This window comes from Pseudonaja textilis, chromosome 16, assembly GCF_049901715.1.
Source record: "Pseudonaja textilis isolate UNSWEBS1 chromosome 16, rPseTex1.2, whole genome shotgun sequence".
Classification (NCBI taxonomy): Eukaryota; Metazoa; Chordata; class Lepidosauria; order Squamata; family Elapidae; genus Pseudonaja; species Pseudonaja textilis.
In genome coordinates, this window is record NC_142005.1 from 5,556,514 (window position 1) to 5,689,545 (window position 133,032).

General features: G+C 45.1%; 1 protein-coding gene across 1 annotated transcript; it reads right to left on the reverse strand.

Moving 5' to 3' along the window:
• Positions 1 to 17,057: 17,057 nt before the first annotated feature.
• Positions 17,058 to 121,539, reverse strand: CADM3 (cell adhesion molecule 3). Its single transcript, XM_087913680.1, has 9 exons — positions 121,422 to 121,539; positions 40,298 to 40,438; positions 35,743 to 35,895; positions 34,088 to 34,225; positions 32,118 to 32,288; positions 30,533 to 30,623; positions 28,867 to 29,036; positions 24,123 to 24,248; positions 17,058 to 23,199 (listed from the first exon to the last, which is right to left on the reverse strand). Exons 1-9 carry the CDS (start codon positions 121,489 to 121,491, stop codon positions 23,081 to 23,083), a joined length of 1,179 nt encoding a protein of 392 aa, XP_087769806.1. The 5' UTR covers positions 121,492 to 121,539; the 3' UTR covers positions 17,058 to 23,080.
• Between the last annotated feature and the right edge of the window lie 11,493 nt (positions 121,540 to 133,032).

Consider the following 133,032-nt stretch of genomic DNA (forward strand, 5'->3'; position numbering starts at 1 on the left):
AATAGAATAGAAATTAGAATAGAATAGAAATTGCAATATAATAGAATAGAAATTAGAATAGAATAAAAATTAGAATAGAATAGAAATTAGAATAGAACAGAATAGAAATTAAAATAGAATAGAAATTAGAATAGAATAGAATAAAAATTAGAATGGTTATCCAACATCTTTTTAAAAACTTCCAGTGTTGGAGCCTTCACACCTTCTGGAGGCAGGTTGTTCCACTGGTCAATTGTTCTCACTGTCAGGAAATTGCTCCTTAGCTCTAGGTTTAACCTCTCTTTGATTAGTTTCCATCTGTTGTTTCTTGTCCTGCCTTCTGATGCTTTGGAGAATAGCTTGACTCCCTCTTCTTTGGGGCAGCCCCTGAGATATTTGAAGACTGCTATCATGTCACCCCTAGACCTTCTTTCCATTAGACCAGACATACCCAGTTCCTGCAACCGTTCTTCATCTATTTTATCCTCCAGCCCCCTAATCCCCTTGGTTGGTCTTCTCTGCACTCTTTTCTAGAGTCTCAAGGTCTTTCTTACATCGTGGCGACCAAAACTGAATGCTGTGTTCCAAGTGTGACCTTACCAAGGCCTTATAAAGTGGTATTAACACTTCACGTGATCCTGATTCTATCCCTCCGTTTATGCAGCCTAGAACTGTGTTGGCTTCTTTGGCAGCTGTTGCACACGGCTGGCTCGTATTTAAATGGTTGTCCACTAGGACTCCGAGATCCCTCTCACAGTTACTACCATTGAGCAAGGTACCACGTACTCCAGGGGTCGCCAACCTTTTGGACCTCAGGGACCACCAAATTCATAATTTTAAATCCCGCAGACTACTAATTTGAATTTTGACTGATGGGTGGCTTGCTGACGTCGGTGGGAAAGTCGGTCCCATATTCCAGAGCTGCAGGAGTCATAAAACTGGCCCTTTGGGTCATCCCAGAGCAGCTGCTCCTCCACCCACCTGCCATGGACTGGAGGAGTTACTCTGGGATGACCAAAGGGCCAGTTTTATGACTACTGCAGCTCTGGAATATGGGACCGACTTTCCCACCGACGTCAGCAAGCCACCCCGGAGTAGATTTCTCTCCCCTGCCGTTGGTCTTACCTTATATATATTTATATTATTTATATTTATTTGATTTGTCAATCACTTACAAGATAACAGGTATAAGTATAAACATAGTTATGAATACATGAAATGGATATACAGTATATAAGAAAAGGAAACAATAGGACAGGGACGGTAGGCACGTTGGTGCGCTTATGCACATCCCTTACAGACCTCTTAGGAAAGGGGTGAGGTCCATAGTAGACAGTCTAAAGGTTAAAGTTTTGGGGGTTTGGGGAAGAAACCACAGAGTCAGGTAGAGTATTCCAGGCATTGACCACTCTGTGGCTGAAGTCGTATTTCCTGCAATCAAGTTTGGTGCAGTTAACCTTGAGTTTGTATCTATTGTGTGCTCTTGTGTTGTTATGGTTGAAGCTGAAGTATTCATCGACAGGTAGGACATTGCAAGGTATGGTTTTATATACTATACTTCGATCAAACTGAAGGTGGTGTAGTTCTAGATTTTCTAGGTCTAGGGCGGGCCTAAGGTCTTCTGCAACCTTTCGGTTCCAGCTCGTGTGGAAGGTTTGTGCTTGGACGGAGGGTGGGAGCCAGCGGGTGGGCGGGCCATGTGGGTGGTGCAGCCTTGTGTTCCTGCACAGCCTGGATTAATTGCTTTGGGGGACACACATTTCTCTGCGGACCACCCAAATTTTCTTGCGGACCACCAGTGCCCACTGGTCGGTGACCCCTGACATATCCTGTACCTGCACGTTTGATTTTTCTTGCCTAAATGTAGAACCTCACTTCAGTTGGGGGTTGCATGTACAGCAGGCCCTGGTTGCTAATTCCCGCATGGGTTTGCAAGCGCTGTGCTGTCTCAAGCACGCTAACGGCCTCGGCAGCTGCTGTTTGGGTAAAAGTTAATTAAAAAAACCCATCGCGGCCCATTTAGAGGCAAGGGGTAATTGGCAGAAGGGGGGAGAGGATCAAAGAAGTGAAATTGGGGAGGGGGAAGGGAGGGGCTCTTGTAGGATGTGCAGCCCCTCATTCCGAGGCATCTCCCCACCCCACGAATGGGGTTGTGGGACATGGGGAGGACCGGCCTGGCAGGCAGCCCTGGGCCCGTTGGTGCCAACCTGGCATGTGTGCCTCTGTGGAGGGGGGGGGGGGAGCCAACCCCGTCAGAGGAGCTGGGAAGGGGCTGGGCAGCAGAAGGGTCACACCGGAAGTCCCCGTTTTGTGTCCTGCGCAGTCAGAGCTACCAGGTTGGTGAAAAGGCAGCATTCACACAATACCTGAACCTGGATTGCTTTCTCTTTCTTTCTTTCTTTCTTTCTTTCTTTCTTTCTTTCTTTCTTTCTTTCTTTCTTTCTTTCTTTCTTTCTTTCTTTCTTTCCTTCCTTTTCTTCATTCCTTTCTTTCTCTCCCTTTCTTTTTCTTTCTTTCTCTCCCTTCCTCTTTCTCTTTTTCTTTCTTTCTTTCTTTCTTTCTTTCTTTCTTTCTTTCTTTCTTTCTTTCTTTCTTTCTTCTTCTCCTTTTCCTTCCTTTCTTCATTCTTTCTTTCTCTCCCTTTCTTTTTCTTTCTTTCTCTCCCTTCCTCTTTCTCTTTTCTTTCTTTCTCTCCCTTCCTCTTTCTTTCTTTCTTTCTTTCTTTCTTTCTTTCTTTCTTTCTTTCTTTCTTTCTTTCTTTCTTTCTTTCTGTTTTTTCTTTTTCTCCCTCCCTCCTTTTCTTTTTTTTTCTTTCTTTTTCTTTGTGCCTTTTTTCTTTCTCCCTCCCTCCCTCCTTCCTTTTCTTTCTTTTTCTTCTTTCTTTTTCTTTCTGTGTTTCTCTTTTTCTTTCTCCCCCTCCTTCCTTTTCTCTCTTTTCTGTTTTCTTTTTCTTTCTCCCTCCTTCCTTTCTTTTCTTTCTTCTTTCCTTTTTCTTTCTGTCTTTCTTTTTCTTTCTCTCTCTTTCTTTTTTCTTTCTCTCTCTTTGTCTCTCCCTTCCTTCCTTCCTTCCTTCCTTCCCTCTTTCCCTCCCTTCCTCCCTCCTGTATGAAATGTATGGATTCCTTGATCTTAAAGTTGGTAATCTCTGATCCAGCCAATTTGTTTCTCTTCTTTTTTCTGGAGTTCCTTCCAAGCAGGATAGAAAAGCTTCTTGGCACTCATGTCTTTTTTTCACAATTAAAAAAAACAACAGAATTATTTTGGGTTATCCAAAGCTATTCATGTGGATTAATGCCTGGCTATTTCTAAGAAGGAAACTTAACCTCAAATTACCTTCACTCTGTGCAATGACTTGGCATAAAATGGACCAATTTTCAACCGATTTACTTAATGACATTATTATGCAATGATGTAAATGACATAATTTGTGTAATGGTGTCATTCAATGGTTGTGGGTGACATACTTTCTGATTTAATGGACCTTTGAGAATCACAAGTGCCCAATGAATTCACTAAGATGTGTTTTCACTATATATGGGTATTTTTATTTTTTAGTCAAAGAATGACACACTCAGAATGAAATTTAAAACATTAGTGATACACTTGTCTATATCTATATCCATATCTGTCTTTCTGTCTGTCTGTCTATCTATCTATCTATCTATCTATCTATCTATCTATCTATCTATCTATCTATCTATCTCATCTATCATCTGTCTATCAATATCTATCTATCCAATCTATCATCTATCAATCATCTGTCTCTGTCTGTCTGTCTATCATTTATCTCATCTATCACCTATCATTTATCTATTGTCTGTCTGTCTCTGTCTGTCATTTATCTCAACTATCTATCTATCTATCCATCCATCCATCCATCCATCCATCCATCCATCCATCTATCCATCTATCTATCTATCTATCTATCTATCTATCTATCCATCTATCCATCTATCTATCTATCTATCTATCCATCTATCCATCTATCTATCTATCATCTATCTATCTATCTATCTATCTATCTATCTATCTATCTATCTATCATTTATCTATCTATCTATCTATCTATCTATCTATCTATCTATCTATCTATCTATCATTTATCTATCCCTATTTATATCTATCTATCTATCTATCTATCTATCTATCTATCTATCTATCTATCTATCTATCTATCTATCTGTCATCTATCCATCTATATATCTATCCATCCATCCATCTATCTATTGGCTTCTTTTTGCTGAATTTGACACATACATATATATAGGTAGTTCTTAACTTACAACAATAGGCACCAGAAAATTCATTGTTGAGTGGTGTGGTCTTTAAGTGAGACATCACGTGACTGTGATTTGTGACCTTCCTGCCTTCCCCTTCCCGGGAAGCTGCTGAGAAGGTCATCAGCGATGAACATGTGACCCCAAGGAAGCTGAAATGGTCATAAATGAGCCCAAGGACCGGTCGTAAGTTATAGAGTTTCCCAAACACTGCATAATTTCAAACAGTTACCAGATGAATGGTTGAATGGACTACCTATATGATACCTATGTAAATGATTGTCACCTATAAGGTGTAAAGCAGTCTTTCTCCACCTTGGCCTCTTTAAGACGTAGGGACTTCAACTCCCAGAATTCCCTAGCCAGCATAGCACAGCAAGCTGGGGAATTCTGGGAGTTGAAGTCCATACATCCTAAAGCAATCAAGGCTGAAGAACGTTGGTGTAAAGAAGAGAGCCGAGTTGGTCCTCACTTATCCATGCCAACTTTGGCTTTTGAGATTTCAAATTTCCCCAAAGCTCACCTTCTTATTTTATCATATATTTTGGGCAACATGAGGCCTAGGATCTTATTAAAGGAGGAAGATAAGATTCTCAGTTGGTTTTAGCAATTGGCCTGAAATTAGAGTAGGGGCGAGGAGTCCCATAAAAAGTGGATTGTTGGGTAAAATAAAGTTGATAAAATCAGTTTTAGGCTCCAGCTATTCACTCTAAGGAGTGAATTGCCGGAAAAAAGAAAAAGGAGAATTCAATGCAAGCGTTTATACATTAATTGGGTTTTTCATCTCCCTCAGTCATCCCCTCTCGTGCCCTGAATATTTTTAAATTCCTACTTCAACTTTGCAAACTTCAACTTTTTTTTGCAAAAAAATTTTTTTCCTCCCAGGGCTCACTTGCCCAATCCAGCCTCCATGTGTTCAAATCTCTCCATCCCTCTCTCTGTGGATAAAGATGTAGAAGACAAAAGAAGAACGCAAGTTTTATTATGAGGATGACTGTTTTTTTCCCCCCTTCCTATTGGACTAAGGAGAGCACTGCAATGTTTGCATATTTATTTATGAACGGAGAAAGATTTTGAGATTTGAAACAGACAAATGGGGAGGGAACAGCACTGTTGAGAGGGGGAAAGAGAGAGAGAGAGAAAGAGAGAGAAAGAAGGAAAGAAGGAGAGAAAGAGATAGAGAGAAAGAGGGAAAGGGAGAGAAAGAGAGAATTAGCGCGCGAGAGAAAATAGTGAGGGAAAGAGAAAGAGAAATAGCAAAAGAGGGAAAGAAAGAGAGAAAGAGGGAAAGAGAAAGAGAGAGAAAGTGAGAGAAAGAGTGAGAGAGGGAGAAATAGTGAGAGAAAGAGGGAAAGAGAGAAAGAGGGAGAGAAAAGGGGAAAGAGAGAAAGAGAAAGTGAGAGAAAGAAAGAGAGAGAGAAATAGCGAGAGAGGGAGAAATAGCGAGAGAACGAAGGAAAGAGAGAGAGAAAGGGAGAGAAAGGGAGAGAAATAGTGAGAGAGGGAGAAATAGCGAGAGAAAGAGGGAAAGAGAGAAAGAGAAAGTGAGAGAAAGAAAGAAAGAGAAAGAGAAATAGTGAGAGAAAGAGGGAAAGAGAGAAAGAGAGAGAAAAAGGGAGAGAAAGAGAAAGTGAGAGAAAGAAAGAGAGAGGGAAATAGTGAGAGAAAGAAGGAAAGAGAGAAAGAGAGAGAGGAGGGAAAGAGAAATAGCGAGAGAAAGAGGGAGAGAGAAAGAGGGAGAGAGAAAGAGAGAGAGAGAGAGAATGATTACTTATTTTCCTTTGCAAACGGAGCTTGTAACAAGATAGACTTTCAGTCTCGACTTATTCAACCATGTTACACCAAATTAAAAGCAGTGCCGTAATTGGCTTTTTAAAAATAGCTCCCGGTTATGCACAAGAGGGAGGAGTGAGCTGTACAACTTGCTGCAAATGTCCGTGTTGTTTCTTTTCTTTTTCCTTTTCTTTTCCCACTACAGATAGTCTTCGACTCACAACAGTTCGTTTAGTTCAGAATTACGATGACAGTGAAAAAAGTGACCCATGACTGTAATGGCACAGTGGTTAGAATGGCAGCATTGCCGGCTAACTCTGCCAGCAGTTCAATCCTGACCAGCTCAAGGTTGACTCATCCTTCCATCCTTCCGAGGTCAGTAAAATGAGGACCCAGATTGTTGGGGGCAAGAAGCCAACTCTGTAAACCGCTTAGGGAAGGCTGTAAAGCCCTGTGAAGCGGCGTATAAGTCTAAGGGCCTACACTGACCCTGTAAACCACTTAAGAGAGGGCTGTAAGGCACTGTGAAGTGGGGTATAAGTCTAAGGGCTATTGCTTCCTTTCCTTCCTTCCTTCCTTCCTTCCTTGGCCATCCTTGGAGGTTTTTAAGAAGAGGCTGGACAACCTTTTGTCTGAAATGAGACAGGGTCTTCTGTTTGAGCAAGGGGCTGGACTAGAAGACCTCCAAGGTCCCTTCCAACACTTATTGTCTTTCCTCCTTCCTCCTTCCTTCCTTCCTTCCTTCCTTCCTTCCTTCCTTCCTTCCTTCCTTCCTTCCCTTCCTTCCTTCCTTCCTTCCTTCCTTCCTTCCTTCCTTCCCTTCCTTCCTTCCCTTCCCTTCCTTCCTTCCTTCCTTCCTTCCTTCCTTCCTTCCTTCCTTCCTTCCTTCCTTCCTTCCTTCCCTCCATGTCCTTCCTTCCTTCCTTCCTTCCTTCCTTCCTTCCTTCCTTCCTTCCTTCCTTCCTTCCTTCCTTCCCTCCATGTCCTTCCTTCCTTCCTTCCTTCCTTCCTTCCTTCCTTCCTTCCTTCCTTCCTTCCTTCCTTCCTTCCTTCCCCTCCCCTCCCTCCCCTTCCTTCCTTCCTTCCTTCCTTCCTTCCTTCCTTCCTTCCTTCCTTCCTTCCTTCCTTCCTTCTTCCTTCCTTCCTTCCTTCCTTCTTACCTACCTTCCACTGACCTTGTAAACTGCTTAGAGAGGGCTGTAAAAAGCACTGTGAAGCAGGATATAAGTCTAAGTGCTAGTGCTATTTTAACCAGAGAAGATTAAAGAGTCACAGAGATATCTAGCAGTTTCTTTAGCAGGGAGGGGTTTTAGTTAACAAGAGGAGCTAATTGGAAAATTTGGAGCAGCCAAACCAAGGCACCAGCTACAGAATCGGAGCTTTGATGCATTAAAAACAAAAAACAAACATAACCAGGCTGTTTCATTCAAGGAGCTGTCCAAATTCCCAAAGGCAAATCTCCAGATTTGAATATCACCTTTTCCACCCCCCTTCCTTTTGGTCTGGGAAACTGGAACGCACCTGGGCAATTGAGCTAAAACGGAACGGGAATCCGTTTTTGTGCTCTAGGAATAAAGACTTAATTTTGATGGGCTCCTCGTCCTTTGGGTATCTCATCCAGGGACGCTGCCAAACGGCTGTTTGGTTTTCAGGCAAGCCCAGGTGGGTTTATTTTTGAATACTTGAGTGACAAGGAGGGCTAGGGGAGACACGATAGCAGTCTTCTTCCCATATCTCAGGGGGTTGCCACTAAAGGAGTCAAGCTGTTCTCCAAAGATCCAGAACAAGAAGCAACGGATGGAAACTAATCCAGGAGGGAAGCAGCCTGCAAGGAAGGAAGGATTTCCTGACAGTGAGAGGAATTAATTGGTGGAATGACCTGCCTCCAGAAGTTGTGGCTGCTCCAACACTGGAAGTTTTAAAGAAGAGATTGGACAACCATTTGACTGAAATGGGTTTAGGGTTTCCTGCCTAAACAGGGGGTTGGACTAGAAGACCTCCAAGGCCCCTTCCAACTATTCTATTCTCCCTCTCCTCTCCTCTCCTCTCCTCTCTCTCTCCCTCTCCTCTCCTCTCCTCTCCTCTTCTCTCTTCTATTCTCTGTTCTATTCTATTCTATTCTATTCTATTCTATTCTATTCTATTCTATTCTATTCTATTCTATTCTATTTTCCATTCCATTCCATTATTCTATTCTATTCTATTCTATTCTATTCTATTCTATTCTATTCTATTCTATTCTATTCTATTCTATTCTATATTCTATTCTATTCTATATTCTATTCTATTCTATTTTCCATTCCATTCCATTATTCCATTCCATTCCATTATTCTATTCTATTCTATTCTATTCTATTCTATTCTATTCTATTCTATTCTATTCTCTCTTCTAATGTATTCTGTATTCATGTATTTTGTAACCAAAACTGGACGCAGAATTGCAAATTTGGTCTGACGAAGGCATTATAAAGGGCTACTAACACTTCAGGTCTCCTGATTCCGTCCCTCTGTTAATGCAGCTAGAAATTAGACTGATTCTCTGTCCGTCAACAAGATAACCCTCCCTAAATGTATAATGCAAAGTTGCAAACAGGAAGAGAGTAAAAACAGAGAGGTATCCCACCTAAAGGCTTCTCAAGTCCATGTACACGAGTAACCCCATATATCCAAGCTTCTTGCTAAAACCCTAGGGAGGGGAGAGGGCCCACTCACACCCAGGCGAACGCACAAACACAACACGCAATTTCTTTGTTGCAAAGGCAAGCCCAAGCTACAGCCATTGCAAGAAAAAATAAAAAACACATCAGAATTAAAATCCAGAAAAGCTTTCTTTTTCCCTTGCTCAAAATTCACTTTTGCTTAGCCAAGCTCTGTGGGGGCTGGATTCACACACCCCTGCTAAACTCAGCTTAGCAAACACAACCCTGCCTTGTGGTCCTATCACAGGTGATGTCCAGAATTTATTACAAGTAATCCTCAACTCATGACCGTAACAGAGCCTGGAATGTTCATAGTTAAGTCATGATGATGGTTAAGTCAAGACAACCATGTCGATTTTATGACATTTTTTTTGCAGTGGTCGTTAAGCAAACACGATGGTTGTTAAGCAAGTCAATACATTCCTAGGGTTTTTTTTTTTGCCAAAATCTAGCTGAAAAAGCCCATTTCCAGCAAGAAAACAAAACAAAAAACCCCCACATCATTATGTGACCATAGAGTACTGCAGGTGAGCTGGTTGCCACGTTCACAAAATGTGGTATGTGTAATCCCATTGTGTGTGTGTGTCTGTGTGTGTGCTGCTGTCACAACTCTGGATCTGGGACTTAAGTCCCATTGGAAAGGGAGGGGGTCTATCATAACTTGAAATGGTCACTAAGCAGCCAGCCATTAAACGAGGACTCCCTTTGTGACTTACCTGGATTTGTTCATCTCGAGTGTTAAAACAAGGACCCGGTTTTGAGAACACGGGAGGCCTCCATCATGTTCTGCTTCAGTTCAGTTGTGTGTTCTGCACCCTTGACCCTCGGGCCTCTGCAGCTAGCTAGCCACGATGATGGAAAAATTACGGCCCAGATTTGGTGACACCACAGTGCAAACCCAACCTTACCTGTTCATTCCACTTGGGGGGGCGTTGAATGAAAAGATGAGCGTCGTGGGATTTTTCCATTACGGTGTCATTAACGATGGTTTTTCGCGCACTTCCCGCCCTCCAACATTTCTCCTCCAGCTTCTGTTTGGAATAGGGTTGTGTGAACGGTTAAGTGGAGAGGCTTATTCTTATTAGCCTTAAGACTCAACCCAAGGAAGAGGTAGAGTTTCGTGTGGATCATAACAGTCCTTATGAGAAGGTTTACCTGGATGGGATGACCATTTTATGGTGTCATCGGAGGTGCTGTTCAGAGCTGGCTATCTCCAAAGAAAGGGGGGAGGAATCTCCTTTCTCCATCCACCAGTGTTGACAAGGCTGATTTTGTGGCTTCAAGGATGTGGCTGAACCAGGACTTAATCCATGGGGGGGTGGGCTTGTCTTGGCCATGAATTGTCCCCAGACACAGGTCTCCAAGGATGTCCACTCACCTGGTGGTCAGCCCTACCCCGGAGCTTCTGAATGTCCCACCCCACCAAGAGACCCCACCCAAATAGGAAAGCAGAAAGACGCCAGCAAGATCACATGTATTATCCAGATATATTTATAAGTTTTCATCTTCTGAGATTAGCACAGGATATTTAGAAAGGTTATAAAGGAACATTGACATCGGTTGTAACTTGGTTTTTCTCCCCACACACAACCCCTGAAAGTTTATATACATACAAGAACAAAGCACAACAATTCGAGACCACTCACCTCACTTGTCCCCACAGCCAACCCAGAAGATCGCCCATGCGTGTGTGTGTTTGTGTAATGCATGTTTTCCTGTTTATATTATTATTATTTTTAATTTTCGCTCAGTACAAATATGGCTTTTGGGTAAATATTCGGAGAGTTTGACTCCAATCAGGAAGCATTTTTTTGACCAATTCCAGTAGGGGGCGCCAGCTGCCAGAAGAGACAATGGTTGCATTTTTTTTTGATGCTAGCCAGCAAGATTATATATATATTATATATAATAGTATATATAATATATAATTATATATAATATAATTATAATTATATATAATATAATTATATAATTATATATTTATATTATATATAAATATATATAATATATATATATTATATATATTATAATATATATATATAATATATATTATATATATTATCTATATATAATCTGTGCTGTTGCTAATTCACATGCATAGGATTATATTAAGATAATGCATAGAAGCAGGGGGTGGAAGGTGGCTGAGACAGAGCTACTGAAGTTTAGCCTCCGATAACAGGTGCAAAATGCTGGTGTGCGGGGAATATTGTGGTCCAAAAATATTGCAATATTGCCTACAGCAGAGTCTGGGAAGGTTTGCTTGTTTCTCCTCATCCTCACCTCCACCATTTCCCTTCGTTTCTAAAGATGGTGGTTGGTTTGGGGAAATTCTCAAGAACTTCTGTCGAGGCCTAGGGAGCAGCGGTGAATGAAATGGGATTTCTGGATGAAATGGGAGCTACGTCTCTGGGAGGGCAAAATAACTTTCCCCCCATGTAGTGCCCCTCAACCGTCTTTCCACGCTGCCCTCACCAACGGTGACCGTTGAGGTCCGGTTTTAGAAGGTGGAGTCCCTTGGAGTCCTTGAATGGCCAATGGATGGATAGGCATTTCCAGATGTGGGGTGGGTTGAGTCCAGAGTCTAAAGGGCTATTGGAAACACCCCGTTGGTGTTTTCGGTCCTTGACCCCAAAGTGCTTTTTCAAAAGACGACCGGACTCTGTTTGACAAAAGTCCAGCTGCCTTGGAAAAGCACCGTTGGGACAACCTGGATCAGCGGCCTCCAACCTTTGGGGCCCTGGTTCCATGGTTTTTTCCATGGCTTCCTGGTTTTGTGTGGTGTCTACACCCCACGAATGGGGCTTCGCTTGTTTGCCTAGCCCTGGTTACTGTCATGCCAGGTGCTGTCCATAGACCGGGAATAATGGGGGTCTCCTGAGGTGGATGACCGAGAATCTTCATTAGACACCTGATGTCCTTGAAGGAAGGAGAAACCAGAGGCTGGGAGCTTCCCAAAGGAACAATCCACATCAGCTATTCCCCCTGGAAAATGAGCGCTTGCTTTCAAAAAGGAGAAGCAAAGAGGCCTGCCCAGCAAGAACAGCGTTTATATCTTGGGATGGCAAAATAACCTTCTCCGTCCTATGAGCGCCTCATATCCTTGGATACAAGGAAAAATCAGAGGCTGCCAAATTGGAAACCTGTCAAGCTCCAAAAGGAAGCCAGATGCAATTCATCTAAAGCTCAGTAGATGGAGAAGGAAAAAAAAAAAAGAAACCATAAACTAGAATGACCCAAAGACACATGTTTTCTCACCCTAATAGGAATTTGGCTCCCCAGAATGAAATAGGGGGCGGAAGGGGGGGGCACCAGGAAAAGGAATGAGGCCCCCCTTGCATTTAAAAAAAAATAGAATGCATGGGGGGGGGGGAGGGGAAAATTGAATATGCGCCCCGCAGTTCTTGCAAACACATAGGCAGTCTTTTAAAAATAGGAATCAGTCCAAGTTGGCCAGATGCCGAGAGAAGGAGCTACGGTTGTAGAAAACTAAATCACCCCACCTGAAACTAGAGTTAACTTTTGTATAGGGGTGTAAGCGTGTGTGTGTGTGTGTGTGTAAGTTTCCAAGAAACCACCTGGCTCAAAACGAGATGGCTTTCTAATAATGATCTTGGAAGCTCGCTGACCATTTTATGCATTTTGGTTGACTTCCCAGAATCCTTTAATATTGATCAACATCGCCATCAATAAAATAACAACATCCATTATAAAACCAGTGAGCTGAATTTGGGGGTCTCCAAAACTGGCCACTTTTAAGATTTGTGGACTTCAACTCCCAGAATTCTCCAGCCGGTCATGGGCGTTATGGGGAAACCAACTCACTAAATCCAACTCACTGAAAACGACCACTAGATGGCAGCAAGGGGATTCACATCTCTTTGCTGCCCTCTAGTGGTCATCCAAAGTTTTGCCACTCCAATATGGTGACTGGGAGAACTTTGGGAGTTGAAGTCCACAAGTCTTAGTGGCCAAGATTGGAGACCCTTGGTCCAAACTGTTGATCTTCTGTTTCTAAACTCCTTTCCGTCTTTTTTATACCCATAAAACAAAACAAGAAAGTAAATTAACCAGAATAATGGGGAAGGGGGAAGACCTATAAATTAATAAATATATGTTGGGTTCTGGCCACTTTGCCAATGTCGGAATTCTGCTTATTTGCTTGTGCTTCTAATGGAAAGATTTTGTGGAGAAACAGAGGCTAAAAGTCAATGGTCTCTGGAGAGTCAATTAACAATTAAAAAAAGCAGGAATGAAGGCCTTTGTTTTACCAAGCTAAGCAGTTTCTTTCTTCCTACGACTGTTGGCTCCATGTTCCTTTGCAGAGGAGTCTGTTAGCTGCAAAAATGCAGTTTTTCCTCCGTTGGAGCATTTCCAGACCGGCGTGTGAGGTAGGCAGGCAAAAATGAAACAAACCCATAATCCCTTGCGAGGTAGAATCTGGGCAACTGAATGGAGCTAGCAGTGTGTTTACTGGCTGGATGCCCTTCCTGCCACCAATGCGGAGTTTTGTTCAGTATATACATTCTCGGTGTGCCCAGAGGGAGAAATATCTGCCTCTACCTAGGATCGAACTCACAGCCTCCTGATTATGAGGCGAGAGCTCCGCCTCTAGGCCACTGCACCACTCCTGCAGGCAAAAATGAATGTAACGGGGTGCGGGGGGTATGTGTTTAAAAACAGGTAAGGAGCAAAAAAGCCCCATCCATACCACCTGCTCAAGAGACACAACAATGGTCCCGAAAGAACCTACTCTCACGCCCCAAATCCCAGCCCAGATTTCGCTCTTTGTACGCATCGCCCTCCTAAGCCTGTTTTGCTGGACTCTAACCAAGTTTGCCTTTCTTAAAGATGGCTTCCGTGGAAGTTAAAGAGCAGAGCTTATTCAAATATCACTCGCATTTTTTTAAAAGGAGGAAGGAGGGAAGGAAAAAAACCCATATTTCTCACAGCAGTTATTAGCTGGAAAAGCCACTTGATGGGTGGGAATCAACGGGGACAGCAGCCTGCTGGCATTTCGCAAGAGAAGACCTCCCCCCTCCCAGACCCCCAAGTCCCTGTTTAAAATGCACTGGAAAGGGCTGGAAAAATAATCTTGCAGATAGCGTGAACATTTGCAAAAGTGGTGTAGTTGTGGTTGGCCGGCAGCAGATGTGGACGGCTGAGGAGAGTGAGGACTCAGGTGAGGGGCCAGGACCATTGGGGAGGGGACTGCTGCCTTCAGAGATTGTGGGGGCTGGCAGCAGTGAAGAGGAGGTTCCCGAGGAACCTGTGCCAAGTGTGCGTGCGTGCAGGGCTGCTTGTAGGAAAGAGCAGCTACAACAGGACAGGCGACTCGGGAGTAAGGCTGCAAGGTAACGGCCCCTCCTTCAAGAAGATAAAAGCCAGCTGTGAAACTTTGCAGAAGGCAAAGACGTTTTGAAACTCCAGCCTCGTGGACATTCCAGTATCCTGAGTTTGTATTTGAAGACTCTTGTGTTGTGGAATATTTCTTATCTGTTGTTCTTAGCAGCCTCGCACAATTTTGGCGAGGCTCGTGCTTATCAAAGTTAATCAGTCTGCAGCAGCCTTTTAACCGGGGATTCATAAGAATCATTAAAATATTTCTGTTTCCTTTTGGTTCGTGTTTGTTTTATTGGCAAAGGGTCTGGGTCAGATCAGGTGTGTAACTTGCTCATCAGAGACATTGCTCCCTCTCAGTGGCAGATACAGCTAAAAGGGGGAGGTCTGGTAATATTGGAAGTAATATGAAGCAGGGAGGGGCATGATTAGAGATCCTTGGGAGGGGGGCAAATGTTGACCCCCTCCCAATAAAAAATGCAGGACCCAACAGCTCCCTTCCTGACCATGAGCACAGTTAATAGGTGGAACAAGTTGCCTGCAGAAGTTATAAATGTTCCATCACTGGAAGTTCTTAAGAAGAGACTGGACAGCCATTGGTCTGAAATGGTATACGGTTTCTTGCTTCAGCAGGGGGTTGGACTAGAAGACCTCCAAGGTCCCTTCCAACTCTATTCTGATTGATTGATTGAATCTCTGGGATCAGATCCCAAGATCTGAGGATCTGGACCATCCGTTGAGGGGATGTGAAGGAAGAAAGAGGAGGATGGAGGTGAAAAAAACCCACAACAGATGCACACTTAGCAAGCCCCACATGGCTGCAATAAATTATTCTTGTGAAAAAATGGAGGCCAGGAAGATAAATGAGCTGACACACAACTGGTTCTTGGAAGGCCCACAGGAGAGGAGAATGTTATCCTGGTGACAATTTAGAGAGGACAACTTACAGACTTGACGAAGGGGGGCGGGGAATGTTTTATAAAGTCCCCCTTCCCACTTCCTGGGGGTGAGTGGGTTTGCACGGTCTTTTTATTTTTCACAACTTTATGTGAGATGATCTCTCTTGCTCTCTAAGGGGAGAAGTGCAGTTGTGGTGGGTTTTTTTCCGCCAATAGGATGTTCAGAGCTAGACTTTTAAAAAGGCAAAAGGTCTGTGATCCTTTTAAAAGTGCAAGGATGTATGTGTTCCTTTTAAAAGTGCAAGGATGTATGTGTTCCTTTTAAAAGTGCAAGGATGTATGTGTTCCTTTTAAAAGTGCAAGTAACATTTCCCCCCTTTTAAATGATGTTAAATCGTTCATGTTTGTTATCTTTATCTCTGCAAGTGTTGTTTTGAGAAGACACAACATACAATCCCACACTCTGGATTGGCAAGGTGTTAAAACCAGACGGGCAGATTTGGCACCAACACAACGCCAATACAATTGCCTCAAATGAGCCACCCGCTTTTTGACATTTAACTCAGCCAAAAATTAACTAGGTTTATAGCCCTATGGACACATTCGATGTTGGAGAGTTCACTAATCTTCTGGTGAGAAGATCGGTGCGGAAGCTGGGTTTTAAAAACGTGGCGTTTTTCAAGATTGTGTTAGCAAGCGTCCGCTACTATGTATATGAGGATATACACAGTATATCTGTTCTTTATTAGAACAGGTATTTATGTATATCTGTTTTTTGAGTAGAGTTGGGTTTGTTTATTTTATTTATTTGAATTGGGTTTGTTTCCAATCTTTTGCTGATTGCACTATTTCAATAGAACATACGTAAGGAAGGGATTTTTTCCAGCTCGCTGAAAATGCAATTTATTTACGTTCCCCGGTGTTGTAACTGGATTTTGGAGTTCTCTGCCACTAAGATCGCCACGGCCGCAATGTTATTGGGATATTAGTTGCAGATCTGTTTTTGGTTTTTTTTTTTAAGTTATAGGATGACAAGCTTGGAAGATGCTACGGAGCTCAACAAACCCAAATGGTCAATAAATCTTTGCAGGTTTGTAATTTAACAGCTTGTCTCCCAGGAAAAATTCCGCATTGCAACGATATGTCAAAATGGAAACAGTCTCCTTTCCTTCTCTCAGGCTCAATTGATTCATTGCATCCATTCTGGCTTTCTTTCCGGATTGGTTCCTCACAGGGTTGTTGTGAGGGCGGAAGAAAGCAGGAGATTCCCCCAAGGAGAGGGTGGAACAGGCAAAGAATAAGTTAAAAAACATAAATAAAAGATGTTGATCCTGAGGACTAGAAGCATGGTTGGGCCTGCTTTGAGAGGGTTGAGAGTGCTTTGTCAGAAGTTGGAAGAAGGCGGAATCAAAGCGAGTAAGGGGCGGGGCCAGAATCCAAAGGGGGCGGGGTAAGAATCCAGTGGGCGGGCTCAAAACAAAACCAGGCGGGGCATAAAACGGATGGGGCACTCTCCTTTTTTATTCCTTTTATTCTTTTTTTTTTTCCCTCCTGCTTTTTATCCAGCTTTCCTTTAAATCTAGGCTGCTCTTGCCGATTTTCTGATTTTTGATTTCTCAAAACTGATTTCTTGCTGTTTTTATTTTTAAACTATGCAGTGAAATTAGAAGGAGGAGGTGGCAGGTCAAATCGCTCCTCCACTGCCCCGAAATTTCAAGGACCTGCAATTGCCCTTTGCATCAGAGACCAAAACGTACAAAACTCACTTTCCTTCCTTCGGTTCTGCTAATAAATACGGTGATTAAAAAAGCATTGAGAAACAGGCGTTCCCTTCCTTTCCTACAAAGATTTGATTTTTAAAAAAAATACGGTGTTTTTTCCTGCCATGAAAATCACCTTCTGAGAGGCCTGAAAATATGGCATGATCATTGTAAGAGAAATAATAATAATAATAATAATAATAATAATAATAATAATAATAATAATAATAATAGCAACAATAACACCATCAATAAAACAACAACCCGTTATGGCCACCCTGAATTATTATTATTATTTCATTTATCCATTATGCAACAGCGTTGATTATAAAAAAAAGCCATTTATTTCTTATAGAGAGAAGAAGAAAGGAATTCAGAAGGCCTCTTTGCTCTGCTCCAGAAATCAAATATTTACATGTCTGAAAAAAACCCCTCATGGTCCTAGTCCATATGAGGGCAATCCTTTGCATATCAGAAACAATTGGCGCAGTTTCTCTTTACAGATCCATTGCAAAGCTTTACAAAGGAAAGAAAGAAAGAAAAAGAAAAGAAGAGAAAGGAAGAAGAAAGGAAAGAAGGGAGGAAGAAAGAAGTAGATGGCAGCCCTATAGGAATTGTCTTTTTTTTTTCTTCTTTTAGCAAAAGCAACTGCCTGTTATTATTAAAACATCTCCTAACTGGCCAGGCCATGCAAGCATTAAAATCCATGCGCTTCAGTTGTTAAATGCCACACAGAGAGATGATCTCAGGCTGAACCTGTCTTTTTTGATGTGGGGAGGGCTGAGTCACCCAGGGAAAAACAGGGGAATAAAACAGGCCGTGAGTTTAAAAACCACAAAAGCAGCTGATCTGTTTGGAGAGAGCGATGTATTCCAGGCACAGCATTGTTGTCTGTCCCGGAGTCAGATTGGAAAATGAACCAACTCCGGATCATCAGAGAGGAAAACATCCACAAAGCAAGTAATTGTTGCATGCTGAAAGAGACATCTAGGCTTTTAAAACTGGCATTTGCCCCGCTGAGCCAAAACAACACCTCCAATTAGGACATCCCTCTCAGCGCTGCACAAAAAACACACATACACAACTAATCTTGGGTTTCTTTTTCCAGCAGACAAATATCTTGAAGACCTCTCCTTGTTGGCTTTCCTCGTATCGACGGAGACCTGGTGGGTTTGCACCGATGGATCATAAATCCCTTTGCTGGATCAGGGTAAAACTTTGGACCAGTATTTGTCCATCTTGGCAAGTTTAAAACAGGTGGACTTCAATTCCCAGAATACCCCAGCCAGCCATAGCTGGGGAATTCTGGGAGTTGAAGTCCACCCGTCTTAAATTTTCCAGGTGGAAATATACTGTGTTAGACACAACTTGTTCCCACCAATCTAGACAGCCATTCGTAGGGGATATCGCCACCCCGTATTGCCCCTTTCAAAGGACCGTGCTTTCAAAAATAGAAATCAAGTTTAATCCCCTTTGTTGAATTCATGCCACTGGAAAATCAGAATATTCAGGAAGCCGATGGCAATATGGATGGGATCTGAATCATTGCTTTGAAGTTCCAAAGAGGAAGGCTAGATTGGAAAAAAATCTAACCGGATTCCGACAAATCAAAATTTTCGATTTTCCAAATTATCTGAATGCAACCCACTGAATCCACTCGTGGGATTTCCTTGCATGGATTTATCCAATCTCACAGATGCAACATGGAGTTCAGCCCCAAGCTGCTTTTTCAAGAGGCCACTGGATTTTCTTGTTTTTTTTTTCTTTGAAGATGTTTCACCTCTCATTCAAGAAGCTTCTTCAGCTCTGACTGGACGGTGGGGAATGGAAGGATTTATACTCCTTGCAGGCAGCTGGTCATTTGCATCCTTTTAGAGTGTCGTTGAGGCCACTTGGAGGTTTATCTGTGTCCTCAGGGCCATCTGAATGATGCAAATTAATGGGAGCCTTCTTGGAACTGTTGAAAGGTTTTGTTGTAGACTGGAGATAGATGAGGTCATAGATTGATAGAGGATATTGTAGATCGGAGATAGATGATGTCGATAAGATGATGTTGCACCACTCAGGTGAGCCTGCTGACACAGATATACCTCCCAGTGACCTTAATGACCTGCTAAAAGGATGCAAACGACCAGCTGCCTGCAAGGAGTATAAATCCATCCATCCTCCACCATCCAGTCAGAGCTGAAGAAACTTCTTGGATGAGAAGCAAAACATCTTCAAAGGAAAAAACAACAACCAGAAAGTCCGGCTGCCTCTTGAAAAAGCACGTTTGGGACAACCTGGATGACGGAGAATCTCCACAGACATGGAGTAACCCCAGGAGATAAGTCTTAAGGAGGCCTTTCATGAGTCCCTCACAAACCATATGAGTTGGTGGTTTTTCCTTAGACGTGTGGTAGGGGACTCCATCCGCCACCCAGCGGTCGTTCCTTTTATTGGCCTCAGATCACACGCTGAGAAATTTCAAATCAACGACCGGATGAAACAAATCCAGCTTATTCATAAAGTTCTAGCTATCTACAGTATCAGCTGTATAGAAAGTCAGGCTCTTAAGATCTCAGTTGCCAGAAAACCATGCACAGATACAGATTGGGATGTCCTGAAAAGTTGGGTGGCTTTTGGGAGGACCCAGAAATGCAAACTCTCCCCAGAAATGGGGAGGATTTTGTTCTCTGTCTGTATACCCATCCTAAAAACTAAAACATCGTAGACAAAAATAAAACGAAACAAAAAAGTCGTATAAACTCACAAAGCTAAGGCAACAGAGTTACCCACCCCAGACTGGATGTTAAAACGCGAAAAGTCCACCCTTTTTGTTTCATGCAAAAATGTTCAAGTTCACGTCGCTTTAGTTCATGCAAAGATCCACCACGTTTCTAGCCCTCACTGAGGTGTTGGTGAAAACTTTTGAAAACACTGGCGGTAGCCACGGGACCCCCTCCCTTTTATGATAAAGTGGTGCTTTCCTTTTTTTAAAATACGTTGTTACGAAAGTTTACAATTTTGTCGTTGCCATCGGCTGGGGGAAGCTGACGACTTTCCGGGCCTGATTTTTCACCCCCTTCCTCCCCGCCAAAAATCACACCGATTTCCTTGATCGCAAGTAGACTTTTTAAAGTTTCTCCTTCCGGGATCCCCTTGTGAGACTGAGACAACGGGATTCGCAACAAAGGTGAGTAAAAAAGTGAGTTTGCCAAATGACACCGTTTCTGGTGCAGGTGAAAGAAAAAAAGGGGGTTTGCTTGTAATTGTGTTCAAAAAGGGGGAGGATGGCTGAGATCCAAGACCACCCCCCATCTTATAGTCAAGCAGTAAACAACAGGGGTTTACGGCGGAGGCGGTTGCTTTCAAGAACCCTGTTGGTCCAACTCTCCCCGTCACCGGACGTGTTTGGAGGTTGGAGTTTGCCATCTTGGGATGCTCCCCGCAAAGTCCTTTCTCATCTCTACAGCAAGGAAGACACAGAAGGGTGTGACACCCTTGTAAACTGACACAGTGTGGCTCACAACTGAGGAAGATCCTGGTTGGGGGGGGCAGTCTTTTCCACCCCCCCCTTTTAAAACACCCGTGTCCACCATCATCCCCACCTCCCATGGTTGGAAAGCTTCGACGACACCCAACCACAACTGTCACAACATATATATAATTTTTTTTTGTTTGTTTTTGCCATGGGTTTGGGTAGGGACTTGAATTGGGAAGCTGGCGCCCCTCGGTAACACAGACCACAAAACAACATTCTTCTCTTGGACAAAGAGAGAAACGAAACGAGACTGAAGGATAAAATCAGTTCGCATGGACTGTCCCTCTGGCACAGACCTTTCCCCATTCTTCCCCCGGGGATCTGGGACCGACACAAAGTAAGCGGATCTGAGCACGGACACCCCACCGCCCCGATTCTTCCAAATCACGAGAACCCAAGTAAGAGATATCAATTCTTCAACACTGAGAGGACTTGGGCCACCGGTGTTCTCGTTTGGCCAAACGAAGGGTCTGATTTACGGGGACCGATCATTCTGAATCAAGGAAACTCAAGAAACTGGTCCCAATTTGTCAGAACGAAAAGGATCCAGAGTCAGTTGGTCCAACTTGGTCTGAATTCTGGATCCAAATAATTGATGCTCCAAATCAAGATGTAATTGGTCCTTGTTTGTCCAAATCAAGGAGGATCTGGATTACTTTGCACCCTTTTTTTCCCTGAATCAAGAAAATTCGTGAAACTAGTACCAATTGGTCTGAATGAAAAGGACCCAACCAAGTTAGTTACCACTTTGTCCAACTCTTGGATCCAAATAACTGATACACCCAATCAAGAAAGACTCATGTAATTGGTCCTCATTTCTCCAAATCAAGGAGGATCTGAGTTAAACTTTGACACCTACTTTTTTCCGAATCAAAGGAATTCAGGTAACGAGTGCCAATTTGTCCGAAGGAAAAAGGACCTAAATCACTGGTACCAATTCGTCCAGATCATTGGGCCTGAGAAATGGACTCCCCTAATGATTCAGAATTAAGAGGATTTAAATAACTCGTACCAATTTGTCCAAACCAAGAATCCAAATCACTAAGATTAATTTTTTTCACATCCCTGAATCAAGAGGATTGAAGTAACTAGTACCGATTTGTTTGTGGAAGCTTTAAGGAATCAAGAAGACTTCAAAAACAGAGACCATTCCTTTGTACTCAGGAGCATCCAAGAAACAAAAAGATTCTTCGAACACCAAGGGAATTATTTGCGTCCCACAGAACCCTTGACCTTCTCAAATATATCTTACTTGGTTCCTCGGTTCAACCATCTCAAAGCTTTTGGTCCTTCATCCCATCCAAGATCTGATTTGCGGGAGAAATTTTAAACATTTCTCACTGGGAGGAAGGGCCCACATCGCACCTGTTTGGGGTGGGTGGGGGTTATTCCCCGAGTCGTGTATGCGAACCCCTCAATTTATTTATTTATGTATTTTTGCACGAGCTGATTTTATCCCGGAGGCCGTAGCCCACAACGAGGACCCTCCTAAAGAACGCAGAGACAGACCCATTCAATCCCTCAAACGCAACCCCCAACCCGACCATCAAGACATGCCTACAACAGAAAGGGACGAGAACAGAGATTTCAAAAAAAGGGAGGGGGGGAAGAAGAGGGAAGGGAGAGATACCCCGCACCTCCAAACCAACAGCCCTGAAAACAAGCCAAAAGGAAGGAAGGAAGGAAATGGGAAGGAAGGAAGGAAGGAAGGAAGGAAGGAAGGAAGGAAGGAAGGAAGGAAGGAAATGGGAAGAAGGAAGGAAATGGGGAGGAAGGAAGGAAATGGGAAGAAGGAAGGAAATGGGAAGAATGAATTAAGGAAGGAAATGGGAAGAAGGAAAGAAATTGGAAGAAGGAAGGAAGGAAATGGGAAGAAGGAAGGAATGAAATGGGAAGAAGGAAGGAATGAAATGGGAAGAAGGAAAGAAATTGGAAGTAGGAAGGAAATGGGAAGAAGGAAGGAAGGAAATGGGAAGAAGGAAGGAAATGGGAAGAAGGAAGGAAGGAAGGAAATGGGAAGAAGGAAGGAAGGAAATGGGAAGAAGGAAGGAAATGGAAAGAAGGAAGGAAGGAAATGGGAAGAAGGAAATGGGAAGAAGGAAGAAAATGGGAAGAAGGAAGGAAATGGGAAGAAGGAAGGAAGGAAGGAAGGAAATGGGAAGAAGGAAGGAAATTGGAAGGAGGGAAGCAGGAAGGAGGAAGGAAGTGGGAGGAAGAAAGGAAGGGAAGGAGGAAGGAAATGGGAGGGAGGGGAGGGAGGGAAGCCGGATGGGAGGAAGTGGGAGGAAGGAAGGAAGGAAGGAGAAAGGGAAGGAAGGTAGCATCATCACTCACTCTTCAGCTCTGTGTGTTTAGTGTGAGCTTGGCAGCCGCAGGTATGTAGATACAAGCAAGCAGGAAAAGCTGCGGGGGGGGGGGGTCTTTTGTTGGTTTCCAAGGATTCCCAATGTTCATATATGGGGGAGGGAGTTTTCCCCCCCCACCTTCTCCCATGTGGTTGCAATGTTTTATACAAGTTCAAGAAGCATCATGAGCCAGCGGATGTTTTCATGCCCCCTTCTTCCTCTCTCTTTCTCTCCTTCTCCGTCTGTGGTCAATCTCGGCCCTGCCTTTCTACTACTGTCCCTCTGTTCTTTCCGTCCAAATTCCTTCCCGGGCACGAGAGAAACGCCGTAGACATAGTGGGTGGGTGGGTTCCGTTGTCATCCGATGGTTGAGGTCGGGGTCCAATTGGCCACTGCAACTTCTTCCTTTTTTCCCCTCCTCCTCCTCCTCCTCCTCCTCTTCCTCCCCCCCTGCTGCCCTGCCACCGTGCCCCACCCTTCCCCTCTTAGATAAAATATTCCTTCTTGTCGTCCCCGCCTGGTTGACCTCCCTCTGCGTTGATGATGGCCGTGTCGGCGTCTGGGGCGTCGTCGGAGCCTTTGGCCTCGTGGGTCAGGTAGGTACCTGTGTGGGGAGGGAGGGAGGGAGGGAAAGATGGGGATAGAGAAGAAAGGAAGGAGAAGAGAAGGGAGGGAGGGAGGAAGAGGAAGGAAGGTTAAAGGGAGAGAAGGAAGGATAGAGGAGAAAGGAAGGAAAATAGAAGGGAGGGAGGAAGGAAGATGATAAGGAAGGAAGATAGGTTAAAGGCAGGGAAGGAAGGGTGGTGATAGAGAAGAGGAAGGAAAAGAAAAGGGAAGGAGGAAGATGATACGGAAGGAAGGAAGGAAGGAAGGAAGGAAGGAAGGAAGGAAGGAAGGAAGGAAGGAAGAAGAGAGAGGGGGAGGAAAGGAAGGAAGGGTGTTGACAGAGAAGGAAGGAAGGAAAAGAAAAGGGAGGGAGGGAGAAAGATGATACAGGGGGAAGGAAGGAAGGTAGGAAGGAAGGAGAAAGGGAGGGAAGGAAGGAAGAGTGATGATAGAGAAGGAAGGAAAATATAAGGGAGAGAGGGAGAGAAGAAGGAAGGAAAGGGAGAGAGAGAGAGAGAAAGAGAGAAGGAAGTGAGGGAAGGAAGAAGACGAAGGAGAGTTATTTGGCTTAATTCCTAAGCAAAAAGGACACAAATTATTGCAGATCTTCCTTCTACGGGCTGATAAAAAGGAGCGGCCTTGGAAGCTCCAAGTTATTCCTACGTCTTTGGCCCAAATGTGGCCATAAGTGGAAGGACCGGCCATCCGTGTCTTTTTTCCATTGCTACTGTAACTTCGAACCATGGCTAAATGAGCGGCCGTACGTTGAGGGACTAAGTTGTACACCTCCAATCTGGGCTTCTGAAGTCAACGGGGCTTCTGAAGGAACCGCTAAGGCCCAGGGCAGTGGAACTTCAAGACACCTGAAGATGGGGCGAGAGGGACCGAAGGGACGGGAGGGGAGGGGGGCTGGCCCCTTACCTTTGTGCCGAATCAAGTAGTGTCCCAGAACGATGAGGAGGATGAGGAGGAAGAAGATGACAAAGGCTACGATGCCCCCAACAATGGCGTGATAGCTGTCCCTCTGCGGTGTCATGGGGCTAGCATCTATCCGGGTAGAAACAGGATGTGAGACTCAGTGGCCAAACCAAAGTGAAAATAGAAAATAGATGAGTAGAGTAGAGTAGGGTAGAGTAGAGTAGAGTAGAGTAGAGTAGAGTAAAGGGTAGAGGAGTGTAAAGTAGAACAGAGCAGAGTGGAATGGAATAGAATAGAACAGAATAAGAAAGAATAATAGAATAGAACAGAAAAGAAAAGAATAACAGAACAGAACAGAAAGAATAAGAGAACAGAACAGAAAAGAATAACAGAACAGAACAGAAAGAATAGAATAGAATACAACAGAAATAGAACAGAAAAGAAAAGAATAACAGAACAGAAAGAATAATAGAATAGAACATAACAGGAAAAAATAACAGAACAGAACAGAATAATAGAACAGAACAGAACAAAACAAAACAGAAAGAATAGAACAGAACAGAAATAATAATAGAATAGAACAAAACAAAATAATAGAACAGAACAAAACAGAAAGAATAATAGAACAGAAACGAAGAGAACAGAATAATAGAACAGAACAGAAAGAATAGAACAGAACAGAAAAGAAAATAATAGAACAGAACAATAGAACAGAACAGAAGAATTATGACCATTTTCAAGGTCTTGGCCAAGATGAAATGTAAATCAGATACTTTTGGATTTTCTATATTCCTTTCCTGACTGTAGAGAGCTAAAATAGCTTTTTGAGGATTTCAATTTAATTTCCTCTCAAGTTTCTGGGTGCCATAAAAGTTGCTAACCAGGACAAATATGGATGTGTCCTGCCTTCGTTGTATCCACCAGGACCGCCTGGTGGGCTAATCTTCATAACAAAATTAGGACCTTTATTAGATTGCTCTGGATTAATTTTTAATGACTCTGGTATTGTCTGAAGTTAATTTTTAATGGTGTGTATTGGGGTTAATGACCTTCCCAAGCTGGCTGGTTTTCGGCCTGTCCCTCTGTTGCAGGAAACTAGACTTCAGGCATTGGCCATAAGTAAAAGAATTAGTCAAGGCTGACATTTTCCTCACACTTTTCATTTGCACAACCCTCCTTGGAGGTAGATGAAAAGAGTTGGCACAGGATTAGGAACTTTAGGATGGAGGATTAAGGGCTGCCCCAAAGACGAGGGGATCAAATTATTCTCCAAAGCACCCGAAGGCAGGACAAGAAGCAACGGATAGAAACTCATCCAGGAGAGAAGCAACCTAGAACTAAGAAGAAACTTCCTGACAGTGAGAACAATTAACCAGTGGAACAACTCGCCACCAGAAGTTATGAATGCTCCATCACTGGAGGTTTTAAAGAAGAGATTGGACAGGCATTTGTCTGGAATGGTCTAGGGTTTCCTGCCTCAGCAGCGGGTTGGACTAAGGGACGTGGTGGCTCAGGGGCTAAGACGCTGAGCTTGACGATCAGAAAGGCTGGCAGTTCGGCGGTTTGAATCCCTAGCGCCGTGTCATGGAGTGAGCTCCCGCTCCTTGTCCCAGCTTCTGCCAACATGGCAGTTCGAAAGCACGTAAAAAAAAATGCAAGTAGAAAAATAGGGATCCCTTTGGTGGGAAGGGAACAGCGTTCCACGCGCCTTCGGCGTTTAGTCCTGCCGGCTACATGACCACGGAGACGTTTTCAGACAGCGCTGGCTCTTCGGTTTTGCAACGGAGATGAGCCCCGCCCCCTAGAGCTGGAAACGACTAGCATGGATGTGCGAGGGGAACCTTTACTTTTACTTTTTAGAGGGTTGGACTAGAAGACCTTCAAAGTCCCTTCCAACTCAGTTATGGCCATGCTAGTGCCATGACGTCAAGTTGTGCCCAAGACGTAGCTTCCTTTTAAACCCACCCGGGTTTTCCCAATTCTATCCTGCCAGGGAGCCAAGCAGAACTAGAAACTAAAAGTCAACCTTCTTAATTTTCTATATTTCCCACAGGTTTTCTCCATCTGTGCTTCAGATTCTGCAAAAAAAAGGGGAATTTGAACACGTTTGCTGTCACTCAAAAGCGCTCTCTCTGATATGGGTGAAATATTACACTGGGTTTCTCCCACACACACCCGGTATTCAGCCTTCATCACATCAGCCCCAGGGCAGGGGATTCAGCATTTTTTTTTAAAAAAAAAAGGAACAGAAGCTTTTTGATGTACACAAAATTTCCTTTTTGACCACTTCTGCTCTGGACATCTCTGCCACAGGGACAGCAATTCTGACAAAGAGTTGTTAAATTCAGATTCTAGTGATATCTGCAAGTCCCTCTAGATTTTATTTCAACCTTTGCTGACTTCATGAATTATCCAGGTAAACTCTTGACAGCAGTCATTTTCTAAATCTTTCATTCTGGGATGTATTTTCCAGTTTCCCAGTCTTGGCCATCTCTCATCAAAAAAAAAAAAAAGTCATTTCCAATCATGCATAACTTTTGTTAGACCAGTCAAGATCTATCAGATGTTCCACAAAGGGTTGGATTTGTCAAACGGTGTTCCACTTATAGTATTTTTAAACTTGAAGCCCAGAGAAACATCCTGGCAGAAGTTTTTAACAGATTAACAGAGTTGGAAGGGACCTTGTAGGTCATCAAGTCCAACCCCCTAACTAAAGCAGGAGACCCTACACCATTTCTGTCCAGTCTTGAAAGCTTCCAGGGATGAAGCTCCCACAACTTCTGAAGGCAACTTCTGTTCCATGGGTTGATTGTTCTCCCTGTCAGGAAATTCCTCCTGATTTCCAGGTTGAATCTCTCCTTGTCCAGTTTCCATTCATTATTCCTTGTCTGGTGCTTTGGAAAACAGCTTGACCGTGAAGTCAACAAGACATAAAATGGTCTCAAAGGAGATATTTCAAGTTCCCTTCTTTGATACTTCAGCACCACGGACTGAGGTCTTTGCTAACTTTGGAGACTTAATCTGGCAGTCATCAAAGGCATAAACATAAGCAATCATCATCTTCTGTTAATGATCCCATAATCCTTTGTGGGGTGGAGTCTGGGCAACTGAGTGTTTAATGGCCGGATGCCCTTCCTATTGCCAACATGGAGTTTTGGCACCCGGCCATTAAACAGCAGATATAAACAGCAGATATATTCTCATCGTGCTCAGAGGGGGAAATATCTGCCTCTACCTAGGATCGAACTCACAACCTCCTGATTATGAGGGGAGAGCTTCACCCCAGGCCACACTCAAGATGAGAGGCACCCCTCAAATAAGTAACATGCAGTGAGGTGTGAAATTGTCCCCAAATTGTGGTCAATTTGGAAAGCCCAGTTGAAGAACAGTCCGGATTATTTTATTAACTTGATTGCTTTATTTCAAGAAGGTCTTTTAGGAAATTTGTCAGGCCTGCCCCAGCCAAGTCCTTAGGAAAGAGAGAGAGACCCCCAACTCCATTTGGTTAAAGTGGTAGGTTCTCTTAGTAAGGATTATGTCAACTCATAAAATGGATCCTGAGGACCAATGAAAGTCAGCCAAAGAGTTTGACTTAAAAATCTGAAAATGACAATTCAGTACCAAGCATTTCTGAAACACCAATATCGGAGTCTTGGTCACTGGGCCAAGCCAACCAGCTTAGAATCCATGAAATAAAAACCCAAATGGGTTTTTGACTTCAGTCTGAGGAGAACTAGGTAGAAATTTAATCTCGGCCATGATGGAACTGGGTTCACACTCATTATTTTTTGGCAAAAAGTAACCCAATAGGGCTGTTGTAACGGGAAAATTGGAGGAAGAGGCACAATGTCTATGGTCTTGAGTTCCAGGAAGAAAATCAGGATGCAAACTGAAGAAATGGACGAGGGGGGGTTGGACTAGATGACCTCTAAGGTCCGTTCCAATTCTGTTAATCAGTTAAATCAAGGAGAGAACCCCAATGTAGAATTTTCCTGACAATTAGAAAAATACACCAGTGGAACGACTTGCCTCAAGAACTTGTGCTCCAACACTGGAGGTTTCTGAACACGAGATTGGATAGTCATTTGGCCAGAATGGTGTAGGGCCGTGGGGAGAACCTATGGCACGTATGCCACAGGTGACATGTAGAGCCATTTGTGCTGGCACTCAAGTTTGCAGGCAAACTCATCTCACTGCGCATGTGCGCACCTCACAGCTGATTTTTGGCTGGTTTGAGGCCTTTTCCGGCCTCCCAAAGGCTTGAGGAAGGCTTCTGCAGGTTTCTGCAGGACGAAAATTAGGCCTGTTTCATCACTTCCGGTATTTTTGGAAAAAACAGGAAGTGACAAAACAGAGCTAGTTTTCGGCCCACAAAGCTTGCAGAGGCCTGCAGAAACCTTCCTCAAGCCCTTTGGGAGGCTGAAAAAGGCCTCGAACCGGCCCAAAATCAGCTGTGAGGCGCAGTGCAGGTGAGGGCAGGGGTGTGTGTGGATGGGATGGTGCGTGCATGCGTAGGGGGCGTGGGGGAGGGACGTGCATTGCCTTCTGGATGCTGGCATGCGAGCGCAAGCATGCAAGCGCGCCCACAATTTTGGGCACAGGAGCCCATAAAGGTTAGCCACCACTGGTGTAGGGTTCTCCTGCTTGAGCAGGGGGGGTTGGACTAGAAGACCTCCAAGGTCCCTTCCAACAACTGCTATCCTGTTAGTAAGTCCACTTAGCAGAGGGCTTAGAAGACACGTCTTACCGCTGACGGAGAGGGTGTATCTTGCAATGGAGTTGCCCATAAGATTGGAAGCATAGCAAATATAAGTCCCACTGTCGCTTTTGTTTAAGTTGGGGAAGGAGAGGATGTTGTCTTGAGCGTCCAACAACGGGGTGTCGACACCGTCCTTCTCCCACTTGTAATCCTGAGGGCTGTAAAGGAAGGAAAGAAGAGAGACCTCAATGGGTCAACGGATCAAAGAGAATGGGAGGCTCTGTCCTCACTTAACAACCATTTTAGGGCCTATAAAGCGGGACTCTCCAAGGACGCGGTGGCCTAGAGGCAGAGCTCTCACCTCACAATCAGGAGGCTGTGAGTTCGATCCTAGATAGAGGCAGATTTCTCTCTCTCTCTCTCTCTGGGCACGATGAGAATATTGTCTGCTGAACAAAACTCCGCATTGGCGACCAGGAAAGGCATCCGGCCATTCAAACACTCTGCTAGCTCCATCCAAGTTACCCAGACTCCACCCCGCAAGGGATTGTGGGGGGTTGTTAAATGAAGATCAAAGCAGGACTTCTCCAACCTTGGCAACTTTTAAGACTTGCGGATTTCAACTCCTAGATGGCTGAGGAATTCTGGGAGTTGAAGTCCACAAAGTGTTAAAGTCGCCAAGGTTGGAGACTCCCTGCTGTCAAGCACCCCCTGGTGGTCATACGTGGTTCTGCTGCCCTCTGTGGTCATGTGACTTTATACAAAGTTCTGCAGTCACATGACCACTATCCGCAAAGTTTTCACCCTGTTTCCAGTAGAAAAGCACACGTTCAAATGAAATGGGCTGCTGAATGACCGCACGGCGTTCACTCAACGCCTACTGTGAAAACAAATCCAGAAATTCACTTGCTGTCATGTGATTATATTGAGCTTGATTGCGGCCATAAATTGAGGATTATTTTTATCTATCATTTCAATTTCTATAGTTACCCCTTGGTACCTGAAAAACTGAAAAATATTAAAAGAAACAGTAAGAATAAAGAATGAAAAGGAGCACAAACTGATTGGGGTTTTTTTTAATGACCCCATAATCCCTTGAGGGGCGGAGTCTAGGCAACTAAATGGAGCTAAGTATTTACTGGCCGGATGCTCTTCCTGTCGCCAATGCGGAGTCATAAGTCAGCAGATATAATCTCAACGTGTCCAGAGAGAGAAATACCTGTCTCTACCTAGGCTCGAACTCACAGCCTCCTGATTGCGAGGCGAGAGCCCCCCTTCTAGGCCGCCGCACCACTCTGATCCCATGATCCACTTAAAATTTAACCTTTATCGGCATTTCCGTCCACCGCCCCTTCCAAAATACACCTGCATCTGTTTTCTTGGCTTCTTGGGTGTATTTCATTTTATTTATTTCATTTGATTTTATTTTTGCCGCTGCAGGACATTTATTCGATCGTAAGCCATTTATTTTATTATTTTTGCAGGGCTTTGAAAACACACACACACCCAAAAGACACAGAGTATGTAGGCAGCTGAAAAATAAAACAGCACCCTTGCGAACAACAGATACGCCTGTGCTATTTGCACCCCAGCAAAACACAAGCTACAATTCTGTAGGGAAAGGACGAAAAAAAAAAAGAGAGAGAGAGAGAGCCAAAAGGACACTATCGGTTACAAATCTGACTTCCTGAAGATCTCAGGATCCAAAACTCACATTGGATTCCCTTCTCCTTTGCAGTGCAGCACCAAATTGTCGCCTTCTTGTGGGTGTTCCGGTCTGGGCTCAATTTTTGCCGTTGGTTTGTCTGAGGAGAAGACGACCAAAGGAGAAAAATAGAGGAAAAACAGTTAAGCAAGAATTGCCAAATTTTTTACAGGTTGGATCCTCGATTTACAGCCACCATGGACCCCCCCAAATTTCTGTTGTTAAGTGAGACATTTGTTAAGGGAGGTTTGCCTCATTTTATGACCTTGTTTTAAGTGAACCACCGCAGTCAATGAGTTAGTAAACTGGTTGTGAAGTGAACCTGGCTGCCCCACGGACTTTGCTTATCCGAAGGTCGCAAAAAGGGACAGAGCAACGGTCATAAGTATGAGCCAGTTGCCAAGCATCGGGAAGTTTGAATCGCATGACCATGGAGATGCATCAAAGGTCGTAACTGTGAAAAACGGTCCTAAAAGTCACTTTTTTTGGGGTGCCGTTGCAACTTTGAACGGTGACTAAATGAACTATTGTAAGTCGAGGACTACCTGTATTCTGGATGGACAACAATTGGTTCACTATAATTCTTTACTGGGGTCTCCAGAGATCCAGAGATGCATCGCTCTGTTTTGCCTCAGAGCCTTCCTTGGGATTCCAGATGCTTCCTCCTCTTTCTCTCTTGAACTTTTAAAATATATATATTTTTTTAATTTTTAAAAAATTAAACCTGCAATGGCAGGCTGACACTTTGCTACAAAGCAAAGCGACCTGATTCTCTCGTCATTTTTATTTCAAGAAGGCCTTTTAGGAAATTTGTCAGCCCTGCCGCAGCTAGCTCCTCAGGAAAGAGAGACCCCCGACTCCAGTTGAAGCGATAGGTTCTCTTACTAAGGATTATGTCGACTCATAAAATATTTCTATGGTCTTTTTAGAGTTGCCAACGAAAAGGGAGGGGGAAGCAGTGCGGCAGCTTGCAAAACCGAAAGTGCATTCCATCAATGTTTTCAAAGATAGTAACTAGGTGACTGAAGTTTCTGCCGCGCAAAATTCTAACTGGAGAGCATGATTCTTGGCTATGGAGGCGTCCCATTGGAGAATATGAATTACGATACACCCAGGGGGTGGGGGAAAAAAATAGAGTCAAGGGTGACAATGAACGATGCGTCTCAGAGTTGGCTGCACCCAGGCAGTGCCAGACATGTTAACTCTCAATAAATCCTTTTGAAGTTTTGGAAGTTTGGCTCGAGACTCGGGATTTAATTGGGGGGAACTGCCGGAATCCTGACAGATTACCGGTTGCAGCAGAAGGAAGGCAAGATCTGAGCTTTCCATGCAAAGCATCACAAGTTTCCCCCTTCTTACACACACACACACACACACACACACACACACACACACACCGGCACCCTTTCCTCATCTCTACCCTCAACATGTCAATTGCCTCCTTCCTCTCCCCGCTCCTCCCTCCTCCCTTTCAGGACGCCAGTAATTAAAAATGGGGTGGGAGGAACTCTGGGAGTCGAAGTCCACCTATATCTGTAAGTGACCAAGATTGAACTGTCATAATTCTGCAAGGTTTTCGAAATAAGTCACATACAAAAGACAGAGAGGCGCTGCAAAGCCGATTTCCCGGAGATCTGCATAGAGGCGTGATCGACTGTGCATGTAACGTTTGCACCATCGTCCTCTTTGCTGACTGTAATTTCTATGTGGCTGCTGACCGTGAAGGTTTTTCCGTTGGCATCTTTGGAGATGTCCGACGACTGGCCTGTTTGGGAGAGAGAGAGAGAGAGAGAGAGAGAAACAAACTGAGATTGGTGGTCTAGCAAAAGGAGAGAAGGGAGGGGGATGACTTACAAACACAGCCTTTAAGATTCCGGATCGCAATATGCTTAGGGGATAGTTTTTGACCTAGAAAGTTCAACTCACCAGTCAAGAATCCCATCTATATTATCCTGTTTTATTTTTTTGGGGGAGCTTTTGCCACCTTTGCACTACTTGGGGGGCTGCCACAAGGAAGAAGGGGCTCAAATTATTCTCCAAAGCACCAGAGAGCAAGGCAAGAAACAATGGTGGAAGCTAATCAAGGAAAGATTCAACCTAGAACTAAGGAGAAATTTCCTAACAATGAGAAGAAGTAACCAGTGGAACAACTTGCCACCAGAAATCATGGGCACTCTATCACTGGGGGCTTTTAAGAAGAGACCGGACAGCCGCTTATCTGAAATATTATAGGCTCTCCTGCTTGAGCCAGGGGCTGGACTAGAAGACCTCCAAGGTCCCTTCCAGCTCATTCATTCTATAAATAAATTTCAAGATTACAGTCTAGAAAGACACAGCATTAAAGGAAAGGCGGAGAGAGAGGGGGAAGGAAAAAGGAAGGCAGAGGGAAAAGGCAACAGAGACAACTCCATTTTGAAATTCTGTGTTTGTGTAAATGCTTTATTAGAAGAATGCAAGGGTCTTATAAGAATATGAATAAAAATTAAGTAATGGGAGGAAACTTCAAAATTACGTGGTTGTATACTGGCGTGTAATTTGCTTCTACCTTAGAGGTAATTCAGTTAAAGAGCTCTTGGCCACAAGTCACTGTAGGTTAAGGGTCACAAGTTTAATAGGCTTTAAAGAAAGGTGGCGCTAAACCAGAAAGGAAAACTGGCACCTGTGCCTCCATGTTCCCAGTGCAGTCTATCTGCAAATTGTTGTTGTTCTTATTTGCAAAGTCGTGTCCGACCCATTGCAACCCCATGGACAACGTTCCTCCAGGCCTTCCTGTCCTCCACCATCTTCTGGAGTCCATTGAAGCTCACGCCAACTGCTTCAGGGATTCCCTCCAGCCATCTCCTTCTCTGTCGTCCCCTTCTTCTTCTTTCCCTCCATCGTTCCCAGCATTCGGCTCTTCTCCAGCGAGTCCTTCCTTCTCATGTGTTGGCCAAAGTCTTTGAGTTTCCTCTCCAGGATCCGGCCTTCTGAAGAGCAGTCAGGGTGGATCTCCTCTAGGACTGACCGGTTGGATGGCCTTGCAGTCCGAGGGACTCGCAGGAGCCTCCTCCAGCCCCAGAGTTCAAAGGCCTCCATTCTTTGGCGCTCAGCCTTCCTTACGGTCCAACTTTCCCAGCCATACATTGCCACTGGGGGAACCACAGCTTGACTCTACGCCCCTTTGTTGGCAGGGGGATTTGTCTCTGCTTTTGAGTAGGCCGTCTGGATTTGCCATAGCTTTCCTCCCCAGGAGCAAGCACCTTTTAATTCCTTGCCTGCAGTCCCCATCTGCAGTGGAGCCCAGGAAGAAAAAATCTGTCACTACCTCCATTTCTTCCTCATCTATTGGCCAGGAATTGAGAGGGATGGATGCCACGATCTTAATTTTTTTTTTTAATGTTGAGCTTCAAGCCAACTTTTGCACTCTTCTTCTTCACCTGTATCAGCGCACTCTATCTGTGAATACTGACTGGTAAAGGTATCGCTCTCCGTTTTATGAATATTTCATAAGCAGACGGGAAACAAAGTAGGCGGCCCAAACTAACATCCTTCTTAGGTTCTTAAAACAGTATGCTGGCAACTTACCTGTCAAGTGTTTGTCACCCTTTTTCCATCTGAGATAAGCTGCTGGCTTACTGCCAGAAGAGACACATGTCAACGCAGCCACGTCTCCTTCCCTAAGAGGGCCTGAGTAACCAGAGATTTGGGGTTTCTGTGGGATTCCTGAAAGAAAAGAGGACAATGAGGACTAGCGACTTAAAAGGATCCCGGAGAAGATGCACTTGGGAGCTTTTGTTCCCAGAAAGGATAACATGCCTCTAAAATTTGGAGCGAAATTATAGCCCTGCGCTAGGACGACATCTCCCCTGCCTCGTTGATTAAAGATGTCACAATTGTTGCTTCTTCTTTGACAATAATTGTGTGTCATGCCCCTGTCAGAATCTAATTCAGAGGGGGAGGCTGAGCAGCTGACAGGGAGTAGCTGTGGAAGAAACTGGAGAAGGGCAAAGTCTGACTGGGCAGAGCAGCGGGGAGGTAGAACAAGGGAGAGGGAATTCAGAGGAAGACCCAGGCCCACCCGCTCTTCATCCTAGGGCACGCAGGGAGGAATGGGAGAGGGAGCAATGTGAGTGGCATGGCTTACGGGGGAGGAAACGGCCCTGATTCCCTTCATTAGCTGCAGCTGGGAACACAGTGTTTAAAAAGGGAAGTTGCGCACAGGAAACTGTTGGAAACAAATCGTGAATTAGCTGGTATCGTTGAGGCTTATCTGGGTTCCTGGCATCTTCCCAACTGTGTGTGTTTGGCTGGCCTTTCAAGCCTGCAATTCCTTCTCCTGCCCTGTCAAGTTAATTGCTGCAGTGTGGTTTGTTTGGATTTTTATTTACAGTTTATATGTACTTTGTTTTTGGACTGAATTTCCTCCACTTAAAGATTGCTCCTGGGAGAGTTTTTGTCCAGCCTGAAGGTAACCTGGACAGTGGGGGCAAAGTTGGAGATAATTAAAGGGACTCTTCTTGCTTATTTGACTGTGTTGCCTTTGTGCCACGCCCCTTTGGGTCAACACGTTGTGTGTTTGGGATGTACAAAACAGTTGTTCCATTCCTGAAATATTTCATTTTCCCCTGGGCATTTGCAACTCGTATGCCCATGTCCAGAAGCCGACAGGCAGTTTTCGACTGATACAATCATTCATTTAGTGACTGGAGTTACAATGACACTGAAGAAAGGGGGCTGTTCTGACCCGTTTTCACACTGAGCGACCATCGCAGCATCCCCGGGGGGTCACATGATCAAAATTCAGACACTCGGCAACTGGCTTGTACTTATGACTGTTGCAGCATCTCCAGAAAATCACGCGATCTTCTGTTTGGGACCTTCCAACAAGCAAAGACAACGGGGGAGCTGGATTCACTTAACGACCATGTTGCTAACTGAACAGCTGCATGATTCGCTTAGTCGCCGTGGCGAGAAAGGCCGTACGGCGAGGCAAAGCTCGCTCCGCAACTGTACTCGCTTAGCAACAGAAAATTTGCCTGTGGTTGCGAGTCGAGGACTGCCTGCCTTTCCAAGGCAGATGGAAATTCCGGGCTCGGTTGTGGTTGGGAGTCCAAGGCGGGAGGCGACCGGGGTATTCCAGACGGAGCCCGCGTGCCCTCAACCTCTTGGGAAGACTGAAGTATCCTGGGAACAGCCCCTCCCATTTGGGACACGGCTCGCCACTGACCCCTTTGCCTCACCCAAGACGGTGACCATGGCTTTCGCAGTCCGTACGGGCCGGGTGAATATCGTGCAGGTATATTCTCCCTCATCAGCCAGAGTGGTGTTGTCGATGCTTATGCTCAGCTCGTTGGCCGTCGAGTTCTCCAGCTGGATTCGGAGGTCTCGCAACGCTAGGAGGCGGAAGGAAGGCGAGTTAGAGAAGGGTCAGAGAGGGTCACCTTAGGTATATCTCTCTCTCTTTCTTTCTCTCTCTCTCTGTCTCTCTGTCTAATTCATATAGCCCATCTCATCAAAAACAATCTTCCTTCCTTCCTTCCTTCCTTCCTTCCTTCCTTCCTTCCTATCTATCTCTCTAATTTATATAGCCCATGTCATCAAAATCAATCTTCCTTCCTTCCTTCTGTCCTTCCTATCTCTATCTCTCTCATTTATATAGCCCATCTTATCGAAATCAATCTTCCTACCTCTCTCTCTATCTCTCTGTTCTCTATCTCTCTAATTTATATAGCCCATCTCATCAAAATCAATCTTCCTTCCTTCCTTCCTTCCTTCCTTCCTTCCTTCCTTCCTTCCTTCCTTCCTTCCTATCTCTATCTCTATATCTCTATCTCTCTATTTCTCTATCTGTCTAATTTATATAGCCCATCTCATCAAAAGCAATCTTCCTTCCTTCCTTCCTTCCTTCCTTCCTTCCTTCCTTCCTTCCTTCCTTCCTTCCTTCCTTCCTTCCTCCCTCCCTCCCTATCTATCTATCTATCTACCTACCTATCTACCTACCTATCTATTTTATATAGCCCATCTCACCAAAAGCAATCTTTCTTCCTTCCTTCCTTCCTTCCTTCCTTCCTTCCTTCCTTCCTTCCTTCCTTCCTTCCTTCCTTCCTTCCTTCCTTCCTTCCTTCCCTCCCACCCTCCACTCATCTCTGTCTGTCTGTCTATCTACCTACCTACCTACCTTCCTATCTAATTTATACGGTCCATCTCACTGAAAACAACTCTGGGTGGCATACAACAGTGAATAAATACATAAAATCAGTTATTATTTGTTATAAAAGACTAAAAGAAACCACACAGAACAAAACAAGGACATTTGTTACTGTCTTCAACAGCTTGAAAAAGTTTAGATTCTTTTCCTATCCTGGAAAAATGTACAGGTCAAGATTGTAAACCTCAACTGAAATATAAAATCAGGGAAAGCTCTAAAATATATAGATTTCCTTTTAAACATTTAAGCAGTGTTTACCAACTTTAAGAGGACTTCAATTCCCAGAGTTCTCCCAGTCACTATATTGGAGTGGCAAAGCTTTGGATGACCACTAGAGGGCAGCAAAGAGATGTGAATCTCCTTGCTGCCATCTAGTGGTCATTTCAGTGGTGATGAGTGGGATTCCCAGAATTCCCATGGCTGGCTGGGGAATTCTGGGAGTTGAAGTCCGCTCGTCTTAAAGTTGCTAAGGTGGAGAAACAGATGCTCCAGAGAGTTTCACACTGGTAATTACAGGGAATCAGGAAGAATGCTGTACTTGTGGCATTAAAAAAAATACATGCTGGATGGAATTGCACGTTCCATTTGAATGCTTGAAGTCTGTGTTTAGGGGACATTTGGCAGCCAAGGAATCAGGAAGAGATTGCAAATTGTTCAGAGCCACCTGTATTTGTGTGAATTCCAGACCAAAATACTACAGACTCTTTCTGTGTGACACTTCTTTAGGAGACAGGCTGTTGCAAATGGCCTTTCTGCTAACATTCATCTTCACACCTTCAAATAAATAAATAAAAGTTGGAAGTAGCGAGCCACGGCTTCAGTGAACTGCTACAACATCATCTGTGGCTGCAGACGGAAGGAAACAAAAAGACTAAATTTAAAGAAAAATAAAAACCAAACTTCTCCCCACCTTGCAAATCAAAACAAAAAAAAAACGAGCGATCCACACCGTTGTAAATACTATTAAAAAACAGTGTGACATGACATGACATCCTTGGAATTTACCGTATGAAAATCAATAGACTTTCCCCCTTGGATTTATAGGGCTGGGGCATTAATCAATAAATCATAGATCACATTCAGATAACATCTCAGCAATTCAACAAATTAAGAGCAGCAAGTGTTTCTCTCAATGCCAAGCCTGCAGCAAAATCATCGGTTTGGGAATTCTTGCATAGAGTAGGCCTTGTTTGAGAACGCAAGAAGAAAAAAAAGTTTAATCTGTTTAACTTTGGGCGTATACATATCATGGCTTCAAGTCTGTATCTTACTTGTCATGCATAATAAGAATGGAATGGAATAGGGTAGGATAGAAAAGGAAAGAAGAGAAGAGAAATTATAGAATGGAATGGAATAATGAATAGAATAAGAATAGAACAGAATTAAGAATGAAAGAATAGAACTAAGAATGAAAGAATAGAATAGAATAGAAAAGAAATGGAAAGAAGAGAAGAGAAATTATAGAATGGAATGGAATAATGAATAGAATAAGAATAGAACAGAATTAAGAATGAAAGAATAGAACTAAGAATGAAAGAATAGAAAAGAAATGGAAAGAAGAGAAGAGAAGAGAAATTATAGAATGGAATGGAATAATGAATAGAATAAGAATAGAATAGAATTAAGAATGAAAGAATAGAACTAAGAATGAAAGAATAGAAAAGAATAGAAAAGAAATGGAAAGAAGAGAAGAGAAATTATAGAATGGAATGGAATAATGAATAGAATAAGAATAGAACAGAATTAAGAATGAAAGAAGAGAACTAAGAATGAAAGAATAGAAAAGAAATGGAAAGAAGAGAAGAGAAGAGAAATTATAGAATGGAATGGAATAATGAATAGAATAAGAATAGAATAGAATTAAGAATGAAAGAATAGAACTAAGAATGAAAGAATAGAAAAGAATAGAAAAGAAATGGAAAGAAGAGAAGAGAAGAGAAATTATAGAATGGAATGGAATAATGAATAGAATAAGAATAGAACAGAATTAAGAATGAAAGAATAGAACTAAGAATGAAAGAATAGAAAAGAAATGGAAAGAAGAGAAGAGAAATTATAGAATGGAATGGAATAATGAATAGAATAAGAATAGAACAGAATTAAGAATGAAAGAATAGAACTAAGAATGAAAGAATAGAAAAGAATAGAAAAGAAATGGAAAGAAGAGAAGAGAAGAGAAATTATAGAATGGAATGGAATAATGAATAGAATAAGAATAGAACAGAATTAAGAATGAAAGAATAGAACTAAGAATGAAAGAATAGAAAAGAAATGGAAAGAAGAAGAAGAGAGAAATTATAGAATGGAATGGAATAATGAATAGAATAAGAATAGAACAGAATTAAGAATGAAAGAATAGAATTAAGAATGAAAGAATAGAAAAGAATAGAAAAGAAATGGAAAGAAGAGAAGAAGGAAATTATAGAATGGAATGGAATAATGAATAGAATAAGAATAGAACAGAATTAAGAATGAAAGAATAGAACTAAGAATGAAAGAAGAGAATAGAAAAGAAATGGAAAGAAGAGAAGAGAAATTATAGAATGGAATGGAATAATGAATAGAATAGAATAGATTGAAACAGAATAAATAAAGAATAGAATAAGAATAGAATAGAATCAAGAATGAAAGAATAGAATTAAGAATGAAAGAATAGAACTAAGAATGAAAGAATAGAATAGATTAGAATACAATACAATACAAAAATATAGATTTTTTTTCTATTGCTCAAGCCATTTGAGATAAATGGTTTTCCGGTCAATCAGATATGCATGATCCAAAATAACTCATTTTCAGTTTAGAGCAAAAACAACAGCCTCAACTCTCCAAGATTTTTAAAGTGCCCTATTTGGGCTTTTTTTAAAGCAAATCGTTTTGCCTTTTTTAACACCGATTTTCAAGTGTGGCCTTTCGAATGTGTTAGTCATGCCTGGTTAGTGAGAAGGAGGAGGATGCTGAAAATATATAGATTACATCAACAATAAAGATGTATTGTGTTTGTAGCATATTAATAGCTTCGAGGTTAGGGAAAAAAATCACCCCTAATATTCTCCTTGAGGAGGGGAAAAAAATAATTTTTTTGCTGGTCGTTTGGAGGCAATTTCGAATCGCCGCCGGTGAGCAAGGAAAACAGACATCTTTAAGGTTTGTAGATGGTCCCTTATCTCCTTTACCCAGGTGGGAGGAATCCCCATTGAAGCAAAGGCTTGGTTTCCTTTTATTTGACAAGAGTCGAGGTTCTTGGAGAGGCCTCTGGATTTTTACCTTCCTCTCCATGACGTCAAGAGGGGGCTTGGAAGGCGGATTTGGACGCCGAAAAGACGACAGGTTGCAAGCGCCAGAAACTATAACGCGCGACAAAACAGAAGCTTGGTTTGCAAAACCCGGTTCCAAATTGAACCGGAGGGATTTGGCCGGAGGCTAATTGCATTTGTTATTGGCGGCTCTGACAGTCTACGGCGTTTTCCCCGTCGTTGGGATTTAAGGATAAACCACAGTAAATAAATTTGGGGATTGTCACTGGCAGCAGCCACAGCTGTCGGCCTCCTGCCTCTGGGCCGGAAGAGGGAAAATGCTGCAGGAGCTACCTCGTTTTTCTCCAAAGTAGAGCGTCTGCTGAGCAGGATTGGACCACTGGAGCGAGGAATCTTCTGGATCTTCTACCTTGCAGGAAAGGATGACTTTTGAACCCGCCACCACGACTTCATCGGAGGTCACCGGCTGGCTTCCTGTTTAAAAAATAAATATATCTATATCTATATATCTCTATATATATCTATAAAAGCGAAATATGCCACTCACGCATCGTCACAAAATCTCCAGCACCATAAAGCCTTCAAACTTGAAACTTGGCACCTAAGTTCCTCTTGGCTCCTAGGGGCTCACTAAGAAAGGATTCTTCGAAAAGACCCTCAGAGCATTTAGAGTATTTCATATATTATTATTATTATTATTAACACGCTCTGATGCTAAGGAGTTCTAATCCCTCTCCCCACCTGAAAAGAAATCTTTTCCAAATGCAAAACACAAGCAGAGGAGTTTCGGTTTTAGTTTCACAGCAACCAAGCAGCTTTAGTACAGAACAGTTGAGCTAAGCCACGCCCAGGCTCCTTGCTGTCTCCTCCTTGCTCACACAGCAAATATTGTTTCAGTTTCCAAACAGCCATCAACTCTCTCACACACTGACAGGACGCTAGTCAGATGAATACCGATGGATGCTGGTAGGCAGAGGCACAATTCTCCCCTCGTATTCCTCCCCCAAAACTAAGCCCGACCACAAAGTTTTGTAGGTATCGAGCTAGTAAATAAATACATGGAGGCAGAGATGATGAGCCGACTTTAAGGGAGTCATCGAAAGCTCCTTACACCCCAACCCTTGAAACCCACTCAGTTTTGGCCAGCAGGGGGGAGTGCCGGCCTCTCTTTTTTTCCTCTTTTTGATATCTCGAGGACTAGAAGCTTAGGTCCGCTGTGGATGCTTAGCCACGGATCCTTTTCGTCCCGTTTCCCGGAGCTGTTGGACTGGCTAAGGAAAGCAAAGGAACTCAAGACTCTCTTGGCAGCACCAGCAAAAAAAACCCCTAAGCATTTCGTTCACACACACACACACACACTCCTCCAAAAATGCTGGGGGTGTCTTCCATTTCAGCACATTCTGCACCGCCTAGTTAATCCAGGAAAGGCAGGTCATGACCCCCCGCCACCGCCAGTTCCTCTCCATCCACAAACATCTCTTGGCCGGGTTCCCAAACCCAGAGCTTCTGCTGTTGCTGCCCCCCACCCCACCCCCCACCCCCAACAAACAACAACCAGCCCCTTGTCTGCCCCCCCGTGTGTTTCTATTCAGAGGCAGCCCTTTGGAAACAGCCACACAGCGAAGCTTCCAACACTTCACATGATGTGGCTGGCTAGCCAAGGAATTTAGCCAAGTGGGCGCGATCGGGCTTGGTCCCAATGGCTAAATTGGATTTCAGAAGCCCCCCCGTTGGGCATGGTGGAAGGGTCCCAAGGCTGGCAGAGAGGAGGGGAAAGAGTGTCTTTCCACAGCAAGAACTGGGGGTGTCCCCCCCCCCCGATTTCTCCTGTGCACCCCGCTCTAAGCAATGCTCAAAGAAACCTTGCTTGTAGCCAGAGATAAAGCCAGATTCAGATGCCAAGCTGAATTCAGAAACAACGGCTACCAAACCTGCCTTCCATGGAGGACCTGTATACTGCAGGGGTCAAAAAGAGGGCTGTGAAAATATTGGCAGATTCCTCACATCCTGGATATAAACTGTTTCAACTCCCACCCTCAAAACGATGCTATAGAGCCCTGCACACCAGAACAACTAGACACAAGGGGAGTTTTTTTCCCCCAAATGCCATCACTCTGCTAAACAAATAATTCCCTCAACACTGCAACTATTTACAAAGTCTGCACTACTATTACTGTTAAATCTTGTCATCACTCCTTATCACCCATCCCCTCCCACTTGTGACTGTATGGCTTTAACTTTGCCGCTTGTATCCTTATGATTTATATGGACTCTTTCCTAGTATGATTTGATTGCTTATTGTACCCTATGACAATAATTAATTGTTGTACCCGATGATTCTTGACTCTGGACGAATGTCTCTTTTCTTTTATGTACACTGAGAGTATTTGCACGAAAGACAAATTCCTTGTGTGTCCAATCACACTTGGCACATAAAGAATTCTATTCTATTCTATTCTATTCTATTCTATTCTATTCTATTCTATTCTATTCTATTCCATTCCATTCCATTCCTCTCCTCTCCTCTCCTCTCTTCTCTTCTCTTCTCTTCTCTTCTCTTCTCTTCTCTTCTCTCCTCTCCTCTCCTCTCCTCTCCTCTCCTCTCCTCTCTATGCTATTCTATATTCTATATTCTATATCCTATTCTTATTCTACCTGTTTGCGCCAGTTTCTGGCTCCTTTGCCAATTGCTAAATTGGGATTGGTCCTGCTTCTGGCCCCACCTGATGCCTCCTCAGAGCTTTGCAGATCCGTGGCACGAATAGAAAAGGCTTTTCTCAACATCTTATTAGTTTTATCAAAGTACGAAAGGCAAAAGAAAATAATAGGAAAATAAGGAATGGGAAAATGTGTAGGATAGAAGGTGGGGGCGGAAGGAAGAACACTTGTTAACTCCCCACTGCTTTGGAATAAAAAGTAATGGTACAAAACCTCAACGTTCGACTTTTATATAATACAGGGAGTCCTCAACTTGCAACAGTCTGTTTAGTGACCGTTCAAAGTTACAACAGCCCCGGAAAAAAGTGGCTTATGCCTGTTTTTCACACTTACGACTCTGGCTGCATCCTCGTGTCCACGTGATCAAAAATCCAGATGCTTGGCCACTGGCATGTACTTACGATGGTTGCAAACAAAGCCCACGGGGAAGCCTTAACCAACACGTGGACTCACTTAACAACAGCAGTGATTCACTTAATGCAGAGGTCTCCAAACTGGGCAAGTTTAAGAACTTGTGGAGTTCAACTCCCAGAATTCTCCAGCCAGCAGAGCCAAGTTTGGGGATCCCTGACTTAACGAATGGTAAGAAAGATTGTAAAAGGGAGGCAATGCTCACTTGAACATCTGCCCACATAAATTTTGGGCTCAGTTGCAGTCCTCATCTGAAGGCCGCCAGTAATTAACTTTAGCCATTTCTATAACAACAAACCGATCTCATCGGCAAAACCCCAAATCAAAATTTCATCTTTTTTTCCCCCTCATCTCAAGCAGAAAGTCCAGAAAAAGTTTCCAAGCAGAAGCAAAATTAAGGGTGTCCTTTTTAAAAGAAATAAAATAAATAAAAATAAATCAGAGCAGTCCATTTGGCCAACTCGGGGATGGGAAGGCTTCTGTAGGAAGTTAGCACCCACCCTTCTCCTAGAAAAATGAAATATGCTAGGAAATATTAAAAAGGCAGAATATTTCCCCTAAAAAAGAAAAGTAGAAACCCAAAGAGTCAGAAACGCAGCCCCCACACCTCCTTTGCCAATGGACCATTACTCTGGCCTGGCCAGTCTATTTTACATAACAAAGATCTACTCCAGGTCGATCCATAATAGGAATTGCCCAGCAATTCCTTTACATCATCATCACATTACATCATCATCATCCAGCAAGGCTCAACCAAGCCTGGGACTCAAAAGACAACCTACAGAGTTGCTCCTGCATGGCCCCATGGGAGTCTGACAACCAATCAGGATACGAGCCCAAATTCAAATCCCAACAGAGGGTATAAAACCCCAGGGACTCTCAGCATCTCAGCCCTCCCTTCTTTTCTTTCACCCAACGCCTTGAAGCATGCGATGGCCCTTTTCGCTCTGGAGCTCCAGGCCGTGTGGTCCTGTCCGCCATTAAACCACCTTTCCAAAACAGCCCTCCATGTTTCCAGTGTCTTTTTTTCCCCCCAACTTGGAACTGAACCCAGAAGGATAATTCAGATAACAGGTTAACAGATAATCCAGTCCAACCCTGCGCCATTTCTGACCCATGGCAATCCAACCTCTCCTGGAAGGTCTCGAGTGATGGCGCTCTCGCAATTCTTCCAACACTTCTAAAGAACACTTCTTCCATCCCTGGAGGCGAGAAACTGGTCCACGCCAGATGTGCTGGGTTCATTTTTCCTCCGCCAGATGTGCTGGGTTCACATTTCCTTTTTTTTCTCTCTGTCTTTTTGTCACCCGAAGCGTTGATCCTTGTGCGGCGGGAGGTTTAGTTACCTTCTGCTGTCAGAAGTCAACCCCGTTATTCTGGCTCTTTAGTTGTCAGAAGAAAACTGGAAAGAGAGAGACACAGCATCCTTGTCCCTCCTCAGCTGTCAATCTTCCCATCTCAAACCAAAGGAGGACGAGGTGGAGTTATGGTGAAGGGTGCTGGGTGAAGGGAAATCTGACTGGTGGCAGCGAAGGGGGAAAGGTCCATTTTCTTGTCTTCCTTTCTTCTTCTTCTTCTTCTTCTTCTTCTTCTTCTTCTTCTTCTTCTTCTTCTTCTTCTTCTTCTTCTTCTTCTTCTTCTTCCTCCTCCTCCTCCTCCTCCTCCCCTCCTCCCTCTCCTCCTCCTCCTCCTCCTCCTCCCTCCTTCTCTCCTTCTCCTTCTTCTCTTCTTCTCTTCTTCTTCCTCCTCCTCCTCCTCCTTTTTCTTCTCCTTCTCTTCCTCCTCTTCTTCTTCTTCCTCCTCCTCTCCTCCTTCCTCCTCTTCTTCTTCTTCTCCTCTTCTCCTCCTTCCTCCTCCTTCTTCTTCCTCCTCTTCTTCTCCTTCTTCTTCTTCTTCCTCCTCTCCTCCTCCTTTTCTTCTTCTTCTTCTTCTTCTTCTTCTCCTCTTCTCTTCTCCTCCTCCTCCTCCTCCTCCTCCTCCTCCTCCTCCTCCTCCTCCTCCTCCTCCTCCTTCTTCTTCTTCTCCCCAGACAGCAAAGAACAAGCAGAGCTTGCAACCTGTTTCTTGTATGTTTGGCAGCCAAATAAAAAGAAAGGAAGGGAAAATAAATGAAAATAAACAAAACGCAAAAATTTGCCCGTGGAGAAAAAAAAAAAGCCTTTGCAGGAAGCTTTCTGGAAAAAACAGGGATGTTTTATGCTTCCTCCAGCTACAGACATGAGGGGTTGGGGGGGACCTCCGGAGGCAGAAAGCGACTTGATCTGTCAGCCACTTTGCAAAGCGTGATGGAGACTGACGGTGGGTTTCAGAACAACATGCGGAGGAACGTCGGATGAGATGGCTGAATGCTTGCGCGATCTACCAGCTGAAATTTGAGGGATTTTTTTTTTGTTTTTTAGCCTTTCTCTTGCAAACCTTTGCAATTTGACAAGATTTCTGGGCACTGGGACAACTTGGAAATGTAGGAAGAAACCCACAGTTTCTTGGGGATTCTGTGGCCAGTGGTCCAGTTTCCTTTTAGCATTCGGGAACTCCACTGAGGCCCCCTGTCCAGATTTGGGGGCTGAGAGTAGATCTGGATCGTTGTTTTTTTCCCTAGCCCCACCGCATGTGATCTCCCTTAAAGATTTCCCCATGGTGTTCAGGAAGCATCAGAAATATGTTCAATGCTCATCTGCACAAGCAACACCCTTCGTTTGTATGCCCCAGTCCCATGCGCTCTCCCTTCCGGCTGTACTAGAGGTTCATGCTCCGAATAGGATCTGTAACCACAGAAAACTGACTTATTTCAGGTAGTTCTCAGCTTACAGCAGTTCATTTAGTGACTGTTCAAAGTCACTGTGGCATTGAAAAAAGTGACTTATGACCGTCTTTCTCTTTTTCTTTCTTTCTTTCTCTCCCTCCCTCTTTCTTTCTTTTTCTTCCCTCTCTTTCTTCCCTCCCTTTCCCTCTCTCCCTCTCTTTCTTCTCTTTCTTCCTCCTCTTTCTTCTCCCTTCCCCTCTCTTTCTTCCCTCCCTTTCCATTCTTTCTTCCTCCCTTTCCCTCTCTCCCTCTCTTTCTTCTCTTTCTTCCTTCCCTCTTTCTTCTCCCCTTTCTCCTCTCTCTTTCTTCCCTCCTTCTCCCTCTTTCTTCCCTTTCCCTTTTCCTCTTTCTTTCTTCCCTCCTTCCTTTCTCCCCTCTCCCTCTCTCTTCTCTTTCTTCCTCTCTTTCTTTCCCTTCCTCTCTCTTTCTTCCTCCTTTCCCTCTCTCCTCTCTTTCTTCCTCCTCTTTCTCTTCCTCTTTCTTCCTCCCTTTCCTCTCTCTCTTTCTTCCTCCTTTCTTTCTTTCTTCCCTCCTTTCCTCTTCCTCTTTTCCTTCTTCCTCCTTTCTTTCTTTCTTCCCTCCTTCCTCTCTCTCTCTTTCTTCCTCCTCTTCTTCTTCCCTTCTCTTCCTCCTTCCCTCTTTCTCCCCCTTTTCTTCCTTCTCTCTCTCTTCCCCCTCTCATTCTCTCTTTCTTCTCTCTCTCTCTCCTCTCCCTCCCCCTCCCTCTTCCTCAGCTGCAGATCCACGCCATTTCCTTTCCATGGTCTCCATGCTTTGCCAAGGCAGGAACCTTCCATATGCGCCGTCTGGAACCCTCCCTGGCCTTCCATGCTTGGCTTGTTCGCCGGCCCAGCAGGCCTGCCAATTAAATCCACGTTCTCTCGGCAGGCCCACACGGGGCTTAGCAGCAAGATGCCCCATAATAAGCATCCTCTTTATTGAATGCACTTGGTGGCTTGGAGAGCCTTCTTCCTTCCTTGCCAGTCTTGACAGCTTTCAATATTCCTCCTTATAAAGACAAAAAAAGAGGCGCCTTCCCATCCTCCCAGGGAAGAGGAAGGAAGGAAGGAAGGAAGGAAGGAAGGACATGTAGGGAGGGAAGGAAGGAAGGAAAGACATGGAGGGAAGAAGGAAAAGAAGATATGGAGGGAGGGAGAGAGAGAGGAAGGGGAGAAAGACATAGAGGGAGGGAGGGAAGAAAGACATGGAAGGAGGGAGGAAGGAAGCGAAGATATGGAGGGAGGGAGAGAGGAAGGGAAGAAAGACATAGAAGGAGGGAGGAAGGGAAGAAAGACATGGAAAAGGAGAGGGAGGAAGGAAAGACATGGAAGGAGGGAGGAAGGAAGAGAAGATATGGAGGGAGGGAGGGAGGGAGGGAGGGAGGGAGAAAGACATGGAAAAAAAGAGGGAGGGAGGAAAGACATGGAAGGAGGGAGGGAGGGAAGAAAGACATGGAAAAGGAGAGGGAGGAAGGAAAGACATGGAAGGAGGGAGGAAGGAAGAGAAGATATGGAGGGAGGGAGGGAGGGAGGGAAGAAAGACATGGAAAAAGAGGGAGGGAGGAAAGACATGGAAGGAGGGAGGGAGGGAAGAAAGACATGGAAAAGGAGAGGGAGGAAGGAAAGACATGGAAGGAGGGAGGAAGGAAGAGAAGATATGGAGGGAGGGAGAGAGGAAGGGAAGAAAGACATAGAAGGAGGGAGGGAGGGAGGGAAGAAAGACATGGAAAAAGGGAGGAAGGAAGGAAAGACATGGAAGGAGGGAGGGAGGAATAGAAGATATGGAGGGAGGGAGAGAGGAAGGGAAGAAAGACATGGAAAAGGGAGGAAGGAAGAAAAGACATGGAAGGAGGGAGGAAGGAAGAGAAGATATGGAGGGAGGGAGGGAGGGAGGGAAGAAAGGCATGGAAGGAGGGAGGGAGGGAGGAAGGACATGGAGGGAGGGAGGGAGGGAGGGAGAGTTTGCTTCTTAAAAAGTGAGGTACCCCCAGTCTAGGCTAATCTGAATTTTATTTTGAGGGGGCTGTTTGGAAAGGGGCGACCTGGTTGTGCAAGACCCCCCAAAGACCCTGCCGAGGGCTATCCTCCAAACCAGAAGGATGGCTAAGAAAGGAAGGGGGCCAGACCAAGACCGCAGATCATGGAATGCTCTGTAAATCGATTCCAAACACGTCCTATTATATAAGTAATCCTCGACTTACAACCAACAGCTCACTTAACATCTGCCTTGCTTAGCAACAGGAAATTCCAGTCCTAATGGTGGTCATAAGTCAAGGACTATCCATACTCACTCCCTACATCTGTCATGTTTGCTGGCACCGAAAATGGAGAAGCTGCAGGTTTTGCACTTTGGACCTAAACCACCATAATTTATTTTGGGGGTCTTTTAACGACCCCACAATCCCTTGCGAAGTGGAGCCTGGGGAACTGAATGGAGCTGAGTGTTTACTGGCCGGATGCCCTTCTTGTTGCCAATACGGAGTTTTGTTCAGCAGATAATATTCTCATTACACCCAGAGTGAGAAATAGGCGCCACTACCTAGGATCGAACTCATAAACCTGTGAGGCGAGAGCTCCACCTCTGGGCCGCTGCATCAGACCGCACCCGAGCCACCCAAAATGTCCCCTGGAATGTATAGCCAACCCCTCCCTCCATCCATCAACTGAACAAACCAACATTCCTGGTCTGATCATGCCACCCCGTGGTTCTGCAGGCCTGGCTTTTCCCCTTCCTCTCTATTTTTTTTTCCAAAAGTCCCGTTTCACAGCCAAGCCATCTTTTTCTCCTTCTTACCGTAAAAAAAAATAAAAATTAAATAAACCCTCTTGAGGCTCTCTCGTTTTTAAAATAAGTGGTGTTTATTTTGAAATTTCCCTCCCCTCCGTGATCCAAAGGACGTTTTTTGAGAAGATGATTTAAGGCCCTCCTGTAAAGTTACCGGAGCGACCATACAGGGCAGTTCATCACCTTGGACCAATGTCTTTCCTGCATTATTAAAGAGACTTCGACAAGAGTTTTCTGAGAGTCTCTTTTTTTGGCTTGGAGAGTCTCTCCGTTTCCGATATTGGCTGAGTTATTGACTTCCATGGGGAGGTCAAGAACTAGACTTCATCTCAAGCCTGCTCCAGATTTTAATCCATCAGTGCTGAGCGCTCCAATCCACAAACTTCTGCTTCTAAAGCCACGGAGACCTGATTCCTTTTGAACAGAATATTAAGTATTGGAAGGGAGCTGGGGGGGTCATCTAGTCCAACCCACTGCTCAGGCAGGAGATACACCATTTCAGGCAAATGACTGTCCAGTCTCTTCTTGAGAACCTCCCCTTGCTTCCTGAAAAAAAAGCACCTTTGGTCCAACACTGGAGGTTTCTAAGAAGAGGATGGACAGCCATTTATTTGCGATGGAGTAAGGAACTTGCCTTGGGCCGGGGATGGGCTAGAAGACCTCTGGGGTCACCTTCCAGCTCTATGATTCATTTGTTTCTTGTTCCTGTTAACAGAAGGGATTCAGAAAATGGAATGGATTGAAACAAAGGTTGGCCTTACAGCATCCGTTGAACCTCCTAAGTTAGAAAATCAGATATATATATATATATATTGGAGAAATCTGGATTTCTTGCACTGAACAGGGCTGGAATGGATGACCTCTTAAGATCCCTCCCAATTCCACGGTTCTATCACCTTTATCACACCGAAGAGGAACGGTGTGCAGGGTGTGGGTGAGGGTGTGTGGAAATGGCTTTTCCACTTCCCTGTTCTCCTTCAGTTTGATGAAAGAGAAAATCCGCTTTTGAAATTCTTCTTCTTCAAAAAGGTAATTTTGTTGGAAATACTCCAGGATGAAGAGTGGTGATGGCGCACGTATTGTGCTGCAGAGAGGCAGTGTGTTTGTGTCTCTGTGTGTGTGTGTTTGTGGTGTGTGTTACATATCCTTTCTTTCATGCTACAATTCTCTCTCTCTCTCTCTCTCTGCAGGGAGAGAAACCTGTTTTCTCTCTCTCTCTCTCTCTCTCTCTCTTCTCTCTCTTAATAAACTTTCCAATTTGTCCAGGAAAGCCAGGTTTCCATCTGGCGTGGAAGGAAAGATTTCATTTTAATAGGGTGTTTGGCTCAGCAGTGGCACCTGCAAGCTGAAACGAGATAAGGCAGGAGGGAGAGGAACAAGGGTGGGGCGAGACCCAGCTCCACCGTTGTTTTTTGTTGTCGACACAACCCAGGAGGGGTTAAAAAAAATGGTCTTGAGAAGAGATGTTGAGCAGATGCTGGAAAAGGAATTTCTCAGGGGCCTGATAGTTTAGATCAAGGCGAAAGCATTCTGGCTACCCCTCTTACTCTTGTTATGCTGGGCTAAAGCAATGCAACCACTTAGTCATAGATGGCGGGTGACTCTTTTCTTCATTCGATCACCATTCATCCTGCGTTTACGGACAAAACATTTTCAAGCTAAAAGTCACAACCTCTTCATTTAAAGAAAGGAGCTGTCCAGCATTCCTCCGCTGGGGATTTGCTTTCTCTCCCCTTTTTTATTCTCTCCCTCTCTCATTCTCTCCCTCTCTCATTCCTTCTCTCTCCCTCCCTCATTCTCTGTTTCTCTCTCTCTCTTATTCTCTCTCTCGCTCTCTCTCATTCTGTCTCTTGCTCTCATTCTCTCTCTCTCATTCTCTTTCACTCTTTTGCTCTCTCATTCTCTTTCTCATTCTCTCTCATTCTCTCATTCTTTCTCTCATTCTCTTTCTCTCTTTCATTCTCTCATTCTCTCTCTTTCATTCTCTCTCATTCTCTTTCACTCTCTTTTGCTCTCTCTCATTCTTATTCTTTCTCTCATTCTCTCTTTCTCTCTCTCATTCTGTCTCTCACTCTCATTCTCTCTCTCTCTTTCATTCTGTCTCTTGCTCTCATTCTCTCTCTCTCATTCTCTTTCACTCTTTTGCTCTTTCATTCTTTCTTTCTCATTCTCTCTCATTCTTTCTCTCATTCTCTTTCTCTCTTTCATTCTCTCTCATTCTCTTTCACTCTCTTTTGCTCTCTCTCATTCTTATTCTTTCTCTTATTCTCTCTCTCTCACTCTCATTCTGTCTCTCGCTCTCATTCTTTCATTCTCTCTCTCTCTTTCATTCTGTCTCTTGCTCTCATCCTCTCTCTCTCCTTCTCTTTCACTCTTTTGCTCTTTCATTCTCTCTCTCTCATTCTCTTTCACTCTTTTGCTCTCTCATTCTCTCTCTTTCATTCTCTCTCATTCTCTTTCATTCTCTTTTGCTCTCTCCCATTCTTATTCTTTCTCTCATTCTCTCTCTCTCTCTCTCTCTCTTTCATTCTTTCTTTCCCTCCCTCTCCCTCTCTCTCCCCCTTCCCCACCTCTCTGTGGTCCTTAGGTATCTGAAGAGCACTAGGTTGGGGAAACAAGATAAATTCAGGCCGAAATTTAATCACATTGGAAGGAGCATCACGGATCATTTAATTACAGATCCTGCCAGGCAAAATTTTGGCTACGATAGCCTCCTTGATTGACAAGCCTCTGTAGGAACCATCCTTAGTCATTACTGTTTTCAACTTTTGCTAATATACAGTGAAATGTTTTGCACACAACGTTCCCTAATACTCCTCCTCCTCCTCCTCCTCTTCCTAACTAGACTCACAGGCACACACACACACTTTTAAAAGCACAATTTCCATGTATTCATTTTCAGAGCAAAGCCGTTCGGTTTGGGAGGATCACACAACGTGGATCCCTCTTCAACCCAGAGTTGAGTAGATCCCAGAAGATCAGACTGCACTTTTAGCGTGGCTGAAACAAACCTAGTTTTGTGGTCAGTTGTGACTCTCCCGGAGGTGGGGGGAGGGAGGGAGGGGGGCTTAGATCTCGACTTTTCACATTTGAGGTCCCCCTGAAAATTCTGCCATTTGTGACAGGAACACAAACATTATTTTTCCAAGAGAATTTCTACGTTCATGGACACGTCACAAGATTTTTAAAATCTTTTAAAAAAGCAACGGAATATCATATGCAGGCAGCCTCGACTCAGCACCACAATGAGCCCTGAATTTCTGCTGCTAAGCGAGATAGTTGCCAAGTGGAGTTTTGCCCCATTTTACGAACTTTCCTGCCACAGTCGTTAAGTGAAACACTGCAGCTGTTAAGCGAGTCACACGGTTGTTAAGTGAATCTGGCTTCCCCGTGGACTTGGCTTGTCAGAAGGTCGCAAAAGGGGATCAGGTGACCCCCGTCATAAATATGAGTCAGTTGTCAAGTGTCTGAATTTTGATCACATGACCCTGGGGATGCCGTAATGGTCATAAGTGTGAAAAATGGTCGTAAGTCACTTTTTTTAGTGTTGTAATTTCGAACAGTCCTTAGACAAACTATTGTAAATCAAGGACTTTGTAAGATATACAGAAACTTCTTACATCTTCAAAGATTTAAAATCTGGCACCATTCTGCAACTTCTCTTGAACATTTCTGAGTTCTTAAAGAGTTAGCTTGATTTTCATCCCACAAATTACCAATAGTAATAATAATACTGCAATAATAAGGATGATGGAGAAGTAGAACGTGGCTAAGAACATGCACTTTTTTGGTCCCTCAAACTAAGGCCTTACAATAAGGAGAACAAAAATGAAGAGCGAAAACGAAGCAACCGCCTAATAGTTAAAATAAATTCAACACCGAGGATCAAAAATGCAGCAGACTCATTAAACATTAAAAGCTTTCAGAATTTCAGTCTTCATTTGATGAATGGTCCAAACATTTTCTGCCAAACACTGCTTTTGCATAAATTGAATCCTGAAGATTTCCTTTCTCTCTCTTTTCCCCTCCAATTGTTAAAATTGCAAATAATTATAGCATAATAAAAGTCTTCCCAGCCATACGCCTTAGCTAAAAACGGTGTGGAAACTATTATTCTGACAGTCAATCAATTGTAGGATTTCCCCCCAATGCTTTTAATCTATTAACCATCTCTGTTTGGCTTAATTAATTAATTAACTAATTAGTATAAATATTACTCTTCCGATATAGATGATGTTATCTAAGGTGACAGTTTTTCCTTAATTAATGCAAGGCAATCATATACGAGAGAGAGAGAGAGAGAGAGAGGAAGCGTTGAAATTAAAAGGGCTCTATCGGTTCTATCCAGACAATAAGGAAATCGTATCCCTGTAATAATCCACTTTTCTTATAATATATATATATATATATATGACTGAATTGCCCTGGACCAATCTTCCAGTTTTAATAGCTCTCAATGAACAATACGTAATTTCATTAGCCTGTTATTAATTCCTATTGGTCTCATGTTAGCTCTTAACTCGGCGTTCAAACTTTTCAGGGACTTCTTCGTTTGCAAATTGTACAACAGCCTGGCAGGGAAGCATGCTACATTCTGTCCATTTCATCCACCTCACTGCTGGGCATTTTATTTATTTCACTAGGATGACAACCCATTTTTCCACCCCGGGCTTAGTTGGCACACAGGTATTCTTTAACCCTTCTCCTGGGTTTGCCCTAGAGCAGAAGTCTCTTGGCAATTTTAAGACTTTGTAGACTTCCAACTCCCAGAATTCCCCAGCCAGCATGGAGAAATTCTATAAGTCCACAAGTCTTAAAGTTGTTGAGTTTGGAGACCCCTACTGTAGAAAGACATCCAACTACTAACTAGCTGGAAGAAGCATATTCTTATTATGCTGCAAGACAATTTCCTAATCTTACCAACTTTAAGACCTGTGGACTTCAACTCCCAGAATTCCCCAGCCAGCTTGTTTTAAGATGGGTGGACTTCAATTCCCAGAACTCCCCAGCCAACATGCTTTAAGATGGGTGGATTTCAACTCCAAAAATTCCCCAGCCAGTTTGTTTTAAGATGGGTGGACTTCAACTCCCAGAATTCCCTAGCCAGCTTGTTTTAAGACGGGTGGACTTCAACTCCCAGAATTCCCTAGCCAATATGCTTTAAGATGGGTGGACTTCAACTCCCAGAATTCCCCAGCCAAGAGAATTTCTGGGAGTCAAAGTCCGCAAGTCTTAACGTTGCCAAGATTGGAAAAGCCTGTTTCTAAACAACCATATAAACCCATCAATTAATCAATCAATTAATAGTGATCAAAGTTTGCAGGCTGTGGGAGCGCAAACCCTCCGCCATTCGCCAGTGAAGAGCGTCCTATCCAAGGGCAGGTTGCATGCAGTGTTAAACCCATCTGGATTCCATCAGGATTATGCACCCTGTTCAAAAGACGCTGTGCTACCTTCCACCTTCAAATTGGTGCCCCGACTTAACCTTACAAAGGGGAGGCGTTTAAATATTCGAAACGAGGTTAAAACTTGCTAATTATCTAGCAATGCCTGCTGAAGCAGAGACCATCCCATTTGAAAGATTTCTGAATGATTTCCATTGCCCCTGATGAAGCCAATGGTCCTGGCCAAACATTTCAACAACATCACAGGGAATTCTCGCTTTGCGACCCTTTAGCAACCATTCAAAGTTACAGCAGCACCGACAAAGGCGACTTACGACTGGTCCTCGCGCTTATGACCGCTGCGGCATTCTCTGCGGTCATGTGATCGAAACTCAGGCTCCTGCTAACCAGCATGTACTGATTCCCAGGGTCACGTGATCAGCATATCCGAGCTTCCCAGCCCACTTCCGACAAGCCAAGTCAATGGGGAAGCTGGATTCAATCAACAGCCATATGATTCGCTTAAGGACAGCAGCAATTTGCTAACTAATCACAGCAAAAAAGGTAAAATTGGGCACAACTCAGTTAACAAGGCCTTGCTTAGCGGTGGAAATTTTGATCCTGTTGTGGTAGTAAGTTGAGGAATAACTGTATACGGTAACTTGTCACTGGTGGTTTGAAATCTATCACACTCCAGTCTGCTAAAGTCTTGAAAGGGGGTTGGACTACATGACCTACAAGGTCCCTTCCAACTCTGTTATTCTGTTCTTGTCTAAAATTAAATAAATGACAAGCTTAAGATTAACCTCTTTCCAAAATAAGTCTCCAAAAGAAAGAAATACAGTCTAAACTCAAAGAACAGATAACGGAGAAATAAAAAAAACCTAAAACAAACTACAATGAAGGAATTTCCACAATGGACCAGGATAAGTAATTACCAACTTCAAAGAGATAACAAGGCACAGTCTGTTGGAAGGACGCCAACCAAGATAACTTCAGCCCAAAATAACACACGCTTTGCTTCTGGCAATGCTGTGTTTTAACCGTCTCTCTTATATACTATTCTTCCCAGCTGCAACGAATGAGGGGGATCAGGGCCGCTTCCTCTCTCGTAAGCCAAGTTGCTCCCTTCTCCGTTCCTCCCTGCGTGCTCTAGGATGAAGAGGGGATGGGCCTGGTTCTTCCTCTGACTGCCCATCCAGCCTCTGCCCTTCCCCAGCCTCCTCCACAACCTCCGGAGCCACACTCCCACTCCCTGTCGGCTGTTCCCCCTCTCCCTCAGAGTCAGTCCCCAACAGGGGCACGATACTGAGTTTTAAATCCTCAGCCAGCCACAAAGCTCTCTAGGTAACCTTGAGTTCTTTGCATCCTTCTCCAGGTCCTTGAAGGAAAGATGAGACATCGCTATAATTTCCTAAAAATATCAGGACAATGGAAAGAGAATTGCCTGTTCTAGCGTGAAGATATTTTGCATCAGCCGCATGGGCTGAAATGAAGATGCAAAGGGCGGAGCGGGGAAACGTGCTTTAAGTTCTTTTAGTTCGTTCCCCAGGGAAAAAAAGAAGGAGGCAGTTTCCTGACCTTAAATCCCTCCCTTGCAATTCCAGGTCCTCTGTTTATACGTCAATCAAATTATTCGTTGCTCTCTTTCGGGAATTTCCCACCCTTAGCCTTGATGCCTTTCCAAGAAGGGGAAAAAATAATAATAATGATTAGAACTTGGGAGCTGACATATGACACGATCTTTTCCGGGAAAGAAAGCCTTGGAATATCTCCTTTGGTTTAAAAAAAGAAAAAAAAAGCAAGGGTATTTCTTAGGAGGCCACTGAATTAATTCTGATCTGCTTTGAATCAATTCAGATAAAACTAAAAATCGGGCCGAATCGTTTTAGGCATTCCAAATTGAATCCAGGAGGGGGGGTGGAATTTGCCTTGGGGGTGCACGCAAACCTCCAGGACTGTTTAATCAATTGAAATGCATCCGATCTGATCTGATTTACCAGGTAAACAAGACAACCAGATAAACTAATTCTACTTAGTGTATTTCTCCGAAAATAAGACCTCGTCTTATTTATTTTTTTTTGCCAACAAAAAAGGCACCAGGTCTTATTTTGGGGGGACGTCATCCACTGACTAACCTCACTTGCATGCATTGCCCCCGGCCTCCTTTTGACTGTCAGAGGCCTTCTTCTGTGGTGAGACTTTCCTGAAGGCCTCTGCAGCCAGTAAGAGAGCTCAGGATCGATCCAGAGCTTTGTTATCAGCCATAGAGGCCTTCAGAAGAAATGGGCCGGCAAGGCAGGTGTCAGGATGTGCGAGGCCTGGCTACAACTGTCCAAAGGTAACTAGTAGGGCAGCTCCACCCTCCCATCACCACCCAAGCTTAATTTTTACCTGTCCACTCTGGAGTGGGCGGGATCTTAATTAGGGCTTATTTTGGGGGGCAGGGTTTATATTGGGCGCACATGTAAAAATCAAACTAGGACTTACTTTCAGGGTAGGTTGTATTTTCAGGGAAACGGGGTGGTAATAAAGCTGCATTAAAAGAATTTTGTAAGCCTGAAAAGAACAGCGTGACAAGACTTGGGACCTTGGAGGTCTTCTAGTCCAACCCAATCTCTTCTTAAAAGCCTCCAGGGATGGCATTCCCACAAACTCTGGAGGCAAGAGGTCCCACTGGTTAATTGTTTTCATGGTCAGGAAATTTCTGCTTATTTCTAGGTTGGTTAATTCTTCCATCGTTGCCGTTACAGCCCAATAAATTAGGGACAGTCCTTCCAGAGGTGCCCATTATCCATCCGAGGGCTAAGCTGCCTCTTATCTAACCATACCCTAGGCAGAATCTCTTCACTTGGTCTCTCCTAAGGTCATTCCAACATACCAGTACATTTTCTCACTGAATTAGGAGGTTTGATCAAGTTGCATTTCAAATCAAGCTTCCAAATCAAATCTTAAGATGGTCCTAGGAGCTTGTTGGCAAGTCACTTTACTCTCCGTTGGCTCAGTTCAGAAAAAAAAGCACTGTGCTTTGCCCAAGACAGGAGCAAATTTAAGATGCTTCATCCAATTTTGGTCACCGCAATATTAAAAAAAAAAGATGCTGAGAGACTCTAGAAAGAGTGCAAAGAAAAGATGATTAGGGGACTGAAGGATAAAACAAATAAAAAATGGTTGCAGGAATTGGATATATGTCTAGTTTAATGAGAAGAAGGGCCAGGGATGTCATAAGAGCAGGGTTCCAATATTTGAGGGGCTGCCCCAAAGAAGGGGGAGTCAAGCTACTCTCCAAAGCCCCTGAGAGCAGGACAAGAAGCAACGGATAGAAACTAAGCAAGGAGAGAAGAAACCTAGAACTAAGAAGGAATTTCCTGACAGTGAGAACAATTGACCAGTGGAACAACTTGCCACCAGAAGCTGTTAGGTGCTTCACCACTGGAGGTTTCCAAGAAGAAAATGGAGAGCCATTTGTCTCGAATGGTATAGGGTCTCCTGCTCGAGCAAGGGGTTGGACTAGAAGACCTCCAAGGTCCCTTCCAACTCTACCTTTGCAGAACAGAAAGTCCATGTTTGCACGGTTCTCATCTCAGATGCAAAGCCTTTCTGAATAGGAAGAGTTTTTAATTTGTGGGGATGCTCGATGCAAAGTTCTAGAAAACTCCAAAGTGTGTGTGTGTGTGTGTATGTGTGTGTGTGTGTTGTGTGTGTTCCTCCTCTTCCTTCTTTTTTGACTGGGCCTGCCCAGCTATGAAACAAAGTGTTTTTCTTTCTCCAGATCAACAGAGTTATGTTTTTCAAAAAGAGGAATTGCTCAGAGACATAGCCTCTGTTGAACGCGCCCGAAGCTTATCATCAATTTAAATTTGCTGGGATATGGGGAGTATCAAATCTGCTGCAAGCAGATTGTGGAGTTCTCAATCAAAGAGATGGGGAGGAGGGCAGATGATAAACAGATGCTGTGTGTGTGTGTGTGTGTGTGTGTGTGTGTGTGTGTACTACGGAGCCCAGTTCTCTCTTTCAAAAACACACAGCCTCAAATTCCAGGATGTCATCCACGCCGCCTTCCCGAGTTTGCAAAATCAGTTAAAACGTGGCCGTTTCCTGGAAAAGGTGAACGTAATTAAACAGACTGACTAGAAAGGAATCAAATTAGCAATATTTAATTCTAACTCGAATCTGGTGCAAATGAAAAGCAATCCAATTTAGGTTTTGTCCTGGCTGGGTTTTCCTGCTGTGTTCTGGAAATGCAACTCCAAGCTTGCAGTTTGAATGCCGAGAATATTTCACCCCCTCTTCCCTTAAATCCTTGTTTCAGGTGGAGGAGAGAATTCCTGTTTTCCCGCCTCCAAAGTCCTGGATACTTTCCCAGTTGGCATTTTGTTATATGACATGGTCCTGCCCGGAAGCATTCCAAAAGAGTGGAGTTTGAAAAGCTGCCTTGCTTAACAACGGTCCAGTCGAGGTTGTAAGTCAAGGATGGCCTGTAAGCCTCTCCTGCCTCATGTCCCGACTGAAAATTAAAATAAATGCACAATGTTTTTCCACAAGTGTTATCGAAAGACTGCTTAGGGGGTCTTCAGTTGAATGAGCTAGCTTTCACCTTCAATGCTCACTCTTCAAAGATAGTGTCAGGGTTCCCAAGATTGCCCTAATTAAACCATGAGCCTCGAGCAGAGCTTCCAAAAAAGATTTATTAGGAGTGACATGCCGGCATTAATCTAAATGAAGCCAACTCTGGCATACATAATTCACAGTCACCTGTGACCCTGTTTTTCCCCTCCCCCCTGGGTGTGTCATAAATCAGATTCTCCAACGAAGCACATTCACGGGCTGGGTGTCATCAATCACGTTCTCCAATGAAGGATTTCCGAGGGCAGAAGATCCGGTAGCCTAGCTACAATCTTTGTAAGATAAGCGTGGAATGTACTTCCGGTTTTAAACTGCCGTATTACTCCTTCAGATTCCCCCCTCCCCTTGTTTATGGCAACTCGAAAACAGGCATAGGAATGCTTTACGAGTTGATAGATAGCCTGCCTCTGAATGGGGAAGCTCGGCTCACATGGAAGTTAGATTCTGAATACCGACGGGAAACTTATCCATGTGCTAATACAACCCTCGCTTGCATAAACAGAGGCACAGAATCAAAATGACAAGAAGTATTAGTACTGCTTTGTAAAGGCCACATCTGGAATGATGCATCCAGTTTTGGTCACCACGTGACAAAAAAAAAGAGGTTGAGATTCTGGAAAGAGTGCAGAGAAGAGCAACGAAGATGATTAAAGTCCTTGTAGACTAAAACAAATGATGAGCTCAAGATTTGGGGATAGCCAGTCGATTGAAAAGAAGGACCAGCGGGGGACATGATAGCAGTATTCCGGTATTTGAGGGGCAAAGAAGAGGGGGAACAAACCTCACTTGAGACTTTCAAGAAGAGATTGGACTGCCATTTGTCAGAAATGGTGTAGGGTCTCCCGCTTGGGTGGGTGGGGGTTGGACTAAATGACCTATCAGGTCCCTTCCAATTCTGATTATCTGTTATCTGTTAAAGTGCCTGAAAACAAAAAAAGCAACGAGTGGAAACTAATCGAGGAGAGAAGCAACTTGGAATTAAGAAGAAACTTCCTAACAGTGAGAACAATTAACCAATGGAACAACTTGCCACCAGAAGTTGTGGGTGCTTCCTCGCTGGAGGCTTTTAAGAAGAGATTGGAAAGCCACTTGTCTTGAGATAGTATAGGTTCTCCTGCTTAAGCAGGGGGCTGGACTAGATGACTTCCAAGGTCCCTTCCGGCTCTATTCTGATTTAAGTATAATTTCTTCTTCTTTTCCTTTACGTGTTTGCCAAGGTATTTCCCTAGGAAGAGGTTTCACTCGACCTCTAAGGAGCATAGAAAAATAAAATAAAAATAAAAAGGAACCTTCCTTGGAAACAATAGCCGCCCAGCAATACCGAGTGTGTATATACGCAACCAGGATCACTCCAGGGAACTGGGAAGAGGTAGAGCAAGCCGATCCCTTGAGCGTGACTTGTGTAAAGATCGGCAGGGCGTGTTTGCATATGCAGATCTCAGCTGGGGTTTTGCTGTGTGCCGGGAGCAAGGTAAGAAATCCAAAGGAAACCAGAAATCTCAAATCTGTCGGCTCATAAAACATTCCTAGGCCTGTTTTAGTCGTTGCCATAGAAAAGTGGGGGAGGGGAGAGGAAGGAAACCTGGAAAAGCAGTGCAGCAGTTTGGAAGCGAAAGCACATCCCAACTCTTACCTTCAAAGGATTGTAACTCAAATACCACAGCTTTTGCCCGCGAATAGATTGAATTGGAGAACGTGATTGACGACGCTCGGCCCGTAATTGGAGAATGTGATTAATGACACCCAGCCCGTGAAAGGGCTCGATGGGAGAATCTGGTTGATGAGACTCCCCGGGGGGGAGAGGGGTAAACAGGGTCACAGGGGACTGTCAATGACGTAGGCCAGAGTTGGCTTTATACAGGGCAGGGCCAGTATATCGCCTCTAATGAATCCTTTGAAGTTCTTTGAAGTTTGGCTCGAGAATCGTGACTTCATTAGGGCGATTGCTGGAATCCTGACAAAATCTCACGTAATAAATGTTACGTTACACGAGTGCCTGTCTTTCGTGGTAGGCCCGGCCAGGTTTGTGGGAATGGCGTTTTATCGTTGTAAGGTGAGACGAGAGAAGCTTGGAGGCCTGCTGTTAAGCAGGCAGTCCCCGACTTACGATGGCACTGGAGGGGAAAAAAGCAACTTAGCACCAATTTTCACACTTATGACTGTTGCAGCATCCCTATGGTCATGCAAAGCCAGCTTCGCTTAACAACCGTTGCGACTAATTTAAGAACCCCAACGATTCACTTAACAAACGTGGCAAGAAAGTTCGTAAAAATGGAACACAAACAAATTCCTCGCTTAGCAACATCATTTTGGGGCTCCGTGATGGTAATAAGTTGAGGACTGCCTGTATACGGGTTCTTCTTTTTTTCCTTTCTTTGGCCAGCCCTTTGAGTGAAACCTCCATGGACTGGCACAGTCTACCTTTCAAGACAATGCCGGGAGCAGACCAGAAGAGGAAGCTTTGATCCAAGTTGAGGAAGCCTCTCTCCATATTCCGATGAAATTAGGATTAATTCTATGTCATACATAATACTATCTGGGCAGCAGGGGTGTCGTTCAAGTTATTTCCAATTTCTTAAATTGATACAGGTAAGTCCTCCATTTATGGTTATAGAGGGGAGGAGAATTTCCATGGCTAAGCACAGCTTAATTGCAGCAATTCACTTCACGAACGTGGGAAGAAAGGTCGTAAAATGGAACAAAACTCACTTAATGACGGTCTTGCTTAGCAACAGAAATTACGGTCATAAGTCAAAGACTGCCAGTAAATTGCTTGCCTTCAAAGCGGAGGTTAAAGACTTTTTTGATTCTATTAGAGGGTTTAGTGTAAGGGCGGGTTGTTTTACCTGACTCCGATTAAAACTGGTTAGGATTTATTTTAGATAAATTATGGATGCCTATACGTGTCATTCAGCACAGAATTGTCAGACTTCCTTTAAATATGCATGTCTCTTTTGTTTGCTTTCTAAATATTGGTTTCACAAGTCGGGCACTTTAATTGCGAACTAATAAGGCAAGCATTTTGTAACAATTGTGTTTTCCTTTTGAGGGGTGCCATCCCTCGGAAAAGACACACAATAAATTCTTATTAGAAGTAATGAATGGCAAATTTACGTGGCGCTTGGCACACAAAATGACATTTACACCTCCGACCGAGGAATAAACAGAACGCCGAGGAAGAAACAGAACGTCATTTATGCAAAACAGAAGGGTGTCGCAAAAGATTTCTTGGTGATTTATAGCTTGTCAACTGAGATTTCTGATCCATCTTGTTGACAGACAGGCCGCAGCTTTCAAATCCAGTCATGTCTTTTTTGTTGGCCAAAAAAATAAAAATAAGACAGGGTCTTATTTTAGGGGAAACACAGTAGTCCTGTGACATCACCGCCAAGGAGCAACTATCAGATCATTGTCGAGGTCTACCTGTACAGAAGAACAGAGCTGGATGCAACCTGAACAATTATTTTCTGCTTTGAGGAGCTCACCTGATTTCTTGGCACTGACACAAACTGAAAACTGAAGCGAGCTCGGAAAAGCAATTACCTGTGCTGGATAGGGACGCCCTGGGCTTCCAAGTCTGGATGCCTTTTGGTGTTCCCACCTGCGTGAAGCCAGGCTGTGAGATCCTGGCTCCCTGCAGGAACTTGTACTTATTCCAGCAGCTGGCTGAGCGCTGGGGGTGAAAAGGTGGCAAGTTAATTGTCGGAGGGCCTTGCTTTCTAACTCACTTCCTCTCGAGTATTATCCTGCCCGAGCCTCCCGCTTGCCTGGCTCCTTCCTTTCCCCCACTCCGTGAAGGCAACCACTTGACCTGATCTTACACGGAAGGAAGGAGGTGCCCGGGATCACAAGCGGGATCTCACAACCCCTTGTGGGGATAGCGGCCCAGCGGGGCTGCGACCCAACTGGGTTTTGTGGTGGCAGGTTAGAGAGAAAGGGAGCCAAAGGTGGCTGGATGGCTCACACCAGTGCGTTATCAATTGCACAGAAGGGAAAATACAGACAGACCTCGGTTCACACTGGTTTGCGGGAACCGGATGTTAATTTTACGTCCGGTTGTAGTTCCGATGAACAGCTGGCCCAGATGATTAGGGGACCGGAGGATAAAACATATAAAGAATGGCTGCAGGAACTGGGTGTGTCTAGTCTGATGAAAAGAAGGACATGGGGAGACATGATAGCAGTGGTCCAATATCTCAGGGGCTGCCCCAAAGAAGAGGGAGTCAAGCTATTCTCCAAAGCACCTGAGGGCAAGACAAGAAGCAATGGATGGATGATCATTAAAGACAGATTCAACTTGGAGCTAAGGAGAACAATCAGTGGACTGACTTGCCTCCAGAACTGAGGTGGTTATTCAGAAGGTTCTGACCAGTTCTGGAGAACCGGTAGTGGAAATTTTGAGTAGTTTGGAGAACCGGCAAATCCCACCTCTGACTGGAGATTTTACAGTATCTTTCCCCTGCCATGCCCATCAAACTACGCCCACAGAACCGGTAGTAAAAATATTTGAATTCCACCACTGCTCCAGAAGTTGTGAATACTCCCAACACTGGAAGTTTTTAAGAAGAGATTGGACAACCATTATGTCTGAAATGGTCTAGGTTTACCTGCTTGAGCAGGGGTTGGACTGGAAGACCTCCAAGGTCCCTTCCAATTATTCTATTCTATTCTATTCTATTCTATTCTATTCTATTCTATTCTATTCTATTCTATTCTATTCTATTCTATTCTATTCCATTCCATTCCATCCCATCCCATCCCATCCCATTCTATTCTATTCCATTCCATTCTCTCCTATCCTATTCTCCTCTACATCTCATCTCTTCTCTTCTCTTCTCTTCTCTTCTCTTCTCTTCTCTTCTCTTCTCTTCTCTTCTCTTCTCTTCTCTTCTCTTCCTTCCATATTTATTCTATTCTATTCTATTCTATTCTATTCTATTCTATTCTATTCTATTCTATTCTATTTCTTCCAATATTTATTCCCTTCCCTTCCCTTCCCTTCCCTTCCCTTCCCTTCCATTCCATTCCATTCTATTCTATTCTATTCTATTCTATTCTATTCTATTCTATTCTATTCTATTCTATTCTATTCTCATGCTACGCTAAACTATTCTATCCTATTGCTTCAAGAGGGCATGGAATCAGGACCCAGATTTTCCCTGGGATGTGGGGGGGAAAGAATTACCAAAATGGGGGTGACCTATGGAATCTCCAATTTCCCGGAGACGAATGACAAAACTACAGATAAACGGCCACCTGAGCAGCAATGCCTACGGATCAAAAGAGACACCTTCAGAGGCAGGCTATTCCCACAGTTAAACATAATCTAAGCAGGTTTAAGTAACCTTCTTATATTATTCATTTAAAGTCCATTTATATCGCTCCTTCAGCTCAGAGGCTCAAATTACGTTGCGCTTCCTCCTTCTGTTTTCCAAGGGTCGATCTATTTTACTGTCAACCTTGACTTCCTTCCAAAGTTACTTTCCTGGCTTGCAATTAGTAATTCCATAGGAGGAGAATTACAACAGAATGCCAGAGTTGGAAGGGACCTTGGAGGTCTTCTAGTCCAGCCCCCTGCTCAAGCAGGAGACCCCGTCCCATTTCAGACAAATGGTCGACCAATCTCTTCTTAATAATCTCCAGTGTGGGAGCATTCCCAGCTTCTGGTGGCAAGCGGTTCCACCGGTTAATCGTTCTCGCTGTCGGGAAATTTCTCCTGAGTTACAGGTTACTTCTCTCCTTGATGAGTTTCCCTCCGTTGCTCCTTGTTCTGCCATGCTTTTTTTTGGGGGGGGGGGTTGGTTTCCTGCTCCTCATGTCTGGTCCTTAACCATTGCTGAGCTGTAACCTCTAGCGAGCCAACCAATATCCCCAGCAGTGGAGGATCCTGGGAGTTGTAGTTCCACAGCTGCAGGAAGTGCAGCAAAGGAAAGGGACAGCTTCCGCCAACTAGGTAACTTCGTCAGCGCAGGAAGGAGTGGAGCTTGCAAAGTGAGGAAGAGGGAGGAGCTGGAGGAGGAGGAGGAGGAGGTGGTGGTGTTGGAGGAGAAGGAGGAAGAATTGTGGGGACTGGTGTTCTCTGAGCATGATTATTTTCTTCGAGACGTTTCGTTACCCAACTAAGTAACGTCATCTGTGATGGAAGGAGTGGAGTTTGCAAACTGAGGGAGGAGGAGGAGGAGGAGGAGGAGGAGAGGAGGAGGAGGAGGAGGAAGAGGAGGGGAGGAGGAGGAGGAGGAGGAGGAGGAGGAGGAGGAGGAGGAGGAGGAGAGGAGGAGGAGAATGAAAAGGATTGTGGGGATCCTGGTCCTCTCTGAGCTTGGTTATTTTCTTCTAGACGTTTCATTACCCAACTAAGTAACATCATCAGTGATGGAAGGAGTGGGGTTTGCAAAATGAGGAGGAGGAGGAGGAGGAGGAGGAGGAGGAGGAGGAGGTGGAGGAGGAGGAGGAGGAGGAGAATGAAAAGGATTGTGGGGACCCTGGTCCTCTCTGAGTTTGATTTTCTTCTAGACATTTCATTACCCAACTAGGTAACAACATCAGTGTTCGTCACACAACGGCTCTATCAAATGAGGCACTGGCTCTCTGGACACCATCTGGTAACTAGGACAGGCCTTTAAATGCCGCTGAGATGCCTTCCTCTTTTCTCAGGCACCCACCAGCAGCTAAGACCTGGCCTGCGCATGCCTATCTTGAAGGGGTATCAAATCCAAACCCTTGCCGGCATTTTAATCTCGGGGTGATCACAGCAGGTACAACTGGAAGCAAATCTTGTTAACATGGTAAAGGCAATTAAAATAGAAAAAGGGAGAAAATAAAACAGCGTACCCACAGCGCGGTGGGGAAATAATAATAATAATAATAATAATAATAATAATAATAATAATAATAATAATAATACAACCCAGGCCATTTTTGATAATAAGTTAAAAACGAAAACAAAACAATTTGCAGGAAACAAGGTATGACACTGACTCATATCTGCGGTGGAGGCCAACACTTCCTAACAGCCCTAATAACACCAGAAGTAGCACCCGAGTAAGGCACTACAAGTGAAACTAATCAGGAAGCAGTGAGCAGAACAGAAAAAAAGGAGGAGTAGCTTTAGACTGTCCAACGTTTGACACAGTTCTAATAATCAAGGGGGGGCATTAGAGGCCATCTTGTCAGCTTTTGTTTGAGGAGAACAATCCAGAGTTTCAAATCGCTTGTCTCCATCACAACAAATCGTTGGCATCACGGAGTATTTTTATTCTTCCGTGTATTTATTTGTATCCCACCTTCGTTATCTTTGATAATAACTCAAAGCAGTGAATATATCCGACAAGCCTTCCTTCTCTTAATGTACTCGCAACAACAACCCTGTGAGGTGTGTTGGGCTGAGAGAGGACTGGCCCAAAGTCACCCAGTCAGCTTTCATGCTTAAGACGGGACTAGAACTCCCAGTCTCCTGGTGATTGGCCCAAAGTCACCCAGTCAGCTTTCATGCTTAAGACGGGACTAGAACTCCCAGTCTCCTGGTGATTGGCCCAAAGTCACCCAGTCAGCTTTCATGCTTAAGATGGGACTAGAACTCCCAGTCTCCTGGTGATTGGCCCAAAGTCACCCAGTCAGCTTTCATGCTTAAGACGGGACTAGAACTCCCAGTCTCCTGGTGATTGGCCCAAAGTCACCCAGTCAGCTTTCATGCTTAAGATGGGACTAGAACTTCCAGTCTCCTGTTGATTGGCCCAAAGTCACCCAGTCAGCTTTCATGCTTAAGACAGGACTAGAACTCCCAGTCTCCTGGTGATTGGCCCAAAGTCACCCAGTCAGCTTTCATGCTTAAGACAGGACTAGAACTCCCAGTCTCCTGTTGATTGGCCCAAAGTCACCCAGTCAGCTTTCATGCTTAAGACGGGACTAGAACTCCCTTCTCCCACTTTCTAGCCTTAGACCCCCTAGACTTAACCATTAGGCCAAACTGTCTCTCTTTTATCAGATACTGATGGCTTCGCTCTCCAAAACGCTTCTAAAAGTTTTGCTTTCTTTGCTAGGTTGTTCAGATCTTGGTTGGACCTAAAAGGGTGGGGAAAAAAATTGCCCTTGCAAAGCGCCAGTGAACCTCATCTGTTTGTAGGCTACCGATCAAGCCAGGAATCGAGCCAAATCCGATTCCAAGCACTGATTTGCTTTGGGAAATTAACCTAATCTGATTTGCTGATTTCCATCAATTTGCAAAAGCAATGTAACCCCGGTTCCCATCGGGCCCTCCGATCATAACCATTTGATACAGATTTCAAAACTTGGTACAGAAAAAAGGAAAACTCCCCTTTTCCCTTGTATAAAAGCACTCAAATAGTCCACATTGATACAGATTTACTCTGAAAGAGAGAGAGAGAGAGAGAGAGAGAGAGAGAGAGTGTCTATAAATATGATGAGTCAACATACGAATGAATGAAAACTTTCCAGTTTGATCTGGAAACCACTTTGGACGGATGACAGAACTCCAACCGAATCTCCAAATCAAATTCTTTTGCACAACTTTCTAATATGAATATGAAGTCGCTAGTCCTCAGGGAGGTGCTGTGGTGCAACTCCCTGGTACGAAGTAGCCCCCAAAGGCTGGGAAGGGGATCCTTGGTGCAACTCCCTGCTACAAAGGGACCCCGGAAGGCCGGGAAAATGTCACAGAGAACGAAAGTCCTCGCTTTGCAACCATCAGTGTAGTGACCATTCGAAGTTACAGCGGCACTGGAAGGAGAGAATTAGGACTCATCCTCATACTTACGACCGGCAAAGCATCCTTGGGGGGCGGTCGTGCAACCCAAACCTGGGTCTTGTATTTAATGACAGTTGCAGCATCCTCAGGTCATGTGAATGTCATCTGCGAACTTCCCAGCCAACTTTTGACAAGCAAAGCCAATGCAGAGGGGAATCTGGATCCACTTAACGCCCACACGATCCACTTAACAACTGCAGTGATTTGCTTACCAACCCTGGCCAAAAAAAATCAGCTCATAAAATACGGCGCAACTCAACTTAAAACAGCTGCCTTATTTACCAAATTCGGGCCCCCCGATTGCAGTCATCATTTGAGGACTACCAGCCATTGCAACACCCCCCAAATTTAAGGGCTTGGCAACTGTATTTACGACGGCTGCGGAATCATGGGGTTCCCACTATCAACCTTCCCGGCCAAAAGCAAAGTCAGTGGAGGAAGCTGGATTCACTTAACGACTGTGAGATCCATCGAACAACCGCAGTTGATTTGCTTGGCAATCGTGGCCAAAAAAGAGGGGAATTTTTTTTTGTAAAATCAGGCAGAGTTTCAAAAAATGCCCTGCTTAGCGACAGAATGTCCACCGGTCATAAGTTGAGGACTGCCTGAAAACCATCTGTTTCTGCTGGAACGCCAGATTCCTTCCCGGGCCTTTGCAGTGGGGCAGCTTCCAGACCTCCTTAAGGTAAGTTGAGGACTACCTATCGTATGAAAGTATCTTCTGCAGACTAATACATTTTCCTCCTATTCTTTATATATATTATTATTTATTATTATCTGTGATCAGAATAATTCTGAATCATCATCATCATCATCATCATCTTCATTAAACAATCCCATTATCCCTTGCAGAATGGAGTCTGGGCAACTGAACGGAGCTAGCGGAGTGTTTGAGTGGCCGGATGCTCTTCCTGTCACCAGAGCAGAGTCTTGTTCAGCAGATAAGATTCTCAGGGCGCCCAGAGAGAGAGAAATATCTGCCTCTACCTAGGATCGAACTCACAAGCTTCCTGATGGTGAGGCCACCGCACTACTCCAGAATAAATTCTGAATAACCAGAATAAATTCCGACGGATGAGAATGAATGCCGTTTCCTTGCCATGGATCCACGACCGCCTGCCTGCCCGCCTCCCTTGGGCATGACCTAAATCCGCCATTCGCCCTCCAGCGCCTGGCGATGCCGACAGCTTTAACTAACAGATGGGAATGCTGAAACCTCACCCCTACAGCCAGTTCCATTTAATTAAAAGAATTCCCCAGTTGTAACCCACTGGCCCCTGACAGAATGGGGTCACGGCAGTGGCAGGGATGTGGCTTTGTCTGATATGGAGCCCAGAATGCTGCCTGGACCCAGTTCTGGTGGGGACAAAAAGGGAGTTTTTAATTTCTCTTAAAAAGAAAAAAAGGATTTACAGGTAACCCTCAAGCCCCTGAAGGCAGGACAAGAAGCAACGGATGGAAACTAATCAAGGAGAGAAGCAACCTAGAACTAAGGAGAAATTTCCTGACTGTGAGAACGGGTTTACCAGGAGAATGGTTCACCAACATTGGAAGTTTTTTTTAAAAAAAATCTTTTATTTACTCCTCCAGATGATAGACCAGGGGTCTTCAAACTTGACAGCTTTAAGACTTGTGGACTTCAACTCCCAGAATTCCTCCTCCAGTCAGGTTAGCTCAGGAATTCTGGGAGTTGAAGGCCCACAAGTCTTAAAATGGCTGATGTTGAAGACCCCCATCCCCATGTTAGACCAGGGGTCTTCAAACTTGACAGCTTTAAGACTTGTGGACTTCAACTCCCAGAATTCCTCCTCCAGTCAGGTTCGCTCAGGAATTCTGGGAGTTGAAGGCCACAAGTCTTTAAGATCCTGGTCTTAAACTTGAGTTTCTAACTTCTGTTTCCATTGTCTAACCTTTGCAAACATTGGAAGTTTTCAAGAAGAGATTGGAGAGCCATTTGCCTCGAATGGTATAGGGTGTCCTGCTCGAGCAAGGGGTTGGACTAGAAGACCTCCAAGGTCCCTTCCAACTCTGATATTCTATTCTAACTCACAACAGTTCATTTTGTGGCCGTTGAAAGTCGCAACGGCACTGGAAAAAAGTGATTTAGGACTGTTTTTTTCACACTTACGACCACTGCAGAATCCCTGTGGTCACGGGATCAAAATCCAAACGCTTGGCAACTGGCATGTACTTATGACCGTTGCACTGTCACGCGATCCCCTTTTGTGGCCTTCCGACAAAGCCAAGTCAAACGGGGAAGCCGGATTTGCTTTACAACCATGTATCAAACTTAACAACTACAGCTTCACTTAGTAACCATGGCGAGAAAGGTTGGAAAATGGGGCAAAACTCACTTAAGAACCTATCTCGCGGAGCACCATAAATTTGGTCCTCCCTGTAGTAAGAAAGCGTCTTTTGTAGGCTACTACATTCTCTTCCTTTTCTTCATATTTATTCATTATTGTCTGTCGCACAATCAGCCAATTGCTCAGAGTGCATTTGGCATATTATGACTTATTTATTCCATTTAGACGCACTTGTAACCTTTCCTGTTTCAAGAGTGGTTTTGTAAACAACAGTAGGTAGAAAAGAGGATACGAAAGCCCGGAGAAAAGGACACTTTAAGAGGGAGGCTGCATCCGGCATGAAAAGCCAGCTATGTTTTTGCCAAAAAACTCGGCTGCGCCTCACCTAATGAGATCTCACCTTACGAAGAGCAGCTAGGAAGAAATATATTCTGAAGATTAGAGAAATCAAAAACACACTTTGGGTTCCCAATCGGCCATCTGAGATCAAATCATTCACACGCACATACATTTTTTGCAGGTTCTGGAAAGCTTAGTTGCTAGGAGGCAAAAATGAGTTTAATTCCCATTTTTTAAAGGATGCAGAGTTCCCCAGGCTGCACCACCCTGATTCTATGTGGAGACCAGAACCGTCCCTTGCACATAGTTGTGTTTAAATTTATAATGCTGTCCTCAGGCGTCGGAGATGTAGCTTCATTGAACTCCATGGGAGTTGCTTTGAAGTTGGTACGCCTGCAGCCGCCATGAAAACAAACCAATGACAAAAACCCTACAGCAGGGGCGTGTCAAACTCGATTTCATGGAGGGCTGCATCAGGGTTGTGATTGATCTTGGGGTCCAGGGGAGTTGTGGGCAGCTCATGTTGGGGTGGCCAAGTGCTAAGGCAGGACTTTCCTCAGACCCTCCCTCACTCTCATTATAATCCCCCTCCCTCCCTTCCTTAATTCCCCCCTTCCTCCCTCTTCTTTTTCCTTCCTTCTTCCTTCCTGCTAAGGTATTGGAGATTTAATAGCTGACCAGCCGCTGTAAAGGCTGATGCAATGAGGATGGGTCAGCAGGGTTACTGCCGCTTTAAGAAGCTGTCTATATAAGGGAGGCCATGACAGGACATACCTCTCTCTCCTTGTGTTATATCTCCATTGTAGTTCTCCTGTAGAGTTGAAGATTGATGGATTGCCTGATGTTTGCCCAACATGCGTATGTGTGTATATAGTAGTCTTGTATATAAACCACTGTTCAAAGACAGAGCTTCTGTGTGCTGTGTTTTGCTCCTGGGTTGTCTCACAATAGTAAACAGTCTGACACTTACCCTCTTCCCGCCTTTTTCCTTCCTTGCTCTCTTCCCATCTTCCCTTCTTTTCCTTTGTCTTTCCTCTTTCCCTTTCTCCTTTCCTGTCCCTTCTTGCATGCTCAAACGCAAAAGGAGAAACATTTCTCCTTTTGTTTTGTTTTTAGTTTGTCTTGCTAACTTTCTGCCAGCGAAAACGGAGCTCAGGGGTGGATGGGGCGTATGGCCCTCCCAAGCTCCATTTTCACTGGCAGAGGCATCGCGGGCCAGTCTTTTGTTGTTTCCAGGTTGGCCCCATGGGCCGGATCTAACAGATCTAACAGATGATCAGAGTTGGAAGGGACCTTGTAGGTCATCTAGTCCAACCCCCTGCCGAAGCAGGAGACCCTACACCATTTCTGACAAATGGCAGTCCAGTCTCTTCTTGAAAGCCTACAGGGATGAATTCTGAAGGCAAATTCTCTTCCATGAGTTGATTGTTCTCAGTGTCAGAAAATTTCTCCTTATTTCCAGGTTGAATCTCTCCTTGATCAGTTTCCATCCATTATTCCTTGTCTGGCCTTCAGAGAATAGCTTGACTCCTTCCTTCTCTCTGGGGCAGCCCCTCAAATACTGGAAGGCTGCTCTCCTGTCTCCCCTGGTCCTTCTCTTCCCTAGACTCGCCAGGCCCAGTTCCTGCAGCCGTTCTTCATAATGTTTTAGACTCCAGTCCCCTAAATCATCCTGGTCGCTCTTCTCTGCATTCTTTCCAGAGTCTCAACATCTTTTTTTATAGTGTGGTGACCAAAACTGGATGCAGGACTCTAGCTGTGGTGACTCTAGCTTTGGTCTTACTAAGTCTTTACAGAGTGAGATTAGCACCTCCCTTCATCTTGCACACCACAGGCCTTGAATTTGACAACCATTCGTTTAGTGACTGTTTGAAGTGACAATGGTACTGAAAAATGCAACGTATAAGCAGTCCTTAAATGTCCCAGCATCCCTACGTTCACACGATCAAAATTCGGGCCCTCGGAAACTGGCGCGTATTTTACGATGGTTGCAGCACCATAAAACGTGGCCACTGTTTGCAGCCTTCCCGGCTAAGGAGCAAAACCAAACGGAGAAGCTGAATTTACATCATGACTTGTTACGATTCGCTAAATGACTGCAGGGGTTTAACCACCCTAGCCAAAAAAAAAAAAAAGGCCGTAAAATGGAGCTTATCAATTGATTTGCTTAGCCATGGAAATTCTGGGTCCAACTGTGGTTGTAAAGTAGAGTATTAGCCTGGATTTGGAGTCTAGGGGAATGGTTGAGAGTAAGGGACAATAACAAAACGGGAGGGGCTGTGTGGGGAGTTTGTTCAATTGTCATGAGACGCAGGATGTGGGGAAAAGAATAACCATCATGCACCGCCCCTTTCTTGTCTCCTTGGGCCCAGAAGGGCGTCTTCGGAACTATGAGGTGATGTGTGTGGAAAATGAAAAGGAAAAAAAAACAAAACCAAGGAGCCATCTACAGCTGGTGCAACGGCACCTGTTGCCAGGTGTGAGCTCATGACACCTGTACACAACCCTCCTGGGATCCTGGGGAGAAGTTTGCTTGTCAGAAGGGACAGCCTGGCTCCATAACACCAGCTTCTGTGCAAAAGTGTTACGCAGTTGTCTTTTTTTCTTTCTTTCTTTCTTTCTTTTTAAACACGAGAGAGGTTGACGTTATTGAATAGGTATAACAGCACAAGTTATCCTATAGATACCTTTGAAGTGTGTGTGTGTATGTGTGTGTGTGTGTGTGTGTGTTTCTTCTTGATCTGTCAACACTGTTGACATTGGAAATTCGGATTCTGCGCCTGCTGTTAAAATGCCCCAGGTGGCCATCATCTCAGAAAAACATGACTTAGGAGGGTCGCAGAATGCCACAGATATTTGAATTGATTCATGGATTGATTTATGCAATTTATTATTTCTGCCTTATTCTTTTTACAAATAACTCAAGGTGGTGAAGGTATATACACCTTCTTCCTCCTCCTCGCCCCACAATAAGCCTGTGAGATAGGTTGGGCTGAGAGAGAGAGAGAGGGACTAGCCCAAATTCATTCAGCCACTTTTTATGACGAAGGTGGGACTAGAACTCACAGTCTCCTGGTGATTGGCCCAAAGTAACTCGACCAGCTTTCATGTTTAAGGTGGGACTAGAACTCAGGGTCTCCTGGTGATTGGCCCAAAGTCACCCAGTTTGCTTTCATGCCTAAGGCAGGACTAGAATTCACTGTCTCCTGGTGATTGGCCCAAAATCACCCGGCCGGCCTTCATGCTTAAGGTGGGACTAGAACTTAGGGAGTCCTGGTGATTGGCTCAAAGTCACCCAGCTGGCTATGATAGTTAAAGTGGGACTAGAACTCACTGTCTCCTGGTTTCTAGCCCGGTGCCTTAGCCAATATTTTCTTCAAACCGCAGTGATATCCCCACCCTCCTGTTTCCTGAATCAGAGTAACCTCAGTGCTAAAGGAAGGATTTCAGTTGTCCCGCATCAAACTTCCTTGAGGGAGAGAGACTTGCCGACAGGACAAGTTGTGTCTCACGGCTGAGAACTCCAAGAGTGCCCGATGGGTGACGTTAAGAGATGGAAAGCAACAGCTCAGGACCCCCCATTGATCTGACCCAACACAGCCCTTCCTGGTGTTCTTCACCATCAAGTGTCCAACCGAGGGAGAAGATTGTCAGGAAGCAGAAGGTCGCAAATCAATCCCATCCATGGCGAGCGCCCGAAGCGGAGGAGAACATGAGACATGGCCCCATTAGATCTCCAATGAGGGATCTCTAATGGAATCGCTGGGGAAACGGAGCCCACCATTCATGGGTAACGAGCGAGAGACAGGCGGTGGGGGGGAGGTGGGATTGAGAGAGAGAAGAGCAACGTGTGGAAGATGGAGAGCCAGAGGCTGCCAGGAGTTGACGGAGGACCGCTGGATGTTCAGGACCCTGGAGAGCTCCTTGCATTGATGGCTTAAGGGGACAGACATGTCAGAAGGCCAGATGGAAAGTCAATATTTTTTTAATTTTTTTTCTGGGGAAGATTTGTTCATTTGTTTGTTTCATGGTTTGTCCAACATGTACAAGATAACAAGTATAGGTATGAACATAAACAGAAACAAAAAGGAGTAAATACAGATAAATGGGGACGGTAAGACAGGAACGGTGGGCACGCTGATGCGCTTATGCTTGCCCCCTTGAAGGACTTCTTAAGAATGGGGTTGGGATGCGGTGGCTCAGTGGCTAAGACACTGAGCTTGTCGATCAGAAAGGTTGGCAGTTCGGCGGTTCGAATCCCTAGTGCCACGGAATGGAGTGAGCTCCTGTTCCTTCTCCCGGCTTCTGCCAACCTAGCAGGTTCGAAAGCATGTAAAAAAACCCCGCAAGTCAAAAAATAGGGACCGCTTTGGCGGGAAAGGAACGGTGTTCCATGCGCTTTCTGCGTTTAGTCATGCTGGCTACATGACCATGGAGACGTCTTCGGACAGCGCTGGCTTTTTGGCTTTGTAAGGGAGATGAGCACCGACTTCTAGAGCCAGAAATGACTAGCACGTACGTGCAAGGGGAACCTTCACCTTTAAGAACGGGGTGATGTCCATGGTAGACTATTTGAGATTGAAGGGGTAACAACGGAGTCGGGTAAAGCATGCCAGGCACTGACCACTCTGTTGCTGAAGTCATATTTTCTGCAATCGAGTTTGGAGCGGTTTACCTTGAGTTTGGATCGATTGTTTGCCCGTGTATTATTGCGGTTGAAGCTGAAGAAGTCACTGACAGGCAAAACGTTGTAGCAGACCATTTTGTGTAAATACAACAGCCCTGAGCCCTTTAGGTCATGTTCCTGAACTATCTTTGGTGTGCAAAAAGGCAAAGGTCCTTTTTTTTTTTTCCCAAGCAGCAAATAGACTTTCTGGTTTTTCTTTGGAAGAGGTTTCGCTTCTCATCCAAGAAGCTTCTTCAGCTCTCTCTGGGAAGGGAAGGATTTATACTCCTTTTCAGACAGCTGGACATTTGCAAAAGCGTTTTTTGTCTTTCAACTTCAGGGAAAATGAACAAGGCTGAGAAAGATGATCAGAAGGCAAAGGTGGCTAACATACAGGTAGTTCCACACCTCAACGCGGGAGCACAATTCAGCCGAAAATGTCCATTGACAAGTGTTATATGTGAAAATTTGCACGTTACACCTAAGAATGTATAAAACCAAAGAGATTTTTGTTCTTAATCTGACCTTCTAGATATCAGAACATTTATATAACTTGTTATTTTGCTAAAGTTCTGCAAAGTTATAAAATATTGTGTCTTTGGCTTGAGATTTCATACTAGGTCGCTCTGACATTAGAAGATGCTTATTAATGATCTATTGTGTAATGTTTTAAGTGAAAAACAGGAAATCTGAGGAGGAGGAGGAGGAGGAGGAGGAGGAGGAGAGCTAGGGTATTTCCATGGAAGGAGTCTGGGAGGAGTTATGGAAAAACACCCAGGACCCATTTTTTTCTTATGAAAGTCCCTATAACTCCCGTGTGTGAAAAACAGGAAGCGTCATGTAATTTTTAAAATGTGATATCCTACATAAGGCTGTAATTACTCTAAGGGGGTGTCTCCTTCTTCTAATCTGCTATTGGGAATTGTGGTCCAGTACTTGCAAATATCTTACAACAAAGCCTTCTGCGGATCTTGGCTGTCACAGTCTGTTATTATTATTTTTATTCTAATCTCTCAATAAGCGAGTCAGTTGTTAAGTGAGTTAGTTGGGCCTGATCTTTTTCACCAGGGTTGTTAAGCAAATCACTGAGGTTGTTAAGCAAATCTGGCTCCCCAGACTGACTTGGCTTGACAGAAACTGACTGGGAAGGTTACAGGTGATCATCACATGACCTTGGGATGTTGCAACTGCGCTAGGTACATGCCAGTTGCCAAGCTCTCGAATTTTGATCACGGGAGCAACAATCCTGAAAGTCCTTTGTTGTAACTTTGAACGGTCACTGAACAATCTGGTGTAAGTCAAGGACTACCTGCATGTAAGAGAAAAATTGAGATTGGTGCCCTGAATTTTGAGGTCACCTTTTCTCTCTCTCTGTTTTTTTAATTTTAAAAAAATACTTTATTAAAGTGCAAGATATTAAAAACTTTACAAAAAGCAAAATATTAAAAAAAAATACAAAAGTTTCTATAATAAAAACTATTTTGACATCTTTCAATATCATTTTCTTGACAGTACACTAAATATGACGAACACAATACACAAGCCTGATGATGGCAGATGAGATTCTGCAAAAACTTTGCTACAACTTTAAAAGCACAACTACAATGACGTGGGAAAATACCCGAACAAAGCTGAATGCCATACATGTAAGTACCCGCAAAAACTTAAGAAAACATACACACACACACTCACACACATATGCATAGAATTTGACAGTTTTTAGCATATTAACTGTATTAATTCACAGTATTTAATTAATGTTAATTTGTTATAACTTTGAATGGACAGTAAACAAACTGTTGTAAGTCAAGGACTACCTGCGTGTAAGAGAAAAATTGAGGTTGGTGCCCTGAATTTGGAGGTCACCTTTTTCTCAATAGCCACAAGCTTTTTTCTCTTTCGCTCCCTCTCTCTCTCTCTCCCGTGTAAGATTTGTGTAATTTAACAAAATAAACCAAGAGTTGGCTGGCTACCAGCATCGTATTGATTTCCCAGAATGCCTCTGGGGCTCTTCTTTGTCCCCCCCCACAACCCCAGGATGATAATGACAGGTGCCTGTGGCTCAAAGCTTTCCTTGAACATGTGCCCACCTACCCTAGAAAAAACAACAACAAGGCAATCTGGGGGGAAAAAAATGGAGACGAGAAAGCTTATTGTGAATTTAGACTTTCTCAGATTATGAGGACGACAAACATCGTTCTCTTAAACTTACTGGACTACCCAGTTGGGAGAACGGAAATACTGTCTGCATCCTCACCAGGGTTGCTTCCCATGGGTTTCCACCCACCCCCTTCTTTTGATGTCATGTATTAGAGGGACTAGCGTAGCTCTTCTTTGCCTCGCTGTATTTGGGGCCACTGTTCAAGAAAGGGGTGCAATAAAACTCGGACAACAGCAGCTCAAGGCTGTAAAATCCAATTGTGGATTTGACGGTATTCTTCTGCTTTTAAAGGCTGAAGGAAGTGCCTTCGACCCCTTCATCCCCCTGGCCTAGAAACCAGGAGACCAGGAGTTCTAGCCCCGCCTTAGGCATGAAAGCTGGTCAGGTGATTTTGGGCCAATCACTAGGAGATGGTGAGTTCTAGTCCCGCCTTAGGCATGAAAGCTGGTCGGGTGATTTGGGGCCAATCACTAGGAGACAGTGAGTTCTAGTCCCGCCTTAGGCATGAAAGCTGGTTGGGTGACTTTGGGCCAATCTCGAGGAATCAGTGAGTTCTAGTCTCGCCTTAGGCATGAAAGCCAGCTAGGTGACTTTGGGCCAATCACTAGGAGATGGTGAGTTCTAGTCCTGTCTTAGGCATGAAAGCCAGCTGGGTGTTTTGGGCCAATCACTAGGAGACAGTGAGTTCTAGTCTCGCCTTAGGCATGAAAGCCAGCTGGATGTCTTTGGGCCAATCACTAGGAGATGGTGAGTTCTAGTCCTGTCTTAGGCATGAAAGCCAGCTGGGTGTCCTTGGGCCAATCACTAAGAGACAGTGAGTTCTAGTCCTGCCTTAGGCATGAAAGCTGGTTGGGTGACTTTGGGCCAATCACTAGGAATCAGTGAGTTCTAGTCTCGCCTTAGGCATGAAAGCCAGCTGGGTGACTTTGGCCAATCACTAGGAGATGGTGAGTTCTAGTCCCGCCTTAGTCATGAAAGGTGGTCGGGTGATTTTGGGCCAATCACTAGGAGACGGTGAGTTCTAGTCCTGCCCTAGGTATGAAAGACAGCTAGGTGTGTTTGGGCCAATCACTAGGAGACAGTGAGTTCTAGTCCTGCATGAAACCTGGTCGGGTGATTTTGGGCCAATCACTAGGAATCAGTGAGTTCTAGTCTCGCCTTAGGCATGAAAGCCAGCTGGGTGACTTTGGACCAATCACGAGGAGACAGTGAGTTCTAGTCTTGCCTTAGTCATGAAAGCTGGTTGGGTGAACTTTGGGCCAATCACTAGGAGACGGTGAGTTCTAGTCCCGCCTTAGGCATGAAAGGTGGTCGGGTGATTTTGGGCCAATCACTAGGAGACGGTGAGTTCTAGTCCTGCCTTAGGCATGAAAGCTGGTTAGGTGACTTTGGGCCAATCACTAGGAGATGGTGAGTTCTAGTCCTGTCTTAGGCATGAAAGCCAGCTGGGTGTCCTTGGGCCAATCACTAAGAGACAATGAGTTCTAGTCTCGCCTTAGGCATGAAAGCTGGTTGGGTGACTTTAGGCCAATCACTAGGAGACAATGAGTTCTAGTCCTGCCTTAGGCATGAAAGCTGGTGGGTGATTTTCGGCCAATCACTAGAGACGGTGAGTTCTAGTCCTGCCTTAGGCATGAAAGCTGGTTGGGTGACTTTGGGCCAATCTCGAGGAATCAGTGAGTTCTAGTCTCGCCTTAGGCATGAAAGCCAGCTGGGTGACTTTGGACCAATCACGAGGAGATGGTGAGTTCTAGTCCTGTCTTAGGCATGAAAGCCGGCTGGGTGTCTTTGGGCCAATCACTAAGAGACAATGAGTTCTAGTCTCGCCTTAGGCATGAAAGCTGGTCGGGTGATTTTCGCCAATCACTAGGAGACGGTGAGTTCTAGTCCTGCCTTAGGCATGAAAGCTGGTTGGGTGACTTTGGGCCAGTCTCCTTAGTTCTAGGTTGCTTCTCTCCTTGATTAGTTTCCATCCATTGCTCCTTGTCCTGCCTTCTGGTGCTTTGGAAAAGAAGTTGACCCCCTTTTCCTTGGGGCAGCCCCTCAAATTTGGGAAGACTGCTATCATGTCACCCCGAGTCATTCCTTTCTTGCTGAGAACTGTGTGTATACAGATCATCTTAAGCCTTTGAGAAAGAGTTACACCGTGTGTAGAGCCATAAGTTTAGTCCAAGACCTCCCGCGTTTGACACATCAATGCCAAATGTCCCCAGCTCTCTTTTTAGATACTCACGAAAAATGAAAACCCTTGGAAATTAGTCAGCACCCAAGGATTGTTGACAACAGAGGCAAAACCACACAGACAGCCACCTGGCTCTTTTAATCAGTGCTGTCCTTGTTTTTAAAACTTTGTTAGTCCCAGGGGTCCCCTGGCAAGGAATTGAGATGGGGAGGTTTTGCTGACAATGTCAACAACAAATATCAGAGCTTCCAAAAGACTTTCGAGGCCTCTGAAGGTTCAAGATATGTGCAAAGCGACTAAAACAAACTCGGCTATATTCCAGAAACCTGGATTGGAATGGAGAGCCAAGGTCCTGGATTAGCTTGAAGATGGGTGGACTTCAACTCCCAGAATTCCCCAGCCAGCTTGATCTAAGATGGGTGGACTTCAACTCCCAGAATTCCCCAGCCAGCTTGATCTAAGATGGGTGGACTTCAACTCCCAGAATTCCCCAGCCAGCTTGATCTAAGATGGGTGGACTTCAACTCCCAGAATTCCCCAGCCAGCTTGATCTAAGATGGATGGACTTCAACTCCCAGAATTCCCCAGCCAGCTTGATCTAAGATGGATGGACTTCCAGAATTCTCCAGCCAACGTGGTTTAAGATGGATGGACTTCAACTCCCAGAATTCTCCAGCCAGCTTGATCTAAGATGGGTGGACTTCAACTTCCAGAATTCCCCAGGCAACATGGTTTAAGATGGATGGACTTCAACTCCCAGAATTCCCCAGCCAGCATGTGTGAAAACATGGGGACTCCAATTCCCACAATGGCTGGCTGGGGAATTCTGGGAGTTGAAGTCCATCCATCTTCAAGCTGGCAAGGTTCAGAAACCCCGGTATAGTGGGAGATAGAAGCGCTGCAAGTCTTCAATTAGTGACTGCTTGCTTAATGACCATTTGAAATTACAACCCGACCCCGGGGCAACGCAACCCTCATAAATATGAGGTGATTGCCAAGCAGCCGAATTTTGACCACCTGATCATGGGAACGGGACACAAAGCTGTGTGAAAGCAGTCATAAATCATATTCTAACTTGAAACTGTCACTAAATGAATGGTTGTAAATCGAGGACTACCTATATGCAAAATAACCAGCCCTGCCTTCGAAGTTTTCTTTTCTCAGCTAATTTTTTTTTGAACTTGCATCACAGCCTTTCAGTCCCACGAGATTTGTACCAGATCTGTAATCTGCTCCTTTTATTCTTTTATCACTTACTTTTCACCTTTTCCCGCAGCCTAATTCTTCACAGAATTAGCCCCAGCCATAATGTGATAATTTATAAATATAACACATCTTTTCCTCCAAACGGATCTCATTTTTCAGCCATTTTTCTCTACTCTAGTGGGCGTGGGGGCAAATATAACAGCCCACATTTAAGGTGAGCTACGCCACAGGATAGATGGCCTTGATTTAGTCGGAGGCTCGTGTCAGGCCTGTCTCCGCTTGGACATTTAGGGAAGAAAGACCCTCGACTCCCACTTGCTCCCGCTATACTTTTACTACGGCTAATCGGTTACAGCGAAAGAAAGATTCCCACGTAAATCTAGATTAAGAAGAGACTGGATAATCACTTGTCTGAAAGGGTATAAGGCTTCCTACCTACCTGAGCAGAGGGTTGGACTAGAAGACCTCAAAGGTCCATTCCAACTCTGTTATTCTCACATATGAGCCTCGACATATGACCACAATTGAGCCGAAAATTTCTGTTGTTAAGTAAATTCAGTGAATTTTACCTCATGTTACAACCTTTCTCTTGTTAAGTGAATTCAGTGAATTTTACCTCATTTTACGACCTTTCTCTTGTTAAGTGAATTCAGTGAATTTTGCCTCATTTTACGACCTTTCTTTTGTTAAGTGAGTTTAGTGAATTTTACCTCATTTTACGACCTTTCTCTTGTTAAGTGAATTCAGTGAATTTTACCTCATTTTACGACCTTTCTCTTGTTAAGTGAATTCAGTGAATTTTACCTCATTTTACGACCTTTCTCTTGTTAAGTGAATTCAGTGAATTTTACCTCATTTTACGACCTTTCTGTTGTCAAGTGAATTCAGTGAATTTTACCTCATTTTATGACCTTTCTCTTGTTAAGTGAATTCAGTGAATTTTACCTCATTTTACGACCTTTCTCTTGTTAAGTGAATTCAGTGAATTTTACCTCATTTTATGACCTTTCTCTTGTTAAGTGAATTCAATGAATTTTACCTCATTTTACAACCTTTCTCTTGTTAAGTGAATTCAGTGAATTTTACCTCATTTTACAACCTTTCTCTTGTTAAGTGAATTCAGTGAATTTTACCTCATTTTACGACCTTTCTCTTGTTAAGTGAATTCAGTGAATTTTACCTCATTTTACGACCTTTCTCTTGTTAAGTGAATTCAGTGAATTTTACCTTATTTTATGACCTTTCTCTTGTTAAGTGAATTCAGTGAATTTTACCTCATTTTACAACCTTTCTCTTGTTAAGTGAATTCAGTGAATTTTACCTCATTTTACAACCTTTCTGTTGTCAAGTGAATTCAGTGAAATTTACTTCATTTTATGACCTTTCTTGCCACAGTTGTTAAACAAATCACTGCAGTTGTCAAGTATATCCGGCTTTCCCATGGACTTTGCCAGCCAGAAGGTCATAAAAAGGGACCACTGAACACGTCTGGGACGCTGCAGCTGTCATAAATACGAATCAGTTAGCAAGCACCTGGATTTTGTTCACGTGGCCACGGGGATGCTGCCACGGTCGTTAAGTGTGACAAACGGTCCTAAGTCACTCTTTCAGCGCTGTTGTGACCTCGAAATGAACCGTTGTAAGTCGAGGACTACCTAGGCTAGGGGAAATGTATTAATGGGCTTAGAAATTAAGCTGCTTTAAGGGCACAAGCCGCAAACGGTGACAACTTGAGGTTGTAGCAAGGCTACACCTCTCCGTTTTGGAGAAGCCCCACGGCTGACAAATGGGGGTCTTTATGAGAATTACTGGAGGAACACCTCCCGATGCATCGCGCCAAATCGAGAAAAAGTTGATTATAGATGGTGAGGTCTCCCATCCATCAAATTTCAATTTATGTCATGCTGTCTATGCACTTCATCTACATCATTTTCAAGAAGACATAAATCAGGAAAATGGTAGGAAATGCAGCCCTGACATCCTTTCGCAGTCAGTAGAAATTCGGGAAGCACAAAAACACTCTCCCGCCTACTCGGTTTCGTAAAATAGATCTCATTGTATTTGTTATTTTTTTTAAAAAAAAAAAAATTAAACATAGGTTAAACCTCCCCCTAGGTTGCTTCAAATCTCGCAAACTATTTTCGGCGCATTAAAAATAATGGACAATATGTGGATGATGTTTAGAACAAAATAATATATAATTATGGAAAATTCAATTTATCCAGGCCGAAGCCTTTAAGGCGGTGCTTTTTTCCAGCGTTGGCAACTGCAAGACGTGTGGATTTCAACTCCTAAAATTCGACAGCCAGCTAAGATTCTAGGCCAGTGTTTTTGAACCTGGGTATCCTGAAGATGTGTGGACGTCAGCTCCCAGAATTCCCCAGCCAACCAAGCTAGCTAGGGAATTCTGGGAATTGGGATCCACATGTCTTCAAAGCCAAGCTAGCCGGGGAATTCTGGGAATTGAAGTCCACATATCTTCAAAGCCAAGCTAGCTGGGGAATTCTGGGAATTGGAGTCCACCTATCTTCAAAGCCAAGCTAGCTGGGGAATTCTGGGAATTGAAGTCCACATGTCTTCAAAGCCAAGCTAGCTGGGGAATTCTGGGAATTGGAGTCCACCTATCTTCAAAGCCAAGCTAGCTGGGGAATTCTGGGAATTGAAGTCCACATGTCTTCAAGACAAGCTAGCTGGGGAATTCTGGGGATTGAAGTCCACATGTCTTCAGAGCCAAGCTAGATGGGGAATTCTGGGATTTGAAGTCCACATATCTGCAAGCCAAGCTAGCTGGGGAATTCTGGGAATTGGAGTCCACCTATCTTCAAAGCCAAGCTAGCTGGGGAATTCTGGGAATTGAAGTCCACATATCTGCAAAGCCAAGCTAGCTGGGGAATTCTGGGAGTTGAAGTCCACCTATCTACAAGCTGCCAAGGTTCAGAAATCCTAACGTTATGGGAGGCAGAAGCACCACAAATGTTCTTCAAGTTATGACGGATTGCTTCACGAGCATTCGAAGTTACGTGCACGGCTGGGGAATTCTGGGAGTTGAAGTCCATGCCTCTTAAAGATACCAAGATTAAGACATATACTGTGTTAGGCACATGTCCCATATATCCAGCCAAATATATGTCCATCCAAAGTCTGAAGGGGAAGGTATTCGTCTTAGAAAAGACACAACCAGTTGGGCCACAGAGGCTCCCTCAATAGCTCTGTTTCTCCATCTGAGGCTCAACCTTAAACGTTAACCTGGCAAAAAGGAACCACTGCAAGAAAAATTATGTGCTCGTTTTCCTTTGCTAAGCAGCAAATTCCTTGAAGAGTCTCTTGCAATCTAGAGAATAGAGCCTATTTGGCATTTCTGCTCCAGTCCTGATCGTTCCGTGGTCAGTTTAACAAGCATTCAGAAACAGCCCATTGCAGCCAAATTAAGGCAACATTTCTTGCTGGGGAAGTTGGGAAGGGGGGGGGGAAAAAATCAATATTTCCTTAATTAAACTATTTGCACTCCTTTGCAAAGGGAATATTTGTAAGGGAAAGGCAGTTGGTGCAGAGAGAAAGACCTTCTCTCAGGTAAGAGCACGGATACTTTTTGGGCATACCTGCAGAGGTTGGGCAATGGGGTTGACTGACAGGATGGAAATGCCCAGGTTATCACATGCTGTAGATGAGGCGGATTTATACAAATCGCTCTCAACTCACGACAATAGAATTCTCCTCTCTAAACAAGGCTTTAAGTGACTCGTGCCCCGTTTTACGATCTTATTTGCCGTGGTTGTTAAGCAAAACTCTGCAGTTGTTACATGAATCTCATGGACATAAAGTGAGTCCAGATTCCCCTCAGGGTCTTGCTTTTCACAAGCCTGCTGGGAAGGTTGCAAATGATCCTGGGATGCTGCAACCATGGTAATAAATACATCCTGGTTGCCAAGCAACTGTTTTTTAGACACGGGATTGTGGGGATTCTGTGGTGGTTGTAAGTACAAGGACCGGGTGCAGATCACCTTTTTTTAGTGTCATTGTAACTCTGAAGAGTCGCTAAACCAAGAGTTTTAAAAGTCAAGGACTAATTACTGAATTGTCATCTATATATATATATATAAAATAAAATACCACTCAGGCATCATCACAAAATCTCCAGAACCGTAAAACTTACAAACTTGAAATCTGGCACTTACGTTCCTCTTAGCTTCTAGGGGCTCATTAAGAAAGGATTTTTCAAAAAGACCATCAGAGCCTTAGTATTTCCTATATTATTATTATTAACACACTCTGATGCTAAGGAGTTCTACTCCCCCTCCCCACCTGAAAAGAAATCTTTTCCAAATGCAAAACACAAGCAGAGGAGTTTCAGTTTTAGTTTCAGAGCAGCAAGCAGCTTTAGTACAGAACAGTTGAGCTAAGCCACGCCCAGGCTCCTTGCTGTCTCCTTCTTGCTCACACAGCAAATACTCTTTCAGTTTCCAAACAGCCCTCAACTCTCTCTCACACTGACAGGATAATAGCCAGATGAATACCGATGGATGCTGGTAGGCAGAGGCAGAATTCCACCCACTCCCCTTATTTTCCTCCCCCAAAACTAAGCCCAATCACATTGTTTCCTAGCGAAGCACCGGGTATCGAGCTAATTCAATATAAATAAAATGTTTCTTTAACGGGCAAGATGCCTCTATAAGTGAATTCAGACTGGAAAGGAAATCACCAGGCACTGGGCTAAAACCAGGAACTTGAAAGCAAATGGAGAATGAGAAAAACGGGAGCCCAGGGTTACGCGATGAAGAGGCAAGCCATAGAAAATCAAACGATCAATCAAACTGCACAGAAGTTCGCGTTCAGCCCTCTTGACTTCAGAGATTAAACGAGATCAAACCGAGTATTTCTTGTCCCAGCCTCCACATGCACGCCTTTCAACGTGTGAGGACAGCCCTTCGAAGTTGGCCAAGCCAAGAAAAAGACACCTCAAAGATTATGGGAACTCTGCTTTAACATCAGTAGTTTGCAAGATGTAATAGTTTGGTCTAGTTTTTAAGGCACCAGACTGGAAAGCAGGAAGCTGTGAGTTCTGGTCCTGCCTTAGGCACGAAAGCCAGCTGGGTGATTTTGGGCCAATCCCCGGGAGACTGGGAGTTCTAGTCCCGCTTTAGGAATGAAAACCAGCTGGGGGACTTTGGGCCTGTCCCTTTCTCTCTCAGCCCAACCCACCTCACAAGGCTGTTGTTGGAAAAATAGGAGGAAAGTATGCTGGATATGTTCACCTCAAGATATTGGAGATATATTGTAAAAAATACTGTAAACTATTGTGAACATGACGAAGGTAAAAAGGTAACAATAGAGGAATTTCTGCAGATTGTACTGTGCTAGTCATTGCTGGCTGTAGGGGGCACTGCTCCTCTCTGTTTCAAGGCCATGTCCGAAGACATTGCCACGGTCACGTGGCCAGCATGACGTCACAGAACGGCGTTACCTTCCCACCGAAGTGGTACCTATTTGTCTACTCGCGTTGGCGTGCTTTCATACGGCTAGGTTGGCCGAAGACAGAAACTCGCCCCGTCAGGTGACGCTCGGGTCTTGAACCTGAATACCAGCCGGCTTTCCAGCTGACAAGCCCAGAGCCTTAACCACCAAGCCACCATGCTGCAAAGGCAAGAAACAAATCGATAAAACCATAGCAAAACTCTGAAGGCTGAATTTCTTCTCTCTGCCTCCCCTCGCACCCAAGATAAACAAGGGTGTGAACATCAGGTCTCTTTTCTCGTACTCTGCCCAGGACCGTGTTGTTTTCCCCCGCCCCTCTTATCCTTTCATCCGAGTTATTTCCGCCTTCCTCTGCAAACATCCTCCAGGCTCAGCCATTCTAAGACGCGCATCTGCCTGGCTTAAAAAGAAATAACAGCAAGGTGCAGAATAGCTAACCGAGGCTCCTCCGTCTTGGAGGCTGATCGAGATCTCGGGTCTCAATCCCGGCCCTTCGCACGCGATCAACCCGGGAAGGGCCAGTTTGGATCCCGCCCTTCCTGCAGGGCTGAGATTTCAGCACAATAAAAGCCCCGACTCAGCTTTGTGGCGAGAGCGTGTTGCCAACCGTTGCCCTGCGTGATGACCGAGAACGTCCGACGGAGCCAAAGAAGAGCCAGTCCAGCCAGAACACTGCAGCGTCAGCTGATTTGGCGGCTCAACGATATTCACGTGACTCGGTGCAGCCGGTGAGTTTATTGTTGGCATCTCCTTTAAATCGTTCTTGAAAGAGAACATCTTGTTTTTTCTTTTTCTTTGAGAAGACAAGGCCAGGAAGGTTTGATTTGGGCAGATTCCCACCCTATCTCCCCGAAGGAAAAAACAACAACAGAGAGACAGTGGGTCCCAGCAAAGGGATGTCTAGAGGCCGAAGAAAAACGGCAGGAGAAAGCCATGCAGGTTGTCAAATTTGAAGCGAGCCTGGCTGAGGCCATCTTGGAGGCTTTGGGGGTTGCCACAAGGAAGTAGTGGGGTCAGGGGGAGGGGGAGTAGATAGCTGGGGTTTTGCAGTCAAAGCAAAAAGGTTTTGTGATGACCCGGGGCGTGGCACAAAGGCAACACAGTCAGATAATCAATAAGAGTCCATTTATTAGCTCCAACTTTGCCCCTGGTGTCCTTCTGATCTGGAGAAAAACTCTCCCAGGAGCCTTTGGCTGCAGAGAATCAAGTCCAGAATGCTGTCTTTAAATATTAATCCAATCAAGGCAAGATGAGGTAATTAATCCGGCACGGCAAGATAAGGAGTTCCAGAAGTGAAGGAATGGCAGTAAATCAACCCAGTTGGGAGGATGCCAGGAACACAGATAACCACAGTCAACACAGGATAAACTCACGTTTGTTCCCTGCAGATGCCACACTCAGCATGCATCCCTTTTAAACTCTCTTCCCAGCTGTGGCTAATGAAGGCAATCAGGGCCCTTTCCCCCCCCGTAAGCCATGCAACCCACGTTGCTCCCTTCTCTGTTCCTTCCTGCGTGCCCTAGGATGAAGAGGGGGTGGTGGGCCTGGGTCTTCCTCTCAACTCCCTCTCCCTTGTTCTATCTCTCCCCCTGCTCTACCCAGCCGGACTTTGCCCTTCCCCAGTTTCCTCCACAGCCAACGGAGCCGCACTCCCACTTTCTGTGTCAGCTGTTCATCTTCCTCCTCGGATTCAGACTCTGATAAAGGGGCATGACAGTTTTCCTATGGGAACCAAGGTCATTCTGGAAGGTGGCTGAGGAGAGGAGGAGCGACGTAACCAAGCAACCAGCCAGCACCTCAATGAGACGATGTGACTGATGACTTGGGGGAAGCGGGAAACTTTTCCTTTTAATTGGGTGAAAATCACGGGAAACTTCAGAGTCGATTTTTCACCAGTTGTGCCAATACGATGTATCCAATAAATTGTTCTTGGAGGAATCTCCCTGCCTTGGAGTTCTGCTTACCGAGGGTGCATCACTTGGAGCGCTGATACAGGCTTTTGACTTGCAACAGTTCCATTTAGCGACTGTCTGAACTTGCAACCGCACTGAAAAAAGGGAACGACGGCTGCTTTTTTCATGCTTACAACCATTGCAAGATCCTCGCAGTCACGTGGTAAAAAAATTCAGACGCTTGACAAATTGACTCATATTTATGTTTTGGGATTCACTTAACAACGGTGGCAAGGAAAGTTGTAAAACGGGGAGAAACTCAACTGATGTCCCACTTTGCGACAGGAATCTTGGGCTCAGTTGAGGTTGTTCAGGCGAGAACTACCTGCATTTTGTGTCATCTCGTCCTTCGTCCTGCTTTCAGGCCTTAAGATCTCCAGATGTTTCCTGCAACCATCACCGCTGTGGATGGTTGCAATTTCCCTACAGTTTTGGCTAGCAGAAGTCCCAATACAGACAACCTTTTTCTCAGCAGGAATTAAGAACTTTTTCATTATCCATTTTGGGCTTTCGACAGAGCACGGCGCTGTTATCAGAAAGGGGAGGGAGAATTGCATTCCTTCCCCCCAGCCCGCCATCCTCTGCTTTTCAGAGGGAGGTTTAAGCCAAATGCTATTACTTCCATTGCCGCTACCACTGATAATAATAATGATGATCTGGCACAATTTGGGGTAAGCCAGCAGCTGCTGCAAAATAGGCAGCGGAATCACACGGAGCTTGCAAAAATTTATAACCCGTTGTCGGTGGTCTTCCCTGCCAGTTCTCTACCTGGCCAAAAAATTCTCGAAAAAGATCTTCAGTGCTATTTTATTAAATGCAGAATCTTACTTCATTCCATGGTTCGTCTTTATCTGGACCATCGTGAAAACCTAAACAACCCACGCTGAAAAATTTGAAGGTAGCAAAAAAAAACCAGCGCAGAGGAGAGCAGCTAAAACGTACTTTTAAGAAAGTTGGTCAGGGAGATAATTTTGCCCCCCTTCTCAGAAGACCGTCCTAGACCTGCCGAGACATTTACCGACGGAACGATCAATCCATGAGTGGGATGCCTCGCCTCCAGAAGTTGTGGGTGATCCAACACTGGAGGTTTTCAAGAAGAGATCGGATAACCATTTGTCCGGAATGGCATAGGGCTCCTGTTTGAAGAAGGAGTTGGACCAGGGGTGAGATTCTACCGGTTCAGACCGGTTCTATAGATCTGGTTGTTATGATCTTGCGCAGTTTGGAGAATCGGCATATCGTGCCCCTGGCTGGCCCCGCCCTTCTCTGCCCACCCCTCCCCTCCCCACCCAGTCATTCCTTATCATCGGTGCATGCCCGACATCACGGACTGCATTGTCCCCCCCGCCCCTTAAGGCATTTTTTTCCTCCCGACGATCAGCTGTTCCAACAATCAGCTGTGCCCGGATCCCCCTCGCTGTCTGACCGCTTCACCCAGGGGGCTTCCCTGAGGCCCAGGAGGGCAACAAGAGGCACATGGAGAGGGTGCTGGTGTGCTCCCCCTGTGCTCTATTTTTGGCCTTCCTGGGAGCAAAAACACCCCCAGGAGTCTTTCCTGAGACCCAGGAGGCCCAAAAATGGAGCATGGGGGGGGCGGGGAGAAGGGGTGCTGCAAAAAAAAAAAGAAAGAAGAAGAAGCCACGCTCAGCCCCTCGCGTGGCCACACCCACCCAGCCACGACCACAGAACCCAACCCTGAGCTGAAGCCCAGCCCTCTTAAAACTGAACAGGTTGAGAAAACTGCCTCCAGAGGGAAAGGAGTTGAAATCGCAGAGAAGTAGATTCGGGATAGAATTTAAGAGGAATTCCCCCACCCCCAAAAAATAAATGTTCATGAGTGGAACAGGCTGCCTGACATGTCCATTTGCTTCCCCTCCCCCACCCCACCGCCAAGGGGCCTTTGAGCAAAGGCAGGGGAACGATTCCCCTGAAATGCTTTCGCAGATCTTGGACCAGGCCGGGGTGGGGGGTGGGGTGGACTAGATGACCTCTGAGGTCCCTTTCCTCTCTAGGACTCTACAGGAGAGAGGAGAGCTCAACACCATTTCCTCCCCCGCCCACTTTTTTTTTTTTTGCTGTCAGCAGCCGTGGTTTTCTTGGCAAATCATCTGTGCTGGCCTGGAGTCTCGGTTGTGTTTACACTTCTTGAAGTCAATTAGCTGAACAAAACACAGCGGTATTGCAAGCTGATTCCAGGCAGGCCAGAAGTGTGTGTGGGGGGGGATTGGGGAGTGTGTGTAGTGGGGTGTCGGGATAGAGCTTTTAGCTGAGTAGCGTCCCTGCCAAGCGAAATCCCCTATATTTGTTCCTCTTGGGCACCCCTTGTTGCGATCGACTTCTCCAGTGGCCGTGGGAAGCTCAACCTGCCGTCAGGGCCCTATTTGGTAAGGCGGTGGGAGAGGTGGACTGAGCCCTGAATTGCTTTCTCGATCTTCAATGCCAGGACTATTATGGTATAATACGGCGAAGACGTCTCCCTGGTCATGTGGCCAGCAGGACTAAACGCCTTCGAAGGCGCACGGAACGCCGTTCCCTTCCCACCAAAATGGTCCCTATTTTTCTACTTGCACTTTTTTAACACGCTTTTGAACTGCTAGGTTGGCAGAAGCTGGGAGAAGGAACGGGAGCTCAATCCATGATGCGTCACTAGGGATTCGAACCGCCGACCTGCCAACCTTTCTGATTGACAAGCTCAGCATCTTAGCCACTGAGCCAGAAACGACTAGCACGTACGTGCAAGGGGAACCTTTCCCTTTACAGATTGCTACAACCTTTTTTTAAAAAATGGAAACTAGTGGTCATTAAGAAGAAAAGGGAAGAAAAAGCACCCAAGGGAATGAAGTTAAGACGCAAACAAGGTTACAACAGAGAGGTTAAGCGACGTCTAAGCGTAAAAGAAAGCAAGACCAAGATCTAGTGGATAATGGAATCAAATCCAGAAGAATTTGGTTGTTTGGTATCTGATTCCTTTGTCACCTTTGTTTTCTTTCGTCTCCTTCTCCATCATCATCATTTCCTCCTACATCCTCCTCATCATCCTTGCCTTCTCCTTCTCCATCACCATCAACTTCTCATCATCTCCTCCTCCTCCATCATTATTGTCATAATTACTATCTCCTCTGTCTTCTTCTCCCCCTCAGCTTCATCTCCTCCTACATCGCGGTCATCTCCTTCTCCTCTTTCCTCATGATCAACAACTCCTCCTCCCCTCTCTCCTCCTTCCTCAGTTTCATCTCTTCCTCCTCCTCTGCTTCTTCATTCCCCTCCTCCTCTCCTCCTTCCTCTTCCTCCTCATCTTCTGTCCCTCCCTCCTCATCTTCTCTTTCTCCCTCATCTTCTCTTTCTCCCTCATCTTCTTCTCTCCTCTCCTTTCTCATCTTCTTCCTCTCCTCCTTCTCTTCCTCCTTCTTCTTCCTCTCCCTCATCTTCTCTTTCTCCCTCATCTTCTCTTCCACTCCATCATCTTCTCTTTCTCCCTCATCTTCTTCCTCTCCCTCATCTTCTCTTTCTCCCTCATCTTCTCTTCCTCCTTCATCTTCTTCCTCTCCCTCATCTTCTCTTCTCTTCTTCCCTCATCTTCTCTTCCTCCTTCATCTTCTTCCTCTCCCTCATCTTCTCTTCCTCCTTCATCTTCTTCCCTCTCCCTCATCTTCTCTTCCTCCTTCATCTTCTTCCTCTCCCTCATCTTCTCTTCCTCCTTCATCTTCTTCCTCCTCCTTCATCTTCCTCCTCATCTTTCTCCCTCTTCTTCATCTTCTTCCCTCCTTCATCTTCTTCCTCTCCCTCATCTTCTCTTTCTCCCTCATCTTCTCTTCCTCCTTCATCTTCTTCCTCTCCCTCATCTTCTCTTTCTCCCTCATCTTCTCTTCCTCCTTCATCTTCTTCCTCTCACTCATCTTCTCTTTCTCCCTCATCTTCTCTTCCTCCTTCATCTTCTTCCTCTCACTCATCTTCTCTTTCTCCCTCATCTTCTCTTCCTCCTTCATCTTCTTCCTCTCCCTCATCTTCTCTTTCTCCCTCATCTTCTCTTCCTCCTTCATCTTCTTCCCTCTCCTCATCTTCTCTTTCTCCTCATCTTCTCTTCCTCCTTCATCTTCTTCCTCTCCCTCATCTTCTCTTCTCTCCCCTCATCTTCTTCTATCTTCTCTCCCTCATCTTCTCTTCCTCCTTCATCTTCTTCCTCTCCCTCATCTTCTCTTCCTCCTTCATCTTCTTCCTCTCCCTCATCTTCTCTTTCTCCCTCATCTTCTCTTCCACTCCCTCATCTTCTCTTTCTTCTTCCTTTTTTCTTCTTTTCTCCATCCTCATCTCCTTCTCCTCCTCATTCCTCCTCATTCACCCCTGCCACCATCTATTGTTATTTAAAGACTGCCTCCCTTGCAAACAACTCTGGGTGGCTTAGACTTAAAAAATGGGAGACAATATGAAGAAATGTACAAGCATCTGGACAAAGTACGCTCCACCAACCATAAAACACAACTGACGGGGCTCTACAAACACCTTACTCCAAAGTCTGGGAGAACAGCCAAGTTTTTAAAGACTTCCAGAGCATTGTCATCATCAGGACGAGAGCCAGAGATCACTAGGGAATGTTGCACCAGTGGGCAGGTGCCACCACCATGGAGGAGGCTCAATTCCTGGGTCCTCAGAGATGGCATGGTTTGATCAAGGAGACCCAGAGTTCATGGGTCTCATACTCTGCCCAGTCCTACCAGTGGGGCGGAAAGCGCAGGATAAAGGCATCTATGTCATCATAGAGAGGGTAGCCAGAGCTGTTATCAATGATGCCATCCAACCTCAAACGAGCAAAGGCACTCTTCCACGGAGTGTTTACAAAGTCTTCCTTCAAGGTAGGCCAAAGACGTGGCCCATATATGGAAAGTGTTAAGAGCCTCCTTCAAGGAAGCCTTGGTGGCATTAACCAGATCCTGAGGGAAGGCCTGATGTTTCTTATAATGACGGTGCTGGAATGGAAAAAAACTGAAGTCGGTACAGGAGAGAGAGTGGGATGGGGGAAGAGAGAAGATAGAGATAATAAAGAGAGAGCTGGATGGATGGAGAGAGAGAGAGAGAGAGAAAGAGAGACCGTGGGATAGGGGTAGAGAGATAGAGGGAGGGATAGAGAGATAGGGATATGGATAGATAGATGATAGTTAAGAGATTAGATAGATTAGACAGATGAGATAGAGATAGATAGCTATAAATAGGTAGATAGGTAGATAGGTAGATAGATAGATAGATAGATAGATAGTGATAGAGATATATAAAGATATAGATAGATAGGGATAGATAGATAGATAGATAGATAGATAGATAGATAGATAGATAGATGATAGATAGATAAAGAGAGATAGAGATAGATAAAGATAGATAGATGGATAGATAGATAGATAGATAGATAGATAGATAGATAGATAGATAGATGATAGCTAAAGAGAGATAGAGATATATAAAGATATAGATAGGGATAGATAGATAGATAGATAGATAGATAGATAGATAGATAGATAGATAGATAGAGAGAGAGAGATGAGAGATATATAAAGATAGGGATGGATAGATAGATAGATAGATAGATAGATAGATAGATAGATAGATAGATGATAGATAGCTAAAGAGAGATAGAGATATATAAAGATATAGATAGGGATAGATAGATAGATAGATAGATAGATAGATAGATAGATAGATAGATAGATAGATAGATAAAGAGAGATAGAGATATATAAAGATAGGGATGGATAGATAGATAGATAGATAGATAGATAGATAGATAGATAGATAGATAGATAGATAGATGATAGATAGCTAAAGAGAGATAGAGATATATAAAGATATAGATAGGGATAGATAGATAGATAGATAGATAGATAGATAGATAGATAGATAGATAGATAGATAGATGATAGATAGAGATAGAGATATATAAAGATATAGATAGGGATAGATAGATAGATAGATAGATAGATAGATAGATAGATAGATAGATAGATAGATAGATAGATAGATAGATAGAGACAGATATTGGACATATAGATTCGGATATAGATGACATACAGATAGAAATGATATATTTGATATAGGGTTGAAGAGGCCACAAAGAAGTCACTCTACGTGTCCACCTGCAGCATAAACACCCAGGCATCAGGGAGGGCCATGCATTGGGCCCCCTTTCTCTGTGTAATTTCCCGCTTCTTTTAAACGTGGAGGAAATTCTTCTCAAATGGATCTCCTTCCCACCAGGCTAAAATGGTTCCATGCACTGCTGAGGATTCGTGGGGCTGTTTTTAAAACAACAACAACAACAGTGTGCATCTAAAACTGGGGTGGGGGCTGTCTGTGGAGAGAGAGGGAGGGAAGAAGGAGAATCCCTTTTGGACAGGGGAGCCTTGAACACAATTAAGAAAACAGCCACCAGCTTTAGCCGGTGCCAAAAGGGAGAGAAAGGAGGTGCGGGGGGTGGCGGGGGGGGGGAACCTTCGCTTTCTTTTCATGCATCATCTTAATCTCGTTGCCTTGACAGTCCTCCAGATAAGTGGTAGAGGGTGACTCTCATTATTGCAAACCAGACGTAGCATCATCATCCATCTCAGGCAGCTGAAATTGACTAGGGAGCCAGGAAAAACCCGTTTTGGGGTCCTTCTGATTCTGTTTCGTTGCCAAGTGGAAGGGAAGTCTTGGCTTGCCTGGATGCTGAGAGAGAATGGGTGTGTGTATGCGCGGAAAGAAGGTGAATTTGAAAAGAGGGTGAAGAGGGAGGGAGGGAGGGATGGAGAGAGAGAGGAAGAGGGAGAGAGAGAGGAAGAGGGAGAGAGGGGGGAAAGGGAGAAGAAGAGGGAGGGAAAGAGAAGGAGAAAGAGAGGGAGAGGGGGAGAGAGAGAGGAAGAGAGAGGAAGAGGGGGAGGGAGAGAGTGGGGGAGAAAGAGGGAAAGAGGGGAGGGAGAGATAGAAGAGGGAGGGAGAGAGAAGGAGAGAGAGAGGGAGAGGGGGAGAAAGAGAGGGAGAAGGGGAGAAAGAGAGAGGGGAGAGGAAGAAGGAGAGAGGGAGGGAGAGGGGGTGAGAGAGAGGAAGAGAAGAAGAGAGAGGAAGAGGGAGAGGGAGAGAGTGAGGGAGAAAGAGAGGGAGAAGGGGGAGAGGGGGAGAGAGAGAGAGGGAGAGAGAGGGAGAGAGAGGGAGGGAGGGAGAGGGGGAGAGAGAGGGAGAAAGAGAGGAAGAGAGGGGAGAAAGAGAGGAGGAGAGAGAGAAAGGGGAGAGGGAGAGAGTGGGGGAGAAAGAGAGGGAGAAGGGGGAGAGGGGAGAGAGAGAGGGGAGAGAGAGGGAAAGACAGAGAGAACTCAGTTTTTAAAGATTTATGATTTTTATCTTGCAGCAAAGGGCTATTTCTTACAATCTGGACCTCCTGGAACAAAACTCCTGGGTAAACCTGTTTTTATGGCTGCCCTGTTTCTTGGGACCATAAATGGCTTTCCTGCAAAAACAAACATCCTCCTGAAAATTCACTCCTTTCTTTTGAGAAGGCGTTCTCCAGAAAGAGCTACACACCCGCAGGGGCCCATTTCGTGTTCTGCACCATATCTTGCTCTGAGGTGCCCAAAGTACAGGTCGTCCTCGGCTTACAATGGTTCATTTAGTGACCGTTCAAATTTTGATCCCGTGACCACGGGGTGTTGTTACGATGGTTGTGAGAGCGCTGGTTGTAAGTCACTTTCTTCAGCGCTGTTGTAATGTCGAACAGTTGCTCAGTTGGGTTTCGAATCATCCGAGCGAAGGATCTGGGGGACCCGACTGAGTCAGAAAGTGGCATGACATATTTTCAATTTGTTGCCTTGACTTGGGTCTCTCCTAAAGGTTGTCAACCCTAAAGCTGATCTGACTGAAGCCCTGTTTTCGGTGTTGCCACACTGGAGCCGAAGGATAAGGAGGGGGAGGAGTCGAGATAGAGGGGAACTGTAGCCAAAGCAATAGATTTTCTCTTGAGAACCAAGGGCGACGTTCTCACAGCTGGTCGGGAGAAGGCGGAGTCATGCCACCTGGCTGCCAGCCCGTGCTGTGATTGGACCATGTGACTGATTGTTTGGAGAAAGCAGAACATTAGGTGAACACCGCGGGAAACTCCCAGAGTCGGTTTTTACCAGATATGTGCCAAGAGGATCATTCCGATAAAAGTATCCTTTGAGGAATCTACAGGCCTCGGAGTCTGGCTTGCTACGCATTTATTATTTGGAACCCCGACAAAGGTCTTTTTCTGATGGGACTCTTCCAACCCCGTCCCCGTCCCCCCAAAACAGGAATTTATTCTCCTCTCTTCCTGACTCCAACATCTCTGCTGGCTGGCTGAGCCACTGACCACCTATTGGCTCGGAGCGCAGTGTCTCCGTTCTCCGGCATCTTCTGCAGCAGAAGGGACGGGCAAAGTGCTTTCTCTCCCCCACCCCTACCAGATTTTATTCTGCGCGTTGAAAAAGAGCCAGCTTTCCAAATGTCTTGGGAAGGAGAAGTGTTTTTTCTCGCCCATGGTTACAAGGTGGGCAGAGGATGTGGGTTGGTATGAATGCCCTGCATTTCTTGCTACAGTCTTGCCTGCAACTTTCCTGGCTTCAAGGAAGGAAGGGAGGGAGGGAGGGAGGGAGGAAGAAGGGAGGGAGGGAGGGAGGACAGGAGACCTAAAAACATAGAAGATATAAAAGTGAGCATTTAGGAGTTCTGTGTAACAGGAAGGAAGGGAGAGAGGGAGGGAAGGAGAAGGAAGGAGGGAGGGAGGGAGGGAGTGAAGGAGGGAGGCAGGGAGGAAGGAAGGAAGGAAGGAAGGAAGGAAGGGGGACAGGAGACCTAAAAACATAGAAGATATAAAAAGTGAGAATTTAGGAGTTCTATGTAACAGGAAGGAAGGGAGAGAGGAAGGGAAGGAGAAGGAAGGAGGGAGGGAGTGAGGGAGGAAGGAAGGAAAGAAGGAAGGAAGGAAGGAAGGAAGGAAGGAAGGAAGGAAGGAAGGAAGGAAGGAAGGAAGGAAGGAAGGAAGGAGGACAGGAGACCTAAAAATATAGAAGATATAAAAAGTGAGAATTTAGGAGTTCTATGTAACAGGAAGGGAGAGAGTGAGGGAAGGAGAAGGAAGGAAGGAAGAAGGAAGGAAAGAAAGAAAGAAAGAACGAAAGAAAGAGAGAGAGAGAGAGAGAGAGAAAGAAAGAAAGAAAGAAAGAAAGAAAGAAAGAAAGAAAGAAAGAAAGAAAGAAAGAAAGGAAAGTGGAGCAAGGAAAAGAGTAAGGGTAGAATTGAGGAGGGAGAGGGAGGGAAGAAGGAAGGAAAAGAGAAAGGGAGGGAGGAAGGAAAAGAGGAAGGAAGGGAGGAAAAGGAAATAAAGAAAGAGGGCAGGCAGGTCAGAGAGGCTGAAAAATAATGGGAAGATGGAGGACGCCCATCCTCTCCCCCAGTGAGGTGAAGCCTCTCTCCTTTCCCACGTTCCCCTTCAATCCCAAGGAAAAACACCGGAGGAAATTCTTCAGATGGAGAAGCATGACGGTTAGGGAGCTTTGAAAGGGAATTGAAATATATATTTTTTAAATATATATACATATATATATATATGCGTCAACGGCAAACCACAGCACCGGCACACGATCCTCCAACAATAAAGCCAACAGTTCCCCAAGGAAACATAAAAGACATATTGGCAAGTACCTCGAATGCAACGGCCCAACACGGCAACCTCTTTAGAGAGAGAACATATATATATATATATATATATATATATATTTCCTGAAAGTTGAAAGATTTGGATTCAACCTTAGCATGGACCCCATTTCTGGCTGCCCTACCCGGAAGGATTTAAGCTCTGCTGCCCTTGACAGATTTAATCAAGCCTCCCCTGTCTCGTTCCGCAAGTCAAAACCCTCGACCTGACCCAAGTCCATTCGTTTATTTATTCCCAAGAAGTACACTTAGTCCTCAACTTACAACAGTTCGTTTAGTGACCATCCAAAATTACAACGGGACTGAAACCAGGAACTCATGGCCGTTTCTCACACAACCATGGCAGCATCCTGTAGTCAAACAGGAAATCCTATGCCATTTCAGACAATCAGGTGGCCAGTGTCTTCCCGTGAATCTATACGTATAAAAGCGAAATATGACACTCACGCATCATCCACGCATCACGCATCTCCAGGACCGTCAAGCCTACAAACTTGAAATTTGGGACCTATGTTCCTCTTAGCTTCTAGATGCTCACCAAGAAAGGATTTTTCAAAATGACCCTCAGAGCATTTAGAGGATTTCCTATATTATTTGGGGACTGGAGGTTAAAACATACAACAAACAGTTGCAGGAACTGGGCCTGGCTAGTCTAGTAAAGAGAAGGACCAGGGGAGACATGATAGTGGTCTTCCAATATTTGAGGGGCTGCCACAGGGAGGAGGAAGGGGGTCAAGCTATTTTCCAAAGAACCTCAAGTCCAGATAAGGAACAATGGATGGAAACTGAACGAGGAGAGGTACAACTTGGAAATAAGGAGAAACTTTCTGACAGTGAGAACAATCAACCGATGGAACAGAAATTGCCCTCGGAAGTTGTGGGAGCACCATCACTTGAGACTTTCAAGAAAAGATTGGACTGCCATCTGTCAGAAATGGTGTAGGGTCTTCCGCTTGGGTGGGGGGTTGGACTAGATGACCTACAAGGTCCCTTCCAACTCTGATTATCTATATCTATTATTGTTATTGTTATTAACACGCTCTGATGCTAAGGAGTTCTACTCCTCCTCCCCACCTGAAAAGAAATCTGTTCCAAATGCAAAACACAAGCAGAAGAGAGGAATTTCAGTTTCAGAGCACCAAGCAGCTTTAGTACAGAACAGTTGAGCTAAGCCACGCCCAGGCTCCTTGCTGTCTCCTTCTTGCTCACACCGCAAATACTCTTTCAGTTTCCAAACAGCCCTCCACTCTCTCACACACTGACAGGACGCTAGCCAGATGAATACCGATGGATGCTGGTAGGCAGAGGCAGAAATTTTCTTTCCTTATTTTCCTCGCCCAAAACTTAGCCCAACCGCATAGTTTCGTAGCGAAGCACGGGTATCGAGCTAGTTGCTAATACTACTTTAGAAGGTCTTGGTAGGACCACACCTGGATTACTACATCCAGTTTTGTTCACAATATGAGATAGATGTTGAGACTCGGGAAAGGGCGCAGAAAAGAGCAACAAAGATGGTAAAAGGCTTGGAGACTAAAACCAGACGTGCTATTCAGCCGGTTCAGACCGGAAGCAGAAATTTTGAGTAGTTCGGAGAACCGGCCAATCCCACCTCTGACTGGCCCCGCCCCCATCTATTCTCCGCCTCCCGAGTCCCAGCCGATTGGCTGGGTCTTCTGAACAGGAGAACGGAGCTGGAAAGCAGGTTAGTGGGGTGGGGATTTTGCAGTATCCTCCCCCTGAGACGCCCACCAAGCCACACCCACAGAACCAAGTAGTAAAAAAATTGAATACCACCACTGAATGGATGGAAACTAATCAAGGAGAGAAGCAACCAAGAACTAAGGAGAAACTTCCTCACGGCGAGGGCAATTAACCAGCGGAACGACTTGACACCAGAAGTTGTGGGTGCTTCATCCCTGGAAGGTTTTTAAGAAGAGAATTGACAGCCACTTGTCTGAAATGGTATGCGGTCTCCAGCCTGAGCTATGGGATTGCCACCCCAGCCAGCTTCTGACAAGCAAATGGGAGGTGCCAGATCTGCTTAACGACCGTCTGATTTATTGAGCTGCTATTGAATAACCTTGGGGATAAAAAGGCTTGTAAGATTGGGCACGACTCACTCAGCAACTGCCTTGCTCAGCAACGAAAATCCTCGTCCCCATTGTGGTCATAAGCTGAGGACTACATCAATGGTCCTTTATTCACAGGAATATGCCAGCTAATATGACCACCGTTCCCATTTTATACAGCCTCCTGCAAATATTGTCCACAGATACACTGCCTTTGAACAAGGATGTTCTACCGGTTCCTTCTTTTCGGCTAACCTAGTTTCATTTTGGAGATTTTTGTATCGCATTTTGAGATAAAACATCCTTGCTTTTTCTGCATAACCACACGAGATTTGATGTAATCATTCTATCAAGATTGCAACCTCAAAATATGCAGGTCTTCTCTGATTGGCTTAGAACGTATCACCAACCGACAGGATGCTCTGCTTTTTCACCTACCAAGAAAGGTGTGCGTTTTAGTTCAAGGATGAAGGTAAAAGCACGTAACAGCTGAACGTAATTTTCTCCAAACCTGGATGGAATCCAAGGTTCCTAAGTTTCTTTACCATTTTTGACACTTTGCAACTTAAAACAGCACCAGATAAAGCCTGCATTTAATCATAAGTCAGTTACATTTTCCTCCCTCTCTCTTTTTTTTTTTTTGCAAAATAATAAAAGCCCCGACATTTGCATTTAAATTGTATGCAACGGCCCTCTAAAATACAAAATTTGTGTGCGCCTTCCCCGAGCCAAGAATTGTATGGCAACATTTGAGGGGGGAAAAAAAAGGATGCGATTTGGAGAATGAATGTTCCGATCCACAAATTAGTGCAAATGAGGTTAGTTGGACGTAAGAAAAAAAATACATCCCAAATTAAAACCCGCCCCTATCTATAACAGCGAGCCAAAACTGAGCACTTTGCTATGATTCTGCTGTTTTCTCTGGAGCGAGGCGGGTTTTTAAAGGTTTTTTTAAACAAAACAAAACAAAATGAAAACAAAACCTTTTCATTTTTGACCAGGGTGATAGAAAATGTATGTGCTCTATTGTGCTCCAACGGGCAGGCGGGTGTGTGTGGGGGGGGGAATGGAGCCATCTGTCTCTGTCTGGATAGCTGCCTATTTTTTTTTTAAGGCTTGCTTTAGACATATCGGTTACTACCCTGTTTCCCTGAAAATACGACCTACCCTGAAAATAAGCCCTAGCTTGATTTTTACATGTGTGCCCAATATAAGCCCTGCCCCCCAAAATAAGCCCTAATTAAGATCCCGTCCACTCTGGAGTAAAAATTAAGCTAGGGTGGGGATGGGGGAGGTGGAGCTGCCCTACTACTTACCTTTGGACAGGTGTAGCCAGGCCTCGCACCCCCTGACACCTGCCTTGCCGGCCCATTTCTTCTGCAGCCAGCAAGGCTGGTAAGGCTTTCCTGAAGGCCTCTGTAGCTGAGAACAAAGCTCCGGATCGATCCAGAGGCCTTCAGGAAAGCCTTGCCGGCCACAGAAGAAGGAGTTCCTGAAAGCTTCTGACAGCAAAAAGGAGGCTGGGGGTGACACGCACAAGTGAGGTTAGTCAGTGGATGACATCCCCCGAAAATAAGACCTGGCGCCTTTTTGGGTGGCAAAAAAAATTAACACGAGGTCTTATTTTTGGAGAAACAGACGCTACATAGAATTAGCTTATCTGTTGTCTTGTCTACCTGGTAAAATCAAAACAGATCAGATGCATTTCAATTGATTAAACAGTTCTGGAGGTTTGCATGCATCCCCAAAGCAATTTTTTTTCTTCCCTGGATTCAATTTGGAACACTTAAAACGATTCAGCCCAATTTTTGGGGGGTGGGAAAAAAAAATATAAGACAGGGTCTTATTTTCGGGGAACCACGGTCCTGGATCTGAGCACTATGAACGTGTGAAGAAGAACCCAGCCCCAGTTATCCTAGCTGCATAACTCTGCTGCGTCGAAGCAAACGGAGAGCGGGGTTTGGGAAAGTTGGTTTGTTTGTTTTTTAAAAAAAGACACTCTCTCTATGACTTGTTCATCCGTTACCTGAATCTCGGCATCAGCAGACACCGAACTGCAGACCATGGAGGCCTGCTGTTAGCAAACTCAATCTCTTTAGCAAACAAGTTGGGAAAAGTGATGACTTGAGTGAAACGGCGAGGAACCGATCACAATGGACTGTCATGATGCCAGGATTGGGGGTGGGGGGTGGAGGGAGGGGAGAAACGTGGACCAGGACATACTGCTGACGTAGCCGGTGGGACAGCTTGTCTTTGGAGCGATGCGACGGCTTGCACATTTCAGGACACAAACACGGCTGAGTTTTTGGAACGACGGAACTTTACCAGTTGGGTTTGAAACGATTCGATCCATCTCCTTGCTTCGCTTCTATGGAGATTCTCGATCATCCATGGTCAGGGTTGTCCCAGAGGTGCTTCTTCGAGAGGCCGCTGGACTTTCTGGTTTTTCCTTGAAGACATTTCCCTTCTCCTCCAAGAAGCTTCTTCAGCTCTGACTGGATGGTGGGGAATGGAAGGATTGATATTCCTTGCAGGCAGCTGGTCATTTGCATCCTTTTTAGAGGGTCGTCGAGGCCACTCGGAGGTTGATCTGAGTCCTCGGGGTCACCTGAGGGGTGCAAATGGGTGTGGAGCCTTCTTGGAACGGTTGAAAAGACTGTTGTACACTGGAGATGAGGTTGTCTCCCTCCCACTCTGTTGAGAGAGGGGCCAAGTGGCCTCAACGACCCTCTAAAAAGGATGTAAATGACCAGCTGCCTGCAAGGAATATAAATCCTTCCATTCCCCACCATCCAGTCAGAGCTGAAGAAGCTTCTTGGAGGAGAAGTGAAATGTCTTCAAGGAAAAACCAGAAAGTCCAATTGCCTCTTGAAAAGAAAGCACCTTTGGGACTCCTTACTTCACCTGAATTGGTGCTTTGGTCTTGTTTCATCTCATTTGGATGGAAAAGGGGTTTTTTTGTGGGGGGGAGGGGGGAGGAGGGTCAACCTTTCCTTCAAAGTCAGGAAAAGAAGCCATGGATGGAAACGAATCAAAGAGAGAAGCAACTTAGAACTAAGGAGAAACTTCCAGCATTGAAGACGATTAGCCAGTGGAACTCCTCGCCTCCAGAAGTTGTGGGTGCTCCATCACTGGAGGTTTTGAAGAAGAGACTGGACAGACACTGGGATGGAATGGCATAGCATCTCCTGCTTGTGCAAGGGGTTGGACTGGATGACCTCCAAGGTCCCTTCCGTCTCTATTTCTAATTTTTCTATTTCTATTATTTCCTATTCTATTATTTCCTATTCTATTATTATTTTTAATTCTATTCTATTTTTAATTCTATTCTTAATTCTATTCTATTCTTAATTCTACTCTATTCTATTAATTCTATTCTTAATTCTACTCTATTCTATTAACTCTATTTTTAATTCGATTCCTATTATTCTATTCTATTCTATTCTATTCTATTCTATTCTATTCTATTCTATTCTATTCTATTTTTAATTCAATTCCTATTATCCTGTTCTTTTCTTTTCTGTTCTATTCTATTCTACTCTTAATTCTGTTCTATTCTATTTTTAATTCGATTCCTATTATTCTATTCTATTCTATTCTATTCTATTCTATTCTATTCTATTCTATTCTATTCTATTCTAATTCTATTCTATTCTAAGAAGCCACTTGGAACTAAGGAGAAACATCCTAACATTGAAGACAATTATTAACCAGTGGAACAGCTTGCCACCAGAAGTTGTGGGGGGTACTCCATCACTGGAGGTTTTTCAAGAAAGGTTTGCACAACTACTTGTCTGGAATGGTACAGGCAGTCCTCAACTTACAACATTTCATTTAGTAATGGTTCAAAGTTATGACGGCCCTGGAAAAAAAAGACTTATGACCGTTGCAAATTCCCATGTTCAAGTGATCAAAATTCAGACACTGCCACTGTCTTTGCCAAGTTCGCTTTGACTTATATTTATGACAGTTGCATTGTCCTGGGGTCGTGTAATCCCCTTCTTAACCAACAAAGTGAACAGGTCCACTTAACGACTACGTTACTAACTTAACAACTGTTAAGAGATCGCGGGGGGCAGGGGGGGAACCTCACTTAACCAGATCTTACATGTTGGGCTCAATCATGGTCGTCACCCTGTACAGGGCCTCCTGCCTGAGCGGGGGCGGGGTTGGACTAGATGACCTCCAAAGTCCCTTCCAACTCGTGTCCTCCTTGTCATTCTTGCTGATGACGTGATGCAGCCAATCCGGAGACTCGAGGGAGCCGTCGGACGATGCTCCGTTTGGCATTAATGAGATTGATTGATTCTCCACCCACCCCGAATGACGTCATAAAGCCAAGCGAGGCGAATGCTTTTCGGAGCCAGGACATCCATTTCCGTTTGTCATTGCTTGCATCTCCCAGGGACCAAAATCTCCCTTTCAGGCAAACCCTAAACCCCAAAGCCCGAGTTCCGGTTTCGTTCTTCAGACAGTCTGAGCCAAAAAAGAAGAAAACGAAGAAGAAGCGCCAGGAAAACGAAGGCCCAGCTACAACCTCGCCACAACCTCGGCCCCGATTCGAGTGCAATAAATCAACCACGGTGTTCGCCTGCTCCATGCAACCCCAAACTGCATTCTTGCCCCCCCTCTCCACACACACACACACACACTCACACACACACACACAAGCTCTAACCCTGGCCAAGGTTGCTCCCCCGTCAAATCCTTCTGTTGAGCCCCCACGGGCGTTCAACTATGCCCTTATTCTGCAAATGCCAATGGGTGGATTATTGGCCTATCCTGCTGACGCTAATGAGATTTGCCAGATGGCTGAGTGGCTATTTTGCAAAAAAAAGGCCTTTTCTTTTTTTTTCCCTCCACCCTTTTGTCCGGTACCCTTGGAATGATTGCTGGGCAAAAAATGCCGTGTCAGGGATTCCTGCAATACCCAGGAAGGTTGTGAATGGTTTTGTAGAGAGTGTGTGTGTGTGTGTATGTGTGTGTGTGTGTGTGTACATGTGTCTATCCTTTTCCTTTTCTCTCTGTTCTGTGTGAGGACCGATGCTTCTTCCTCCTTCCAACGTACTTATATGGGGAAGATATGTTAAAAAAAAACCCACATCCCTAGGGGCAGGATGTCATATAACAGCGATATTCCTCTCGCTCCCGTAGAGTTGAAGGAAAGCAGATGGCAAATGACCATTGTAATAGATCAGTAGTGGGTTTCAAATTGTTTTTTTTACTACCGGTTCCGTGGACGTGGCTTGGTGGGCATGGCAGGGGAAAGGTATACTGCAAAATCCCCATTCCTTCCCCACCCCACTAACCTGCTTTCCAGCTCTGTTCTCCTGTGCAGGGCAACAAAAGGAGACCCAGCCGATTAGCTGTGGGTGTGGCTTGGTGGGCGTGGTGTTCTGTGGGTGTGGCTTGGTGGGCGTGGCAGGGGAAGGATATACTACAAAATCCCCATTCCCTCCCCACCCCACTAACCTGCTTTCCAGCTCTGTTCTCCTGTGCAGAGCAACAAAAAGAGACCCAGCCCATTAGCTGTGGGTGTGGCTTGGTGGGCGTGGTGTTCTGTGGTTGTGGCTTGGTGGGCGTGGCAGGGGAAGGACCTACTGCAAAATCCCCCTTCCCTTCCCACCCCATTAACCTGCTTTCCAGCTCCGTTCTCCTGTGCAGGGCAACCAAAGGAGACCCAGCCGATCAGCTGGGACTGAATGGGAGGCAGAGGAGAGATGGGGGCTGGCGGGGCCAGTCAGAGGTGGGATTCGCCAGTTCTCCAAACTACTTAACATTTCTGCTACTGGTTCTGTAGAACCGGTCTGAACCGGCTGAATACCCCCTCTGTCGCATCTCCGAGCATTGGAATCTGGAAAAAAATTACCTCCTAAAATTACCGTACAGATATTCCAACCTGCAACTTGTCATTCAGGGGCCAAAGTTACAAAGGCCCTGGGGGGAAAAAAACAGTAATGTGTTGTTCACACTTTACAACCATTTCAGCATCCCCGTGGCCACGTGATTAAAATTTAGATGCTCCAGCAACCGACTCATATTTATGACGGCGGCAGTGTCCCCTGGGAGTGGGGGGGGGGGGTCATGCCATCCCCGTTTGCAGCTTTCTGGCCAGCAAAAAGTCCACAAGGAAGCCAGATTTACTGTCACAACACTTAAAAAACAACTGCAGGGGTTCGCTTAACGACGGTGTCAGGAAAGGTCATTAAAATGGGGCAGAACTCCAGGATTGTTGGGCTCAGTTGTGGTTGTTAAGTTAAGGACTGGCTGTACAGGTTGCATAAGTTAGCATTTACCACATTATGGCCCAATAATGTTGTATTGCTGTAATGAGCGTCCCTTATCATTGGCTGGGGATGCTGTGTGTTGTAGTTAATAGATATTAAAGCTAAAGAGGTCCCCCGCCTGCCATTAAGACAGCGTTTTGGTAACATTCACGGGGAAACTATTTACAAAATTTGCACTACTATTACTATTAATCTTCTCATCACTCCTTATCGCCCATCCCCTCCCGCTTGTGACTGTAGGACTGTAACTTTGCTGCTTGTAACCTAATGATTTTTATCGACTGTTTCCTAGTATGATTTGATTGGTTATTGTACCCTGTGACTATCATTAAGTGTTGTACCTTAGGATTCTTGATGAATGTCTGTTTTCTTTTATGTACCCTGAGAGCATTTGCACCAAAGACAAACTCCTTGTGTGTCCAATCACCCTTGGCCAAGAAAGAAAGAAAGAAAGAAAGAAAGAAAGAAAGAAAGAAAGAAAGAAAGAAAGAAAGAAAGAAAGAAAGAAAGAAAGAAAGAAAGAAAGAAAGAAAGGGAGAGAAAAGAAAATGGAAAGGGAGGGGGAAGGAAGGAGAGGAAGGAAAAATGGAAGGGAAGGAATAAGGAAAACTGAAAGGGATGGAGAAGGAAGGAAAGGAATGAAGGAAGACAGGAAGGAAGGAAAATGGAAGAGAAAGGAATGAGAAAGGAAAATTGAAACGGAAGGGAATAAGGAAGGAGAATGGAATGGAAAGGGGAGGAAGGAAGGAAGGAAGGAAGGAAGGAAGGAAGGAAGGAAGGAAGGAAGGAAGGAAGGAAAGATGCCTTAAGTTAAACATTTCTATTTCTCTTCTGTGGTCTTAAAATGCCAATATTTGTTAATATCGTCAACAAGGGTAAACAATATTGTTAATATATGTACTAGCATCCTAGCATCCTTCCAAATAAGCCATAAAAAAAAGATGAAGCCATTGGCTCCAAGCCAACTTTATTACAATATTATCTGTCTAATGAGGATCCACACCTCAACAGCTCGTTTTCCACTTCATCTACCTTACAGGGTTGTCGTTATTTTTTTTTTTTTTAAAAAAAATAGCATTTTGTTCTCCTCAGGAAAAGGGGAACAGAACAAATGCGACCGTGAGCAAGCAAAATTCAGCCAGGGATCAATATTTAGAGCCTTTAAATGCTCTTAATGCAAAGCTGAACAATTCCAGTTACTCAGTGTAGTATGGTTGACTCACTGCCACTTCCTGTACGCTCGCCAAGGTTCTGACTCCTGATGGGAGCTCATTGCTAAAAGCAGGAACTTGGGGCGGGGGGAGGGTTGCCCCCTCACATCTCCCTTATTTGTCCCTGCGTGCAAAAGTGGCTGCTCCCATCTAGCCAGGGCTAAATAATGGCTCAGTTACCTGAGAGACTCCAGGTCTCTATTTAACGTGCTGCCCTTTACCAACCCGGCAGCCATGGATTCCAACTGGGGGGCTTTGCTTTGAAAAGAGACATTGTTCCTGCAGGGTTTCCCCCTCAAGGAAAAGAGCCAAAGGAGGCTTCGTGGCTTGGAACAGATAGCAGAAGTGCGTTTCTGGCCAGCTCAGCAGCAGCACCTGGCAACCTTGGACAGGTGCCAGGCTGGAGCAATTTGCAGAGGTAAAGATTATACCTTTGAGCTGTAATCTTCCGGAAAATCAAATAGGGCAGCAAAGGGTAGAGGATTGTCGTGCTTTGCTGCCACCTAGTGTCTGTCTGTGTATTTACAGCTCAGGTATATGATACTCTCACAGGAAACTGAGACCAAATATTTTTTTTGTTTATATCATTGCTATTCTCTAGATCCAGGTAGCTTGGTTTCAATCTGAGCTTTTTTAAAAAAAAAATTAACTCTTCAATCAGACAGCACTGTGAGAAAATTTCAGGAGTCACGAGTTCTAAAGGATAGCCTGAAGCTGAACATTTTTTTTTCTAAGTTCAGAAAGATGCTAACAGATAATCATTGTTGGAAGGGACCTTATAGGTCATCTAGTCCAACCCCCTTGCCCAAGCAGGAGACCCTACACCATTTCTGATAGATGGCAGTCCAGTCTCTTCTTGAAGGTCTCAAGTGATGGCGCTCCCACAACTTCCGAGGGCACACACCTTGTTTCCGGAATAAGTTCGTTTCTGTGTGGTTGTGCTATATCAGTGGTGGCTAACCTTTTTGGGCTCCTGTCCCAGAAGGCCATGCATGGGGGGGCTCCCACAGCCCCTGTGTATGTGCGTGCGATCCCTACACCTCCCCCTTACCTGCACTGCACCTCCCAGCTGATTTTTGAGGCCTTTTCTGGCCTGCCAGAGGCTTGAGGGAAGCCTCTGCAGGCCGAAAAATAGGCCTGTTTCTTCACTTCCTGTAAATACCAGAAGTGACAAAATGGACTATTTTTCAGCCTGTAGAGGCTGCAGAGGCTTCCCTTAAGCCTCTGAGAGGGCGAAAAAGGCCTCAAACGGGCCAAAAATCAGCCAGGAAGCGCACGCATGTGTAGTGAAGTAACTATGCCTGGGGCAAGTGTGCCCGCGTGCCACCTGTGGCACAAATGCCATAGGTTTGCCATCACGGTGCTAAACAGTCTGAACACCCATATGAAAGAGAACAATCTACTAAGTTGACACTACTGGCATATGTTTTGTGAAGGGTTACAGTTAATAAACAGAGTTCCCACAATCCGTATTTTCACGTCTGCAAATGTTCCCCGCATTCCTTACTGTAGTTGCAACCAGATGTCGTTTGAAACCAAGGAGCCCAACTATGTTGTACACATGGGTTGCATGCGCAAAGCAGGTAAGGCCATGTTATAACATTCACTGTCGTTAATTAAAAATATGGTTTTTCACCTAGCCTGCTAAGAATATCGCTCTTCCTTCACACACACGAAAATTACAATTCAGCTCTAACTTCTAGAGAGGCTCTGGGGAGTCACACACCAAGGTTTTCAGAAGGTCTCCAGCTGTGCATTTCTGTCTGAACCAGAAGTGAAGAAAACTTGTCTGTCATCTTTAATAAGGCCGGCCAAATGGGGCAGAATCTGATTTCACCTGTCCATACAGTTCAGATCTGCCAACCAATTTAATCCAGATGTCTGAGAGTGAGAAAATCAACCCAATTCAAATATTCAAACGGCATTGATTTTGTTGGAGCTTCCAAATAATCGGGGAGGAAGGGCGGTTTAGTCAACTTCCAAAGAGCCCTAAATTGCCCCTTATCAATCTGGGAGAAATCCAGTGTAGTTGTTTTAAATCAAAGAGCCAATTCCAGTCAGCAAATCGGGTTTGATTCCAACATCCAGTTGTAGCATCCTTGAACCGAATCTCAGCATTGAGCCTTTAAAAGCAATGTTTAATATGTTAAAACGGGGTTTTAATATATAAAAGCAAGGCTGGCTAGGGGATCGTGGGAATTGAAGTCCCACCATCTTAAAGTTGCCAAGGTTGGAAAACTTTGGAGCTTTAAACCGTTCAGCAGAGAGAAATCACTTGGAGGAACCGGCATTGATGATGTTACCTAGTTTGGGCAATGAAAAGTCTGCAAGGAAACAGCCAAGATCAGATAGCACCAAGGACCCCTTCAAATGATTTCTGAAGACCCTTCCTGGCCCCAAAACCCATGTAACGAGCCACAGCGGCGCAGTGGTTAGTGTGCAGTACTGCAGGCTACTTCTGCTGACTGTCGGCTGCCTGCAATTCAGCAATTCAAACCCCACCAGGCTCAAGGTTGACTCAGCCTTCCCAATTCTTCCAAGGACCCAGATTGTTAGGGGCAATATGGTGACTCTGTAAACAGCTTACAGAGGGCTGTAAGGCGGTATATAAGTCATTTAATGGCATTTTAACTTCAGACACGCTTCAGAAGGGTAGAGAACACTGGATAGACTCAAGAGTTCCTGCTCAAAATCCGAAAAAGAGTCAGAGGGATGAAGAAATCTTCTCAATGAAGATTTCAGATTAGGAATGGGGAGGCCCACATCAGGTTCTTCTTCACAGTCCAGCCTACCCCATTGGGCTTCTTAGTGGGGGGGGGGGGGAATAGGAGGAGGGAACCTGTCAAGGGGATAATTTAAGAGCTGACCAGCTAATGCAATGAGGGGGATGAGTCAGCATGGCCTTTGGCTGTTATCCCTTTAAGAGCCTGTGGAATAAGAGGAAGCCCTTCTGGCATGTTGGATGGTTCTTTGAGTTTCTTCCATGCTGTAATTTGTAGGTTTTTTTAGATACTGCTTGCAGCAGTATAGCATTCCTATGTTCCTATTGTAGATAAAAACCATTATTTGATACAAAACAACTGTTGGCTGTATTTGCTCTTGGACTGATACACGCGATAGATCTGTGCACGTTCTGACAGAACCCTATGCCTTGAACCCCTTAATGAAAATCAGGTTAATAGTAAAGGTTCCCCTCGCACATCCATGCTAGTCATTTCTGGCTCTAGAGGTGGTGCTCATCTCCATTACAAAGCCGAAGAGCCAGCGCTGTCTGAAGACGCCTCCGTGGTCATGTGGACGGCAGGACTAAACACCGAAGGCGCACGGAACGCCGTTCCCTTCCCACCAAAGGGGCCCCTATTTTTCTACGTGCATTTTTTTTAACACGCTTTCGAACGGCTAGGTTGGCAGGAGCTGGGAGAAGCAACGGGAGCTCAATCCATGATGCGGCGCTAGGGATTCAACCACCGAACCGCCAACCTTTCTGATTGACAAGCTCAGCATCTTAGCCACTGAGCCGGAAACGACTAGCGCGTACGTGCAAGGGGAACCTTTCCCTTTACAGATTGCTACAACCTTTTTTAAAAAATGGAAACTAGTGGTCATTAAGAAGAAAAGGGAAGAAAAAGCACCCAAGGGAATGAAGTTAAGACGCAACCAAGGTTACAACAGAGAGGTTAAGCGACGTCTAAGCATAAAAGAAAGCAAGACCAAGATCTAGTGGATAATGGAATCAAATCCGGAAGAATCTGGTTGTTTGGTATCTGATTCCTTTGTCACCTTTGTTTTCTTTCGTCTCCTTCTCCATCATCATCATTTCCTCCTACATCCTCATCCTCATCCTTGCCTTCTCCTTCTCCATCACCATCAACTTCTCATCATCTCCTCCTCCTCCATCATTATCATCATAATTGCCATCCCCTCTGTCTTCTTCTCCCCCTCAGCTTCGTCTCCTCCTACATCGCCATCATCTCCTTCTCCTCTTTCCTCATGATCATCATCTCCTCCTCCCCTTTCTCCTCCTTCCTCGGTTTCATCTCCTCCTCCTCCTCCTCCTCTGCTTCCATCTTCCTTCCTCCTCCTCTCCTCCCTTATCTTCTCTTCCTAACCCTAACCGCCGACCTGCCAACCTGTCTGATCGACGAGCTCAGCCTCTTAGCCCCTAAGCCGCCGCATCCCTGAAAGGCAGGTTACAAGTCTGGTAAATTTGGGAAGAAAATCACAAAGGTGCGTGTCTCACTTAACTTTGCTCGTGTCATGCCGGGGAAATTCACTGGAGAAAGCCATTTTGGTGGGAAGGGTTAGCGACAAAAGGAAACCGGGCCACCAAAATAAAACAGGATGGTTGCACACCATCAAAGCTGGCACCAGCCAGAGCGTAGATTAGAACAACTCGAAGAAGCAATGCTAGATCAGAAGTTGTGGAGAGACCAGGCCCAGAGAATTGCCCAGAGCTGATCACAACTGAATGGATAACATCAACAGCATCCCATTTTGGAGTACGACAAATGTAAAAATAAAAAGAAAGAAAATCTAACAAAGGAATGATTAGCTAAATTCCAACATGCCCAGAGACTCTATTTCAACACATGAAAGGTTCAATTTCCCCGCTCATGGCTGGAGATAATTCTAACTTGCCTCTAACTTCCATTTTTAATTGCACCGGTTCTGTCTCCCCAGATGGGTTGAATTCCAATCCAAGGCTCGGTCAACAATGTCCCACATAGTTGGAGGCCTCCATTGTTTGGGAGGTGGGGGACAAAGGCATGGAGGCAGATCGATAAAGCCAAGTGGTATTTCAAGATCCATCTCCTCCCTCTCTCTCTCTTGGAAAGTCCACAAATCAATCGTAACAGCAGCTCCCTTCCTTACGATTGATCCTCCGGCATTTGATACGATTCACAGATAGACTGCTTCTAGAGCCCGAAATCAATGTTAACCAAGTGGTCCATTTTGAGCAAAGAATGGAGATCATTAAACAAAGGAAAACCTTCCGTGAATTGTATTGGAAGGTTGGAAAACCAGGTTTAGGGACAGAGTATCAAGGAGGTTTTCTCTGGAGGGTCTCAAGCCATCCAGGTCATGATTATCCCAAAAGTGCTTTTTTTTTTTCAAGAGGCTACTGGACTTTCTGGTTTTTCTCTGAAGACATTTCGCTCATCATCCAAGAAGCTTCAACTAAGCTCTCAAAAAAGCACCTTTGGGACAATATCAAGGAGAAAATTTACAGTACTCTTTGGTTGCTAAATGTTGACCCGATTTGATGGAACATAACCTATTTTTAAAGAATCAACCACATTGAAGCCAAAACTGGGTGACCATTTATCAAAGGATAACATCGTTGCACTGTGGATCTTGCCCGGAGCATGCATGGACTGACATAGTTGGATTAGATACCACCACAGATCTCAACTCTACAATCTCAGGATTTCATTTAGACCAGCTCCCTATTTCCATCATAGCTTCCTGAGAGGCCACCACAACAGTGTTCCTCAACCGTGGCAACTTGAAGATGGGTTGGTTTCAATTCTCAGAAGCTAGCTGAAGAATTCTGGGGCTTGAAGTCCACCCGTCTTCAAGGTTGAGAAACATTTAATATCCAAGTATAAGAGCACAGGATCGACAAGGATCTATTTCCAGTCGGCCTAGAAAGTAGAAGAAGCGAGACACCAGAACGGAACCAAGATGTTTTAAGAAGGTGACCCTGTGGGTGCCAACTCAGAGGAAGGAACACGTTGACTCTTCCTTCTTCTGTGACCTCATCACAGCCTTCTGCCGCAACTTCAGAAACCTGACTTAATTGAGGCACTCGCTGTACTGGCTTAATGGATAAGACAGATGGATCCAGAGAGAGAGAGGCAGAAAGAACACGAGAGAGACAAATGGAGCGATAGGGGTTGGGAGGCATATAAGCAAAGATTGGAAGACCGATAACACGCCGGCCAGAGTTAAACGGATCTTCCTAAAGCACCACCTGCCGACTTAATCCCAGAACATCCATCTAACTGTTGCCAGGGATGAGTCAAGCGCATGTAAGGGGGAGCATTCATCTTAAATATATTCCTTAAACATGAAAATAGTGTAGCACCATATCAGTTATTTTTCAAGAGAACCATCCACAATCCGTGCCTAGGATGTCAGGTCTCAGTCCAAAGATGATACAGTGAGATCCACTTGAGTCCAGTTCTTTGTTTGCTTATAAACGGTAGACTGAATCTTGCCAGACTGAAGTTAGAACCTTCTAACACTGTGCCTTTCAACTTGGGCAGCTTGGGCGGAGTTCCAGAATTCCCCCAGCCAGTGACTTTAAACCAATCACCAGGAGACGGCGAGTTCTAGTTCTGCCTTAAGGCATGAAAGCCGGCTGGGTGACTTTAAACCAATCACCAGGAGACTGTGAATTCTAGTCCTGCCTTAGGGAATGAAAGCCAGCTGGGTGACTTTGGAAAAATGACCAAGAGATTGGGAGTTGGAATCTTGCCTTAGGCATGAGAGCCAACTGGGTGACTTTAGAAGAATCACCAGGAGACTGGGAGTTTCTGCCTAAGCAGGAGGTTGGACTAGAAGACCTCCAAGGTTCCTTGCAACTCTATTCTATTCTATTCTATTCTATTCTATTCTATTCTATTCTATTCTACTCTACTCTACTCTACATTCTACTCTTATTCTTATTCTATTCTATTCTACTTCATTCTTATTCTATTCTATTCTATTCTATTCTATTCTATTCTATTCTATTCTATTCTATTCCATGCTATGCTATGCTATGCTATGCTATGCTATTCTACTCTACTCTACTCATTCTTATTCTATTCTACATTCCAATATCTATTCTATTCTATTCTATTCTATTCTATTCTATTCTATTCTATTCTATTCTATTCTACTCTATTCTATTCTATCCTATCCTATCCTATCCTATCCTATCCTATTCTAGTCCTGCCTTAGGCATGAAAACCAGCTGGGTGTCTTTTGGCAAGGCTGGCTGAGGAATTCTGGGAGTTGAAGTCCACCCATCTTCAATCTGCCCAGGTTGAAAAACACTGTTCTAGGAGAATAGATATATCCTGGGAGATTCTTGGGGGGAGGTACCCTGGACCTCTTCCTCCTGCCTGCATCCCGTTTAGGATGGTCTGGTCTCTTGTCATGGGCCCCTCTCTGGAATGTGCTGCCTTCTTCCCCGGAAACCGTGGTGCCACTGCTGATATCCATCCCGCCCTCCCCCTTCTCCAGCTGCACATTTTGAACCCGAATGCACCGGCCTCCTTCCTCCCTGTCTTTTTCTGACTTCATCACTCAAACTCGGGATCCTTTAAGGACTTCCCACGGGGGTAGAACCCAGTTCCCAGGTGGCCCCTTGAAGACGCCGTCGTTCTTTGCTGACTGGATTCTGCGTGGAGCAGAAAGAGAATGAGGGAAGGGACTTGGGGAATATTTTTTTTCTCTTCTGTGATTCTAGTCTAGAGCAAACCCGGTGCTCAAATATCAGCGGAAGCACCAGCAGCACCAAAGACGCAGGTCCTCAGTTCAGCTCCAGTAACTCATTGTATTTGCATGAGCCTCTAAAAAGAAGCAATGGGGAGCGTGTTAAAGGAATTGCTGGAACATTCTATCATGTGCAAGTACCACAGGGTGTGGATGACTTAGTAGGTCAACGTCTGTCTGTCCAACATTTGCTTGGAAAACAGGTTTAAGACATTAAAATTATGCTACCTGAGGCTTCTCAGAAAACAACAACTGAATGAAAAACGGCTGGTGACCTTCTACCGCTGCACCAGAGAGAGTATCTTAAATCACTGCACCTCTGTAGGGTTTGCCAATTGCACAGGGGCAAATAAGACAGCGCTCCAGAGGGTGAATGTCATTGCCCAGAAGATCATTGGCTGCCCTCTCCCCTCTTTGGAAGAGCTTTATGGCTCCCGCTGCCTTAAGAAAGTTCAAAACATCCTCAAAGATCCATCTCATCCTAGGAACCCTTTTTTAAAAAAACTGTTACCATCTGGCATCCGGTACAGGATAATAAAAACAAGGACAAATAGGCTGAAAAACAGCTTCTATCCCAGGGCAGGAACTCTTTTGCATTCTGCTGTAGAGTGCAATATTCATGCAATATCAGTTCAATGTATAGAATGTGAAGGATGTGTGTTTGTGTTTATTTTCATAGTCACGATGTACAGCTGAAGATGGTATTTAATTTCGTTGTACGAGGCGCAATGACAATAAAGTGAAGTAAACTAATTAAGGTCAGATATTTTTTGCTTTTCTAACCTTTCCTATTGGTTCTCATGCAATTTGTTGAAAGAAATTTGCTTTCGGAATGTGAACATTCTCCCTTTTTGCACTTATCAAGACAGCGGTTAAGGGGGTGCATGGAAATTCCCCCAATTTTCATTCCTTTGTCCTTTTTTTTTTTAAAGCAACCTCTGTCCAACTCTTGTGGCCCCATGCCAGAGAACGCTAAGTCTGTTTAATGTCTCCCCTTCCTGCGAGCTCAAGAGGCAGCTGTACAGAAGGAACAAGAAAGTGCACGGTGGCTGCCTAAATTATATATACGCGCTCTCTTATTAATATTTAAATTAATGACATTTCAAGCCCAGGTAGGTAATTCAACTAAGCAATTTCTGGAGGAAGTTATCAAGCCTTCTGGCCAGGGAGAACGGTAATGCTGGAACAGCGGTACAGAGAAACCAATCTATGGATTTCATTAACTTCTCCCAACAAGCATCCAAGGCCACACTGGCTGGGAATTCTGGGAGGTGACCATTTCTGATATTTATGATATTTCTGACCACACCCACAGTCCTTCCTGCAGCAACCCAGACCAGTGTGGGAAAACAAATACATGGGCTATTGATCTATCAGATTCAACAAGGCCTTTGGGGGATAGCAGGCTCCAGAATAGAGAGGCATGAACCAAAGTTTTAGATAGGATGATTTTTAAAAAAAAGTAAAGTCCTACACTTAGGCGAGAAAAACCAAAAGTACACTTATCGACTGGGTGAAATCAGGCTTAATAGCAGTAACTGTGAGAGGGATCTTGGAGTCTTGTTTTTTTAATTTTTTTATTCTTTAAAATCAAAAATACAAAATTCCTGGAGTCTTAGTGGACAACCAGCTCAATAGGAGCCAGCCGTGTGCAGCAGCAGCCAAAAAAAGCCAATGCGATCCTAAGTTGCATTAACAGAGGGATACAATCAAGATCAAGGGAGGTATTAATACCACTCTATAAAGCCTTAGTAAGGCCACACCTAGAGTACTGCATCCAATTTTGGTCACCACACTATAAAAAAGATGCTGAGGCTCTAGAAAAAGCGCAGAGAAGAGCAACCAAGAGGATTAGGGAACTGGAGACTAAAACATGCAATGAACTGTTGCAGGAACTGGGCCTGGCTGGTCTAGGGAAGAGAAGGACCAGGGGAGACAGGAGAGCAGCCTTCCAGTATTTGAGGGGCTGCCCCAGAGAGGAGGAAGGGGGTCAAGCTATTTTTTAAAGCACCCGAAGGCCAGGCAAGGAATAGTGGATGGAAACTGAACAAGGAGAGATTTAACCTGGAAATAAGGAGAAACTTTCTAACAGTGAGAACAATCAACCCATGGAACAGAAGTTGCCCTCGGACGTTGTGGGAGCGCCATCACTTGAGACTTTCAAGAAGAGATTGGACTGCCATTTGGCAGAAATGGTGTAGGGTCTCCTGCTTAGGCGAGGGGTTGGACTAGATGACCTACAAGGTCCCTTCCAACTCTGATTATCCGTAAGTCTGTAAAATGTACCAGAACCATTTGTCATCCTGATGAGCCATTGCTAATTGTGAGAATTGATTTTGCGAAATATGTAGCTTTATAAATATATTTGGACATAGAAGGCCAAACCACGAGGAATAAGGAACTGAAAGTAGCCAATGGATAGAGGTTTGAGAGGTATATGTGGAAACTGTCGGCCAGTATGAAAGAACAAGGAAATAACTTCAGTAAAATTCCACTTATTGAGGGGGCTGTCAGAAGGAAGTACGAGAGGAGGAGATGAGTCTCAGATCATGGCCATTGGCCGTAGCTTTGGACCTAGCTATTGTCTCTGGACCTCACTGCAATGGGTTATTGATGTAAGTAATGATGGCTGTTCAAATTGCTCATGAAATAAACCTTTGAATCTCAAAGTGAGAATTGTTTGTGGTTTGTCCGTGTTCCTCTTTATTGGGATTTTGACGGCACCAGACAGATGCAAAATCTTCTGGGCCAGGAAGAGAACATTGTGGGAAAATCCAGATTGCTCTCAACATCAGCAATCCAGCCATTCTAGGGAGGCCTGTCCTGGATGGACAATCGCAATGGAGCCCAAGATTTCCATTGCTAAACAAGACAGTCTAGCAATGCAGCATCTTGTCTCATTTTACGACCTTTCATGCCACAGTGAAGGGAATCACTGCAGTTGTTAGATTAGTAGCATGGTTGTTAAGCCAGTCCAGCTTCCTCACCAATTTTGCTTTGCCAGAAGATTGCAAAAAGTGGACCATCATAAATAGAAGCATCAACATTTTGATCACATGACCATGGAGATCTCCAATGGTCGCGTGGGAAAACAGTCATAAGGCACTTTTTCCCAATGCCGTTCTAGCTTGGTCACTGCATGAATGGTTGCAAGCCAAGGACTGCGTGTATTGACTTCCGGTGTACAGGATTAACTTCTGAAAAACCCGCCAGATCAGCCCCCAGGATGAGTGGGTTGGTGTGGTGCTAATGGAAGGTTCTGGAGTCCTCTCGAGTGTTCCATTTTCAGAATGGACAATTTTGTATACCTTTGGTTCAGAACATTGTCAGCTTTAACCCTCTTCAAATGTCAGGAGGCAATTAACAATAATTCAGAAAATACACACTAATGCTTCAAATATGAAAGGTTTTGTAAAATGCATACCAGGAGATTGAGCAGAAGTAAAATTCCATGTGGGTGGGAAACATTCGAAACTTGCCATTCCTTCAGCAAAAAGTTATTTTCATGAGAAAGACTGACTCACAAAAGAGTTCATGATTTTTTTTAAAAAAATGAACCTCCTGTGCTGATAAGTTCACTAGAAAATGTACCTTACCCAGTTTGCAGCTGCAGTACACTAAAGAGCCTCCAGGTAGCAGCAAAGAGATACAGAAAAAAAATAAATTCCTCCACTGCCACCTAGTGATCAAGTAGGGGTTTGCAGGATAGTTATAACCCGGATTCAAATAGGTAGGTACTACATTTCTCCCTTAATCTTTCTCAAATCTTACAGAGAAACAAGGCACCGTGCCCAGTGTAATCCATTAGTTAGGACAGCATATCAAACTTGGTTCCCGAAATAATCCATCTTTCGAGATCATGCCATATATTGAAGCGGAAACTAATTGAAGAAGTTAGGCGTGTCCAACACGCCGACTGCAAAACCAAGGTTAAAAGCAAACAACCCTTCGTATATTTGCACAAAATGCATCCACTAGACTTCCCATTGACCGGGTTAAGTGTGCGATGTGAACCAGGTGTCTTCCTGCCAAGAACATTTCTTTTCCTCACGCGCACCTAAGTAGCATTCACAGGCTTTACTTACTCCCTCGGGTGCTGCCCAGACCCATTAATCCTGAGAGCAAAGATTACGGCCTGTTTAGCAGGCTGTGGTACTTAATCAATAGAAACCAAGCCTGTCCAAAGTCTATCCATGCAAACGCCAGACAAAGGGACGCAACAATGGTTTGTCAAGTCAACAGAGACCTGATAATCCTCCAGCAACCTGACTCGGAGACCTTCTAAAGTGGGCCCAACCTTAGGACAACTAGAGCGCCACGGCTGCCTTGTTCCTTGTGAGGGAGACCTTTTTATGAGGACCATTGTTGAGAAGATCTGTTTTGTAGTTGAACAACCCTCTGTAAGTTTGGGAGGTTAAGATGAGAAGATCTGGTGAGGATCCCCGGATGGTCAGGATCTTCTCCAGGTCTCCTAAAAAGAACAAAGCCACCCTTTCCAATTCTCAAGAAGCAAGTCATCCCTCAAATGTCAAAAGATCTTGCTCCTGTGAGTCCTCGAGAAGGCAGGAAATTGCAGAGTCATGTGTCATGTTCTCCGTGGTGGCTCTACCAAACTGGAAGCAAGTCATCCTGGCACGTAAGGGAGTAGGATGTCAAACTTTTGCTCTGAAATTAAGACTGAGGACGGTCCAAGTTTCCAAACCAGGGAACGTGGCCATGCTAAGGAACCCTGCTACCATGGAATTTGAGAGGAACCACCCATGCGGATGGCTTGCAAAAAAGAAGATATCTAGCAGGGGATTTTGGTTTACAGGATTTTGGCCTAACCCATGGGGTCCTTTTGGTTGATAGACTCCATGAAACCTCCAGCTTCAAAGGCCATCCACCTCTGAATTCAAAGATTTTGGGGAATAAGAGTGGGAAGCTAAGAGTTGGGACCAAGGCTTGCCAGAGGAGGCGAGACGAACTAATCTTTGGTACAAACCTAACCGAGAAACCCTTCCCGGATTCTCCACGGCTAAGAAAGGTTCACCGAGTTCGGCTCATGTTTGATTAGTAATTCAATCCCTAGGGTTTTTATAAAGGGAAGGCCCAACCCAGCTGATCTGGGCTTAAAGTCCAATGCCGCAGAAATGACCCGGCGACGGCCGCTTCAAAGGAAGCCCACTTTGGAACTGTTGTGTGCCCTTTGTGAGAACTCTCAAAAGCTGCCTTCCCCATATAACCCCCCAGGAGAGAGGCTGCCTTGCCAAAACCTTTCCTTACCTTCCCCCCCACCCTTCTCTCTCTCTCTCTCCTGTCCCTTTAGACTTGGCCTTCAAAGATTGATAGAAGCAGGAGGGTTTGTTTGGCTTTGAACGTTTGCAAATATGTAATTTCTCCCCTTCCGGTCCTTACGCAACCAACACACGGCTTCCACTCAACAGCAAACAACAGACCACGCATTTCTAGTTCCAACACCCTGGTGTTTCTGAAAGCAACAAGCTTAACTTCTCCCTCTATCCAGGATGAGAGAGCCCCAGGCAAGACCACATCTGGGACAGAAAAACTGCAAAAAATAAAAATAAAAAAAGCGCATGTGCTTCTATTTATTCTTGCAAACAAACACCCCCCCCCCTCAAACCCACTCTTTTCTATCTCAACAGCCTTAAAGAACCCAATTATTTGAATGCTGCTGCAGAATTATTTTAAAAAAGGGGGGTTGGCAGGATATAAAAACACAAAAACAGCCCAGCAGGCCCTCCCCTTCTTGGGGAGGGGGCACGAAAGCGAAATCCACTCGGGCAAACAAAAGAGCCGTTTCAGAAAAATGCGCTGCTGTGGCATCCGCCAACCCTTCGCGCCTTGGCAAAGAGACGGGAATGTCAGTGGCCTCCCTGCTGCCTTCTCCTCGCCTTGCCCGGCGGATGGACGGGCGTGTGTGTGTGTGTGTGTTTGTGTGTGCGCGCGTTGCCGCAGCAGTCGCTCCGTTTCCCCGGCCAGCCATCCAGCCATCCAGCCGGCCTGCCTGTTGATGTGCCTGGCGAAGGGGAGCAGCGCCCCCCGCCCCATCAGCTCCTCCCTCCCTCCCTCCCCTCACTTAAGGGCTGCTCCCTCCCAAGGTGGCTCTGTTTGCATACATTAGAACTGGCAAAGATTCCTGCAGTCGCCGCCGCCGTCGCCGCTGCCGCCTCCTCCTCCTCCTCCTCCTCTTCCTCCTCCGCCCCAGTCAGATACATCAACACGAACCAGCCGAGTTGCTATCCTGGGGGTTCTTTCCCCCTCCCCCATCGCAAGCAAGCAGCAGCGAACCCACCCTTTCCCTCCCCCCGTCTCTGCCGGCTGTTTCCTTTCCAAAGGGTTGCTCCCTAATTTAAATGCAGGACTCCCCTTTGGAAAGACCCCCTTCCCCCTTTGGGGGCTTGCTGCTCTTCTGAAAGGGAAGCCCGGATAGATCTTTGAGGAGGGTCCCTTCGGGAGAGAGAGGAGGGGAGAGGGCTTGGTGGGGGCGGGTAGGGGCTCTCTCCTCCGCCCGAGAAGGAGAGGCAGACTTGGGTGCCTTGCAAGGAAGTCTTTTTTTTTGGTTTTTCCGCTTGGCTTGGCTTTCCCAGGTTTGGAGTCCGGTGGGATAGCCGTCTCTCTCTCTCTCTCTCGTCCGACCCCCTCCCCTCCTCTTCCTCCTCCTCCTCCTCGGTCCCCGCGCGGAGCCCTTCCGTGCAAAACATCCCACCCTCCTCGCAGCAGCCGCGCCAGAGGAAAACCCCCTTTCGAGGCGGCCGAGGCTTCCTTGCAACGGCGGAGAAAGAAAAGACTCGGCAGGTTCTCCCCCTCCGGCGCCTTGCAGGCAAAGGCGCTTCCCTTCCCCGCCACCCCACGGACGGCGCTCCCTCCTCCAACCTCCCTTCCCTTCCCCTCCCCGCAACCCACCGTCCCCTCTCCCAGCCGAGGCGTGGTGGACTCACGGTCGTGCGAGAGATTTCCTCGGCTGGCGGCGATCAAGCCCGAGCTGACCAGGAGCCACAGAGGCAGCATCGTGGGCCGGGGACGCGGGGGGAAAGGCAGAAAGAAAGAAGGGATGAGGGAGGAAGGAAGGGAAGAAAGGAAGGGAAGAAAGGAGGGCAGCGGGGAGGAAGAGGAGGAGGAGGAGGAAGAGGAAGGAGAGGGAGGATGCGATGCCTTCTTCTTCCCCCCCCCCTCTCGCGGGTGGGCTGGCAAACTTCGTCCTCGCCCCCTCCCCGCCGGCGGGGGGAAAAAGAAGGGCGGGAGGGGCAGAGAAAGCAGGGCTCGACCTTTGCCCCCGACCCCTCCGCCCCGGCTCAGCCTCCGAAAGCGGGACCGCAGTGGCGCGTCGCGGGCCGGCCGGGAGGATGCTCTGCCGAAGGGTCCAGCCGAAAGCCGAGGATGCTGCAGTGACTGGGATTAAATAGAGCACCCGGGAGAGACCATTGGGCCGCCGAGGAGAGGGGAGGACGGGAGCCAGTCGGAAGGCCGAGAGAGGAGGAGGAGGAGGGGGAGGAAGGAGGGTTTGGGGAGCGGGGGGGCGGGGGCGCGGGAGGGTTTGTATCACCCCACCCTCTCCTATGCAAATCGGGGAGGGGGTTCCTTTCAGGCCAGGTGGGGCGCGGCGGAGGCAGACCAGGTGCGCCAGGTGGGATGTCCGGGTTGGGAACCCACGCTGAGCCGGGGTGGGGGGAGGGGAGAAAGGGGGAGAGTGGAGGGGGGAGCTCCCCTCGCCTCCCCCTCTTAGCAGAGACTTGGTGCGATCCAGATGGCTCCGTTTCCCCCCCCTCCATTCCTTCCCCCCAGGGAGGAGGAAGCTACGGCCAATATTGGAGATATATATATATATATATATCCAGTATATATAAGATTGGAGCTCATGCCACTGCTGGAGGTTGGGGGAAGTTGCAGAAGGGGAGGGGGCGCTGGGAAGCACCCCCCCCCCCAGTAGCCAAACACAACAAGGCTAGGGATGATCATAAGGAGAGGGGATGATGGGTAGGAGGGTCCCAGTTTGAGATGAGCCCATCCGTCGGGAGTGTGGGATTCAGCCTTGGGATCCTTGATCCAAGGTGCCCTAATACCTGTGTGTGTGTGTGATGATGATGATGATACCTGGGTGAGCCAGAGGTTCAAGACTTCTTTGTCTGTCTGTGTGTGTGTGTGTGTGTGTGTGTGTGTGTGTGTGTGTGTGTTTAAACTTCTAGGTTGTATGCCCAGTGTATGGATGAGGGTGTGTGGGTCAAGATGAACAGCCATACCCAGGGGATCGAAGCCCCACCTGTTAAAAAAACAAAACGACAGGTGGGACACGAATCACCTGTTCAGGGGTTCCATCTCTGTTTTGTCTTACGCCGGAAGGGGCCAGTTGGAATCCAGCCACATAGGTTACAAAGGAGTGTAGGAAGTCCCCCGATTTGCGATTTGCCGCTGGAACGGAGACTACAATTTTGGTCGTGAGTGGTGATGGCCACAAACAGTGGTGGGATTCAATTTTTTTTTTACTACCGGTTCTGTGGGCGTGGCTTGGTGGGCGTGGCTTGGTGGGCGTGGCAGGGGAAGGGTATACTGCAAAATCCCCCTTCCCTCCCCAGCCCACTAACCTGCTTTCCAGCTCCGTTCTTCTGTGCAGGGCAACCAAAGAAGAGCCAGCCGATCAGCTGGGACTCGATGGGAGGCGGAGAAGAGGTGGGGTTGGCGGGTGGGATTCGCCGGTTCTCCGCATTACTCAACATTTCCGCTACTGGTTCTTCAGAACCGGTTGGGACTGGCTGAACACCACCTCTGGTCACAAAGTGGGTCGTCAGGTGGACGCATTCCGATTTTATCACTTTTTTGTTGTTGTTGTAGTGGTCGTTGAGCAACCCCCTGGTTTGCTAAGGGGTGAATTGGAAGTAAATGCTGGTTTCTGGACAGAAATGGGCAGCAATGGGGGGCGGGGGCATTGGGCCAGTGCCAAAAATTCAGTCACATGACCATGGGGTGATCCTTGACTCTGGAACTTTGAATCTGGGTTGTACGTCCTGTTGTTGTTGTTGTTTTTTTGAGGTGGGTGGTGGTGGAGTGTGTGCCATAATATCAGACAGTCACTAAGCCACTGGTCCTACCTGTGTATAGTATTCTCAAAGGGTTCAAGGCTAATTTAGTGGGGAATCTCCCTTAATTTTAGGCTCTTGGAGACAAAGCTAAATGGTAGGGCTGAGAGAGGGGATAGGCCCCAAATCAGGTCGTTCCCCAACTGATCAGAAATGGGGAAGGGGGTCTTCTGCTTGGGGGAGGGAGCAGGGGTTGGACTAGATGACCTTACAAGGTCCCTTCCCAGTCCGTTATTCTGTTCTGATCAAGGCCTGATCAAGCCCGAGTCTTTTTCTTAACCATACACCCCTCTGCAAGCTTATCAGAAGAATAGAATAGAATAGAATAGAATAAGGGATAGAATAGAATAAGGGATAGAATAGAATAAGGGATAGAATAGAATATGGAATAGAATAGAATTCTTTATTGGAATAATAATAAAATTATTATTATATTATTGGAATAATAGTAGAATTATTTTTATTATATTATTGGAATAATAGTGGAATTATTAATAATAAAATTAATAGAAGTGAGTGATATCAGGGCTGTTTCCCCCCCCCCCAAAAGCACTATTTTTTTTCCAGGGGAAAATGCACAATAAACAACAGAAAGCGAAGCAAAGCAGCCCCATCCCCCACCAATGCAACTCATTGGGATTCAGGGGATGAGAAAATCCGGGGGCTGGACCACACCCTCTTTCAAACCTTTATGCTAAGTCTCAGGCTGCCTGCAGGGGGCACCAGAGTTGAAACACGTTTCCGATGTCATTAACTACCTGTACAGACTAGGACAGAAAGCCTAGAAGGAGCTGGACATCCCTACCCAAAGATAGTTTAGAATCAGAGCAGGGGTGGGATTCTACCAGTTTGCACCTATTTGCTAGAACCGGTTGTTAACATTCTAATCAGTTCTGAGAACTGATTGTTAGAAGAAATGACTGGCCTAATCCTGTAAGGAAGGCAGGAAGGAAACATTCTGGTGTTGCTTACAGAAACTGCCTCCCCATTAACCCTTATTACATTCTTGGCAGGACTAGACTTCCTGTCTCAGGAACCTCTCTGGAGTTTTTTCCCCCTCCTTTGCTGGTACTTTGCTTGTGTGGAGTGACCGTTCAAAGTTACAATCGCACTGAAAAGTGACTTATGACCGTTTTTCACACTTACGACGGTTGCAGCATCCCCACAGTCATGAGAGGCCGGCGAGGAGATGCGTGCCTCGAAGTGAGTGATATTGAGTTGGCCACGCCCAGCCAGTAACATGAACACCAAGCCATGCCCACCAACTTAGCCACACCCACAGAACCGGTTGTTAAAAAATTTGAATCCCACCCCTGAATTAAGGTGACAGTCGGTCAACATCCGGTGCAACTAAAGTCATCCCTGTGGGGTGTAGAAGAAGCAGGTGGGGAAATGCAATGCTATGAATCAAGCCAAGTGTGAACTCCACTTGTGGAAACAGGCAGATTCAGAGGTCTAAATGTGTTGGGTTTTTTGTTTTTAATTTTTTAAAAAATTGTCAGCTGGAAAAAATTGCTCTGATATTTTTGGTACCTTAATAGAGAAATTTATAGGGAGGAACTTTGGGGAGGAGAGGGGAAGGAAAGAAGGGAGGAAAATGGAAAGGGTGGGAGAAGGGAAGGAAGGAAGAAGGGAAGGGAGTAAGAAAAGAAAATGGAAAGGGAGGGGGAAGGAAGGAGAGGAAGGAAAAATGGAAGGGAAGGAATAAGGAAAACTGAAAGGGATGGAGAAGGAAGGAAAGGAAGGAAGGAAGACAGGAAGGAAGGAAAATGGAAGAGAAAGGAATGAGAAAGGAAAATTGAAAGGGAAGGGAATAAGGAAGGAGAATGGAATGGAATGGAATGGAATGGAAAGGAGGAAGGAAGGAAGGAAGGAAGGAAGGAAGGAAGGAAGGAAGGAAGGAAGGAAGGAAGGAAGAAGGAAAGGAGTAAGAAAAGAAAATGGAAAGGGAGGGGAAGGAAGGAGAGGAAGGAAAAATGGAAGGGAAGGGAATAAGGAAAACTGAAAGGGATGGAGAAGGAAGGAAAGGAATGAAGGAAGACAGGAAGGAAGGAAAATGGAAGAGAAAGGAATGAGAAAGGAAAATTGAAACGGAAGGGAATAAGGAAGGAGAATGGAATGGAAAGGGGAGGAAGGAAGGAAGGAAGGAAGGAAGGAAGGAAGGAAGGAAGGAAGGAAGGGAGGGAGGGAGGGAGGGAGGGAGGGAGGGATGGATGGATGGATGGATCAGGAGAACAATGTCCATTCCAGCCTTGATCTTAGGCTCAATGGGAAATGACGAATGGAAATCTAGTGGTCTTCCTACCAACCTCCTTGGCAAGGCTGGCACCGTCTCACCCACTTTCTCCCCTCTTTCCTTGCGTAGCTCTCCTCCTCCCATCCCTTATGCCAATAACTGGCTTTACAATTAGCAGGGTAGCTAAGAGCCATTGATCAGCCTTCCTTGTGGATTAGTTGGATCCCTTTGTTACACAAGAAGAGAAAGCCAGCCTGGCTCGTTCGATATCCCCGTCTCTCTCCCAATAATTGCACGCCCAAAATCTAACTTGCCATTCCTTCCCTGAAAAAGAGGGCCTCTATTTTTCTGCTACATGCTCGGCGTATCTCCCTCGCATTTCTTTTCTCCCATCTCCCTCTATTTCTTTAACCTGCTCTGTGGCAAACCACTCGTCTTATTTTTTTAAATACTTTTCCCCGTCTCTCAGTCTAATCAATGGTTTCCCCCCCACCCTCAAACCTGTGGGACTTCAACTCCCAGAATGCCCCACCCAGCATGCCTGGCTGAGGAATTCTGGGCGTTGGAAGTCCACCAAGTGGCCAAGGTTGGAGACCTTTACTCTAAAAGCCTTCCTGGCTGGCAAAATTCCCAACCTCCCCCGTCTGAAAAAACTTCACGAGAGAGGTGCCCTCTCAAAGCCGTTGAAGTACAATTCCCAGCCTCCCTCTCGGCAGTCGGAGCTGCTGGGAATTGTAGTTTGGCCATTTCTGGAGCTCCTCCATTCTGAAATTTTGCGTCTTTTGTTTTTTATTTTTTAGAAAGCCAAATTTCCTCTTCCTGACCCACAGGGCTTGATAGGAAAAAAAAAAAACCCCTGTCCGTTTTGAGAATAATTTTCCACGGCAACAGGAATAGTTTTCTCACCTAACTTTTAATTTTTCTTCTTCTTTGTGAATGTTGTTTTTGCTTTCCTGAAAGGCCTGAGAGTCGGTTATGCCTATTTTAAATTCAGGCTGCCAGTCTTGAAAAGCAGCGGGGAAGAGAGGAAAGGAAGAATGGCACTCTCTATTCATTAGTCACCCAGGACGAGCTCATTGCAATAAACTTCTGAATTCCACCTTAAAGCGTTGGCATCTTTGGGAGGAGTGGCAGGCAAAGACGGAACAATAATACGCAGCAGGTTTCCCCACTGTGTGCATATGTGCTACACACTGGTGCATGTCTGCCTGCCAAAAGACGCAAAGATGCTCTCCTTCAGGCCAACCCCAGGTGACAGAAAGGCAAGGTGAGAGAAGCGCGTAGTTTTTGGGGTGGCATTAGAGACATTAAAAGCTCAAGGGCCTGTGGCCAACAAGGGAGCACAGTTCTTTGCAGAGGGGTGACAATTGCGTTTGCTTTTTTAGTTGTACCTCAAAAGCCATCGCCTGCTTGGGCCCCTAAGAGGACGTAATTCCTTTTATTTTTTTATTTTTTTTTAGGACGGTCGTATTTTATGCGCCGTTGCTCTGTATCAACAGTCGTGGGGAAAGTTCCATGCTCTTTTATGGAGGATTAATGAACTAACCAACGGAGCCAGATGGCCCATCCAGATGCTCCAGAAAGTAGGGTGTAAAGGTGACACCTCTGTCCTGTCTCTTTCTCTCCAGCGAGGGACGTTTGAAGGAAAACCACCTCCAGCCATGAAGGCCCATTCAGCCATGAGACATTGGGGTCCGTGTCCCACTAAGAGCAGAGTTGGCATTGTGGGTAGTAGAGGAACGGGCAGAGATTGGGGAGGGTCAGGGTGGAGTCCACTCAGCTGTGAAAAGTGACGTTGGTCTACTTCCAGGTTCATTGTAGAGTTATAAACGGGAGAAATCTACGCTTGTGTTTCTGGAAGAAAAGTGCAAAATAAACAGGTTTTGCTGTTGGAAACGGTTGCCTTTGGTTCAACCTTCTCCGTGCTCTTACATTCCAAAATGTGCAACACTTGTTTGTTTGTTTTTTAAAAAAGGAGGCATGGTATCAGCTGCCATCTTGACTTTTTTGACCTCAAAGGACAGCCTTCAAAAGTGTGCAGAACCAAAAAGGGTCCTCTCCCCTCTTTTTTTTCTTCTTTTTTTTTTTGCAATTCCCACAAAGTGTTTCCAGGAAATTCCTTAGTTCCACTGGGTATGGTTAAAAAAACAAATGGAGCTAAGTCTTGCGGTTTTGTTGATCGTCGTGATGGGCCCTGCACAAAAATTGTAATGTGATTTCTCAAGTAAAGACCCAGTTTAAAAAAACAAAAACCAAAAAAAAATCCTCCCAAACATTATTCTAACTTTAAAATTAGATCCTTGGTTAGTTCATCTTAGGTAACAGATGAACAAGTTTGTGTTTGTGTTTATTTTGGTGGTCATGATGTGCACTGGAGATGGTGTTTGATTTCGTTGTATGAGGTGCAATGACAATAAAGTAAACTAAAGAGTTGGAAGGGACCTTGTAGGTCATCTAGTCCAACCCCCCCGGCCCCGCCCAGCAGACCCTGCACCTGATCAATTCAGCCCTTCCGTTCCTTGATTAAGGAACTTTGACTAGATGACTTGATAAGTAATTTCCTAAGCAGGGAATAGATTTAACAAAAATAAATAAATTCCTAGGATCCCAACAGCAGTGAAGTTGTGGAAGTATCAGCCAATATATCAATGTATTGATGCCTTTCACTTCTAATATTCTGCATTGAAGCACTGGTACTCACTGCATAAATATAAAACAAAGAAGCCCATAGAACCAGAGGTGGTATTCAGCTGGTTCTAACCAGTTCTGGAGAACTGGTAGCGGAAATTTTGAGTAGTTCGGAGAACCGGCCAATCCTACATCTGACTGGCCCCACCCTCATCTATTCTTTGCCTCCCATCGAGTCCCAGCTGATCAGCTGGGTCTTCTTTGGTTGCCCTGCACAGGAGAACGGAGCTGGAAATCAGGTTAGTGGAGTGGGGAGGGAATGGGGATATCGCCACGCCCACCAAGCCACACTCACCAAGCCACGTCCACAGAACCGGTAGTAAAAAAAATTTGAATCCCACCACTGCATAGAGCTGAGAGTTTGCTCTGTCCAAAGATGTGAATGGTGGCTGATCAGGGACCACCAAGCCAGTTTCCACTCTTAGTGACTACATCCAATAGACAGAATTTCTCCCTGTTCCTCCCCACTAAAGATTCCAAATACTTTATTTTTTTTCCTTGGGTTGGATTAACTGGGATAGCCAGAAGCATAGCCCAAAGAGTTGTGTGTTATAAATTTTGTGGAGGCTGGATCGCGTTTCAAAATTCAAGAGCATCCTGTGAGCACATTCGCAAAATGTCTTCCAGAACCTTGCAAAAATGAGTAAAGTGCTAACTAGAAGTCAGTACAGGTTTGTTAAAAACAGATCATGCCAAACCAAAAAAAAAAAACCTCAGCCATTTTTCAACATAGTGACTTAAATTAGTAGACCAGCAAAATACTGAGGGCATAATATGCTTAGATTTTAGCAAGTCGTTGGACAACGTGGACCACAACCTACTTTTTGGTAAGCTAGAAAAAAGCGGGATAGATAGCATCACCATCTGATGGATTTGTAACTGGCTGACAAACCGTACTCAATGAGTAGTCCTGAATGGTACTACATCTATATGGAGGGAAGCAAGCAGTGGGCTACCACTGGGTCCTAGGCCCAGTGCTCTTCGATGTCTTCATAAATGACTTAGATGGGGGAATAGAAGGGAAACTTACTACCAAATTTGTGGATGATACTAAACTGGCAAGAATAGCCAACAGCCGAGATGCAGGAATGGGCTCCTGGGGGCTTACAGGGGCTTAGGGGAGCCCCCCAAAACCCCAGAAAGACAAACAGCAAGGAAAATCTCTTAATAGGTTTATATCATGCCTCTGGTGGAGACTGACTCTGAGGGAGAGGAGGAACAGCCGACAGGGAGTAGAAGTGTGGCTCCGGAGGTTGGGGAGGAGGCTGGGGAAGGGCAGAGGCCGGCTGGGCAGTCAGAGGAGGACCCAGGCCCATCCCCTCTCCATCCTAGGGCATGCAGGGAGGAGAGGATCAGGGGGAAACAGTGGTCTACTTGGGAGGAGAGGGCCTTGATCCTCTTCGTGGGCTGCAGCTGTGACAACTGGATAAGAGGACGGACATGCGTATGGGCCAGTGCTGGAAACAAAGCATGGAAATATCTCTGGTTTATGGTTCCTCTCTGAGTTTGACGTCCTTCCCAGTGTGTGTTCTGATATCTGTGGACGTCCTCCAGCCCTTATCTTGCCTGGTTTGTGTTGTTTTTTTACTCTTTATAATTTAAACGGCATGTCCTCCTTCTTGTAACTGATTTTTGTCTCCAGTCAAGGATATTTGGAGCTTGGAAGCAAAGTGAAGGAATAAAAGGAGCTTTACCTGTTTTTTGTGACTGTGTTTATTTTGTATCCCACCCTGTCCCAACCGTCTTCACAGTTTAATTGAACTTCTGGGTGTTCAGCCAAGAGCATTTCACACCTCGTAAAAGTGTTGCAAGCTAGATAAACAATCCACTTAGCGCTTGCTTGAGAGGGGGAGCCATTGAGAAAATAACATAGCCACTAGCCTCCAACGGGATTAATTCTCAAATAATAAGAATCACACAACTCACCAGAAATTCCACTAAGACTCCAAGATCCCTCTCACAGTCACTGCTATTAAGCCTGGTTTCAGCCAGTCTTTGATTTAAGTATTAAATGCATGGAATAATAAGCAACTTTTTGGTATATCGAAAGAAGTGACATCAAGTTGGCCACACACACCCAGTCACATGACCATCTAGCTACGCCCACCCAACCAGTCATTAGGGCAGAGAGCCCCTTGCTAAAAAAATTTGAAGCCCGCCACTGCCTGGATGATAGGCTCAAGATCCAAATGGACCTTGACAAATCCTGAAAATCCATCATGGTTGCTATCTTGGCTAGGGCCTGTTCCTCTAATCAGCCAACTTTCTGAAAGGTAAATTTGTCTCCCTGGATACTCCGCCCCGCAAACAGCTTCCTTGCAAATAATTAGGATACTAGAGACAGCTTGTTTTGCTAAAGAGCTATTGCCTAAAGGTTTTTTTTTTTTAGCAAGAGTTATTTTTACAAGAGACGGGATGCGTCTGGTGCTTGATGGGCACCAAAGCAAGCGCCTTAGATTACACTGGAGTTTCCAGCCACCATCCTGTTCATATCTAAGGAGTGGTGCGGTGGCCTAGAGGTGCAGCTCTGGCCTCACAATCAAGTGGCTGTGAGTTCGATCCCAGGTAGAGGCAGATATTTCTCTCTCTGGGCTCAACGTGAATATTATCTGCTGAACAAAACTCCACATCGGCGACAGGAAGGGCATCTGGCCAGTAAACACTCAGCTCCATTCAGTTGCCTAGACTCCACCCCACAAAGGATTATGGGGTCACTAAAAGACGATGACCTTGTTCATACCTTACACACGCTGTACTGTAATGTCCAAAAAATGTTATAAATGTATACATTATACAGGATATATTGTACATTACATGTACTTACAACCTAACAATCCATTTGTTTAGTGACAGAAATTACAACAGCACTGAAGGAAGTGACTTGTGAGTAGCCCTCGCACTTGTGACCTTTGCAGCCGAAGCGAATGAACCCGGATCGAACCAGTAACAAACGTGTCTTGGTTTAGTTGCTAGAGGTACTGATTTTTATAAGGTAGTCCTCGAATTATTGACCATAACTGAGCCTAACATTTCAGCGCGAGACATTTGTTAAGTGAGTTTTGCCCCATTTTACAACCATTCTTGCCACCATTGTAAAGTGAATCACTGCACTTCAGTTAGTAACATGGTCGTTAAGTGGATCTGGCTTCCCCATTGCTTGTTAGAAGGTTGCAAAAGGGGATCACATGACCCCCAGGACGCTGCAACCGTCATAAATATGAGTCAGTTGCCGAACGTCCGAATTTTGATTATGTGGCCATGCAATGGTCATAAAGTGTGAAAAAATGGTCATAAGCCACTTTTTCTCATGCTATTGTAACGTTGAATGGTTACTAAATGAACTGTTGTAAGTTGAGGATTACCTGTAGTTGGTAAGGGAAAAAAAATAAATCTACATTTCCCCCCAGATTTCATTCTGCCCCAGTTGGCTGTGCTTTTTCCGTGTCTGCTTGGAAAATTTACCTGGTTAAACTCAGCCGAGACCTCCGTTTGAGCCGACGTGTTGAAAAGATCAACCTGTCAGCTGAGAAATTGGCTGGACCGACCAAATTAAGCCCGTTCTTAATTCATTAAAAAGGTGGATCTGATTCAATCTGACAACTCATCTGAATTCGTGGCGTCCCCCCTTTAAAAAAAATAAATAAAGGCTGGTTTTGATGAAAGCTCTTATTAAGGAAAAAGGAAAACATTTTTGATGACCCAAAGGGACATGGCACAAAAATAACAAAGTCACAAAATTCCCTTTAATACCTCCAACTTGTCCCCCAATGTCCCTTTATCCTCGGCTGGAGATCAAACTCTTCCAAAAACAGTCTACAGAGGGAAGAAATGCAGTCCGAACCCAAAGTCACAGATAAATTAGAAATTAAAAAAACCAACCCAAATCAGGCTGAAGTAATTAACACGACAGGCCAGGATAATAAACTGCAGACTTCCAAAAGGTAACGAAGCACCCACAGTTGGGAGGACCCCCCAAACCCAGATAAGCCTCGACGAAGATAACGCACGCTTTGCTTCCGGCAAGGTGCTGTGTGCAAATGCCCTTCTTATATCCTGTTCTCCCTGCTGCAACGAATGAAAGGGATCAGGGCCCTTTTCTCTCCCGTAAGCCACGTTGCTCCCTTCTCCATTCCTCCTTGCATGCTTTAGGATGAAGAGGGGTTGGTCCTGGGTCTTCCTCTGAATGCCCAGCCAGACTGTCCCCTTCCTCCGTTTCTTCCACAGCCACCGGAGCCCAACTCCCACTCCCAGTCAATTGCTTGATCTCCCCCTCAGAATCAGACTCCAACGAGGGCATGACAACATTGCACTTCTTAGAAGAGAGGAGGGGCACTAGCACAGCTGGTCTGTTTACTTATCCCATCAGTAAACAAGGAGACATTAGAGAAATTGAAGGTTTTCCACAGAGGCATTCATCGGATCAGAAGTTAAACCTCCTTAGGAAGGATATATGCCGGCTCCATAGCTCTTTTTTCTGATTTATTTTGTTTCATGTTTTGCGGGCAATTCTTTTCCTTCCTTCTGATAGGGGCAGGTTGGAAATGTTTTTCTTGC

Bases quoted from the DNA above. Each gene is read 5' to 3' on its own strand.
- CADM3 (XM_087913680.1), bottom strand. From the start codon at position 121,491: ATGCTGCCTCTGTGGCTCCTGGTCAGCTCGGGCTTGATCGCCGCCAGC. The intron at 30,624-32,117 runs GTATGTGACTTA...TCTTCTCCTCAG, and splicing joins GCAGCGCCTCTCTGTCTTTT to ACAAACCAACGGCAAAAATT. The intron at 29,037-30,532 runs GTGAGTTTTGGA...CTTCCTTTACAG, and splicing joins AAAGGAGAAGGGAATCCAAT to CCCTCAGGATTACAAGTGGG.